Source organism: Crinia signifera, chromosome 1 (assembly GCF_055691185.1).
Source record: "Crinia signifera chromosome 1, ASM5569118v1, whole genome shotgun sequence".
Lineage (NCBI taxonomy): Eukaryota > Metazoa > Chordata > Amphibia > Anura > Myobatrachidae > Crinia > Crinia signifera.
Window position 1 is genome coordinate 464,903,606 of NC_139217.1, and position 144,179 is coordinate 465,047,784.

At 48.8% G+C, this 144,179-nt stretch overlaps 2 protein-coding genes across 2 annotated transcripts; one reads left to right on the forward strand and one right to left on the reverse strand.

Moving 5' to 3' along the window:
- Positions 1-5,454: 5,454 nt before the first annotated feature.
- Positions 5,455-104,954, forward strand: EPG5 (ectopic P-granules 5 autophagy tethering factor). The gene is made up of 44 exons (XM_083155341.1): positions 5,455-5,616; positions 16,625-17,527; positions 24,772-25,015; positions 25,310-25,446; positions 30,334-30,441; positions 30,536-30,609; positions 32,108-32,213; positions 32,548-32,662; positions 32,846-32,996; positions 36,075-36,230; positions 38,841-38,998; positions 40,619-40,773; positions 41,167-41,307; positions 42,409-42,573; positions 43,097-43,216; positions 43,752-43,990; positions 45,925-46,065; positions 56,276-56,420; positions 57,736-57,933; positions 58,881-58,991; positions 59,318-59,440; positions 62,129-62,295; positions 62,386-62,613; positions 70,364-70,487; positions 71,877-72,021; positions 73,120-73,294; positions 74,240-74,402; positions 75,573-75,715; positions 76,830-76,986; positions 79,700-79,894; positions 82,103-82,316; positions 84,463-84,623; positions 85,656-85,863; positions 86,262-86,337; positions 90,539-90,642; positions 91,081-91,256; positions 92,017-92,202; positions 92,588-92,797; positions 94,014-94,158; positions 96,383-96,625; positions 100,890-101,109; positions 101,227-101,442; positions 101,602-101,716; positions 102,477-104,954. The coding sequence occupies exons 1-44, from the start codon at positions 5,563-5,565 to the stop codon at positions 102,657-102,659; spliced, it is 7,698 nt and encodes a 2,565-aa protein (XP_083011467.1). The 5' UTR covers positions 5,455-5,562; the 3' UTR covers positions 102,660-104,954.
- Positions 104,955-116,915: 11,961 nt separating this feature from the next.
- SIGLEC15 (sialic acid binding Ig like lectin 15) lies at positions 116,916-143,124 on the reverse strand. The gene is made up of 4 exons (XM_083151849.1): positions 143,100-143,124; positions 120,688-121,071; positions 118,288-118,665; positions 116,916-117,309 (listed from the first exon to the last, which is right to left on the reverse strand). Exons 1-4 carry the CDS (start codon positions 143,122-143,124, stop codon positions 117,275-117,277), a joined length of 822 nt encoding a protein of 273 aa, XP_083007975.1. The 3' UTR covers positions 116,916-117,274.
- Positions 143,125-144,179: the final 1,055 nt, after the last annotated feature.

The following is a 144,179-nucleotide window of genomic DNA, read 5'->3' on the forward strand; positions in this document are numbered from 1 at the left end:
CGCTTAGTTACCTGTTACTCCAGCATCTCACTAATGCTCTGGTAACTAGCCAGCGCTTAGTTGCCTGTTACTCCAGCATCTCACTAATGCTCCGGTAACTAGCCGACGCTTAGTTACCTGTTACTCCAGAATCTCACTAATGCTATGGTAACTAGCCGGCGCTTAGTTACCTGTTACTCCAGCATCTCACTAATGCTCTGGTAACTAGCCGGCGCTTAGTTACCTGTTACTCCAGCATCTCACTAATGCTCTGGTTACTAGCCGGCGCTTAGTTACCTGTTACTCCAACATCTCACTAATGCTCTGGTTACTAGCTGGCGCTTAGTTACCTGTTACTCCAGCATCTCACTAATGCTCCGGTAACTAGCCGGCGCTTAGTTACCTGTTACTACAGAATCTCACTAATGCTCTGGTAACTAGCCGGCGCTTAGTTACCTGTTACTCCAGCATCTCACTAATGCTCTGGTTACTAGCAGGCGCTTAGTTACCTGTTACTCCAGCATCTCACTAATGCTCTGGTTACTAGCCGGCGCTCAGTTACCTGTTACTCCAACATTTCACTAATGCCACGCTGTATCCATCGCAGCCAGCGCTTAGGGGGTTATTCTGGTTGATGCGGGTGGACCGCTGTACGTACGGTCCATACGAGCAAATTCCGCATTCTTTCGGGCGAGCGTGATTCCGTCCACAACACATCCGCACACGGATGGAGTCAGCACCCGACAATGGGGAGTGGCGTGCATATGAGCGTACGTTCCCGTGCACGGACAGTTCATAGCCCAAACGATCAGAAGACAGAACGCAGCTCCGATCAGAGGCGGTAGCGTACGCCCGAGCACGGGAGCGTACGCGTCACTTGTCTGGACCAGCAGTTGGTCTGCTAATGTGAAAATTGGTATAATCCAACTTCAAAGGGAAATAGAGCTGTGTAAATACATTTTTTGAATTGTATGTTTGTGTTGCAGTGAAAAAGTTGACACATGTCGACTCCTATGAATTGTGCATCCTGCTTTGTAAAGATGTAAAACACACTTGCACTAAGGGTGTAGATGGTTAAAAAATAACTACCTGGACATATTGAAACGTGTGTATTTGGATTAATACTACATAAAAATAAACCAACCTTTACATGGTGAGAAGTGTAGAAAGAGAACCTTCCTATGTATTTCTGGCCTGTGTAAGGCTTGCAGGTACTGAAATGAGGCATTTCATTTAATAGACTGCAGCATTGCTTAATATTGCAGTCAGGTGTATGCAATTTACTTGTAATTGGCGTTAATTAGCAGACCAGGGCGGCCGCACTCCGGCGTAAATTCAAAGAGTGGTATTGAGCACTCTTTGGCGTCCGACTGTTTTTTGCCCAAAATGCACATTGCGCTCGCCGAGCGAGGCGGTTGTCCCTCCGTGCAGTTTGAGTGCACACCCCCGTGTACGCCCAGCCTCTCCCCTAAAAACTCCCACATCGCGCCCACTGTCACCGTGTGATTGCAGATAGGATTTTTCGCTCGGGACAGTCCGTTCATCAGCGGTTTGCTGACACCGCAAATGCGCATAGCGAATGATACGTATGTGCAGAAGAAAAATACCTACGGACCGTGCAAACACGGTCCGCCCGCACCAACCAGAATAACCCCCTTAGTTACCTGTTACTCCAGCATCTCACTAATGCTCTGGTAACTAGCCTGCGCTTAGTTACCTGTTACTCCAGCATCTCACTAATGCCACGCTGTATCCATCGCAGCTGGCGCTTAGTTACCTGTTACTCTATCATCTCACTAATGCTCCGGTAACTAGCCGGCGCTTAGTTACCTGTTACTCCAGCATCTCACTAATGCCATGCAGCATCCATAACAGCCAGTGCTTAGTTACTGGATACTCTAGCATCACAGTAATGCCACGTAGCATCAATAGCGGCCAGCACTTAGTTACCTGTTACTCCAGCATCTCCCTAATGCCATGCTGCACCCATAGTAGTTGGCGCTTAGTTACCTGTCACTCCAGCATTACCGTAATGCCACACTGTGACCATAGTAGTCAGCACTTAGTTATGTTGCTCTAGCTTCTCACTAATGCCATGTGACATCTATAGCAGCCAGCGCTTAGTTATCTGCTACTCCAGCATCTCCTTAATACTATGCAGCATCCATAGTAGCCAGTGCTTAGTTACCTGTTACTCCAGCATCTCACTAATGCCACGCTGCGCCCATAGTTGTCAGCACTTAGTTACCTGTTACGCCATCATCTCCCGAATACCACGCTGCACCCATAGTAGTTGGCGCTTAGTTACCTGTCACTTCAGCATCACAGTAATGCCATGATGCGTCTATAGTAGCTAGCGCTTAGTTACCTGTTACTCCAGCATCACAGTAATACCACGTAGCATCAATAGTAGCCAGCACTTAGTTACCTGTTACTCCAGCATCTCAATAATGCAACACTGCTCCCATAGTTGCCAGCACTGTGGGGGTTATTTTGGTTCACTCTTTCCGACAAAATCCTTCTTAGATGGACAAAACTATGTGCACTGCAGGGGGGCAGATGTTACTTGTGCAAAGAGAATTAGATTTGGGCGAGTTATTTTGTTTCTGTGCAGGGAAAATACTGACTGCTTTATTTTTACACTGCAATATAGATCTCACTTTGAAGTAAAACAGCACTAATAGTAGGCAGTGCTTAGTTACCGGTTACTCCAGCATTTGCTAATGTCACACTCAACCATAGAAGCCAGCGCTTAATTAACTGTTACTCCAGCATCTTCTAATGACACGCTGCACCCATAGTAGCCATTTCTTAGTTACCTGTTACTCCAGCATCTCCCTAATGCCACTCTGCACCCATAGTACCCAGCGCTTAGTTACCTGTTACTTCAGCATCTCATTAATGCCACCCTGCACCCATAGTAGCCAGCGCTTAGTTACCTGTTACTCCAGCATCTCCCTAATGCCACACTGCGCCCATAGTAGTTGGCGCTTAGTTACCTGTAACTTCAGCATCACAGTAATGCCATGATGCGTCCATAGTACCAGCACTTAGTTCCCTTTTACTCCAGCATCACTGTAATACGAGACTGCGCCCATAGCTGCTAGCGCTTAGTTACCTGTTGCTCCAGCATCTCACTAATGCCAGGCTGTGTCCATAGTAGCCAGTGCTTAGTTACCTGTTACTCCAGCATCTCCTAATGCCACGTAGTGTCCATAGTACCCAGTGCTCAGCTCTCTCATATTAACCTTTAATATAATTTTAGCATTGTGTTTTTCTTCCTCAAATGCAAAAGTGCTCTGAGTCCTAATTTGTGAGAAAGGGATTGTGACATTAATGACATTATTATTAGTGCAGTGACCCTGTATCTGATTTAGCTGCAGAACCATATACATATGTATAGCCAGGTATCCGATATGTTATATAATACCTATGTATAAGATATGTTATATTACTCCTATATGTTACATTAACCATGTAGCTGATGTTCTAAATAGAAGTATATATCTGATGTTATATTTCCATAAAGTATCTCTCTGATATTGATATATGTATCTAAAGCTGCCCATACACGGTCCGTTTAACGGATCCGTTTGGGACTTAATTAGTACACATCGCATCGCATTGAATGCCTTGTGCATGCAATGCGATGTGTAGCTAGTACAAAAAGTATGTGCAGCACATACTTTTTGTATCGTACTATGTGATACGCGGGAGCGCGCATCGCATAGTACAGAACGGAGCCGGTCCACAACGGACCGTGTATGGGCAGCTTTAGATATACAGGTTGAGTATACCCTATCCGAAATGCTCGGGACCACGAGCATTCCGGATAGGGGAATTTTTCAGTTTTTGGAATAATTTTTTTTAGCCATACTTACCTGTCCCCTGATGGTGTCCGGTGGTCCCTCGGCGTCCACGCAGTCCCCGGGCGTCCACAGCAGGCCTCCGGCATCTTCTCTGGGTCTCCAGCAGTCCCAGGAATGCATTGCGCGAGAGTGCGCGCGCACCGGTGACGTCACCCTGGGACTTGGTAAGTATGAAAAGAGGGTTAGGGGGGTTAAAAAAACAAAAAAACACGGTTTTTGGAATAATTCGGATAAGGGATGCACGGATACTCAACCTGTATTCATATATTTTTTATAAAACCAGGTATTTATATAGCCCACACATATACTGCAGCTCAGAATATGTCCACTACCTCCCCCAGAGGAGCTTACACTCCATGGGCCTTATTCTAGTTCACTCTTTCTGACAAATTCCTTCTTAGATGGACAAAACCATGTGCACTGCAGGTGGGGTAGATGTTACTTGTGCAGAGAGAATTAGATTTGGGTGGGGTTTTACTTCAAAGTGAGATCTATATTGTAGTGTAAAAATAAAGCAGCCAGTATTTTCCCTGCACAGAAACAAAATAACTCACCCAAATCTAATTCTCTCTGCACATTTTACATCTGCCCCCCTGCAGTGCACATGGTTTTGTCCATCTAAGAAGGATTTTGTCAGAAAGAGTGAACTAGAATAAGGCCCTATATTCCCTACCACACGTACACACACACATTCACGATCGGGTTAATTTTGATGAAAGCCCATTAATCTACCAGTATATTTTTGGATTGAGGGAGGAAACTGGACACAGGAAGAACATACAAACTCCACAAAGTAAGGCCATGGTGGGAACTGAACCTATGATGGCTGTGTGTGTGGTACGGGATCACGACAGTCATTATCCCGGCGTTGGGATCCCAACTGCCCGGAGTCAGACAGCATGGCGAGCGAGCCACCTATTCTATTCTCCCTCTATGGGGGTCGTGGACCCCCATGATGGAAAATAGCGGGTGGCCGTCGGGCACCCGGCTGTCGGCATTTCGACAGTCGGGATCCCGACGTCGGGTAAACGACTGTCGGGAACCCGTCCGGCACCAGACGGCTGTGAGGGAGAAATGCTAACCATGACACCACACTTGTTGCCCAAATGCATGTTACCTTTGCACACCCATGTACTGTATGAGACATGTAAGGTGTGGGTACAGCCATGTATGTGACATAATAGATGTATAGCCATGTATGTGGAATGCTATAATTATGTATGTACAGTCATATGTGTCATGTAAGCTGTTGGTGCAGCCATGTACGTGTCATGCTATACAGCTATGTATGTACAGACATGTATGTGGCATGTTAGGTGTACAGCCATGTACGTTGCATGTTTCAGCTATGTATGTAAACAGATGTATGTGTCATGCTATAAAAAGCTATTTATGTACAGCGTACAGCCATGTATGTGTAGCATGTTAAGTGTACAGCCATGTATGTGGCATGCTACAGCTATGTATAGCCATGACATAAGCCCTCCAGCAGCCAATCCTCCGTCTGCTGCGGATCTGATGCCAGCAGCGGGCAGCTGCGCCTGTCACATACATTGTCCCTCCCCGCCGCCCGTACTTCGGGATGACGTCACCCAGCGCCGTGTGATTGGCCGCAGCTCCTCGTCATGTGATCACCCGCTGCCCCAGCGCTCGGGGTTATTATGTCCGTGTGTACGGACTCGGGCTCATCCGCAGACACACTCACAGCAGTGGCATGGCCGAGGCGGTGCGGCCCCGCAAGGCGAAGAGCAGACCCAAGCATGACAAGGTACTGCCATAGACGGGGGGCGCCAGGACCCCGCACCCAACCCTGCCGCGCCCTCCGGTCCTATATACCTGCATAGGGGCGGGCCTGACCTGTGACCCGCCCACCTCCCCTTCATCAGATTCTGGCCACGCCCACCCTCTGGTGGTCTCTGTGTAACCCCTTCACTGCCATGAGTGTATATTACCCCTCCACCTCTCACCTGAGTGTGTGAGACCCCCTCAGCTGCCCCATACATTGTATTCTATACACCATGGTCAGTGTGTGAGACCCCCCTCAGCTGCCCCATACATTATATCATGTACACCATGGTCAGTGTGTGACACCACCTCAGCTGCCCCATACATTATATTCTATACACCATGGTCAGTGTGTGAGACCCCCCCTCAGCTACCCCATACATTATATTCTATACACCATGGTCAGTGTGTGAGACCCCCCTCAGCTGCCCCATACATTATATCATATATACACCATGGTCAGTGTGTGAGACCCCCCTCAGCTGCCCCATACATTATATCATATACACCCTGGCCAGTGTGTGAGACCCCCTCAGCTGCCCCATACATTGTATTCTATACACCATGGTCAGTGTGTGAGACCCCCCTCAGCTACCCCATACATTATATTCTATACACCATGGTCAGTGTGTGAGACCCCCCTCAGCTGCCCCATACATTATATCATGTACACCATGGTCAGTGTGTGAGACCCCCTCAGCTGCCCCATACATTGTATCATATACACCCTGGTCAGTGTGTGAGACCTCCCTCAGCTACCCCATACATTATATTCTATACACCATGGTCAGTGTGTGAGACCCCCCCTCAGCTGCCCCATACATTATATCATGTACACCATGGTCAGTGTGTGAGACCTCCCTCAGCTACCCCATACATTATATTCTATACACCATGGTCAGTGTGTGAGACCCCCCTCAGCTGCCCCATACATTATATTCTATACACCATGGTCAGTGTGTGAGACCCCCCCTCAGCTGCCCCATACATTATATTCTATACACCATGGTCAGTGTGTGAGACCCCCCTCAGCTGCCCCATACATTATATTCTATACACCATGGTCAGTGTGTGAGACCCCCTCAGCTACCCCATACATTATAGTCTATACACCATGGTCAGTGTGTGAGACCCCCCTCAGCTGCCCCATACATTATATCATGTACACCATGGTCAGTGTGTGAGACCCCCCTCAGCTGCCCCATACATTATATTCTATACACCATGGTCAGTGTGTGAGACCACCCTCAGCTGCCCCATACATTATATTCTATACACCATGGTCAGTGTGTGAGACCCCCCTCAGCTGCCCCATACATTGTATCATATATATACCATGGTCAGTGTGTGAGACCCCCCTCAGCTGCCCCATATATTATATTATATTATATACACCATGGTCAGTGTGTAAGATCCCCCTCAGCTGCCCCATACATTATATCATATACACCATGGTCAGTGTGTGAGACCCCCTCAGCTGCCCCATACATTATATCATATACACCATGGTCAGTGTGTGAGACCCCCCTCAGCTGCCCCCTACATTATATTCTATACACCATGGTCAGTGTGTGAGACCCCCCTCAGCTGCCCCATACATTGTATCATATATGCACCATGGTCAGTGTGTGAGACCCCCCCTCAGCTGCCCCATACATTATATTCTATACACCATGGTCAGTGTGTGAGACCCCCCCTCAGCTGCCCCATACATTATATTCTATACACCATGGTCAGTGTGTGAGACCCCCCTCAGCTGCCCCATACATTATATTCTATACACCATGGTCAGTGTGTGAGACCCCCCTCAGCTGCCCCATACATTGTATCATATATACACCATGGTCAGTGTGTGAGACCCCCTCAGCTGCCCATACATTGTATCATATACACCCTGGCCAGTGTGTGAGACCCTCTCAGCTGCCCCATACATTGTATCATATATACACCATGGCCAGTGTGTGAGACCCCCCTCAGCTACCATATATAATATTAGGGGAGCTAAGATGCTTGGGTACTTGTTTCCTAGCAGGGCGCCCAGAATTCTTACGTACGCAAACGTAGTGAAATCGCATCGCATGGTACGTTTTTACCATGCAATGTGTGCGATGCGATATTTGATTGTACAAGCACTCATGCCATGAGATGTGATGAGTGCTTACAATGAGATGTGATGGGTGCTTACAATGAGATGTGATGTGATGTGTGGATACTATGTGATGAGTGCTTACAATGAGATGTGATGGGTGCTTACAATGAGATGTGATGGGTGCTTACAATGAGATGTGATGTGATGAGTGCTTACAATGAGATGTGATGGGTGCTTACAATGAGATGTGATGTGATGTGTGGATACTATGTGATGAGTGCTTACAATGAGATGTGATGGGTGCTTACAATGAGATGTGATGTGATGTGTGGATAGTATGTGATGGGTGCTTACAATTGTAAGCACCTGCACCTATGCCATTGTTTAGCGTCAACCCCAGTATCCACACCACCCCGAAGCGTGGCGAGCGCAGCGGAACGCGTTCTCTGACCTTTTCATACCCCCACTATCCACGTCGGCGTGGAGTTTATTTCTAGATAGTGTGGCGAGTGCAGTGAGCCCGAAGCGTGGTGAGCGCAGCGTACCCCGCGAGGGGGTATGAAAAGGTCGGAGGACGCTTCGGGGTGGCGTGGATCCTGGGGTTGACTCTAAACAATGGCGTAGGTGCAGGTGCTTACAATTGTAAGCACCCATAACATCACATACTATGCACACATCACATCACATAGCAAGACATAGCATCACATCTCATTGTAAGCACCCATCACATCTCATTGTAAGCACTCATCACATCTCATGGCATTGCATTTGGTGCCATGTGGTCCTATGCAATATTTCATTGTGTAAGCACTCCTGTGCAGTTAACATGGACATCGCACACATCGCACATCACTATAGATGGTACGCGATGCGATGCGATGCGATTTTCCTACGCAGAATAGCACACTAAGCTATTTGCTTAGTGGGCGCCCTGCTAGGAAACAAGTACCGATGCTTGTACTATCAGTATTTACCAGACTGTGTGTCACAGCGCTGATTGGCCACAAAATGAAACAATATTAGCAGTGCAGTGTAAACAATGTGACAATATCCGAGAGATCCTGTGTGAGCCGTTCTGTCACTCTCCTTAGTTGTTACTGTGTATTCCCACAAGTTGTGGTGTGTGTCAGTCGTGTCCTCTCTTTCCTCTCCATACGTGACACGTGTCTCTGCGGGCTATTCTGAATCGCTGTGGAAAATTGACCTCAACTTGCTTCTAAATGGGCATTCTTTGTGGGCAACGGGGCATTGGCATGTAGGGTGGGCGCATCGTGGGCATGGTCTGCTCATAGGAGAGCCTACACAGGGATCCGGCCTGGTCAGGCAGACCTTTTACACCAAGGATAATGGTGCAACTGCCTGGTGATATTGGTGACATTGGATGCACATGGGTGTGGAACGGTGTGTGTGTGTGCGCACGCATCTTCTCCCCCAGCTCTGCATGTATTGTGTGGACAAGCCTACATGTATGGTGCATGTGTTTCGGTGTCCTCTGTCGCTGTGACACGTGTAGCCGGCTATGTGGGTAATGAAGGACTGCATGTGACATCCCTGACACAGACACCCAGCTACCTGTGTCATCATCGCCTTCCCGGCTTGTCACTGTGGAGTCATTACACGCGCATGTGAAGAATTTATTTACAGCCGAGGGCATGACAGTACCTGTAATTAGCAGGAGCCTGTATTAATGAGCCAGCTGCAACACTTTGGAATATTCAGTATATTGTTGTAAACCATTATCTCATGTTGAAATATTATTATTATTATTATCCTGTATTTATATGGCGCCACAAGGGATCCGCAGTGCCCAAATAGAGTACTTAGACTATATATATAATTACACATCTCATATAGCGTTGGCCATACACAATGTTTCTTCATAACATATTAACTTCCGTTCTGCACCTGATAGTTGTACCCAGACATCTGTTTATAGATCTCCGCACATTGGTGCCGGTTCAGACCCATTTGGTCGGGTCCAAATTCTGCCCCTTCCATTTTCGGTGTCTGCGCATGCTACTGAGGGGATTCATGCCTCGGGGGGGGGGGGATGATTATAGATCTCTCTTAAGGAGCGGCGGTACATGATTTGAATGATTGGTCGTTCTGATTAATTGGGAGCTCCCACATTGCACGCCAAATTGTTCCGTGTGTATGCACATTAAGCTTCCGTTGCAGTTTTGCTAAAAAAAAAAATCAGAACTGCAGCCGCTTTCTCTGGCAGGCTGGGGGCGGCCCATGATGGGATTGGAGTGTAATTGTGGTCGTATTGCAGAAATGCGACCACTTGTGATACGATTACATCTCTAAAGCTGGGTACACATCTATACAATCCCTGTTTTCTTGTGACCGTTCGACCGACCATAGACGCGACGGACCGTCCACAAACAACAGCCGATACGCGTGTACACACCTGTACAATTTTGCTTGCAACGTCCGATGTACTCCCTTCCAAACAGTCGCAAGAAAAAGATTGTACCAATCAGAACCTAAACAAAAGTCGGGGTACGCCTCTACAGTCAGCCGTCAATGGACAGATACGGCAAATTGCTATAAAGACAGGGGAAAGCGTCTACAGTCAGCCGGCAGGGTAGTCTCGTACCCCGTCTTTATAGCAGTTTGCCATATCTGTCCATAGTCACCCTGCCGGCTGACTGTAGACGCTTTCCCCATCTTTATAGCAGCCGGCAGGGTGACTATGGACAGATACGGCGACCTGCTATAAAGATGGGGTGCATGTATATTATGATTATTTATTTAAATATACATGGGGAGAGGTGAACGCTTCTTGTGCTGGTCATGCAGGAGAGGTCATGCAGCTATGGAAGGCCCACATGGGTGTTCCAGCTTTGCCAGTATAGTCGCAAGAACGGCAGCATATCGATAAAACGAGCGTACACACTGCACTGTTGTTCCGACATGGGCCCGTCCTCTCGGATCAAAATTAAACAGCAAAGAACCTTCGACCAACCGAGTATGGACGAACAAGTTTTTGGCAGTTTATCGATCGTACAGAGGGAGTCGGGACAGCGTACACACCTATATAATCGAACGGCCCGACGATTGTATATATGTGTACCCAGCTTAAGGTAGCCCCCCCCACCCAACCTGGCTGTGAAGACAGATGGAAGGCTGCCATACAGACTAGCCTGCGTTGTGCAGACTGCATCAGCTAACACCTTCACTGCCGCCCCCCCCCCCCCCCACTAACAAACAACATGTGATCGCATCCTTCCGGGGTGTGATGGCAGTTTCGAACATGCACCCTACTGACACTGCGCGTGCACAGAAGTGCGAAAGTCTCCTGATAGCAAGTTTCAGATCATCAGTAGGAGGGTAGGCTGGGACTTGTAGTTTCACAACAACTGGAGAGGCATCCCCTCTCTCCCATCTGGCAGCCTAGCGTCCCCTCCCTCCTACCGTCAGCCTAGCGTCCCCTCCCTCCTACCGGCAGCCTGGCGTCCCCTCCCTCCTACCGGCAGCCTGGCGTCCCCTCCCTCCTACCGTCAGCCTAGCGTCCCCTCCCTCCTACCGTCAGCCTAGCGTCCCCTCCCTCCTACCGTCAGCCTAGCGTCCCCTCCCTCCTACCGTCAGCCTGGCGTCCCCTCCCTCCTACCGTCAGCCTGGCGTCCCCTCCCTCCTAACAGCTCAAAGTCATCCATGTGTATGGGCTTTAATAATGTGGGGTGTGAGCTTAAGTCTCCTGATAGCAAGTTTCAGATCATCAGTAGGAGGGTAGGCTGGGACTTGTAGTTTCACAACAACTGGAGAGGCATCCCCTCTCTCCCATCTGGCAGCCTAGCGTCCCCTCCCTCCTACCGTCAGCCTAGCGTCCCCTCCCTCCTACCGGCAGCCTGGCGTCCCCTCCCTCCTACCGGCAGCCTGGCGTCCCCTCCCTCCTACCGGCAGCCTGGCGTCCCCTCCCTCCTACCGTCAGCCTAGCGTCCCCTCCCTCCTACCGTCAGCCTAGCGTCCCCTCCCTCCTACCGTCAGCCTAGCGTCCCCTCCCTCCTACCGTCAGCCTAGCGTCCCCTCCCTCCTACCGTCAGCCTGGCATCCCCTCCCTCCTACCGTCAGCCTGGCGTCCCCTCCCTCCTAACAGCTCAAAGTCATCCATGTGTATGGGCTTTAATAATGTGGGGTGTGAGCTTACACTTTACTTACACCTGGAATTCATCTAGAACAATTGCTGCTGTTTTTTTAGCTCGACCTAGCACGAAACGTGGCGGGCTCCCACATGCATCTTTGTCTCTGCTTCTTCAGAGCGCAAATGTGGCCCTCTGTGAATGAGCCCCAGGGTGATCTGAATAAGGGCCTTAGGGTGCCCACACACTAGAAATATCTCTGATCCTAAGATTTCCCTTGAGCTCCCCGTCAATCCTGGACAAAGGTTTTGTGCAAAAAGTACATTGTGAAATAGGATTATGTTAAGATTTCCGAAAAATTACATCCACTTAGGTGTTACTCCCTGAAGTAGGTGTGCCCCATCTTCGCTCCACTACACACATTGCTCACCCTGTTGACTGCACAATGCCCCCCCCCCCTGCCGATGGTCCCTTCTCTGATCGCTTGGGAGCCCCAATACCCGAGCAGTGGAGCGCCCGAATGCACCTGAATACTCAAACGTCCGAACAGCCCGACTCCTAAATACCGGAGCGCACCTGACAGTCTGAATACCTTAGCACCCGAACATCCCCAAGCGCCTCAACTTACAAACTCGACCGCACGAGCACCTGAATATCCTTGGGCCCGAATGCCCCAACTCCGTCCCAAATACCCGAGCACCCGAGTCCCACATAATCTTTAGCTGCATCTTCTGATCTTCCCTGCAGCAGAGCCCCCCCCCCCCCCCAGTGCTGGAATCCCCCGCATTTGCAGCAGAACATAGGAGAAATCATTTATGCTCGCTGACCATCGAATGATTACTGCAGCCTTCGGTCTAAAAAGTAATTCCATACTTTATAGGTGGCCGCTAATCTCCGAATTCAGGGCGGGCGCTGTTGTCATGTGACATCAGCCGCCCGTTCCGAGCAGGCATCGACCCGCCTGCGTTCCCAGGGGAACATCCAGCGTTTTTTTGGGGGATCCCCGATGCTGCCCCCTCCCCTCCCCTGACAGTGCAAGCGTGATACTCGCACATACGCATATTCGCGCATGCGCAGACTAATTCGTCCCATCCGAATCAGACCCAAAGTATCAACCAGCTCCTGACTGTAATTTTTCAAACCCAGCCTGTATCATGGCAGTTAGGAGTTGACTGGCTGCTACTTTATCTCCACGTTTTAGTACATAGACCCCTTTGTATGCTTAGCTGAGTACAGATAGTTCTTGTTATTGAACGTTTTGGCTCCTCTCCTGAGTCTGACTACATGACCCATGGTTAATTTATAACTTAACAATTTAAAAAAAATAAAAACCTAATTATAGCAGGATATAATTATAATATAATAAGCTATCCGCAATGCACAGCTATTGGCCGGGACACCATCTCTAGCCATTTATTTGTCAGACGTCTCCTGCGTTAATGCTTTGGGAGTTCTTTAGTTGTTTTTTTACTTCTGTAGTTTCTGTTACACCCACGTGAGCTTTTAGAGCCAATCGGGAGCCTGTTTTGAAAGCCAGGTTGTTCCTCCCGTGTGATGATGTCACAGGGTGATTCGCCGGGCAGCACTGAGCATGCTCCTGCCAGTACCTGGGCTGTCCACTCTCTCATGAATATTCATGGGTGCCCAGCTGTTGACTTTTTGCAAACATGTAAAACCTTCATAGGTGCAACACAGTGTAAATATACCCAATAGTTATCTACCGTCTGTTATAGTGCAGCTTGTAATACATAAACATTATTCAATAATGTAAACTAATATTTCTGTTTAGAAAGAATGAGACGGAACTTGGGTCCTGATTTGGAGGGTTAAGTAAATTCAATAGGCAATGTCGCTGGGCCCCGCAGTGTGATTTCACAGGCCATCCTGAGTAACCCCAGGGTTATGCTGGGTACACAGTAGGTCAGGCATGGCCAAACTGTGGCCCTCCAGCTGTTGTGAAACGACTCCACGCCGTTTAATTTTTATTAAATACCGCACACTTTCATGTCTAAAAATCGCACATTATCATTACAAAAAATGGCACGAAATATCATGCAAATTCTGACTTGAAAATGTGCGCCCTATTACATTTGCAATTTCATCAAAAGATGCGCGGTTAGACATGCGATATAGCATGATTTTAAAACATGCCTAAAAATTGCACCCTATTACATTACATTTTGCCCATGAAGTTAAACTAATTGAATGTTCGGGGAAGATAATGTGAGTTATCGTCCAACTACTTTTTTAGGGACATAAATGTTGCTTCTTTCTAACCCAATTCACTGGATAAAAATGCATTAAAATGTTTAAGGTTAGAGGTTTTTACGGGAAAACAGTATTCAGTGTTTAATTATATGGTATTGCAGGGCATGCTAAACCTTGTAGTTCCACAGCCACTTGAGAAGTAATGTACTATAACCTCTGCACATTTTGCTCAGTGCTGTTGCTGAAGGCTCCAGGTCTCATGTCAGTCAGCAGCTCACAGTATTTCCTAAGTGGCATGTGCAGATCAGCAGATAAACCCTTAGTGCCTCACAGACTGCAAGCAGCTTCCGCTTCCAGAAATCAGCGTGTTTACCATCTGTATTTCCTTGTACTACGGAGCCATTTCATAGACCAGACCAAAATGTGAGCCATGTAGGACGACTAGGCAATCTTAATGTTCCAGCAAATTAAGAGCCCCAAATCATCATGGTGTTGGGCAAACTGCTCTTCCCACTATATAACTCTCAGTCTGTGGCTTCCTGCTGCCCCCATTCCCCTCCTCACATCATGTCACTGCCCCTGTCACATGCAGCCCTGTCCTCACTGACACATCACTCATCTCCTGATATACTCTGTGCTGCTGGGGACCCTGCTCCTCCCACTATATAACTCTCCGTCTGTGGCTTCCTGCTGCCCCCATTCCCCTCCTCACATCATGTCACTGCCCCAGTCACATGCAGCCCTGTCCTCACTGACACATCACTCATCTCCTGATATACTCTGTGCTGCTGGGGACCCTGCTCCTCCCACTATATAACTCTCAGTCTGTGACTTCCTGCTGCCTCCATTCCCTTCCTCACATCATGTCACTGCCCCTGTCACATGCAGCCCTGTCCTCACTGACACGTCACTCATCTCCTGATATACTCTGTGCTGCTGGGGACCCTGCTCCTCCCACTATATAACTCTCAGTCTGTGACTTCCTGCTGCCTCCATTCCCTTCCTCACATCATGTCACTGCCCCTGTCACATGCAGCCCTGTCCTCACTGACACGTCACTCATCTCCTGATATACTCTGTGCTGCTGGGGACCCTGCTCCTCCCACTATATAACTCTCAGTCTGTGACTTCCTGCTGCCTCCATTCCCCTCCTCACATCATGTCACTGCCCCTGTCACATGCAGCCTTGTCCTCACTGACACATCACTCATCTCCTGATATACTCTGTGCTGCTGGGGACCCTGCTCCTCCCACTATATAACTCTCAGTCTGTGGCTTCCTGCTGCTTCCATTCCCCTCACATCATGTCACTGCCCCTGTCACATGCAGTCCAGGAAACACACTATGCACTTGCAGATATGGAAACTAGACAGATATATGAAGTGCCATCTGCTTTTTAAATAGAGAAGTAAATGAAGCATCAATCATCACATATCATATCAGAAAAACAGAGGTCTGTACCCCTGGGGTGGATCCATTCTCTCCTGCCCACAATTGCTGCTTCCTACATAGCAGCACAGCACATGTGCATCACATTAGGCAGGGAGAGAGCAGATACTACTGCTGGAATGCTATCCCTGCCCGATGTCCCCCGTTTATCTGAGGCTCCTGGGCTTTTTCGGTCACCTGCATCGGGAGGGGGACCCCATGTCTTTATCAGGAGTTTAAAAGTGCCTATTCCGTATAAAAATAATCTCCGATGGCCGTCCTACGCCCATTGACTGACATTATACATGCATCGGATCTTCTTCACTGTCTTCGTTACAGCTAAATAAAATCAAAGACCAATTTGTTACGCTGTAATTATGGTGCTTTTATCGTCACCATGGGAACTGCTTCTAGCAACTGAAAACAGAGATTTTCCCCACAGCGTTTAATTCCTAATTCACTTACACAGAGACTGGTTTATCCAATTGCGACCACCAAATCCTCAAAATCGGGGTTTCTCTCTTTGAATATCTAGATGGTAACGACAATTACACTTCTGTACCGGAAAAGGGGGATTAGGATCTTCATGGTTAATTGCCAATAATTTATGTATTCGTCGCTATTTATATAGTGCTAGAAGAGTATACACTAGTAGATATATCTACAGATATACAGATATATCTATGTTCTCCATTACAAGCTGCCCGATCCTTCAGGACTGACATCACAACTGGGCGAGCGTATATGCAAGCGGGTGTACGGGTGGATCGCCCATACACACACAGCATCATGCGCCGATATATTGGCCATCAGCCGTGTTACATCGCCAACACATCTATGTCGGTGAACGTTTTCGTTCACCAACATATCGCCGTCACACACTGACCGATGGTCCGGTGAAATATATGGGCCGTTCAAATGATCATCGATAGCGTGTTATCAGCCACGGACAGAAATACTAAGATAGAATCGTACACTGACGTTCTGTGAGCCAGGACAGTAGGAGGTAGGTCTGGAATATGTGTGTATGGAAAACTCTATGTCAACGATGATCTTTTAAAAAAATCATCACATTAAGTTTAAATGGGCTTTATAGATTTTACTGATGATCCTTATTGTGCACCACCACACACACATATCTGCTTTATCCGGATCTAACCATGTTCTTTATATCTTGTCAGACCAAGAAGAAGCAGCACATTTTGGGGGATTCAAGAACAGAAAAGACTCTAGTGTTAGAGGAAGAGAACGATGTTGTTACAGTGTTGGAACCGGAGCCATCGCCTCCAAAGCCGAAGACGGACCACGGACCCCCTGATAATTTCATAGAAATACAGTTAAATGATGATGCCCTGGATAGCAGCGTCCGATTAAGCAGCCTTTCTGTGGCGGACCCCTCCTCCATAAATGATGAAGCCTCTAAGGGGTCAAATGCCGAGGATAACGATGGGACTACAAAGCTGGGGCCCATTGACCATCAGGTTTTGGAAGCCCCAAGAGAAGAACTGGACGTAAGTGTTGGATGTGCAGCTCAGAAGGGAGCTGTGCCCTCCGTAAAGAGTATTTGTGATGATCTAACAAGCTCTTCCCTGGACAAGTGCCCCGTAGAGGTATGCGACGTACGGCCTGCAGTCCTCTCTCTCAAGGAACTGGACACAGCCAACCCTCAGCATTTGGTGGAAGCCAAAGAGATCCTCCGTCTACCCAAGGTGAAGCCCTTGTACCCAGAGCTGCCGGTGCAGATCCTGGACCACATGAGAGATGTAGCCACCATTAAACCTCTGGTGGCCAGTGAGCGGCTCTATCCTGAGCTTCCGATACAACCCAGGCCCATCCCCTTCACCAGGGAGCAGCTGAAAATCTTTGAGCCCACTTCCTGGCTGGAGAACGTGGACTCTTTCACCGAGGAGTTTGAGAGGGTCGCCCACCAGGACCGGCATGAGTTCCACGAGCTTCTCATGAACTACGGCCGGTGCAGGAAGCAGCTTCTACTGGCGGAGGCCAAGCTCCAGATCATGACCTCTGACTGGAAGAATATCAAAAGCAAAGTCTGGGATTTCAAGGAAGAGCACATGACCGTGCAGGTAACTGACCCGGCATTCACTAAGTGATGTTAATTTATAACCGAGATGGCACACTAAGCAGAATAAGGTAAAGGGGCAGATGTATTAATCCTGGTGATAAAGTGGAAGGTGATAAAGAGGCAGCCAATCAGCTCCGAACTGTCGGGTTTCAGGCCGGGTTTGAAAAATAACAGGAGCTGATTGGTTGCAGCGTAACACCTTTCACTTTAGCACTTCACCAGTTCTTTGCAGTCAATGGTTAAAGAGAAGCAGGAGCCGTTACCTTATACACGCTGGACAAAGACTATAAGGTAACTATATAGGAGAACTATTCACTGAAAGTGGTATCTGATTGGATAGTTGCTACTCCAATCCAGTCAGGTGACTGTTTCAGTGCAGACCCTTCATTAACACCTTGTATCTCACCTGGCAGGAGGCATTTTCATAAGGCAGTCTCTCCTGCTTCTACTCAAGTGGTTATTGTAAGGTGAGGGGTCTGTAAGGGTATATCCACATATTCTACCATTTGGTGTGTATGGGGTGCGGTTATGTACAAGAACTAGTGTTTCCTTTTTGCTTCTTTTGCACAGCGCCGCGCCGAGACCTACCTAATTTTTAAGCTTCTAAATGCGCCCTTCCCTTTTGTGTGCGCCCCTGCAGCTCCCACATGCCTATGAGACTGAGGAGGGGGCCTGCACCATGCCTTAAAAAAATCCTAGAGTGACCACTGCAAGAACAACATATACTTGCGTTCCTTGGTAATACTTCTGGTAGAAAGCTGGCACCTCTGTGCCATGGCGAGCCTCTCCTGGCTGGCCAATGCCATGGTCAGTCTGCAGGGTATTGCCCAATGGAACCAGGATAATGTAGGTGGGTACAGCATGTACATTGATAGTGTGGATTCCAGTAATTACTCACCGCATAGTAAATACACAGGAGGAATCAGGTTCTTGGCTGCTCGCCGTATGTTGTACACACGGCTGATACAATAAGTGGTGATGGTTTGCTGAAGGTGTGCAGGCTTAGGAGACTCTTCCCTGTGTACCCAGGCTTAGGTTACTAAGCTCTGTGGTCATGTATAAAGGTTCCCAGGGAGCCTTCATCACAGACAGAGGGAGATACAAAGCAGCAGGTAGAGGTATGTCACAGAGCCACTGATCACCTGTAGGCTGCGGCTGTCCATTCTGCTCTGTCCCCCCCTCCCCCAACTTAATCCAGGCCTGGCAGTGATCATGGCTTGGACTTGATCATAGGGATGACTGACCCTGACTGTGCCGGATGTGTGGATCAGCCGGCCCCTAATATAACGGTCTAAGTGTCTCCTTCCTACAAACGTCAGTAATGTCAGATTAATTCCAGCTGCGGTCAGTATGGTGGGTATAGATGGATACTGAAGTACTGTCGCAGAAAGCTGGATAATTGCCAAAACACGTATACGTTGGGGGATTTCCCATACGGGCAGTGCGGACGGTGTAATGGTTAGCATTACTTCCTTACAGCGCTGACGTCATGAGATTGATTCCCATGAGGATTTAATAATAATAGTTATAGGGGTAAATTTACTAATACTGTTTTTCCACACAAATCCCGGGATTTTGGTGGATCCTCTTCCATGGTCGCCCATTCCACCGCTCTATTTTTATCCAGGTTTCCCAGGAAAGTAGGGCAGCAGGGGGGGCATTGGCAAGAGGTCAGTGGTGGTGGGCGTGCACCGGCAGGGTGGGCGGGCTGATCAACAACGAGTGGGTGGGCAGCGGTAAATACCTGAGTAAGAGCCGTTTCCTGAGGTTAAGCCACTAAAAACCCTGCTTAATTCCTGGGTAGTGACCCGGGACTTTTACCCAGTCACCATTTCCACTGACAAAAATTCCAGGTCGGTGCGCGTTCACGTGCGAAAACCCGTTTTTTTTAAGTCAGTGGAAAAGCGGTATAAGATGGGAGTTCTAGGTTACATGAGATGTAGCTATGGACAACCAATCGGAACAAATATTTATTTAGCACCTTCTGGAAAATAATAGATAGAATAGAATAGAATAGAATAGAATCAACTTTATTGGCCATGTGTGCTTGCGCACACTAGGAATTTTTTGTGGATTACAGTGCAGCATCAAGCAGAGATGAAAAGGGGGGAGGGAGACATTACATATATTACATAAAGACATTACAAGCATTTAATTTCTAGCTACGACTATGGTGGTCAGGTCGCCAAGTAGGGACACGTTGTTTGGCTGTTGATATTGGGATTGCATTCGCTTTGGTTGGATTGTTCAGGTGATGGACGGCTAACGGAAAGAAGCTTCTTGCTGATCTTGACGTTTTGACGGGGATGGACCTGAACCGTCTTCTGGATGGTAGGATGTCGAACAGGTTGTGACCGGGATGCAGCTTGTCGTTTGCAATCTTCTCAGCACGTTTCCTTACCCTCTTCTCAGCACGTTTCCTTACCCTGGATGAGAACAGATCCCTTATCGGGGGGAGGTCGGTCCCTATGATCCTTTCCGCAGTCTTCACTACCCTCTGCAGTTTTTGTTTGTCGTTCTCGCTTGCGCCACCGTACCAGATTGTGATCGAGGAACATAAGACAGACTCCACGATGGCGGTGTAAAATACGCACAGCAGCTCCTTTGGGATGTTGAATTTCCTGAGTTGCCTCAGGTAGAACAGGCGCTGTTGGGCCTTTTTGATGTTTGTGGTTATGTTTAATCCCCATCTTAGGTCACTGGACATGGTTGTCCCTAGGAATTTGAAGGAATCAACCCGCGACACCACTGCGTTGGCTATTGTTAGCGGGGCTAGTGCATTTGTTTTTTTCCTGAAGTCGACCACCATCTCAACTGTTTTGGTGGGGTTTAGATTGAGGTTGTTGCTGCTGCACCACTGTGTCAGCTTCTCCACTGCATGCCTGTACGCGGTCTCGTCACTATCCTTGATTAGGCCGATGATAGTGGTGTCATCTGCGAATTTGATGATTTTCACTGACTGCTCAGCTGAGGTGCAGTCATTCGTGTAGAGAGAGAAGAGCAGAGGGGAGAGGACGCATCCTTGGGGGGCTCCAGTACTGATTGTTCGTGTGCTGGACGAGAAGGCGCCGGCTTTGACCACCTGTTCCCTTGCTGTTAGAAAGTCCACTATCCATGAGCATGTTGATCCTGGGACTCCTAAGGAGAGGAGTTTTGGCTGCAGGATGCTGGGAACGATAGTATTAAATGCTGAGCTGAAGTCCACGAATAGGACTCTTGCATAGGTGCCTTGGTGGTCGAGGTGTTGTAAAATATGGTGCAGCCCGAGGTTGACCGCATCCTCTACACTTCTGTTCGCCCGGTAGGCAAACTGCATGGGGTCAAGGTGAGAGTTTGTCACTTCTTTCAGGTGCTTCAGTACTAGTCTTTCAAATGCTTTCATGGCCACTGAGGTTAGTGCAATTGGCCTGAAGTCATTTAGGTCCTTCGTGGGTGTTTTCTTAGGGACCGGGATGATGATAGAGCGTTTGAAGCAGGCAGGAACCTTGCACAAGTCCAGGGAGGAGTTGAATATCGTTGTGAAGATGGGGGCGAGCTGAGCTGCACAGGTCCTAAGGCTGGATGGCGACACACCATCCGGTCCTGCAGCCTTCTTAGGTTTTATTCTTTTGAGTACTGCTTCTACCTCGCCTTGGTCCAAGTGGAGGGCCTGGGTGTGGTGGTCTTTGGGATGGAGTGGGGGAGGTACGGCCTGCTCAAATCTGCAGTAGAACTTGTTCAGGTCTTCTGCAAGTTCATGGCTGGTTTCAGACTGTGTTTGGGCTTTCTTGTAATTTGTTATGTTTTGCATGCCCTTCCATACTGCCGCAGGGTCCTTTGCTGTGAGGTTGTGTGTCAGCTTGTTTGTATATTCCCTTTTTGCAAGTTTGATACCCCGAGTCAAGGAGTTCCTGGCTTCTTTGTACTGTGTCCTGTCCCCGCTGCTGTATGCCACCTCCTTGGCTCGGCGGAGTTTCCTGAGCTGGCTACCGAACCATGGCTTGTTGTTGTTAAAGGATCGGATTTGCTTGGTTGGTACACATAAGTCCTCGCAGAAGCTGATGTAGGATGTCACTGCATCCGCTAGTTCATCTATGTCAGAGGCAGAGGCTTTGAACACCATCCAGTCAGTGCAGTCGAAGCAGGCCTGAAGCTTTGTTTTTGCCTCGATTGACCAGTTTTTGACAGACTTGGTAACAGGCTTAGCAGACTTTAGCTTCTGGATATATGTCGGAAGAAGGTGGACTATGCAGTGGTCGGAGAGACCCAGTGCTGCATGGGGTATGGATCGGTATGCAGACTTTATGGTGGTGTAGCAGTGGTCTAGCGTTCGCCCCTCTCTTGTGTGGCATGTGACCTGCTGGGTGTATTTTGGGAGCTCCTGGCTCAGGTTGGCACAGTTGAAGTCACCAAGCACAATGAGCAGCGAGTCTGGGTGTCTAAGTTCGGTGTCCGTTATCAGAGTGGCCAGCTGAAGTTGGGCTTCTGTTGGTCTTGGTTGTGGGGGGATGTATACTCCTACTAGGATAATAGAGGCAATTTCCCGAGGGGAGTAGAAAGGTTTGCATTTGATGGTAAGAGTCTCTAGTTGGGGGCTGCATGACTTGCCCAGGGACTTTATGTCTGTGCACCACCTGTCGTTAATGTACAGACAGATGCCCCCTCCTTTGGATTTGCCCGAGAGCTCTTTGTCGCGGTCGGCCCTGAAGAGGCTGAAGCCTGACAGAGTCACTGAAGATTCAGCAATATGGTCTTCCAGCCAGGTTTCTGTGAAGCATAGGATGGAGGATCTTGCAGTGGCCGACCTTGCATCTTGTATTAGCAGAGACAGCTCATCCATCTTGTTCGCAAGAGATCTCGTGTTTGATAGCATGATTGCTGGGAGGGCAGATCTATGGCCTCTGCGTTTCCACCTGACAGCGACTCCGGCCCGGCAGCCCCTATTGCGGTTACTGCACCATTCGACCATGCCAGACTTCCCTGCTGGCAACAACTTTGCTGCATCCTTTCTGCACAGGGCAGCAAGGGCAGTGTGGACTGTGAGGGCTGCCGATCTGCCCACCTCCCGCTCCGTCAGGCCCATACGGGTGGTCTGCTCCAGGGGTGAGCTCCATTTCAGAAGGGCTTCTCTGCTGTGCTTCGTCACCACACTTGGCGGGGTCACCACACTCGAGGGGGTGGAGAATGAGGACAAGGACAGGGGGAGACAAGGGGAGACATATAGTTTGGTTGAGCTGCACAGCTCCAAGGCAGCCTTCTGCGGCGCCATATTTGTGGTATCCAGTATGTTGAAAACACTTTTGCTCAAGTCTATGTAGCTCCAGGTTATTGCTATATTAGGTTGTTTCTTTCTTGTACAAAGATGTATTTTGGACAGTTATTCATTAAATAAACTACAAGTAACTTTCCTTTTCAGTTGCTGATTTAGTGATTTAGTCACACAAGTTATTTGGGAACAAAGCAGGCTTCTGGAGAGGTGTTACAAGACAATCCCAATAAAGGTGTGAAATCCCAGCGTGAGGCTTTTGAAGTGTATGTTCTTTGTAGAGATAACCAGTCTCTTGGGAATAAACTGGGCCCTGTGTGATTGTGAAATCCAGGGGCTGGGGGTATTTTATTTCAGATTCTTTTTAAGGGAAAGGATCAGAGTTCGTTTCTGAACAGAGAAACATATGTAACTGGACGGAAAGCATAGGTAACTGATGTCAATGGGGTTGTTGCTATGGGCAATCAATCAAATTCTATCTGAAATTGAACTTCCGCCTTAGTAAATTTACCCCATAGTAAATACATTTTCATTGTGCTATAAAGAGGGTTTTAATTCTATCAGTCCATAGTGTAGGTTACCACTTATATTCTGACACGTGTGTGTTTTTGAGTGTGGAATGAGAACTTTGCAAACATGGGAAAGACCTCTTTGAGTTAGGCATGGTAACCACTGTTCCACTGAGCCATGTCACATCTTACGTTCCTGTGTTAGAGGGTGACGCTGTAGCTTTAATTCATTGTAAGTCTTTGTCTCAAGTCCTCCTGTGAATATTGCACAGGTGAAGTTTATACTAAATTAATAGTATCCCCCCCCCCAAACTAGTGTTCCCTCTATGCATATGTACATTACTGGTCGGCATGAGCTGCATTTTCTGCACGGTCCAGTTATAGTGTCCAATAGGTGTGAATTGCGTACAGTTCTGCGGTTTGGCATGTGTGCGCCCTCCCTCTCTCTGAGCGAAATCCCGCTAGATATAAGTAATACATATGCTGCACAGACTGGCCTAGTATTACAGTCTCTGCTAATCCCTAACTACAACAGTGACTGCTTAGTGCCTGGATGTTAGGTAGATTACTGCATTGTCAGCACATTCCTCCGGCACAGGCTGGCACTTGTGCTGGTTCCCCTGCCAGGCACAGAGACAGGATCCCGTCTGGTCACGCGGATCACCATCTGGTGACATCCAAGCCTGGGGATCCGAGGATTGCCAGGAGGATGTCACCACCGTTGGTGTCGGTGCAAATGAACACTCTTGTTGTGTGAACACAAGGACACCCACCATCTAAATGCACAAGAACTTGGACAGGTAGATCATGCAGCAGTAACCAAGATAGACTTTATTAGGATGAATTAACAGGACCACTCTACCTTCACAGCAATCCATCCTTCACTAACTAGAGCTGCATTGTAGATTGAGAGGGAGTATGTACCCTAAAATGACCCAGCCTGCAACTTCTAGCCAGATCCCGGGTGATAACAGAGAGCAATCCCTGGCCAGGCACAGTATATGTAAATGTCAGGTCAGACCCCTGAGGTTCTGGCAATCTGTGGGGGCATTTGCAGGTGTAATCCCCTGTACAGGAGAAGTTGCCCATGACAGCCAATGAGCATCTACCTATCATTTTATAGAATGTACTTGATAAATAATTCCTCAAAGCTCATTGGTTGGCGCTACTTCTCCACTGCTTGATACATTGAACTCTTATTTTTACCTGGACAAAGCAGAAAGGTAATAACAATGGCTTCCAGACAATTGCAGTATGTGGAGGAAATAATAATGATAACATATTTTGGGGAAATGTTTATGGGCTGAGCCGTGAAGTGATATTAGACGGAGATAGCCAAAGTATCAACCAACCAGCTCCTAACAGTCAATTTTCAAACACATGGCAGTTGGGAGCTGCTGCCTTATCACTGTGCAAGGCTTCGTACATCTGGTCTTATGTCTGTTCTAGCTAGTGCGATCTCCCTGTGACTTGTGCTCTTCCTCCTTCTAGGGGCTGTGCGATGATCAAGCCAAGGTGGTCGGCTATCACCACTACCAGACGGCGGAAGTCAACGCCTCGGCATTGGGAGACCTGAAGCGGCTCTTCGAGCTGAAGTCGGACCACTTGCACCAGACGTTCGCGCTGCACTCCTACACCTCCGTGCTGTCCCGCCTGCAGGTGGAGTCGTACATGTACGAGCTGCTGAACAACTCTCCGTTCCTCAGATCTGTGGCTGTCTACCACCCGGACCATGGTAAGCCGATTCCTCTGCCCTGCGCAACACGTGAATCGCGATTATTTTACCTCTTGCATCAACCCTTCGAGTGCCATCATCTCTGTGAGCGATGTTCAAAATATCAGCTTAAAATGCCGGCGTCGCTCCCATTTGTTATATAAATTCAAATAAAAAATGTGTAAAATAATAATGATTCTATTTCCTATATAAGGTCATTATGATGAATAAAAATGTTTGCTTGGCGATTTTTTTTTTTTTTTTTAAATTTTTTTTACACCTATTTTGACAAATATACCCTGTTGGTTCCTGCAGCGCCGCAGAAGCTGGAAGGGTCTCACGCCGATCTGATCCTGCTAAAGGAATGTATCAGCGTTCTGTTCAGCTTCATCCGGAGAGTCATTGAGGACGCCCAGTTCCAGAATGATATCCTGGCGTGGTTACAGAAGCTGGTAAGTGCTGTGCCCGGTCTACCATCTACCATCTAATATAAAAAAAATGGTCGGAGTGCACCTGCGTCATTTTTAGGTCAGATCTCCTTAATGGGATTTGGAGGTAAGGAACAAGAGAGACCATGCAATGCACCATATCCCCACCTGTGATCTGACTAGCGAAGTTGTTTTCCAAATACACAAGAGGGATGGAAATCGCGTCCATCTTAGTCTTAGTGCTGTGAGGCAGCAATTCCAGGATGCAGTTAAAATCCCGACGGGATGCTGGCTGCCTGAATCCCGGCGCTGGGGTCCTGACTGCCGCCAGAATATGGCCCTGGAAATCCAACATGGATTGCTATGCTGATGCCGGAATCATGATCGCAAGTGTGCGATCGCAGCATTATTCCGGGGGTGGTGGGGGGTTATGTTAAGGCACTTAGTGTAAGGGGGGGGGGGGGGCTTAGTGTTAAGGTTGGGAAGTAAACTGGGAGGGTTAGGGTTATGCTGCGGGGTGGGGGGTCAGGCTTAGGCGGTGGGGTAGGAGTGGGGTGGCCAATCCCATGATTGGTGGGATCCTGGGATTTGGCTCTAAAATTGGCAGAATTTCAATCTCAGGATTGGAGTTTCCAATCCTGGGATTTTGGGATTAGGCCGCACCACTGCCGCCCGCTACGGCTGCTGTATAAGAATAAAAAAGAATTGTTCCTGCGCTGGCTGCTTCCAAATAATTGTATCAGACGTTTCTCAAAAATTGAACAATTTATTAAAAAACATTCACATAATAAATTTTCACATAAATAATAAAATCACACTGATTCTAAATTGTCTAGGAGTCCTTTGTTGAAGGTATTAGCTCACTGGGATAGCGATATTGCTAGTACTAGCTGAGAATGATAAAGTGCTATAAGGTTTATATTACCATCCTGGTCGGTCTGGAAGATATTTGTATACCAGAGTTGGGATCACAGTCCTGAATAGGGCCCTGTGGCGGGCGGGGGGTATGTCACTCCCCTCAGGTGGTAATGTCCTTTGGAGACTGGGATTAGGGATCATGCAGATATCCCAAAAGCTGGAACTCCAGTTATTTCCAGGGAGGACTTCTGAAGATGGTAGATGACTGTGTCCCTTTAAGCAGCAAGATTTCAAATGACCAAATTTAGGATGTGTCCCATTCAGGGGAATATGGGGTCTCAGGCACCAGGTCTCAGCAGCACAAGGGGGTGTATTAGCAAGGCTCAACGCGTTTCCCCGGATGTGACCTCCGGCTTCTTCAGGAGCGAGTATATCAGTGTGAGTTCTCAGCTCACTATTTATACCTAAGGACTAATTGTCCATAACATGCACCTGAGTGTGATAACCATATAAAACTTTAAATAACATGAGAAACGTCTTTAATTATATATAAAAAAAACTTTTTGTATTGAGATGGAGGCAGTCATATGTATATAAATAACTTATTTATAGAAATAAACAATTTTTTATTTTTATTTCTTACTTCTTGTTTATTTCTATAAATAAGTTATTTATATACATATGACTGCCTCCATCTCAATACAAAAAGTTTTTTTTATATATAATTAAAGACGTTTCTCATGTTATTTAAAGTTTTATATGGTTATCACACTCAGGTGCATGTTATGGACAATTAGTCCTTAGGTATAAATAGTGAGCTGAGAACTCACACTGATATACTCGCTCCTGAAGAAGCCGGAGGTCACATCCGGGGAAACGCGTTGAGCCTTGCTAATACACCCCCTTGTGCTGCTGAGACCTGGTGCCTGAGACCCCATATTCCCCTGAATGGGACACATCCTAAATTTGGTCATTTGAAATCTTGCTGCTTAAAGGGACACAGTCATCTACCATCTTCAGAAGTCCTCCCTGGAAATAACTGGAGTTCCAGCTTTTGGGATATCTGCATGATCCCTAATCCCAGTCTCCAAAGGACATTACCACCTGAGGGGAGTGACATACCCCCCGCCCGCCACAGGGCCCTATTCAGGACTGTGATCCCAACTCTGGTATACAAATATCGGTACTTGTGTATTTTGGCGGCGCCCACGATGAGGATCGCGTCCATCGTGTGTGAAAAATCGCGTCCATCGCGTCGCGTCGTGTGCATTAACATGGCACACGACGCGATGGACGCGATTTCTCCATAGGCTTCAATGTTAAAATATTTAAACATTGAAATCGTGTCGGTCGCATCGGTCTTGTGCCATTATAATGGCACAAGATAAGATGGACTTGATAAAGTCCATTTTACATGGAATAAAATGGGAAATGGGCCAATATGGCCCATTTCTCATTGTATATGTCCCCGTCATGTCCAAATATAACTGCCCCCCCATTGTGAGCGGCACCCCAGTATTGACGTCAACCCGAAGCGTGGCGAGCGCAGCGAGCCCGCGAGGGGCGGCGGTGCGCGTCCTCCGACCTTTTCATACCCCTACTATCCACGTCGGCGTGGAGTTGAGAATAGAATAGTGTGGCGAGCGCAGCGAGGGGACGCGGACACCTGTGAAGCCCGCGTGGGGACGCGGATACCTGTGAAGGTATCCGCGTCCCCTCGCGGGGCGCGCTGCGCTCGCCACGCTTCGGGCTCGGTGGCTCGCTGCGCTCGCCACACTATTCTATTCTCAACTCCACGCCAACGTGGATAGTAGGGGTATGAAAAGGTCGTAGGACGCGTACCGCCGCCCCTCGCGGGCTCGCTACGCTCGCCACGCTTCGGGTTGGCGTCAATACTGGGGTGCCGCTGACAATGGGGGGCATTTATATTTGGACATGACGGGGCCATATACAATGAGAAATGGGCCATATTGGCCCATTTCCCATTGTTTTCTATGTTAGATGGACTTTATCAACTACATTTGATCTTGTGCCATTATAATGGCACAAGTCCGACGCGACCAACAGCATTTCCGACGCGACCAACAACATTTCAATGTTAAAAATATTTTAACATTGAAGCCTATGGAGAAATCGCGTCGGTCGCGTCGTGTGCCTTAACTTTAAGGCACACGACGCGACGCGATGGACCCGATTTCTCCATCGGGTTCAATGTTAAAAATATTTTAACATTGAAGCCTATGGAGAAATCGCGTCCATCGCGTCGCGTCGTGTGCCTTAAAGTTAAGGCACACGATGCCCGCGACGGGCGCCGCCAAAATACACAAGTACCCAAATATCTTCCAGACCGACCAGGATGGTAATATAAACCTTATAGCACTTTATCATTCTCAGCTAGTACTAGCAATATCGCTATCCCAGTGAGCTAATACCTTCAACAAAGGACTCCTAGACAATTTAGAATCAGTGTGATTTTATTATTTATGTGAAAATTTATTATGTGAATGTTTTTTAATAAATTGTTCAATTTTTGAGAAACGTCTGATACAATTATTTGGAAGCAGCCAGCGCAGGCACAATTCTTTTTTATTCTTATACTGCATCTTTAGGGCCTGACCGCCCTGTGCCAGCCGCTGTTGATTTGCGCACCACACATTTTTTTCCATTCCGCTACGGCTGCTGCCTGCCCATTTAAGGAAATTTGTGGGGCGGCCGGTTTGTGGGGCAGGGGTGTTTTTTTGTTTTGTTTGTTTTGTTACTAGGGAGGTCATTCCCGCCATTTCTGGGATTGTGCATATTTCCAGAATTCCCAAAATTCCGGAATTGTAAACAATACCCCGGGATTGGCATCCCTAGGTAGGAGGGTTAGGCACTAATGGAAAGGGTTAAAGGAGGGGGTGGGTTAAGCTGCACTCAGTGAGTAGACGGAGAGGGTTAGGGTACTTACGGCGTTCCTGTTGGGATCCTTCGTATCGGGATGCCAGGGTCAGACTTTAGATCACCAGGTTCCAGGTCCGTGTATGTATCCCACCATTCTATAGCCTTAAAATTGCTGTATATTGCTTCATATTGCAGACTTGCCTTTGATGATGTTTTAACATATTTCACCACTTTTAAACTCATTTAAATATGCTAATGATGCTGCATGCTGGGTCTGGTATCCGATCAGTTACATATCTTCTGCTAGACGACCCTGTAAGAAAGCGTGTGTGTATTCATCAGCGTGAGGGCCTCAGGGATTAGCACATGGCTGTCGGATAAGGACGAGCCGGCAGTTCGTGGCTTACCCCTCCTGACTTGCTTATGTCAGGCCGTAGAGATACAGGAGACCTGGCGTTACCATAGTAACATCTCCGCGTGACGGGGCATAAGAACCCCTTGACCTGTCTTTTCTGTATCTCATCTGTGCACTCGGAGTCCCATCAGCCCCTTGTGTCCATCTCCACCCGTGTGCTCTGTGTTCAGGAAACCTCATCCCCCCCCCCCCCCCAGGGGAGGAGACTTCTGTCTTGTGTTGTACTTATTTCTGTACTATCATCGTTACTGTCTTTACTGCATTATATACTGTAAACCATTGTTACCTCTTAGATCATACAATGTGTCATTTATGGCCGATTTCATTGTGCACGTGGCACTATTCTCGGACGGAGGTCACAGATATAATTTATTTGCAAAGCGATTGTAGGTTGTGCACCATTTGTGGTAATAGGGAGAGGTGATTAAAGCGCAGAATAGGTGCCACCGCTTTTGGTGCCGGCAATGGCTTCAGCATCTTACTTCCCTGCGGACATGATTTGTGACCATTGGGTCAGTAATGGCATCTTTGTACACAGCTGCTGGGATTCGCGAAACCGCCAGCGCCTCCATAGGGCTGCGGCTAGTATCTGATTACACATTCTCAGCGGCATTACCCTAAATACCTGACCTGACCAGGCCCAACGCTGTCATGTTTGTCCAGTGTCTACCTACAGCCTTGTTGCTCACCACTGCTGCGATACAGTATATGTTATAACCCCTCTGACCCCCAGTCCTGCGGCTGCTGCTGTTCCCTAGGTGTCTGTTCTGTTGAAAGTGGGATGTCTGGGAGACCACCTCTTCCTCCTGAATCACATCCTGCGCTGTCCGGCTGGTATCAGTAAATGGGCCATTCCGTTTGTCCAGGTAAGTTGAGGATACTGACTGCGGACGTGGTTGGCGGCAGGGTGTGTGTATATATCGGCGAGTGCATGAAATGGAGTTCTGTTGTGTTTTCTAGGTGCGAGTCCTCCACAACCCAGCCGGAGTCTTTCACTTCATGCAGCAGCTGGCCGTCCTCATGTGTCCTGTCAGGTGGGGCAGCGCCTAGGACTTGTGTCATGTGTCCTGTCATGTGTCCTGTCAGGTGGGGCAGCGCCTAGGATTTGTGTCGTGTCCTCTCAGGCGGGGCAGCGCCTAGGATTTGTGTCATGTGTCCTGTCAGGTGGGGCAGCGCTTAGGATTTGTGTCATGTGTCCTGTCAGGCGGGGCAGCGCCTAGGATTTGTGTCATGTGTCCTGTCAGGTGGGACAGCACCTAGGATTTGTGCCATGTGTCCTGTCAGGTGGGGCAGCGCTTAGGATTTGTGTCATGTGTCCTGTCAGGTGGGGCAGCGCCTCGGATTTGTGTCATGTGTCCTGTCAGGTGGGGCAGCGCCTAGGATTTGTGTCATGTGTCCTGTCAGGTGGGGCAGCGCTTAGGATTTGTGTCATGTGTCCTGTCAGGTGGGGCAGCGCCTAGGATTTGTGTCATGTGTCCTGTCAGGTGAGGCAGCGCCTAGGATTTGTTTCATGTGTCCTGTCAGGTGGGGCAGCACCTAGGATTTATGTCATGTGTCCTGTCAGGTGGGGCAGCGCCTAGGATTTGTGTCGTGTGTCCTGTCAGGTGGGGCGGCGTCTAGGATTTGTGTCATGTGTCCTGTCAGGTGGGGCAGCGCTTAGGATTTGTGTCATGTGTCCTCTCAGGTGGGGCAGCGCCTAGGATTTGTGTCATGTGTCCTGTCAGGTGGGGCAGCGCCTAGGATTTGTGTCATGTGTCCTGTCAGGCGGGGCAGCGCCTAGGATTTGTTTCATGTGTCCTGTCAGGTGGGGCAACCTAGTAATTGTTGACCTAGACATTGTTGACCCAGGGTCCGAATACCCCCATGGACACTGTATATGTGCACAGTTCCCCTCGCTTTGGGCACGGTGCCTCGCTGCGCTCGCCGAACGATTACAATCTCACTTTATAAAGTAAAATATGAACCGAGTGAACCTGTGACAATTGGCACCAAAAAAACGGGAAAAACTGTCAACCGCGCTCCCTTCGCTCTAACGCTGGTGTCTAACTCCCGTTACGGGCGTTTCTAGATGTGGCTGATGATCTTTAGGCGTTTAACGAGACGGGCTCGACTAAGCATGGGCCATCTAGACATTGTAGATCCGTCGACTGGATACCATAATGCACAGGTTCTCAAAGTCGGTCCTCAGGACCCCACACAGTGCAGGTTTTGCAGGTCTCCTCACAGAATCAAGTGAAATAATTAGCTCCACCTGTGGATCTTTTGAAATGTGTCAGTCAGTAATGAGTGCATCTGTCAGGTGATCTGGAAAACATGAACTGTGTGGGGTCCTGAGGACCGAGTTTGGGAACCCCTGCCATAATGAATAGAAGGCACAGTTCTGGGTTCTAGATGGATGAATAGAGCCACAGGAACACACACAATTGGAAATGCCCATACGGTGGGTTACAGGGTCTATAATCAATAGCTTATATGTCAGGTGGGTATAAATATTGCATTGAACAAATACATGAACTCTTTATTTTCTGGTAGGAATCGAGCCGACTTTCTGTGTCACATGAAACCCAACGAAAGGAAAGGTTCCGGCTCTGGGAAGGAATCCGGGAACTGGACGTTGGTGGATGAGGGGGGTGAGGAGGTGAGTGACACTCATTTATTATCTTGTACTTCAGCGCAGGCTCCTATAAAACACGGGGAGGATCCCGAGGCTTCAGAAACAGGATCATTGTTTGGCCAAATCAGATCTGACCATTTATAGTCGGGACGGCTGTACCCATAGGCTAATATAGGGGTGCTGTATTTTAAGCCATGGCAGAATAATCATTGGTATTACAGATGTGTCTTCATGCGCTGTGGCTAAGTTACACCCAATTGTCCTCTCGCTGCGTTTAGGCCTGAGGGCTATAACAGGATTATGGAACGCTAATATCCCATAAACACACTTCTAACTCGCTTTGTCTTTTTGTCCGCAGGATGAGGATCCAGAGACGAGCTGGATGCTGCTGTCCGAGGATGACTTAATTTCCTTGTTGGGGCAGTTTCCATTTAAAGATCTTTTCAAAAATGTTCTTGGATTTAATTCCAGAGGTGAGCTGGTACTTTGCCCTAATCCACACGTGTGGGCATTGTAATGTGGCTGATTATGTCTAACGCCTATACTGACCAATCCACGATCTCCGTTCTGTCTGAGTTGTTGTAGGGATCCACAAGGTGTCAGTGCTGTTTTGGCGTGTTACATGTTACATTATTTTGTCTCCGTCATCCCACCAGGTGACTATCTCCCGGAGAAGACTACGCCGCAGGAAATGATGAAGCTATTTGCATTCGCAAACTCTTTAATCGAGCTCCTGGCCCTGGGGTTAGAGACCTTTAACAGGGCGCGATATCGGCAGTTTGTGAAGCGGATTGGCTGCATTATTCGGTGGGTTCCCAAGCTCTTCCTATATGTCAGGTTATTGCTTTTTATCAGGTCTTTGCAAAAATATAATGAGTGCCAGTTGCAGTGGGAGGTACCCTTTGGATCTCCATGTTCTGCTGACGCTTGTAGTTCCACAACATTTGCCACGTTTCCTGCCTCCTCACAATATGGCTGAGCTGCATGCGGTTCTGTCCTGGAACCTGAGTTTGGTACTGGATGAGTGTGAGTGCCGCCCATGTACCACAGAGACTTGGCCTATACAGGTGGTATTTAGTCGTTACTGCTTGTGTGTAACCGAGGGACGTAGATTCTGCTGGAAAATAAATAGGCACTGATCTCATCATTTAATCTGTAATAATATTATTATTATTGATTATTATTATCCTTTTATTTATTTGGTGCCACAAGGCATCCGCAGCGCCCAATTACAGAGTACATAAATGAATAAGCAAAACAGTGACTTACAGGTGACTACAATACAATATACAATAACCAGAGCTGCATCAGTATCAGGGTGGCAGAACCCAAGGGATTTGGTGCCATCAAAGATGGTTTAAGTAAGAGAAGGATAAGCATATTCGGTAAGAGGGCCCTGCTCAGGAGAGCTTACATTCTAAAGGGTAGGGGCACACAAACACGGGTGACACAGATGGGGCAGAGACCGTGAGTGTGGATCAGTGGGTTAGGGTGAGAGTTGTCTGGGTTCGGTGTATAAGTGGGTCTCGAGAACACATTTGAAGTTTTATTAGAGAGCTGGAGAGTCTCACAGAGAGAGGTAGAGAGTTCCAGAGAAAGGGAGCAGCATGTGAAAAGTCTTGGCAGTAGGAATGGGAGGAGGAAATCAGGTACTTGTGTATTATCACGGCGCCCACAATGTGCATCGTAGGGCATCGCATCGCATTGCATGCCATATAGCGGCATACAATGCATGCGATGCATTTAATTGTACAAGCACCCTGATGGGTGCTTACAATGTGAAATGGCCCCCCATTGTCAACGCCACCCCCAGTATCAATGCCAACCTGAAGCGTGGTGAGCGCAGCGCACCCGTGAGGGGCGGCGGTACGCATCCTCTGACCTTTTCATACCCTCACTATCCATGTCTGTGTGGAGTTGATTTTAGATAGTGTGGCGAGCCACCGAGCCCGAAGCATGGCGAGCGCACACGTATTACTTTACATGTATTCAGCATCCCCTCGCGGGGCTCGCTTCGCTCGCCACACTTCGGGTTGGCGTTGATACTGGGGGTGGCGTTGACAATGTAAGGACCCATCAGGGTGCTTGTACAATTAAAAATCGTATACCATCGCATCGCATGCCATTTAATGGCATACGATGCGATATTTTATTGTACAATATCGCGTTGCATCACATACCTTCGTATAGCTTATTTAGTGTAATGGTATACTAGGCGATGGGCGCCGTGATAATACACAAATACCGGTAATCAGTAAGAAGGAGTTGCAGCGTGTATTAGCGGAGTGGCAGTGTAAAGTTGTAGTTTTGCGAAATTTTCACATTGCCGGTACTAACATACTGGGGGGGGGGGGGCGCCCATTACAGCGCTAAGCTACCCTGCATGCCAGGTCCCGCCCAGCAATGCGAATGCAAATTTATGCTATCGCATCACTATTCTGCGAGCGCTTCTCTATACAGCGAAGTGCTCACATACAGTATGACCTTATTCAGACATAAAGGCTGTCAGCGAATTCGCAATCCTATCGATTATCGAATGAGCTTTTGCACATCGGCTGCAAAGTGCATGCGCAGTCGCAAATAGAGACAAAGATCCTTATCACCAGTTAGTCGCACTTTAATCTCCATAGTCGCTAGTTGACTGACAGGAAGCCGCTGTTTGAGGGCAATCAGCCCGTCTCTGTGGCAGAGGTGCGACAGGGTCAGAATTACGCACACTTGTGGAACGGTTAGATTTACACTTTTCACCTATGTGCAGACATGATTGGAAAGTACTATGTATAGTGTTTGTTTTGGCTCCTTGCCTCATGTACACCTATGATTCCCCTATATACTGTACAGTATGTGAGACCTGGCCGTATTCTCCTGCTGCTGCAGGGGCGCACGCTGCATGTGACCTCTCTCCTATAGCTCCCTGCGGCCCCGCTCATTACCAGATCATTAGTAGCCTAGCAACGATTAAAGGGAACCGCAGGCAGAGCTGCAGAGTACAGAAAACTAACACTTCTGCCTGGAAATAATCCAGCTCTCAAGCTGGGAGGGGGGGGAACAGCACCATGTACTTATATTTAGTAACATTTATCTATGTAGCACCAGCATAGTCCATTGCGCTGTAGTCTTTTATTGATTGCACTATCCATTCTCGCCACTTCACCACGTATACAGTAACAATTTGCCTCTCTCCCACAACCCTCTCCCTCTCTCCTTCTCTCTCTCTCTCTCTCTCTCTCTCTCTCTCTCTCTCTCTCTCTCTCTCTCTCTCTCTCTCTCTCTCTCTCTCTCTCTCTCTCTCTCTCTCTCTCTCTCTCTCTCTCTCTCTCTCTCTCCCTCTATCTCTCCCTCTATCTATCCCTCTCTGTCTCTTCCGCTTTCTCTCTCCCCCTCTCTCTCCCCCTCTCTCTCCTTCTCCCTCTTTCTCTCTCCCTCTCTGTCTCTCTCCCTCTTTCTCTCTGTCGCTCCCTCTTTCTCTCTGTCGCTCCCTCTTTCTCTCTCCCTCTTTCTCTCTGTCTCTCTCCCTCTTTCTCTCTGTCGCTCCCTCTCCTTTCTCTCTGGCTCTCGCTCTCCCTCTTTCTCTCCCTCTTTCTCTCTCTCTCTTTCTCTCTGGCTCTCGCTCTCCCTCTCTCTCTCCCTCTTTCTCTCCCTCTTTCTCTCTGTCTCTCTCTCTGTTTTTAAGGGTTGTAGGGCATGCTGACACTTGTAGAACCACAAATGTCAGAATGCCCCGGCACGGAGGACCCACTTGCACCTGTTTCGCTCTGTTTTATTTGGATGTAACGGTTTCCTAGACACGTCCGCTCACAGAACATATATCCGCTGATCCTGTGCTCGTCCTGGCACTGAGTGAGTTTCTGTCCCAGGTCTCATATGGGTGTTGTGTTCTCGTAGGATGACGCTGTGTTACCTGAGTGATCACTGGGCCATGTACCTGAGCAGCAACCGCGACAGTGAGAAGGTTTCCGAGATCTACTCGCTGGGGAAGCTGCAGGCGGTGTACGACGAGCTCTTCCTGACAGCGGTTCTGCATGTCCTCAGGGCTAAGAGGTGAGACATGTGACTATTATCGCCTCCTCTGTCATACATCCTCACGTCGTCCTTTAATCATCGTCTCTAATTATATGTATGTCATCGGGCAGATATGATTGGAACATTCAGTAATTTAATGTTTATAATATAAAGAAGTGCAAAGTGACCATATAACCATGTGCAGCTGATAGGGGTCAGAATGATCCGAATACCCCTTCTTGGTGGCTGTGTGTCTCATTTATATTCATATGAAGTAGAGAGAATGTATACAGTGGCGTTTTATTCATGGTATCTCTAATGTATAAAATAATGGGTTGGGATCATTTGGTCTATTGCATTATGGTAGAAAGTCATTAGGTCGAATCCATTAGGTCGACATGCTAAAAGGTCGACATGATTCTAGGTCGACATGGGAAAAGGTCGACATGATTCTAGGTCGAAAGGTCATTAGTTCGACAGGTCATTAGTTCGACAAGGTCATTAGTTCGACATTGTCTATGTCGACCTTCACAAGGTCGACATGGGGTTTTTCACTGTTTTTTTACCTGAATGTCAACACAGTCGACATGGACACAGTTTAAAGTGCACTGCATCCCCTCGCATCGCTCGCTGCGCTCGCTATGCGTCGGGCACGGTGCCTCGCTACGCTCGGCACACTATTTTATTCTCCCACCACGCCCTAGTGGATGGTAGGGCATGAAATACCGCCTGTCGGCACATGTTGGCTCAAAAAACAGTGAAAAACTCCATGTCGACCTTGTGAATGTCGACATAGACAATGTCAAACTAATGACCTTGTCGAACTAATGACCTGTCGAACTAATGACGGTACTTCTTTACTTTCACGGCGCCACTCTAGATAGGACAGATAGGATACTAGATAGGATACGATTTGTATGCGATTTGACATAAGATATCGCATAAGATATAGGATAGGACAGATAGGATACTAGATAGGATACGATTTGTATGCGATTTGACATAAGATATCGCATAAGATATAGGATAAGATTTACTATCCATTTCATTACCCCACTATCCACTAGGGCGTGGAGTGAGAATAGAATAGTGTGGCGAGCGCAGCGAGCCACCGAGCCCGAAGCGTGGCGAGCGCAGCGAGCCCCGCGAGGGGACACGGATGTTGTTTGAAAGCAAGTCCCCAATATCGCATGCCATTTGCATGCAATTCCATAAAATACATTCCGTGTCCCCTCGCGGGGCTCGCTGCACTCGCCACGCTTCGGGCTCGGTGGCTCGCTGCGCTCGCCACACTATTCTATTCTCACTCCACGCCCTAGTGGATAGTGGGGTAATGAAATGGATAGTAAATCTTATCCTATATCTTATGCGATATCTTATGTCAAATCGCATACAAATCGTATCCTATCCTATCTGTCCTATCTGTCCTATCTGTCCTATCTAGTGGCGCCGTGAAAGTAAAGAAGTACCCTAATGACCTTTCGAACTAGAATCATGTCGACCTTTTCCCATGTCGACCTAGAGTCATGTCGACCTTTTAGCATGTCGACCTAATGGATTCGACCTAATGACTTTCTACCATAATGCAGTAGACCAAATGACCGCATCCCAAAATAATACAAGTCATGCATGTACACATAATATAAATCCCGTGCACTTGCCTGGTGCTGTCCAGGATTACAGTGTGGCGCCTTCTCAATGCGTTAATACTGGTTCCATTATACCTTCCTCCATTATGCAGTGGTTACGGGATAGGCGATGGAGATCTTGGTCGAAGGCGTCTGGTTAGACACCTAAAGCAAGTCGATGGACTATAGCGCGACAACGGGGGGAGTTAGGCGCAAGCGGGAGATCGATGGAGATGAGGTCGATAGTCACCACATCAACACAGGGTTTTTTTTTGTGCGGAATGTCACAGGGGCCCCCGTGGAATGTGCATAGTGTCCCCTCGCATGGCTTGCTGTGCCCGCTAATCTAACTCCATGTCCACCTGGATAGAAAATTACGAACCAAGTTGGGCTGCACCAAAAAAAAATCTGAAAAACTTGTGGATCTCCAGCTTGTGTCTAACGGTGCCCATACACAGTGCGTTTTCACCTTGCAATGCAATGTGGCACCTCATCGCATTGTACAAAAAGTATGTGCTGCACATACTTTTTGTACTGCCCTCGCATCGCACGCAAAACGCATGCGTTACGATGCGATCCAGCTCATAACGGGTGCGATCTTCACACCATGTATGGGCACTTTCACTCCCATCACTGTTACAGGATCGATGGTTACGAGTGGTCGATCCCATAACTGTCGATCTAGACAGCTTCGACTCGGGAATGTATATGTTATGCAGTAGGTATGACCAACGCGTTTCTTCATCCGCCGACCCTGGATCAGAGCGGGAATTACAGAAGCTGGCGTTTTTAAGTTTGAGAGTTCTGATATTGAGAAGCTTGTTCCTATCTGACACCGTCATCTAGGACGCAGGTCCTCATGTAAGCAGCACTATGCTAACGCGTTTTGTCATCGGGAATCTGGCTCACCGTGGAAATGACATAGGCCGACTGGCCCTTTTTAGCAGGCGCGCTTATTTTCAGAAGGTTGCTCCTATTTTATTAAGAATTGAGAAAATTGTCTTCCTCCAATTCTCTGCAGGTTGGGGATTTGGCTGTTTATGTCTGAGATGCCGTTCGGGACCCTGTCCAACGTAATGCTTTGGAAGATCTTCTACCTCTTGCACCACGCGGAGAGTGAGAACGTGGAGGACCTGTATTCCACCTTGGACGTGGCTACCTGCAGATCCACATTAAATGGTATTTCATGTTCAGAACTTGTTAGGGGAATCTCAGCAGGAGGTTTAAGTAGCATTAGAGAAGGTGATGTGAGACCTCATTTGGTGAATATTGACTTCAAGGGGCAAAATGTGTTCCTTTTAAATCAGTGTGAAATCAGTGTTTTCAAAGCAGAAGAGAGTTCTGCAAAATGTATGTGTGTGTATGTGGCAGGGAGTCGCGGGTACGGAGCAGTGTTCTGCAAAATGTATGTGTGTGTATGCGGCAGGGAGTCGCGGATACGGAGCAGTGTTCTGCAAAATGTGTGTGTGTGTGTATGCGGCAGGGAGTCGCGGGTACGGAGCAGTGCTCTGCAAAATGTATGTGTGTGTATGCGGCAGGGAGTCGCGGGTACGGAGCAGTGTTCTGCAAAATGTATGTGTGTGTATGCGGCAGGGAGTCGCGGGTACGGAGCAGTGTTCTGCAAAATGTATGTGTGTATGCGACAGGGAGTCGCGGGTACGGAGCAGTGTTCTGCAGTCACTGTATGAACTAAGGGGTATATTTATCTAAGTGCGTTTGATCCGATGGGAACAGGACCGGTCAAATGAATTTTTGTGCCCGATTCAGACAAGTTTTTGCAGCCCAGCGATCAGTTAGTCGCCTCCCCGGCAGAGTGAAATCCCGCCCCTGTGCATAGATGCGAATGGCATCCCAGCGAGATCCATTTGTAATCACTCACCATCGAATGAAGCTCCCCCCACCTCCCCCCATGTGCATCACCACCTAAGCCTAGACTTACTCAATGCTGCGATGGCCCTGGGGAGAACGGGGCCGCTGCTGATGTCAGTGGCCCTCCCCCTCAACGGCCGGAAACCATCTGCATTTTTCAGCCGCACTCCCAGAAAACGCTGGGGTGTCGCTCACAAAAAAACTCCGTCCACTTGTCAATCTTGTTGCTAATGGCCAGCGATGACAAGTCATTGCTGGCTTTGTTCACGCACGGTTTCCCGATAACGGGAACAGGGCTGAATCAGTCCCTTAGGCACCTACGATTTGTACATTTTCACCTGATTTTCTCAGCTCGATGCTTTGGAATTGTGTGAAAAGTGTCCAAAGTCTATGGGGGCCTTTAAGAGTCTGGAAACATGGACGATACAGTAGCCTGAAGGGGGATCCAGAGTAATGTGCGACTGGATTGCATCTCCACTTAGTAGCAGGACGAACATGGGCAAAGCTGAGTAAGGGGCAGACACAGTCCCGGACCAGGGGAACTCCTATCATTTTATGGGCGTCCCTGTAAGTGAGCGGCTGGTGTAGGGGCAGAATCAATTAAGCGCGGTACAGCAGGTTCCAGGTGGCTACGCGCACTAATCCTCCATAGCGGACTCCTGCTCGCAGACTATGGAGGTACCGGCCAATGCCAACTCGCGCTTCGTTGAATCTTCCCGTTGCAGCGGGCCGGCTCTGCACCGAGATGCGCACATTCTGTAAACTGGCGAATATACCCATTTGTTATTCCATTGTGGGCACACATACAGATGATTTTTGTCTCTGACCCAATAACTGTAATTGTGGAAGATGCTGCCAGTTAGTGGTATATTTGCCCGTCTGCGGCAGTCTATGCGGGTCACTTATCATTTACTCGTGTGTTCCCTTAAGACCCTGTAAACCGGGAGAAGTTTGAGCAGTATTTCTCCACCATGAACAGCTCGGAGGGCATTTGCCTCCTCACCACGTTCGCTCAGATGGCACAGACCAAGCAGATGGATGTGGACGAGGAGCTGGTGAAGAGCATCGCTCTGGAGATCTATGAGGTACGCCCGCTGGTGTGGCCCAGGCCGTGTTCTGTGTGGCACATAGAGGCCGTCTGTGAGTAACATAAAGAAATGTGCAGTTGCCATGGTCACCGGCACTTAAATAGCCCCCTGGCACTGCCATAATGTCACCCAGGTATCATCAGTGAGGCATGAGGCACATACTGATAGTATCCTGTAAGACCAACCGGTATACATGGATACATATAGTTCAGTTATACATCTCCTCTACAATGATATGTGTTAGGAATCGCGTAAGGTTTATACATGTTGTATTTGGACCCGGCTAGCCCTGGCTGATATAGCTGGTTATTGCTTTCTTTCATGGGGTTTAGCTGTATTATGGTCCTATGCTATGTGTGCTAATGGCAGCTCTTCTGTGTTCCTCCCCAGGTGTCCTACGTCAGTCTGTCTACAAGAGAAGCCTTCTCTAAAGTGGGCCGTGAGCTACTTGCCACCATTACTAGTGCGCACAGCGTCATCATATCAGTCCTCCTGCAGCGCGTCCGGGAGACCATAGAGAAAGTGGGGATGGTGAGAGCTTGTTCTATATTCTCTGTGACCTTACCTAGGCCGTTTCCTGGGGAAAGGAGAATCCTTGGTTATTTTCTAACATTCCCATGTTATAGACTGTGTATGATACAGGACCATTTCCCCAGGGAGCAGTGTGCTGTACAGACCCATTGTCATTGGGCATGAAAGATTCTGTACTCAGGGTGCTAGTATACAATATAAGCCTTGTTCTCTGGGGGCTGGTGGGTACTGCAGGCCTTATTCTCTGGGGGCTGGTGGGCACTGCAGGCCTTGTCCTCTGGGGGCTGTTGGCCACTGCAGGCCTTGTTCTCTGGGGGCTGGTGGGCACTGCAGGCCCTGTCCTCTGGGGGCTGGTGGGCACTACAGACCTTGTCCTCTGGGGGCTGGTGGGCACTGCAGGCCTTGTCCTCTGGGGGCTGGTGGGCACTGCAGGCCTTGTCCTCTGGGGGCTGGTGGGCACTGCAGGCCTTGTTCTCTGGGGGCTGGTGGGCACTACAGGCCTTGTTCTCTGGGGGCTGTTGGGCACTGCATGCCTTGTCCTATGGGGCTGGTGGGCACCGCAGACCTTGTCCTCTGGGGGCTGGTGGGCATCGCAGATCTTGTCCTCTGGGGGCTGGTGGGCATCGCAGACCTTGTCCTCTGGGGGCTGGTGGGCACTGCAGATCTTGTTCTCTGGGGGCTGGTGGGCACTGCAGATCTTGTTCTCTGGGGGCTGGTGGGCACTGCAGGCCTTGTTCTCTGGGGGCTGGTAAGCAGTGCAGACCTTGTCCTCTGGGGGCTGGGGGGGCACTGCAGGCCTTGTCCTCTGGGGGCTGGGGGAGCACTGCAGACCTTGTCCTCTGGGGGCTGGGGGGGCACTGCAGATGTCATTCTCTGAGGACCAGTGTACCCTGCAGCAAATGGGGTGCATATTCTACATCCTAGAATAACTACGTATTGTGTGAACACTGAGGTATAGACCTTGTAGAGAAATATGCCCCTTACCGTCCTCTTTATATTCCGATACCTGTATAGCCCTTTACCCAGCATGTTGTGACCTGCTGCTGCTCCTACTGAGCTCCGGGTTTGATACCTGGTCACTTGTCTTATTTCTCTCGTCAGGTCTCCTTATACTTATTTAAAGAATTGCCCTTACACCGCTGGCAGCCGAGCAGCACGGAGATTGGCATCATCCGGGAATGGCTGATCAATCATAACCTCTCAGAGGTGGAGAACAAGCTGGCCTGCGTCATCCTCGAGGGGCTCAACTGGGGCTTCAATGATACGGTACGGAACCAAGAGCCAGCAGCTGCTAGCCAGTGATTGCAGGACTTTATCTGGGGCATGTAGACTACTGTATTGACCAGTGATTTTCTACCCTTTTTAACTCGCGGCACACCCAACAAGATTTTTAAATTGCCAGGGCACACCATCCGACCTCCATGTGGAAAAACACATTGGCCCCCACAGGAAAAAAAAATAACCCGTTGGTCCTCTTATGATTAAAATCCCTGCAGGTAACAAAAATCATTGGCCCTCACATGAAAACAAGAGACCAGTGAATAACAGTTGAACTGTGGGAGGTGGCTGTTGACTCGTATGGACATCTCTGTCACACGAGTGCTCCACAGGCACAGTGGTTGAAAATCGCTGGTATAGAGATTACAATAGTCATATGTACTATATGTCGCCTCCTTACTACCAACCAACCAACCGTCGTCATAGCTGGTAATAGTGACCTGTGCATCGGGTACGGATGGGATTGGTCTATACACTGTACCAATGCCTAATGTCACCCTTGTGCCCACAGAACACCCTGCACCTGGATCACGCCGTTCACGTGGAGGTTGCCCTCATGGTCCTAGAGGCATATCAGAAGTTTATCTCCGACAAACCCTACACCGGTCTGATCTCGGAGAGCATAAAGCAGGTAACTTTAACCTTGTTCTCCCCTAGGGCCTGATTCGCACCAGCTTTTCCGTACGCCCGCGGCAACCCTCCTTTCATCCGGTGTCTGAATGTGGAAGCCTATCCCGCCCGTTGGTTTTAGGGCTGCAGCCGTCGTTGGGGCAGATGTATGAAGCCTGGTGAAGAGATAAAGTGGAAGGTACCGCACCGGCCAATCATCCGTTTGAAAAATGACAGTTGGGCATTGATTGGCTGGTGTGTGGTCTTTTCACCAGGCTTCATACATCTGCCCCGATATTAGTATTTGGAAATGTGCCCACCGCCCGCGCTGGGTGCAATGGTCAGCCTGAAAGTAGCTGTGCGTGCAATCCTGTCTTGCAGCATAAAGGGTTAACTACCTTTTCAGACTTCTGCAGATATTATTGTCTTCATGTTTCTTAACTGTTTATGTGCTGCATGTTTCGTTTAGTGGGCTGCGATACTCTTGTTGCATGTAAGAGTGCTGCGTGTTATTTTGGAGTGATCATTTTGTTTGCTGATTGACGTGTTCTTGGTAGGTGTCCTATTTGGCCAGCATAGTCCGGACAGGGCAGACCCCGGAGGCGTGCTTTAACCAGTGGGCCTGGGATTTGGTATTGAGGCTTAAATTGCACAGGAATGACCGACGGGAGCAGCTGTGTGACGCCGTGCCGGATCTAACCGAGGCTAATATACTCCACCCTGTGCTGAAGGCGGTGAAGTTCGGGGTTCCTATCGGCTGTTACATTGGTCTGGCAGCGGCCTCGGTGGGACACAGGTAAGTGACCTTGGCTCACAGATCCCCCTCCATTAATTCTCCGATATGCAGGCAAACTTTCCAGCCACAACCAGTTAATGAACCATGTCCCCTCGCATTTCGGCCAAGGACATTTCCCAATTATAGGGCCTGAATCAACATCGTTAGTAAAGCAAAAAAGCATGCAAATGGACAAATGCATGTTGCGCTGCAGATGGGGCAGATGTAACAATGGCAGAGAGAGTTGGGTACTTGTGTTTCATGGCAGCAGTTACATAGTCAGCTTAGTGTCTCTGTCAGAATCAGCGTAGTGTTCCCGCGGCCAGTGTAATCAGCGCGTAGTCAGCTTGTTTCTGCGACTGTGTGTACGTTCATGCCTAACCGGAGCTTACGCAGTTAGTGTAGTCAGTTAGTGTAGTCAGTCAGCGTTGCGCAGTTAGTGTAGTCAGCATTACGCAGTTAGTGTAGTCGGTCAGCGTTACGCCGTTAGCGTAGTCAGTCAGCATTACGCAGTTAGTGTAGTCGGTCAGCGTTACGCAGTTAGCGTAGTCAGTCAGCGTTACGCCGTTAGCGTAGTCGGTCAGCGTTACGCAGTTATAGCGTAGTCAGTCAGAGTTACGCAGTTAGCGTAGTCAGTCAGCGTTACGCAGTTAGCGTAGTCAGTCAGCGTTACGCCGTTAGCGTAGTCAGTCAGCGTTACGCAGTTATAGCGTAGTCAGTCAGAGTTACGCAGTTAGCGTAGTCAGTCAGAGTTACGCAGTTAGCGTAATCAGTCAGAGTTACGCAGTTAGCGTAGTCAGTCAGTGTTACGCAGTTAGCGTAGTCAGTAAGTGTTACGCAGTTAGCGTAGTCAGTCAGCTTTACGCAGTTAGCAAAGTCAGTCAGCGTTGCAGTTATAGCGTAGTCAGTCAGCGTTGCAGTTATAGCGTAGTCAGTCAGCGTTACGCAGTTAGCGTAGTCAGTCAGCGTTACACAGTTAGCGTAGTCAGTCAGCGTTACGCAGTTAGCGTAGTCAGTCAGCGTTACGCAGTTAGCGTAGTCAGTCAGCGTTACGCAGTTAGCGTAGTCAGTCAGTGTTACGCAGTTAGCGTAGTCAGTCAGCGTTACGCAGTTAGCGTAGTCAGTCAGCGTTACGCAGTTAGCGTAGTCAGTCAGCGTTACGCAGTTAGCGTAGTCAGTCAGCGTTACGCAGTTAGCGTAGTCAGTCAGCGTTACGCAGTTAGCGTAGTCAGTCAGCGTTACGCAGTCAGCGCTACGCAGTTAGCGTAGTCAGTCAGCGTTACGCAGTTAGCGTAGTCAGTCAGCGTTACGCAGTTAGCGTAGTCAGTCAGCGTTACGCAGTTAGCGTAGTCAGTCAGCGTTACGCAGTTAGCGTAGTCAGTCAGCGTTATGCAGTTAGCGTAGTCAGTCAACGCTGTGTCAGCGCTTATTACATTGTGTGGGAACCAGTGACCATTTTTAACCTGCCTGACAGGTGTGAATGTGTTCCTCAAACACCCCCACTATCCATGTCTGCCCGAAGCGTGGTGAGTGCAGCGAGCTCTGCGAGCGGCGGCGGTACGCGTCCTCCCGACCTGTTCATACTCCCACTATCCACGTCAGCGTTGACTTGATTCTATAAAGTGTGGCAAGCACAGCGATCCACTGAGCCTTAATCGCGGTGAGCGGACGCGTAAACCGAGCCCGAAGCGCGTCGAACACATGCGGATTACTTGACGTGTATTAATTTAGGAATGTTTTTAGCTTTCCGTCACGACCTCCTCTTTACAAGTTTCGGCCACATTCCGGCTCTGTGTACACCTACAACAATGACGGGAATCAGAATTCGTACATAGAATGTTTTCTGTCCTTTTTGATCTGTGTATAATTGTGTTTATGTTATAGTGTGCGATCTCGTGTATAGGCTATGTGATGTTTAATGCAGTAACACAATGCCTGTCTCGTGTTCCCCGCAGTGTGGACAAGTTCTGTGTGGAAGGCGTCACCTTACTGGGAGAACTGGTACAGGCCAAACATCTCCGAGCTGTGGTCCATATTCTGGATAAAGTCCTGCCCATGTTTTATCCGTGTCAGAGTTATCTCCTGAAGAACGAGCTGTGAGTCTTTTATATCATTCCCAATTCACAAAGATCACGCTGGTAACAGGATGGAATATTGGAGGTAGGGGGCGCAGATCCTGTAGGGATACATCTGTGGGCTACTCTAGCTTCTCTACGTTTGTGTTCCCCGGCCACTTCCGCATCACGAGAGCTACAGTATTTATGGCCTATAAGTTTTTTTTTTTTGGTAATTTTTATTGTGATTTTTTGAATAAACAAACAGAACACCCAACACACAGTAAGCATAGGGTGTAGTAGTAGACACAGAAAAAATTCCACATATACTGAAATAAAGAAACGGTGCGTATAAAACATATGATACACAGAGTGTCAACAGTAATAAAAAGTAGTGTTTGCAGATCGCAGTAGATCAAGGGTATTATGTGTGGAGAAAATTAAATGAAGTCGTTTCATCACAGGATATAGAAGTCCCCGTTACCCAAAGGCGCCATCTGGGTTCCAGGAATAGCAGGTGTATGCGTACGCGTCCACAGTAAAATACCACACTAGAGTGTAGCCAAATATCAACCTTGTGACTAACGTAGTTTGGCTTGGCAATATAGTACCCATTAAGAAGGATCAGTATACTACATGTGACATTATAAAGTCAAATGTCTGGTCTAGCAGGAGAAATAGAAAATTAACATAACCCATCCAAAAACCCAAAGCAAACCACCCCTATAACCCCCCACCCTGTACAACCCACCCCCAACTCGGCGTACCTGGATCCCTGAAAACGACCCCCCAACTAACTAAACTAAAGCAAAAACCCAAAACAAACCTCCCCATAACCCCCCACCCTGTATGACCTACCCCCAACCTAGGTATACCCGGATTCCATTAACATAACCCCTACCCTCCTAACTATGCTTCTAAAAATATTCCCCCCCACCCATCCCACCCATCCAATGAAAATGATATTGACCAATGACTAGCAGGGGCAAAGAAAATAGGATACTTTTTTGAATATAGAGGCAACTTAAGTAAACTAAACTAAGCGTACACACCCCCCATGCCCCCCCGCAGCGAAAGACATAGAAATGTAATCGAATATAAGCTTACGTCCCTAAAAAAAAACTGAGGAGGATATCATCTGGCAAATAACAAAAAATTACGAAATATGTATTAAACAGCAAGAGATCTCTCAGGTTATAATGTGGTGTGTATTCTCAATCTGGCCATTTTTCAAAACCAGGGGAAGAGAGGTCCATAGGGTCCGGGTCTTCGTCAGCAGCAACTGGAAAAGTAGGATAAGTTCCACCAAAGGAGTACAAGCAATTCCAGAATGGTGTCGGATACAGTTTAGGAGAGTGGGACGGTCCCAGGCAGGCATCCATAGGGTCCGGGTCTTCGTCAGCGGCAGGTGGAAAAGTAGGATAAGTTCCACAATAGGAGTACAAGCAATTCCAAGATGATGTCTGATACATTATAGGAGAGTGGGACGATCCCGGGCGGGCATCAGCGAATATAGAGCAGTGAAGCAGAGCTGTAGGCAAATTTTCAATTATTGAGCCAGGATCTTGTGGTTGCATATCACGGATTTCTAGAGAAGTAGAAGTCCTATAAGATGCGCTGACACAACGCGTGGATATAGTGACTTCTGGTGCTTCAGCAGGTGCTGCATTATTGTAGGGAGTAGAGACCGTAGCCTGCTGCAAAGTATTGAGTTGGTTGATAAGCCTATCTGTAGAAGAGGCAATAGCTTGCAGGATCCGACACAGCGCCATCTCCATTTCGACGAAATAGTTAATTGGAGGACAAAAAGTCTGCACCAAGGTCTCAAACAGGGCAGCACACACCACACAGTAGGCAGTAGAAGTGTAATCTACAATAAAGTCGACCCTTAGCTGTAGAAAGGCGACGGCCAGCACGTTGTCAGGATTATGAAGGGCAACAACTTAAGGGGAAATCAGTGTCACTGGTAACACATTAGCGTAGTACAGTCCAGATGGTGTGAGACTTACAGGTTCCAGCAGGTATAGGTGAGAGGTACCCGCCAAGCCCAGCGCAGGATCAGATCTATATATGTACCGCAGCTCTGGGGACAGACAAGCAGGATGGTGCCAGCCTCTCCGTGCGGCCGAGCGGCGTGCCTCAAAGGAGACAGCTCCCACTCTCTCCCGCTTATCCTCCGGAGAGTCACCGGCCGCCCCCACCCGCCTTTTCACCCAGCCAACAGCAGCAGCGCAGTCGGGCACCGGAGCAGCACACCAAAGGCTCCCACGTGTAGTCGGAGCTGCCGGAGGATCCAAGATGGCGCCGACGCCTGAAGTAGATGCGCGAGGCACAGCAGGCCCCACCGATCGGCGACTCCACAAGCCGTCGAGGAGAGCTGCGGGGAGCACAGATGGCAAAGAAGCATCTATGGAGACAGTGGGGGCATGCATACACCGTCCACAGGTCCCGGGGCAGGATATTTAACCCCTTCCCGACATTTGACGTATATATACGTCATGGCCGGGATGTACTTCCCGACACATGACGTATATATACGTCATGGCTTCTAACTGTCACCGCGTCTATAGACGCGGTGACAGTTAGGAGATGTCTGCTGTCCCTGACAGCAGACATCCCCCCTCGCCGCCCAGGGGGGGCAGGGATGCCCCCCCCGGTCGGCGATCGCTGTGATTGGCTGTTCAAATCTGAACAGCCATTCACAGCGTTTCCTGTGTTACCGGCGGCTAAGCCGCTCGGTAACACAGAAAACGGCGGTGATCGGTGCTGTTAAATACAGCACCGATCACCACCGATGAGCAGGAGCCCCCCCACCCACTCACCCGGCAGCCCGGCAGGTCCTCAGTAGGGGAAGCGCTGAGCGCACGCAGCGCTCCCCCCTCCCGCCCCCCCCCGCCAGGCTCAGCAGCAGCAGCAGCAGCAGCATGAGCTGCTGTAAAAGTAAAAAAAAAAGACACACTGAATTATATATGTGTGTGTGTGTGTGTGTGTGTGTGTGTGTGTATATATGTGTATATATATATATATATATATATATATATATATATATATATATATATATATATATATATATATATATATATAGATAGATAGAAAGATATTCCCGACATATGACGTATATATACGTCATGGTCGGGAGGTACTTCCCGACCGGAGACGTATATATACGTCATGGTTTTAACTGTCACCGCGTCTATAGACGCGGTGACAGTTTGGAGATGTCTGCTGTCCCTGATTCCCAATCAGCGATCGCTGTTATTGGCTGTTCAAATGTGAACAGCCAATCACAGTGTTTTCTGTGTTACCGGCGGCTAAGCCGCTCGGTAACACAGTGATCGGTGGTGATCGGTGCTGTTAAGTACAGCACCGATCACCACCGATCGCCAGTCCCCCCCCCCCTCCCACCCGGCAGCCCCCCCTCCCACCCACCCGGCTGCCGCAGTGCCAGCACCCCTCCCACCCCCCCCACCAGCCGCAGCGCCAGCCCCCCTCCCAAAGCTGGTGAGCAAAATGGGGTCACATGTGGGGGGGTTCCACTGTATTGGTGCTTCGGGGGTCTTGCTAATGCGACATAGCACCCACCATTCATTCCACCACCAAATATCACTCCTTCCCTTCTGAGTCCTGCCATGCACCCAAATGGTATTTTTTGGTCACATGTGAGGCATTGCCGTACTCGGGAGAAATTGGGGCACAGATTTTGGGGTGCTTTGTCTCCTTCATTCCTTGTGAAAATGAAAAATTTTGAGCCAGAAATGCATTTTTGTGTAAAAAATTACATTTTTTTACACAAAAATGCAGTTCTGGCTCAAAATTTTTCATTTTCACAAGGAATGAAGGAGACAAAGCACCCCAAAATCTGTGCCCCAATTTCTCCCGAGTATGGCAATGCCTCACATGTGACCAAAAAATATCAGTTGGGTGCATGGCAGGACTCAGAAGGGAAGGAGTGATATTTGGATTTTGCAGCACAGATTCTGGTTGAATGACCCCTGAAGCACCCATACAGTGGAACCCCCCCACAAGTGACCCCATTTTGCAAACTACACCCTTAAGGGAATTCAACAAGGGGTATAGTGTACATTTCAAACCCCCAGGGGTTTCACCAATTTTGATACAACTGAGCTGTGAAAATGAAAAATTACATTTTTTCATTTGCACAGCCCAGTTGTATCAAAATTGGTGAAACCCCTGGGGGTTTGAAATGTACACTATACCCCTAGATGAATTCCCTGAAGGGTGTAGTTTGCAAAATGGGGTCACTTGTGGGGGAGGTTCCTAACTTTTAGCATCTTATGGTGCCTATAAACCTACATGGTGCCTAAAAAATAATCTCATAAAAAGGAGGCTCCAAAATCAAGTAGGTGCTCCTTCTATTATGAAGCCTGTGGTTTGGTCACCGTGCACACTAGGGCCACATATAAGATATTTATGAAAACAAAAGAATTGGGGGAATCAATTTTTAGTCACATTTCTCTAGTAAAATCTACTGTGTTCCTTAGAAAAATGTATTAAAATTGAAAATCTGCCAAAAAAATGAAATTTTGAAATTTCACCTACACTTTGTTTTAATTCTTGTGAAACACCTAAAGGGTTAACAAACTTCCAAAATGCTGTTTTGAATACTGTGAGGGGTGCACTTTTTGAAATGGCATCATTTATGGGGGTGTCTCACATACAAGTCCCTCAAAGTCACATCAGAACTGAACTGGTCCCTAAAAAAATCAGAGTTTGAAATTTTCTTGAAAATTTGAGAATTTGCTATTCATATTTTAAGCCTCCTAGTGTCCAAAAAAATGAAAATGAGGTTGAAATAATGATGGCAACATAAAGTATACATATGGTCTATGTTAGTTATTAACTATTTTGAGTGGTATGATTATTTGTCTCAAAAGCAGAAAATTTAACATTTTGCAAATCGCAAAATTTTCCATTTTTTTACGACATTTTGGAATTTTTCACAAAAAAACACAGACTGTATCGACCAAAATTTACCACTAACTTGAAGTACAATGTGTCACGAGAAAACAATCTCAAAATCACTGGGATAAGTAAAAGCAAAAAAAAGTTATCCCCACTTAAGTGATACATGCCAGATTTGAAAAAAAGGGCTCTGTCAGGAAGGCAAAAACAGGCTCCGTCAGGAAGGGGTTAAGTAGGATGTTCACGGAGCTCACGCTCCCCGCGCCCGCTCTCAGTCTATAAGTTTTCTTTTAGGTTATTTTCTAATCTTTGCGAGCCGCAGACCATGTGCAGAAGCGAATGGATTTTCGCAGGCGTCGCAAGACGTCTAGGGGTCAGCAAGCAGTTAGCCATCGGATGGACATCGGAACGCAGCATCCAATGGCTGGCAACCATTGCATAACAGTGTTTGAGACGTGTAATGCCGATTTCAGACCGGCTTGCTAGACCCCGCACATTCCCAGGCCTCCGCTCCATGACCTTTGTCGAGAGCAAATCCCTTCCGCCCTCCTGCCGAGGCAATACCCACACTAGCATGTGATGCTCACCATCCAATGGTTTTTTTTCAGCCTTCACTCTGGGTGACCGCTATCTGTCAGCTGCCCAACCCGAGAATGCATGGACACACACGTGTTCGCCCAGCGTTTCTGTGGGTGCGCCCACCGTTTTTGTAGGGATGCACCTAAAAAAGCTGGGTGGTCCCCTGCATTCACCCCCTGCCCGCCCCCTTACCGCCCACCATTGAGCAAACTCCCTGGCGTGTGTGAAACTCGCCGAAGGCGTTCGCTCCGGGGGTCTGATAGAGAATTCCGAATCGGCCCCTTTAGTCCCGGGTTGCTTCCTAACATATATGCAGATATCCTGGGTTGATGCGCGATCATGTGTATGAACCTGGGGTTTAGCTGCAGGGGTGAAGGGGGTATAACTAAAATATGTGTTTACTAAAAAAAAAAATGCTTGTTTCTCCTTCATCCACTAGGTGGCACTGGAGATCTACAGTGGTGAATAGAGGGCGACCACTAGGAGCTTGGGCACTATAATAATTATAACAGTGTGGCTAGCTCCTCCCCTCTACTTCCCCCTGCCTGGCAGTCTTAGAATGTGCCCGGGGAGCTGGGTGCAACGTTTTGCCCTCTAAGGGCAAATAGATCTCCGCTCTGTCCATTTCGGCTCGCAGAGCCCTCTGGCTACGCCAATGGCAGGCAGATGCGGAATCTAAAAGAGCAGTGGAGGCTCTGCCCTTTCAGGGGGAGTGTTTGTTTGGGCCGGAGCTAGACAAGATGATTTCCCAGGCCACGGGGGGGAAATCATCTTTCTTACCTTCTGCAGCCCCTCCTCCTCCTCCTAGGAGGCCCTTTCAGGGACCGTCCTTTCGATCCTTTCGCCCTACGGCAAGATTCCGGGGGCGTGCGAGAGTTGGCCTTTCTGGTGGCAGAGGATACAGAGGTCGGGGAAGAGGTGTCGCTTCCACAGCACACCAGGACGCCAAACCGGCCCCAAAACCCTCTTCATGACACACCTCAGCCCCACTTAGGGGACACCAGGGTGGGGGCGCGGCTGCGCCTCTATCATCAGGTCTGGTGTCTCTCCAGTCAGGATGCTTGGGTCACAGAATCTGTGACCTACGGATGCAAGATAGATTTTCAAAAGAAGCCTCCAAACCGTTTTTTCACAACCGGTTTGGCAGCTTCTCTCGACAAAGGTGCAGCCCTTTTGAAGGCAGTTCAAAAGCTCTGTCGGATGGGAGTAATTATCCCGGTTCCCTTGGAACAAAGAACACAGGGCTTTTATTCTACCCTTTTCCTCGTGCCGAAGCCGGACGGCTCCACACGACCCATTCTGAACCTAAAACATCTCAACCCCTACCTGAGAGTGGTAAAGTTCAGAATGGAATCTTTACAATCAGTCATAGCAGGTTTGGAGCAGGAAGAGTTCTTGGTGTCTCTAGACATCAAGGACGCTTACCTGCACATACCAATTTGGCCGCCTCATCAGGCGTTTCTAAGATTCGCCATCAGAGACAACCACTTCCAATTTCAAGCGCTACCGTTCGGGCTGTCATCGGCACCCCGGATCTTCACAAAGATCATGGCCGTTATGATGCAGCTCCTCAGATCCCAAGGGATCACGGTAGTGCCATATCTCGACGACCTTCTTCTGAAGGCGCCATCTGCAGACATCCTTCTATCCAACATCAGTCGCACACAGGAGATACTGATACAGCACGGCTGGATGCTCAACTATCAAAAATCTCAACTCCAACCCTCACAGAGGTTACTGTTCCTAGGAATGATACTGGATACGGTACAACAGAAGATCTACTTACCAGAGGACAAGATTACTTCTCTTCAACTCTTGGTTCGGTCAGTGCTACAACACAGACAGGTCACAGTGTTTCTGTGCATCCGCCTGTTGGGAAAAATGGTAGCGACATTCGAAGCGGTCCAGTACGGTCGGTTCCGTTCAAGACCATTCCAGCTCTGCCTACTCCGTCAGTGGTCAGGTTCTCATCTCACACTCCATCGGAGAATCACTCTATCTCCTCGGGCGCGCCTCTCATTGACGTGGTGGCTCACCTCCCGAAATCTTCTTCAGGGGAAGCGATTTGGAATATGGGACTGGACGGTTCTCACCATGGATGCCAGTCTCCGCGGTTGGGGAGCAGTCGTGCTCGAACATCAATTCCAAGGTCTGTGGTCCCCACTGGAAGCCTTACTCCCGATAAACATTCTGGAACTCAGAGCAATATACAATGCTCTGCTGGAAGCCTCGGATCTTCTTCGGAGCAAAGCAGTCAGAGTACAATCCGACAATGCTACAGCAGTAGCATATGTAAACAAACAGGGAGGAACACGGTCACGCCGCAATGAAGGAGGTCAGCCGAATATTACTCTGGGCGCAGGATCACCTCCAAGCAATCTCAGCGGTATTCATCCCAGGAGTAGAGAACTGGGAAGCCGACTATCTCAGTCGACACGACATTCACCAGGGAGAATGGAAGCTTCATCAACAGGTCTTCCAGAGACTCATACATCGGTGGGGATGCCCTCAGATCGACCTGATGGCCTCCCGCAACAACCACCAGCTTCCGAGATATTGTGCACGGACGCGGGATCCAGCAGCGGAAGGGATAGATGCGCTGACGATGCCCTGGCGTTACCAGTTTGTTTACATCTTCCCGCCATTTCCAATGTTACCACGAATTCTGCAACGCATTCGCAGAGAATCAGTCACAGTGCTTCTAATAGCACCGGACTGGCCTCGCAGGTCGTGGTACACCACGCTCACAGCTCTACTAGTAGACGAACCATGGCCTCTACCGCTGCAGCACGACCTGCTGTCACAAGGTCCCTTCGTCCATCCGGACTTACAGCGGCTTCATTTTACGGCCTGGCTACTGAGAGGACAATCCTAAGAAGAGCTGGGATTCCTTCAGCAGTGATTCCTACTATGTTACGAGCTAGGAAGGAAGTCACCTCCATTCATTACCATCGCATATGGAGGGCGTACATTTCATGGTGTGAGAGTCGTAGCGTATCACCAAGATTTTTCAAATTGGCGCGTCTTCTACTCTTCCTCCAGGCGGGCCTTACTGCAGGTTTACGCCTGGGAACCCTGAAAGTCCAAGTCTCTGCTCTTTCCATTTATTTTCAGAGAAAATTAGCCCTGCTGCCACAGGTGCAAACTTTCTTTCAGGGAGTGTTGAGAATTCAACCTCCCTTCCAGACTCCTACATCACCATGGGATCTCGATCTAGTCCTCTCGTTTCTACAGTCTCCGCTGTTTGAACCGTTAGAGGTAGTGGAATTAAAATACCTAACATGGAAGACAGTTCTTCTGCTGGCCTTAGCCTCAGCTAGGCGGGTTTCAGATTTGAGCGCATTATCATGTCGCCCACCATTTCTTATTTTTCACGAAGACAGAGCAGAGTTACGGACAAAGGCGTCTTTCTTACCAAAAGTGGTGTCCTCGTTCCACATAAACCAGCCCATTGTGGTTCCTGCGTTTACAGAGGATTCCAGTGATTCTAAATACCTGGACGTGGTACGGGCCCTCAGAATCTACATTTCCAGAACCGCTTCTGTGAGAAAGACCGATTCTCTATTTGTACTTTATGACATCTCAAAAAGAGGTTGGCCTGCCTCCAAACAGGCTTTAACCAGATGGATTCGCCTTACAATCAGACAGGCATATGTGACGGCATCACAAGCGCCTCCTTCGCCTATTACGGCACACTCCACACGCTCAGTAGGTCCTTCATGGGCGGCTGCCCGAGGGGTCTCGGTTCTGCAATTGTGTAGGGCCGCCACTTGGTCCGGACAAAGAACCTTTATCAAATTTTATAGATTTGATACTTTTGCGGCCCAAGCTTCACAGTTTGGCCGCGCAGTGTTGGAAGGATCTCAGCGCCGTCCCGCCCGTAATGGGAGCTCTGGGACGTCCCCACTGTAGATCTCCAGTGCCACCTAGTGGATGAAGGAGAAAAAGGGATTTGTGTACTTACTGTTAAATCCTTTTCTCCGATTCCACAGGTGGCACTGGACGCCCTCCCGGCGCTGCTCTTCCTTCAGTTCAGATATACAGGACAGTTATTACAGGGTAATTCAGGTTGTTAGTGAAAACCCCTGGTCACTTCAGTTGTTTGGTTGACTCTGTTTGAAAGTAATTTCTATTTCTTCTGTCCTACAGTTTCTAGTGTGCATGTTTTAAGTGTGATGGTTACCCTCCTCTCGGAAGTATGTTGCATCTTCCAGCCTCCTCCGGGCACAATTCTTTAGACTGCCAGGCAGGGGGAAGTAGAGGGGAGGAGCTAGCCACACTGTTATAATTATTATAGTGCCCAAGCTCCTAGTGGTCGCCCTCTATTCCCCACTGTAGATCTCCAGTGCCACCTGTGGAATCGGAGAAAAGGATTTAACAGTAAGTACACAAATCCCTTTTTCATGTACGAGATGTCCAGGACCCGGGAACCCCAGAACCTTCTGTATATAGGGGCCTAATTCATCATGGATCCTTAATCTGCCAGTGAACACCAGCTTCCTGTCAATCAATCTCCACTGCTTTTGCGTTTTTTAGTCCATACACATTTTTTTTTTTGCTACTCACCCTCGCTCATGCGCAATGCTGTACTGTACGCAGTCATTCAACATTCGCTTGATTTGCAGATTCGCTGAATTAGCTCTTAAACGGGTATAATAATATAAAAGACACAGGCAAACAACGTGTGTTGATATGTATACAGTACCCCCCACACCTTGTTACAGTGATGCATGTACTTGCTTTATTGCAGGTTTCTGTCCTACATCCACCTCTTCCTGCAGCTGGACAGCGGTGTGCCCCAGGGGATGACCATGCAGGTGACTCACAGAGTAACCCAGCACCTCACCTCTATAAACTACGGAGAAAACGTCAAACTTCTTACAAACATGATTCAGGTGAAATGTCCGGCACAGAGAGTGTTGCTCTAGGCCCGGGGCAAAACGCGCAGGAAATGATCTGATCCAGGGGCATTAAATCATTACGTGACTTAGCTCAGTGGGTGATATAATTTGGTAATGCAGGGTTTGGAGATGTACAACGGGAGCGATGATTCAAGGGCTGGTGTAGTTCAAGGGATGAAATGCACAAGGACCCCCAGGTGATTCAGAGGATGATAATCAGGGCAATGGGATGATGCTTGGACACAGGACAGTGTTTCCCAATCCAAGGTAGCCTAGCAATCAGGTTTTCACCATATCAATGCTTAAGCACAGGTGACCGGTGAATAAGTACCACAGTTAATTTAATAATTCTAATAACAATAATTTAATTTTCTTTATATAGTGATTTATTTAGCAGAATTCTCTTTACAAACATCAAAAACACAATACAGAGATTTAGGCCGATATTCAATTAGCCGCGATCATTGGTCGGAGATAATTGTGTTGCTGGTGGAAGAATTAAATGAGTTCCAATAAGCTGCCTCGAGCCTCCGTCAGCCTAATACGTGGCTGCTTCTAACAAAAGACACAGATTTCACTGAACCTGCGCCTTTCCGGGTGAAGTTTAGTTTAGAAGAAAACAATGAACATAAACGTCAGAATAAGCTTAATACACGGTTTGGTTCTACCATCTGTGAATATACTGTACATGGATAATTCTTAGTTCTGTCGGGGCGCCTTGAGGAAACCTTACACCGCAGCTATCTAGGGGGGGGGGGCATTCCGTCAGCAGGGGGCGTTTCTGAATCAGGCCCTTCATCTGCAAGGTGGCGTTTCTGAATCAGGCCCTTAGTCGACCTGAAAATCCATACGCAATTTCCAAACCTATTAATGATTTTCCCAGTCTGCACAAATGTGCGTATCTCTGGCGCTTCCACAACTCTGCGTCAGAATCCATCTGATTGTGACCGGTGCTGACGTCACAGACCCTCCCTTAAACCACTTTGCCACGCCTCAGTTTTTTCCTGCCACTCCCAGAAAATACCCCCTAACGCCTTCTTTCTGTCAGCCAACCGCCTTCTGCTTTGCGTTTAGGATCCATACGCACTTTCTGTGGCTATTCAGGCTCACGCATGCACGGTTTGTGCATGCGCAGTCATTTGATAATCGCAGTTCTGAATAAGGCCCTAAGTGTACAGGAGATGGTTAGTGCTGGGGAGATAACGGACAGATGGCCCAGGACACGGGGTGCACAGGGAATGGGATGATTGTGTCATGGACCTGTCTAGACTTCGGAGACCTGACCAGTGCTTCTTCGCTTGTTCCACAGGCCCATATTGCCTCTAGCACCAGTCCTAACGATGTGGGCCCAGCGGCGGTGCTGGAGTTCTGGACGCAGGTTCTCATAAGCCAGCAGCACTGGAACAGGGATAAGAGCAGCCTCCTCCTCATGGACCAGCTGTGCAAGTCAGCGTTCAGATACGCACAAGAGGAATGCATGCAGAAACTGATCTACCAGCAACACAAGGTAAAACAGGGAGGGGGGCGGAGTCACCCCAGTGTAATACAGTGGGGCGGGAGGGGGGAGGAGTCACCCCAGTGCAATACAGAGGGTGGGAGGGGGCGGAGTCACCCCAGTGCAATACAGCGGGGCTGCAGGGGGCAGAGTTACCCCAGTGCAATACATTGGGGCGGAGCCAGTACAGCGGGGTGGAGTCATCCCAGTGCAATACAGCGGGCGGGAGGGGGCGGACTCACCCCAGTGCAATACATTGGGACGTAAGGGGGCGGAGTCACCCCAGTGCAATACAGTGGGGCGGGAGGGGGGAGGAGTCACCCCAGTGCAATACAGAGGGTGGGAGGGGGCGGAGTCACCCCAGTGCAATACAGTGGGGCGGGAGGGGGGCTGAGTCACCCCAGTGCAGTACATCGGGAGGGGGCGGAGTCACCCCAGTGCAATACATCGGGATGGGAGGGGGCGGAGGCACTCCAGTGCAATACAGTGGGGCGGGAGGGGGGCGGAGTAACTCCAGTGCAATACAGCGGGTGAGAGGGGGGTGGAGTCACCCCAGTGCAATACAGCGGGGCTGGAGGGGGCAGAGTCACCCCAGTGCAATACATCGGGACGGGAGGGGGAGGAGCCACTCCAGTCCAATACAGCGGGGTGGAGTCATCCCAGTGCAATACATGGGGACGTGAGGGGGCGCAGCCACTCCAGTGCAATACAGCGAGACAGCAGGGGGTGGAGCCACTCCAGTCCAATACAGCGGGGTGGAGTCACCCCAGTGCAATACAGCGGGACGGGAGGGGGCGGAGCCACTCCAGTGCAATACAGCGGGACGGGAGGGGGCGGAGCCACTCCAGTGCAATACAGCGGGTGGGAGAGGGTGGAGTCACCCCAGTGCAATACAGTGGGGTGGGAGAGGGCGGAGTCACCTCACTGCAATACACAATATGTGAACTTTCCTCTTGCAGGACGCGCTGGGTTATCACTGCGATCGTGGTATTCTCTCCTCCTTTGTCGGCTGGTTCGTGGCTGGCAATGTGACTCCATCTTTCATCGATAACAACTACAACCCCTCTCAGGTACTGGTGGAGTAATTCTGTGTTGGAAGTAGTCCTGTAAATATTGTAGAATCTGGCCACTGTGTGCTCTTTCTGCTTTATGGAAGAGCCATAGGGAGCTGAAGGCAATACAGTATTGTCAATAGCTCAAATCCAGGAGACCTAGACCCCAGTGGTAAGTGCTTCTTGTGTCCACCTCGTCCTGGTACAAGGTAGGTTATCAGAGCCCTCTCTCAGACACCTGGGCTTGTTATTTAGCATGAAGTTCTCATCTCTAGCTTGCTAGCCTGCTGCTGCTTCTATAGGTAAAGCGTTCCTTCCTCTCCTGTCACCCATCTCTCCCCCAGATCTGGTTCTCCTGGACTGTGCTGATGACCGAGTCTCTGTTTGAGGAAGATTCCCAGCTGCGCCGAGTAGTGGAATATGAGCTGCTCAACAATTCGTCCATCAGTCCGGATCAGGCGCTGAAGGTATCTCAGCATACTTCACAGTCATGGTGGAAGGTGTTGATAGGATCACCGCAGTACCCACATTTACACACTGATCTGGAAGGGGTTTTAGTGAGAGGGATTTTGTGTTAGGAGTAGGTTATCTCTTGGCCTTTCTCTTTGGTTATGTGTCTTGTATTTTTAGTAATTCTATTTTGTCGTCTATCTTTAGTTGACACTTGCATGATGTAGGGTCTGTCTTGTATACTGTTTACTCTTGTATATTATATTATCAATATCATTTTATATGTAACTTATGGTGTGTACACACGTTAGATGTGTCTATCCACGATCTGATCAGATAGGATCGTGGATAGGATCTTAAGGCACATCCGATTTGCATCCTATCTTGACTATATAGTGCAGATCTGCACTATATAGACAAGGCAGCCAAGACTTTCCGGCTTCCGATATGTGAACGCGCATCGGGATCGGATCGGGATCGCAAGGGTTAAAACCCTTGCGATCTGCATCCGATGCCGATCCGATGTTGACTATATCGTCAACATCGGAAAGGAAATCGGACCGTGTGTACACAGCATAAGGGATCTCCTTTTATGCACATTAGGAGGACTTTGTAATATATTTGGTTGCCTTGGGTGTGGTACAGGGGTCCGACAGTCCGGATCCCGACAGTCATTATCCGGACCCCGACTGGCTGGACCAAGACAGCATGGTGAGCACAACTAAGCCCCTTGCGAGCTTGCTGCGCTCGCCACGCTGCGGGCACGGTGGCTCGCTATGCGAGCCACCTATTCTATTCTCCCTCTATGAGGGTCGTGGACCCCCACGAGGGAAAATAGCGGGTAGCTGTCGTTGTTTTGACAGTCGGGATCCCGACGTCGGGTGAATGCCTGTCGGGATCCCGACTGTCTGGACCCCGTCCGGCACCCGTTGCCTTTGGGTTAAAGTCTTGTCTTAGAGAGGGGCTCCCTTGTCCTGTATCTTAGAGAGGGGCTCCCTTGTCTTGTATCTTAGAGAGGGGCTCCCTTGTCTTGTATCTTAGAGAGGGGCTCCCTTGTCTTGTATCTTAGAGAGGGGCTCCCTTGTCCTGTATCTTAGAGAGGGGCTCCCTTGTCTTGTATCTTAGAGAGGGGCTCCCTTGTCTTGTATCTTAGAGAGGGGCTCCCTTGTCTTGTATCTTAGAGAGGGGCTCCCTTGTCCTGTATCTTAGAGAGGGGCTCCCTTGTCCTGTATCTTAGAGAGGGGCTCCCTTGTCTTGTATCTTAGAGAGGGGCTCCCTTGTCTTGTATCTTAGAGAGGGGCTCCCTTGTCCTGTATCTTAGAGAGGGGCTCCCTTGTCTTGTATCTTAGAGAGGGGCTCCCTTGTCTTGTATCTTAGAGAGGGGCTCCCTTGTCTTGTATCTTAGAGAGGGGCTCCCTTGTCCTGTATCTTAGAGAGGGGCTCCCTTGTCCTGTATCTTAGAGAGGGGCTCCCTTGTCCTGTATCTTAGAGAGGGGCTCCCTTGTCCTGTATCTTAGAGAGGGGCTCCCTTGTCCTGTATCTTAGAGAGGGGCTCCCTTGTCCTGTATCTTAGAGAGGGGCTCCCTTGTCCTGTATCTTAGAGAGGGGCTCCCTTGTCCTGTATCTTAGAGAGGGGCTCCCTTGTCTTGTATCTTAGAGAGGGGCTCCCTTGTCCTGTATCTTAGAGAGGGGCTCCCTTGTCTTGTATCTTAGAGAGGGGCTCCCTTGTCTTGTATCTTAGAGAGGGGCTCCCTTGTCCTGTATCTTAGAGAGGGGCTCCCTTGTCTTGTATCTTAGAGAGGGGCTCCCTTGTCCTGTATCTTAGAGAGGGGCTCCCTTGTCTTGTATCTTAGAGAGGGGCTCCCTTGTCTTGTATCTTAGAGAGGGGCTCCCTTGTCCTGTATCTTAGAGAGGGGCTCCCTTGTCTTGTATCTTAGAGAGGGGCTCCCTTGTCCTGTATCTTAGAGAGGGGCTCCCTTGTCCTGTATCTTAGAGAGGGGCTCCCTTGTCCTGTATCTTAGAGAGGGGCTCCCTTGTCTTGTATCTTAGAGAGGGGCTCCCTTGTCCTGTATCTTAGAGAGGGGCTCCCTTGTCTTGTATCTTAGAGAGGGGCTCCCTTGTCCTGTATCTTAGAGAGGGGCTCCCTTGTCCTGTATCTTAGAGAGGGGCTCCCTTGTCTTGTATCTTAGAGAGGGGCTCCCTTGTCCTGTATCAGAGAGGATCTACCTTGTCCTGTATCTTAGAGAGGGGCTACCTTGTCCTGTATCTTAGAGAGGGGCTACCTTGTCCTGTATCTTAGAGAGGGGCTCCCTTGTCCTGTATCTTAGAGAGGGGCTCCCTTGTCTTGTATCTTAGAGAGGGGCTCCCTTGTCCTGTATCAGAGAGGATCTACCTTGTCCTGTATCTTAGAGAGGGGCTACCTTGTCCTGTATCTTAGAGAGGGGCTACCTTGTCCTGTATCTTAGAGAGGGGCTACCTTGTCCTGTATCTTAGAGAGGGGCTACCTTGTCCTGTATCAGAGAGGGGCTGCCTTGTCCTGTATCAGAGAGGGGCTCCCTTGTCCTGTATCTTAGACTACATTGTTTGGCATCATAGGTAACTCATGCTTGTATTGGTTATTAGATGGCCCATACTGTCTGTCTGGGATATTACGGTGTGTGTGTTTCCTTGCTTGTATGTCACCGTGGTCGCTCTACCCCTTGCAGAAAGCACAGCAGCAGCTGAAGTTGCCCATCGTGCCCTCTGTACAGAGGCTGATGATCTACCGCTGGGCTCACCAAGCCATGGCAACGCCCGCAGATCACCCCCTGTTACCCTTTTTCTGGCAGAAGTTTTTCCTCCTTTACCTCAACCGGCCGGGACCACAGTACGGGTAAGACGGCTTAGTAGCCGCTGATGTAACGCTGATGGCTTTGCTCTGCGTACCGTCTAGAACATCTCGTTATGTTTGTTCGGTGCCCAGGTTGCCGGTCGATGGCTGTATCGGGAAGAGGTTCTTCAGCAGCTCGGCCAACACACACCTGCTGAAACAGATGAAGCGTCGCCTGATGGAAGTGGCCGATTTCCACCACTCGGCCAGCAAAGCCATGAGAGTCCTGCTCCCCATGGACGGGTCCCCGGTGTTCTCCGACTCGGGGGGCAGTACCCACGATGGTATGACCTGCCCGGATCTGCACAAAGAGCTGGTCAAGTAAGGACTCTCTGATATATTGATGTAACTTTCGGTGGTGAACACTGAGCAGCTGGACTCAAGGTGTCCTCCAGAACGTGGCCACCATAGTTCAGTGCCTGCCGCAAGCTGTGTGCTGTAACCCCTAGCAACCAATTCGACACAATCAATCGTTAATACTAGAATCCTTAATGTTGCTATGGTTACAGCAGCTTTCTGCACAGTTATTGAGCACCAGGTTATACACATTCCTATGTGCAGCGCCTGGCCTCTGATGGACTACCACCGGTCCCCTGATGTCTCTGCCTGTATGTCATGTGCTTTGTTGTCATAGCCCCAGGATGATTTCCAGAGGGTCTTGCAGGCTTATATTCCAGGCAATACAAATAACACACCTTGCGCTCTCTTATGTTGCTTAATAATTAATAAAGAATGAAAATCAGAATTTTTGGATAAAACAGCTATTTTATTATTGTTAATTGATTGTAAGTGCTAGCTTTTTACTAATTCGAAGATCTTAAGACTGGTCCTGCGCAGTATCACTCTGTGCTGACCCGATGGTAAGGGTTTAGGGTTATCTTTTAGGGACTCCCTCACCTGGAACCTATAGTCAGCCACAGGAAACTGGAGTGGACCAAATGGGAAACACAATGGGTGATAAAGGGTAATGATGCATATGGGGGAAAGGGGGGTATGCCTAAAAAGTCTGTGCAAGAAAGTCTTTAAACTGAACAATTGTTTGCTGGAAATGTCCTTAAGGGTGTATGAGTCTTGACTGTCTGATGCCAAAAATACGAATACGCTTAAAATATTTGTTTTATGAATACCAATATTTTTGCCGTATTTGGCTTAGTAAGTTTACCCCATTGTGTTTCCCATTTGGTCCGCTTCAGTCTCCCGTGGCTGACCATAGGTTCCAGGTGAGGGAGTCCCTAAAAGATAACCCTAAACCCTTATCCAAAAATTCTGATTCTCATTTTTTATGAATGAATGAATGAATGAATTATTAAGCTAGATAAGCGAGTGCAAGGTGCGTTATTTGTATTGTAGATTTGTCCTAGGGGAGTGGACGTCTCCTACACTGTTGCAGCACTCAGTCCACTTAGGTAAATTTGCGTGCAAGCCCTAATTTTAACTTTAACATTATATTCCAGGCAGCTAGTAGTAGGAGAGCAGCACTTTTTTGGGGGGAATAAAAAATGACTAATCATGGACCTTAGACATATCACAAAGTAAAAGAAAAAAGATGGTGGAGCGCTTATACTATACAACTAGATGATTCATCCCGCCCTACGGGCCTCTTCACACCGGCGTAAGGGGCTGCGCCCCCTTAATTTGTGAACATTTGTATATGAGAAAGATGGTTAGAATTGTATGAAAGATGGCCTGTATTGCAACTTGAGTTATAGGTGAAATGTGTTACATAGAGAGCATATGATGTGGAATGGGGGTGTATTGTTTTGTTTAATTAAAAAGCGGTTACAGAGTAAGGTGTACATTGATAGTGTGGATGGTACAGTGACATTTGTGGGTGTGGGGGGGGGGAGGGGCTGTGTGTGCGTTTTGTTTAGGTGTGTGTGTGCAATAGTATAGTTTCTGAGTCAGCGGCTCCCCACTGGTGGAGGTCACGACACAGGAAAACAGGAGGCTGGGTAGTGATAGGGGTGTGTGGGCATAAGGGGGACTAAAGAGGAGGGTGGGGGACACTGTGCAGCTTCTGCCAGTGGGTGAGGGTCCAGCGTTGCAGTACAGGATGGTGGCCCTTAGTCAGTGTCTCCTCCTACTGGGTGAGAGTTAGGGTACATGAGAGCAGGAGGCTGGGCTATGAGGCATGATAGGGGCATGTGGGCAAAACAGCGTCAGCGACTCCCCAGTGGTGGAAGTTACGGTTCAGGAGAGCAGGAAGCTGGGTAGTGATAGGGGTGTGTGAGTATACGGGGGACTAAAGAGGGGCTTAGGGGTGCCGTGAATTGTGGGAGGGGCGTGGGGGGTTTCGTGAATCAAGGGAGGGAGGGGGCGCAGGTGTCCGCGGATCGCGGGAGAGGGCGGGGGTCTGCAAAGCGTGGGAGGGGGCGTGAATTGCGGGAGGGGGGGTTGCGAATTGCGGGAGGGGGGTGTGTGCGGGGGGTGACGTGAATCGTGGGAGGGGGCGTGAATCGTGGGGGGGGGTGCGCGGGGGGTCCATGAATTGCGGGGGGGGGGGGGCACGGGGCGCGATAAATCACCTAGTTGGTTATATATTCTTGTAGAAGGATGGTAGGATGTTGCTGTCATTCAGAATGCATTTACATAAACAGTAATAGTAGCAGTAAAAGATCTGACTTAAAACACCTACAGTAAAACAGAACAGGTGTTATATATTATACAAAGAATTGGTTGATGATGTGTAGGTTGACGTGCACATAATTGTCACTGTAAAAAAATTGCTACAAGAAAAAATCAACACAGAAAGGTCAACACATGTAAATGTTGACATAAGTGTGACACTTCATTGGTGTCCATGTCGACACATGAGAATGAATATGAAAACATTCAAAAAAGAAAAATAAATCTTCAAAAACTCATGTCAACCTTTTTCATTGTCGACCATAGCCGTGTCAGTGTTTTGCATGTGCCATTTAATCCTGGGGTTGCCGTGAATCGCGAGCGGGGGAGGGGGGGGGGAGGAGGTGAGGTGTGTCCGCGAATCACGGGAGGAGGGGTCGTGGGTGGATGCCGTGAATTGCGGGAGGGGGGGTCGCGGGGGGGGGGGGTGTGCGTGGGTGCCGCGAATCGTGGGAGAGGGGGTGCGGGGGTTTGCAGTGAATCGTGGGAGGGTGGGTCGCAGGGGCGGGGGGTTGCTGCAATGACAGGGGGGAGGAATCGCGGTAGGGGGGGTCGCGGGGGGTGGGGGGTACCGCGAGGAAGGGGGGGCCTAGGGGGTTGGCACAAATCGTGGGAGGGGGGGTCGCGGGGTGCCACGAATCGCAGGAGGTGGTGTGTCACGGGGTGGGGCCGCAAATCGCGGGAGTCGCCGCGAATTGGGGGGGTGTGCTGTGAATCGCGGGAGGGGAGTCGCTGGGGGGTGCCGCGAATCGCCACAAGAAAAAATCAACACAGAAAGGTCAACACATGTAAATGTTGACATAAGTGTGGCACTTCATTGGTGCCCATGTCGACACATGAGAATGAATATGAAAACACTGAAAAAGTGAAAAATAAATCTTCAAAAACTCATGTCAACCTTTTTCATTGTCGACCATAGCCATGTCAGTGTTTTGCATGTGCCATTTAATCGTGGGGTTGCCGTGAATGGGGGGGGAGGAGGGACACATTAGTGTGTTTCTGGACTTTCTTCTTAATTTATGGATTAACATCACCTGTGCTTAAACACCTTTCTTATCAATTACCCTGTTTAAAACAGGTGATGACAATCATAAATTAAGATGGAAGTCCACAAACAGAGCATTCTGTCCCTCCTGGAGAGGGTCATGTTGGGAGGTATGGAGGTGTGGGGCGCTCACCTGGTGTGTCTGGTGAGTAGCTGTGTCTTTGCTGTGTAACATAGAGAGGCAGACCCTGGCAGTCTGGCACTGTGGGCTCACTGGGCTGGTTCTCTGTCGTGTGAGTCAGTCATGTGAGTCAGAGGCTCCACCCAGCGTTACAGCTTCAGGCACACTTTGAGTGACAGATGTAGCCAAATATATATGAGACTAGGTGATTCATCGCGCCCTACGGGCGCTCTTCACACCGTCGTAAGGGGCTGCGCCCCCTTAATTTGTGAACGTTTGTATATGAGAAATATGGTTAGAATTGTATGAAAGATGCCTTGTATTGCAACTTAGGTGTCCGCGAATCGCGGGAGGGGGGGTCGCGGAGGGTGCCGCGAATTGCAGGAGGGGGGGTTGCGGGGGGTGCCGCGAATTGCAGGAGGGGGGGTTGTGGGGGGGTAGATGCTGCGAATCGCGGGAGGGGAGGGATTGCAGAGAATCGCGGGAGGGGGGTCGCGGGGTGGGTTGCCGCAAATCGCGGGAGGGGGGTTACGGGGGCGGGGGTTGCGGCGAATCATGGTAGGGGGGGTCGCGGGGGTGTGCCGTGAATCACGGGAGGGGGGGTCACGGGGTGGGGTGCCGAGAATTGCGGGGGTGTGTGTGTGTGCCGTGAATCGCGGGAGTGGGGGTTGCGGGGGGGGGGGGGGGGGGGGGAGTGTGACGCGAATCGCCACAAGAAAAAATCAACACAGAAAGGTCAACACATGTAAATGTTGACATAAGTGTGGCACTTCATTGGTGTCCATGTCGACACATGAGAATGAATATGAAAACATTCAAAAAATGAAAAAAAAAACTTCAAGAACTCATGTCAACCTTTTTCATTGTCGACCATAGCCATGTCAGTGTTTTCCATGTGCAATTTAATTCTGGAGCTGCTGCGAATCGCGGGGGGGTGCCGCGAATTGCGGGAGGGGGGGTCGCGGGGTTGGGTGCCGCGAATCGCGGGAGGGGGGGTTACGGGGCGGGGGTTGCGGCGAATCATGGGAGGGGGGGTCGCGGGGGTGTGCCGTGAATCACGGGAGGGGGGGGTTGTGGGGGGGGGGGGGGTGTGACGCAAATCGCCACAAGAAAAAATCAACACAGAAAGGTCAACACATATAAATGTTGACATAAGTGTGGCACTTCATTGGTGTCCATGTCGACACATGAGAATGAATATGAAAATATTCAAAAAATGAAAAAAAAACCTTCAAAAACTCATGTCAACCTTTTTCATTGTCGACCATAGCCATGTCAGTGTTTTCCATGTGCAATTTAATTCTGGAGCTGCCGCGAATCACGGGGGGTGCCGCGAATTGCGGGAGGGGGGGGGGCGCGGGGTTGGGTGCCGCGAATCGCGGGAGGGTGGGGTTCACAGGGGTTCCGGTGGGGGGTTGCCGCGAATTGCGGGAGGTGGGGGGTCACGGGGGGTGCCGCGAATCGCGGGAGGGGGGGTTGCGGGGGGTGTGACGCGAATCGCCACAAGAAAAAATCAACACAGAAAGGTCAACACATGTAAATGTTGACATAAGTGTGCCACTTCATTGACACATGACAATGAATATGAAAACATTAAAAAAATGAAATAAATCTTCAAAAACTCATGTCAACCTTTTTCATTGTCGACCATAGCCGTGCCAGTGTTTTGCATGTGCCATTTAATCCTGGGGCTGCCGCGAATCGCGGGGGGTGCCGCAATTTGCGGGAGGGGGGGTCGCGGGGGTGGGTGCCGCGAATCGCGGGAAGGGCGGGGTTCACAGTGGTTCCGGTGGGGGGTTGCCGTGAATTGCGGGAGGGGGGGGGGCGCGGGGGGTGCCGCGAATCGCGGGAGGGGGGGTTGCGGGGGGGTGTGACGCGAATCGCCACAAGAAAAAATCAACACAGAAAGGTCAACACATGTAAATGTTGACATAAGTGTGCCACTTCATTGGTGTCCATGTTGACAGATGACAATAAATATGAAAAAATTAAAAAAATTAAAAATAAATCTTCAAAAACTCATGTCAACCTTTTTCATTGTCGACCATAGCCATGTCAGTGTTTTGCATGTGCCATTTAATCCTGGGGCTGCTGCGAATTGCGGGGGGGGGGTGCCGCGAATCGCGGGAGGGGGGTCGCAGGGGGGTGCCGCCAATCGTGCAAGGGGGGGTCGCGGGGGGGGTTCTTTTTGCCGCGAATCGCGGGAGGGAGGTCGCGGGGGGGTGTTTTTTCCGCAAATCGGGGGGGGGGGGGTCACGGGGGAGGGTTTGCCGCGATTCGCGGGAGGGGGGGGTCGCAGGGTGGTGGTTATGCCGCGAATTGCGGGAGGGGTCGTGGGGGGTTTCTTTTTGCAGCGAATCGCGGGAGGGGGGGTCGCAGGGGTGTTTTTGCTGCGAATCGCGGTAAGGGGGGTTCGCGGGGGAGCGGGTGTTTTTGCCGCGAATCGCGGGAGGGGGGGGCGCGCGGGGGGGGAGGTTTTGCCGCAAATCGCGGGAGGGGGGCGCTCACCTGGTGGCTGTGGATTAGCAGTGCTGGGCAACATGGGAAGGCAGTGGGTGTCTGGCACTGTCTGTGGGCTCACTGGGCTGGTTCTCTGTCACATACCTCCCAACATGACCCTCTCCAGGAGGGACACAATGCTCTGTTTCTAGACTTCCCCTTAATGTATGATTGCCATCACCTGTTTTAAACAGGTTAATTTCTCAGAAAGGTGTTCAGCACAGATGAAGGCAATCACACATTAAGAGGAAAGTCCAGGAACAGAGCGTTATAGACACAGACACCCACTTTGAGTGACAGATGTAGCCAAATATATAGGAGATAACACACATTAATCAATTGGGTATCACATTAAAATAAATACAAATTTATTAAATAAATATAAATATATGCTAACGACAATTAAAATATGCACAGAATAAAAATTATTGCTAAGGACAGAGGAATAATTAATGGTAATTAATTGTCGTTAGCATATATTTATTTAATAAATTTGTATTTATTTTAATGTGATACCCAATTGATTAATGTGTGTTATATATATATAGTATAAGCGCTCCACCATCTTTTTTCTTTTCGATTTGTTAATATTGGACTGACACCCCCCCCCCCCCAGGTGTGGCTCCACATCCCATTCCTCTAGCGCCTGTGTTTGTTCATCTAGGTCAGGCATGTCCAACGTTGGCCCTCCAGATGTTGTAAAACTACACATCCCAGCATGCTTTGCAATAGTTTTAGCATTTTTTAATAGCAAAACTGTTGCAAAGCATGCTGGGATGTGTAGTTTCACAACATCTGGAGGGCCAACGTTGGACATGCCTGATCTAGGTGAACACATCTTTCTACCTTAGACATATCAGTGTGGAATGATGAACCCCTGTCACATGACGGAAGTACGGATGTGTCCACATACACTACACCTATCCCCCACCAAGTAGCCTCATTTGGCACGCCATGCAACTGTTCCTGTGAACCAATGGGGTAATTCAGACCTGATTGTACATCCACAAATTTGCAGCGGTCAGCATTCAGTCAGACTGCTCCCACCTTTGCGAATGAATGTGCACGCTGTGCGTATGGATGTGTATGGCCCAGCGAATATGTCCAAAACCCATCGGAACTGGCTCACCATCGTATGATCGTATGATTATTACACTGGGCACCAGTCATCGCAGGCTCGAAGTAGCCCCGAACTTACGATGCAATGGAAAAAAAAGCATATCTGGCCTGGAGCCTAAAACGGGTATGGGTCGTTGGGTCGACCCTAAGGTCGTCTGGCCTTAGGTCGACACATGAAAAAGGTTGACATGCCTAAGATTGGCAGGGACAAAAGGTCGACACAAGCATTAGGTTGACAATAGGAAGGTCAACAGTCAAAAGGTGGGTTTTGTTCTGGTTCGTCTGTTCGGGCATTCCTTTGTTTGGGCGCCCGAACACATGAATGGCCGAGCACAGCCCTGATCCTCCCCGAGCGGCCCTCATACATGTATGGTGGTGGAGCAGAGTCAGGAGATTGACTACTTACATTTACATGCAAAAATGATCTAGCTCCTCCCCCTCCACACCCATTGGCTGCCTGGGAATTCCATTTTTACGTATTATTTCGAGAGATGTGCAGGTTCTGATTTACTCTGATTTCAAAGCAGAATCTTATTGGCTATCCCAAATCACATGACTGCTGTTGACAGTTGATAGCCAATTAGATCCTGCTTTGAAATCAGAGTAAATCAGAGCCTGCACATCTCTAGTTATTTCTGAACAGGTTTTGTCTTTTCCTATAGGTTATTTAATGTTTTTATTGTGTGGCTGGAAGATGACAAGTTAAAGAAGGGAGATGTGTATATCCCAACTCTCCCCAAGCAGTACGACCCCCATCGGCTGGCTAAGATCATGCGCAATGAGCAGGTGAGACCAATTATGTCAGTGTTTGTGTATCATTTCATCTCTTTATCCTCTGCTTGTTTATGTACTATATTTATTAGCTGGATCACAGACTTAGAGTTATATAGTGGGAGGAGCAGGGTCCTCAGCAGCACAGAGTATATCAGGAGATGAGTGATGTGTCAGTGAGGAGAGGGCTGCATGTGACAGGGGCAGTGACATGATGTGAGGAGGGGAATAGAGGCAGCAGGTAGCCACAGACTGAGAGTTATATAGTGGGAGGAGCAGGGTCCCCAGCAGCACAGAGTATATCAGGAAATGGGTGATGTGTCAGTGAGGATAGGGCTGCATGTCACAGGGCTGCATGTGACAGGGGCAGTTACATGATGTGAGGAGGGCAATGGAGGCAGCAGGAAGCCACAGACTGAGAGTTATATAGTGGGAGGAGCAGGGTCCCCAGCAGCACAGAGTATATCAGGAGATGAGTGATGTGTCAGTGAGGATAGGGCTGCATGTGACAGGGGCAGTTACATGATGTGAGGAGGGGAATGGAGGCAGCAGGAAGCCACAGACTGAGAGGGGTTTATTCTAGTTCATTCTTTCTGACAAAATCCTTCTTAGATGGACAAAACCATGTGCACTGCAGGGGGGCAGATTTAACATGTGCAGATAGAATTAGATTTGGGTGAGTTATTTTGTTTCTGTGCAGGGAAAATACTGACTGCTTTATTTTACACTGCAATATAGATCTCACTTTGAAGAAAAACCCCACCCAAATCTAATTCTCTCTGCACAAGTTACATCTGCCCCCCTGCAGTGCACATGGTTTTGTCCATCTAAGAAGGATTTTGTCAGAAAGAATGAACTAGAATAACCCCCAGAGTTATATAGTGGGAGGAGCAGGATCCCCAGCAGCACAGAGTATATCAGGAGATGAGGGATGTGTCAGTGAGGACAGGGCTGCATGTGACAGGGGCAGTGACCTGATGTGAGGAGGGGAATGGGGGCAGCAGGAAGCCACAGACTGAGAGTTATATAGTGGGAGGAGCAGGCTCCCCAGCAGCACAGAGTATATCAGGAGATGAGTGATGTGTCAGTGAGGATAGGGATGCATGTGACAGGGGCAGTGACCTGATGTGAGGAGGGGAATGGAGGCAGCAGGAAGCCACAGACTGAGAGTTATATAGTGGGAGGAGCAGGCTCCCCAGCAGCACAGAGTATATCAGGAGATGAGTGACGTGTCAGTGAGGACAGGGCTGCATGTGACAGGGGCCATAGACTGTGATGTAGTGGAAGGAGCAGGGTGCTCAGCAGCACAAAGTATGTGTTTAAAAGCTGCCTATTAAACATCAGTACACTGAGCAATATTGCAGTCCTGGGCAGACTTTATCTCTCTCTGGTCTCTCACTGTAGGGTCTCTGGATGGAGTTTATTAACATGGAGCGTCTCATACATGAAATCCAGGAAACTGTGAATGTCTGGACTCAGATCAAGGTGGAGATGGACACGAGTCTGCTGACTCCTGCGGTCACTGTGGACACGCCCACTCCGGTGACAAGTACGGGCACAGCGCACTGCGCTACCGAGGGGCAGAGATCAGATTTGTACCCTGGCAATACACAGCTAGACTTTTATAACACTGCACACGTTGGGGTATATTTACTAAAGTGCGGGTTTACGAAAGTAGTTGTGTTGCCCTTAGCAACCAGTCAGATTCTAGCTTTTATTTTCAAGAAGGAATACATATTAAGTAGAATCTGATTGGTTGCTATGGGCAACAGCTCTTTAGTAAGTGTATCCCTAAGACTTTTGAGGAGCAGACGTCCGCAGCAGCAGGTAGTGCACCCCCATAATAAATGATGTTGTCCAGGTGACCGGCGATGGCTCCCTGCTGCCAGAGGTGCCAACATTGGAAGAAGCAGCCGGTGCGCTCAGTGGACGCGGTGGTGGTACTTCTATACCTCTATGTACAAAGCCTTGGCGAGAGATGAAGAACCCCCGCCAATCAGATCCTAGCTGCCATGTCACAGGCTGTGTTTGAAAAAAAAAAAAAAATATGACAGTTAGGAGCGGATTGGCTGGTACTTTATTTTGAACCCTTTATCTCAGTCGAAGACTTAGTACATAGACCCCCATAATCTGGTGATCACCAGGCAGTGATAGCGCATGCTATGGATAACGTACTACACACCCTATCGCCACAGTGGGCACCCATACCAGAAAGGAGGGAGGCACCACTACCAATGTATGTGGCCCAATAGTGGGCCTGATTCAGGATTAATTGCAGAAGTGGCGCGGGCTGGTGTAATGATAGTCAGACACTGAGGTGGGTAGTGTGATCAGATATCCGTATCTATAGGGCACTTCAGCAGCGGAAATCCATCGCCAACTTGCTGCGGTGTACAGAGTAGAACGTGTAACGGATGCAGGTTTGGTGCACGGCCATTGATAGCGGCAGGACAGACGTCCAAGATGAGCAGCGATCCGGCTAGCCGAGCACGTCCACCACAGGCCGTGCACCAAGCCTGGTTCAGTGACAAGACTTTATCACATGCCCGGATTGTTGAACCACCCACGTAGTACAGATGCTTCTAGATGTCTCTGACCGTAACCTTCCATCTGAGATTCGTTCATTGAACTCTTTGTATGTTTCCAGCTGCCAAGGAGAGGATCTTAAAGAACCTGAAGAAGCACAACCCCCCCTGCCCGGGCGTCACCCTGCAACTCATGAAGCCACCTGTACCAGTCATACCCTCTTCTTGTTATATCAACACGCAGGAAGCCATGAAGCTGGTACACAAAGATCTGACCATCCTGCAGCAGCACGCCAAGTGAGAGCCGTGAATGTGGGCATGGCGGGTACAGGGATTACGGGTTTGGTCTGCGGCTCAGAGCGCTGGCCTCTGTAATCGATTGATGTACAGTGGTCACTGCAAAGCTGGCGCGACAAGTGTGCCCATGGAATTGGTTGTAAGCATGCCGTCATTGAAAATACACAGGGCTGTGACTTGTTACAGCCTGGCGTATTAAGTTGCACCCATGGCACGGCACGCCATGTTGGCCATGCTGTGGGCGCGATGGGTGTGGCTACATCTGTAATATGCATCCGGAGTAGGCAACGAGTGACGCTCCTACACTGCCGTCATCCCAGCATGCCCTGCCGCTGTCATAGCTTGCCCTAACGGTAAACTCTCAGCTGGGCATGCTGGCATGTGTAGTGCCACAGCAACGGTTACTGTATTGGGCGTACAATAACAAATATGACCTATCGTTTTCCTTATGATCATGGTTTACCGACTTTGACAGTCTGGGGCTTCCCAGTTGTGTAGAACTACAGATACTGTGGCTGACCAGACATGCTGGGACTTGTAGTTGTAATGCGTTTCCTGGGCATCCCCAATAAAATGCAGGCGTTCCCTGGCCTTTAGGAGGGAATGCTGCTGACATCATCTGCGGTGTCCTCCACCCCACGTTCGCCGCCGTGCACAGGGATGGGGGAGTGTGTGTGTGGTGGGGGGGTCATTGTTTCCGCCAACAAGTTTACACATAGGGAGTGGTGTATCAACCAATGAAAAAAGCAGAGCGGTTGTTCATACCAACCAATCAGATTGGAGGTGTGATTTATCCAGTACATTCTATAAAATGCCAAGTAGAAGCTGATTACTGACTGTGTGGTTGCGACATCTCTCCCCATACTGAGACGTCTGTTACTGTATCACTGTGTTACTGCATTTGTGGTTCCTTGTTGCTAACCAGTCCCTGTGCTTCCGCGGCAGAACGGCCTCCATGCGGGAGTCCCAGCAAGTGGCCTTAGATGGCGAGATGCTCGATACAATCCCCAAACTGTACGTCAACCGGGAGGAGCAGATCGAAATGAAAATGGAATGTCGCAGCAACCTAAATAAGTCCTGCAGCGGACCGGCCGTGGTGATGGTCAAGGTGAGCGGTCCGTGTACCTCTGGCCATGTATTGCTATCGGTGACGGGCAAATGAGGAAGTCTGTACTCCACCAGCAGCACAGAGTATATCAGGAGATGAGTGATGTGTCAGTGAGGACAGGGCTGCATGTGACAGGGGCAGGGACATGATGTGAGGAGGGGAATGGAGGCAGCAGGAAGCCACAGACTGAGAGTTATATAGTGGGAGGAGCAGGGTCCTCTGCAGCACAGAGTATATCAGGAGATGAGTGATGTGTCAGTGAGGACAGGGCTGCATGTGACAGGGGCAGTGACATGATGTGAGGAGGAGAATGGAGGCAGCAGGAAGCCACAGACTGAGAGTTATATAGTGGGAGAAGCAGGGTCCCCGGCAGCACAGAGTATATCAGGAGATGAGTGATGTGTCAGTGAGGACAGGGCTGCATGTGACAGGGGCAGTGACATGATGTGAGGAGGGGAATGGAGGCAGCAGGAAGCCACAGACTGAGAGTTATATAGTGGGAGGAGCAGGGTCCCCAGCAGCACAGAGTATATCAGGAGATGAGTGATGTGTCAGTGAAGACAGGGCTGCATGTGACAGGGGCAGTGACATGATGTGAGGGGGGAATGGGGGCAGCAGGAAGCCACAGACTGAGAGTTATATAGTGAGAGGAGCAGGGTCCCCAGCAGCACAGAGTATATCAGGAGATGAGTGATGTGTCAGTGAGGATAGGGCTGCATGTGACAGGGGCAGTGACATCATGTGAGGAGGAGAATGGATGCAGCAGGAAGCCACAGACTGAGAGTTATATAGTGGGAGAAGCAGGGTCCCCAGCAGCACAGAGTATATCAGGAGATGAGTGATGTGTCAGTGAGGACAGGGCTGCATGTGACAGGGCAGTGACATGATGTGAGGAGCCGTGCGGGGGAGCTACCAGAGCCGGATGGTTGCGAAATGGCCCCAAAAAATTTTTTTATCACATGCAAAACTTGGCACATGAAGTGCCATCGCATTTGTGATCCCTCCTGGGGAGCTGCCGGGACAATCAGGTCGGACTAATGTATGGAGGCCTTAGTGCTCCCTTTTCTCTATACAGTAATTTGTGTTTTATGGAGAAAGGTCATGGTTTTTCGGGTACAGATACTGTAACATCTTTTTTGAACGATCTATTAATGAGACGTGTTCCTGTAGTTTGAAGGCATGCAGATGGATGAATCCGTGAGCCAGCAGCTTCACATTCTGCGCAGAGAGATGAAGCAGTTACAGGCTGAGTCCACTCAACCAACCCAGCTAAACATTATAGAAACTGCCGTCCACCTGGAGAACTTTATAACGTGAGTTATCATTGTACACAATGTCATATCCGATCAATGAGCACAAAATCCGTCAGGAAGATTTGTATTGTCGTTTCATGTATTCTAAATCTATGCGGCTGATCAAGTTTATATTGTTCAGTGGGAATATTTGCATAAACTGGTAAGCGGAGATAGAGGAACAGTCAGACCATTTGAATGCTCACAGCAGCACAGATATTTCAGGAGATGATTCTTGTGGCAGTTTTCTGTCCATCAACAAAGCCCTGTATTGCAAGGCTATCATAGAATTATTAGATTACAACATTTAATTTATGGAGAGGACCTGGCTGTGAGTTTTGTATTGAATCCACCCCTCCAGCTCCCCGCATCTGCCTTAGGGCAGTGGTCCGTGCCCAGGATAGCTGCCCCAACAAAATTACCCATCTTCTAAGGGCACCAAAAGTTCACTGGCTTCTCGGGGGGGGGGGGCCTGTTCCTATGGTACCCTTCAGCAACCCCTTTTTGTCCCACTTTGTTGCAGTCACCCTAAGTATGACTATAGCGTCATAAGCTTCATAACCAAGTCTCAAAACTCCATGCAGCTCAAGATTCCCAGCTCAAGTGATCCGCCAGGGCCCGTGCAACTCTGCTACGTTGGGTGTTTTGTTTTTTGCTGAAATTGTGTCTTAGCCGTAACTAGGACGCACAAGAGGACTCTGCTGAGTAATGTTATATCACACTTGTATATTGTGTGCATCTCAGTCTGTGGGGGTCATTCTGGATGGCTCGCTACGTAACGGTATTTCACTGTTTATAGAGCCTTCTAAAGCCACCGGCTAGCGTACGAATGCCAACAAATATCTACCACTTCTACATCATGGTCTCCTGGTGCACCCTAGTCAAATTTTTGGGTAAAATAGACGCAGGAAAGACGCCCAAGGGAGTCTCATGAGACCTGGCAAGCCAAAAAGGGCTGTTTGGTGCGACTGCAGCAATAATGTGCGAGTTTCCAGATCTAGGTTCCCAGTACTCTGCTAAATAATTCCCATGCAGGAAGTTCCTCATCTGGGGTAACTCGGACGTGCAAGGACTGAGTTCTGTATGAGACCTTTATAGTTGATGTAACCTGTTGCTGTTTGGGCTTCGCACACAGGGCTCTGGTGAACGCCTATAAAGTTCAGTCCCCGCTGGAGATACAGAAAATTGGGATCGGGACCTTCTTTGCCATTGTGGAGTTTGTGTGCGACGAAACCCAGCGTCACCCCCCTTCCCGGCAGTTCTTCACCTCATGCATCGAAATATTGGGGCAGGTGGGTCAGTTTGTTTGTAACTGTAAATGTCATGCACATCCAAAAGGCTCCAAAATACAGGAACCGCAAAGGGTGTCACTGGTCTATATCAGGGGTGGCCAAACCCGGTCCACATATCGCCTAGCTGGTTCACAGCTGTAGTAATTACTAACTGTCTCATCAGAATCAGCTTTATTGGTCAGGTATACTTGCGTATACTAGGAATCAGTTTTCATTACTGTTACATGTCACAGATCACCTAGCTGGTGCACAGCTGTAGTCATTACTAACTGTCACATGTCCCAGATCACCTAGCTGGTGCACAGCTGTAGATATTACTAACTGTCACATGTCCCAGATCCCCTAGCTGGTGCACAGCTGTAGTCATTACTAACTGTCACATGTCCCAGATCACCTAGCTGTGCACAGCTGTAGTCATTACTAACTGTCACATGTCCCAGATCACCTAGCTGGTGCACAGCTGTAGTCATTACTAACTGTTACATGTCACAGATCACCTAGCTGGTGCACAGCTGTAGTCATTACTAACTGTCACATGTCCCAGATCACCTAGCTGGTGCACAGCTGTAGATATTACTAACTGTCACATGACCCAGATCACCTAGTTGGTGCACAGCTGTAGTCATTACTAACTGTCACATTTTCAAACCTGTGCATCCATTCCTACTATAGATCCACAGGTGGCCTGAGACACAGGAACTGATGGTAGATATTCAGGACTTCCCCTGGTTAAAATTAGAGATGTGCAGGCTCTGATTTTACTCTGATTTCAAAGCAGGATCTTATTGGCTATCAACTGTCAACAACTGTCATGTGATTTAGGATAGCCAATAAGATCCTGCTTTGAAATCAGAGTAAAATCAGAGCCTGCACATCTCTAGTTAAAGTTATAGCAAGTTGTTATAGAAAGTAGCAGATTTAATGCAACACGGGCTTACCGTTATGGTAGGGTGATTCCGCTCATACTGCTCTTAATGTAATCTGCATCTAAGGGTGTAGACGCCTCTTGGAGAAGCTGTCTACTCTGAGAAGGTCACATCCACCTTTTAAGTGTTCCCAAGTCATGTTGTATACAAGTGAGATTGGGCCTCAAACTCCTTTTCTCTAATCTCGCCAAGTAGCCGCAGGCCTTACGATTCAGCTGCGCCAAGCATCTTGGTTCTTCATATGTTGCATCTTGTTTGCACTTCTAAAGTGACAAAAATGCACTGACCACTGGAGCTGCCAGTACTTGAACATGTGTGTGCGAATTAGTCGCAAATCCGTGTGAAAAACATGTGGCTACTGCCATTAACCCCGCTATGTTTCTATATGCCTAATTCGTGTCTTCATACAATACATGTTCTGCCAGTTCCAGTACACTGCAAACTGCTATGTATGTGGCCATAATGTGACTGAGACGCAATATTTAGGGAAAAGTACGCTTCTCCACCCATCTAAGTGGCACCAAGAGCATCTTTTTCGCTCAAAATGTGCATCTAATTTGCACAAATAAAACAACTGAAGGTGACAAAACTAGATTGTTAATTTGCATACACATGCTGAGATGTTCTAGAGCGGTCTAGATGTGTGTAATATATATATATATATATATATATATATATATATATATATATATATATATATATATATATATATATATATATATATATATATATATATATACACACACATACATACACACACTATATGTAGTCAAGATCTAGTCAGGTGATGCCGCTTGGGGGCATACATATGGAGCGATCCATGCTTAAATTCTAAATGAGCTAGTCAGATGGCTTAGAACACTGGCTAAAATCTCCCTGTGTGTATGCCCCTTTTAAGGTGCCCATACACTAGCAAGATTTATCTTCAGATCTGGCTGGTTGGAACAAAAACATGGTTATGGATGAGTGACAGTTTGTCAGTTTTCCAGCATTTCCAAACAAATGGTCAACTGTCATTTGCTCTCATCCATAACCATGTTTTTGTTCCTACCAGCCAGATCTGAAGATAAATCTGTGTGTGTATGGCCACCTTTAGTCTGCACTGTGACTGTGGCATTTGAACATGTGGGTGGAACTGACTGAATCTGTACACACAGCGCTACCATGCAGCAGCCTTTGCTTATTCTCACACCAAGTTCCATTGTGCGTTGACGTGGTGATGAGGGGGGAGATGATGGTCTGTTGCAGGGTCGGTGGCGCTGTGGTCCGGACAATGCAGTCGAGTCTGGACTTTTTTGGGGCGGGGACGCCATGGCGGCTGCGAGGCGTCACACGCATCCCTGCAACCCTAAAAATGGTCGGCCTGCATCTGGCTGCCCATTAAAAGCAAAGCAACCAGGTGGCACCAGGTATATGTATCCGATAGACCGCTTCTAGATTGATAATTATGTGGCCGACCACTCTTGGTCAAACGCGTCTAGTTAGATGCCTAAAGATAGTCGACAGCGTCTAAATCATCGATAACTAAAGTTAGACACAAGCATTGGATCAACGGGAACGCCATTCACAAGGTCAACTGGCCTGCGGGGAGGCATTGGGCTGGTGTATAAGCTGGGTGTATGACAAAAAATAAAAATAGGTTTGTATTAACAATGACAGCCAAAACAACCAAAACATAACCATATTGTGTCCTTGCTGGAGAAGAGCTGATGGTTGTAATGGAGATGCTGGTAAATGTTCTATTCTTCACCAGTCTATAATGTCCTCTTGCTTCTCCGTCACCGTAGGTGTTTATAAGCGGAACGCAATCCGAGTGCCGGCCAATACTTCAGACCATCCTGCAGAATCGGAGGCTGTGCAACCTGCTGTCGCCTTACTTCACCCCGGCCGCCTCTCCCGGGGACTTTGTGCACCTGTACGAGAAGGTGGTGGAGGCCATATCGGAGGACAACAATGACGTCATCTTCATGCTGCTAACGAAGGCAGGTTCCGTAACGGCACTTCTGGCGCCCAGATGTATTGGATGTTATGGTATATCTGATGGGTCTGTGGGGTTAAGGGGGCGTCATGCTGTGGCCGGTTCCCTCTTACATAAGGGATGAGGCCAAACTCCGGGATTTCTGGGTTAACGTTTACATTTGGGCACTATAAGGCTTATTTCACTTTTTTCTCAAAGAATTTGGAACCGTAATCCCCCAGACCCATAGCATATAATGTGCACATGGTCCAGGCCACTGCGGGGTGTCGGCCGCCTCTCAGGACGCAGTAGTGACAGTTGTTTTGTGGGGTGATAAAGGGTCTCCGTCTCCGGCAAAACATGAAGCGCCCTTAAAACAAATGTTCCCAGCCCGATTTACACCTATTGATCAGAGTGTGGTGTCCACATTCATAATGCAGGCATGAGAATGTCGACTTGGTCATTATGTCGACATTCGGCATGTTAACGTGCGCGCAATGACAACATTGACCATGATGACATTCAGCATGCGGACACTGATTCAACGCCCGTCGTGGTCTGGAGGTGACTTACATGTTATGTTGGTTAGATAATGACTTCTGGCAGCGAGTATGCCAAACCGTCCCCAAGTGCCTAATCCTAGCCTCCCCCTCCAGGCTGACCCCCCCCCCCCCCCATGTAGCCTAACCCTAATCCCCCCCCCCCTGCAGCCTAACCCTCCCCCCTGCAGCCTAATCCTCCCCCCTGCAGCCTAATCCTCCCCCTGCAGCCTAACCCCCCCCATGTAGCCTAACCCTAATCCCCCCCTGCATCCTAACCCCCCCCCTGCAGCCTAACCCTCCCCCCTGCAGCCTAATCCTCCCCCTGCAGCCTAACCCCCCCCCCCCCTGCAGCCTAACCCTCCCCTTGCAACCTAACCCTAATTCTACCCCCTGCAGCCTAACTCCCCCGCAACCTAACCCTAACCCCCCCCCCTGCAGCCTAACCCCCCCCCCCTGCATCCTAACCCTCCCCACTGCAGCCTAACCCTCCCCACTGCAGCGTAACTCTCCCCCTGCATCCTAATCCTAACCCCCCCCTACATCTTAATCCTACCCCCCCCTGCATCCTAACCTTCCCCGCTGCAGCCTAACCCTAATCCTCCCTCTGCAGCCTAGCCTTATCCCTCCCCATGTAGCCTAACCCTAACCCTCCCCCTTCAGCCTAGCCTTATCCATCTCCACTGCAGCCTAACCCTAATCCTCCCTCTGCAGCCTAGCCTTATCCCTCCCCCTGCAGCCTATCCCTCCCCACTGCAGCCTAACCCTAATCCTCCCCCTGTAGCCTATCCCTCCCCCCTGCAGCCTAACCCTATCCCTCCCCCCTGCAGCCTAACCCTCCTCCCTGCAGCCTAACCCTATCCCTCCCCCCTGCAGCCTAACCCTAACCATCCCCCCTGCATCCTAACCCACCTCCCTGCAGCTTAACCCTATCCCTCCCCCCTGCAGCCCAGCACTAACCCTCCCCACCTGCATCCTAACCCTCCTCCTCTGCAGCCTAACCCTCCTCCCTGCATCCTAACCCTCCTCCTCTGCAGCCTAACCCTATCCCTTCCCCCTGCAGCCTAACCCTCCTCCTCTGCAGCCTAACCCTATCCCTTCCCCCTGCAGCCTAACCCTCTCTCCCTGCAGCCTAGCCCTAACCCCTCCCCCTGCATCCTAACCCTCTCTACCCCCCCCCCCCCCCACATCCTAACCCTCCCCTAGTGCTACATCCTAGAGCCTCCCCCTAGTGTCTAATCCTTGTCATAGTGTCTCAGTGATTTGGGTGCCTTATCTTATCACTGCCTCCTAGTGTTCTGGTGATGTCCGGCTGCCTTATCTTATCACTGCCTCCTAGTGTTCCGGTGATGTCCGGCTGCCTTATCTTATCACTGCCTCCTAGTGTTCCGGTGATGTCCGGCTGCCTTATCTTATCACTGCCTCCTAGTGTTCCGGTGATGTCCGGCTGCCTTATCTTCCTCGTAATGGGCCTGATTCTGTTTGACTCGCTAAGCAGGGTATATTCGCTGCTTAGCGAGCCATCTAACGCAAACCACCTGGTGAGCAAATACCCGCCCCCAGCCGCCGTGCATATCTCTCTGCCAACCAGCGAACGATTGTGCCACCCATTTGCAAATATAAGTCAGCCTAGCCTGACTCCCCCGGCAGTCGCAGTGATGTCCGGCTGCCTGACCCTATCGCTTCCTCTGCAGTTTGATCTGAACCACTGGCTGAACTCTGCGAAACCTTCCATGTCGGAGCGGAGCAAGCTGCTGGAGTCAGTACACCTGGCGCTGTCCCTGTGCGGGCTGATGCCCGAGGAGGATCTGCTGATGCCATTTAATATCTTCTGCAAGCACTGGAACTCCATCCTGCGCTACCAGTTCCCGGACCACTACAGTGACTGCCTGAGGCTGCTCATGCAGAGTAAGTCACTATCAGCGGGGACAAGACTGGGGGAGGGAGGTGTACACACAACCCCACCGCTCCCAACTGACTTTAGCAGAATTCAGGTGTAGTCGTTACTAACTGTCACATTCCACAGGTGCAGTCATTACTAACTGTCACATTCCACAGGTGTAGTCATTACTAACTGTCACATTCCACAGGTGTAGTCGTAACTGTCACATTCCACAGGTGTAGTCATTACTAACTGTCACATTCCACAGGTGCAGTCATTACTAACTGTCGCATTCCACAGGTGTAGTCATTACAAACTGTCACATTCCACAGGTGTAGTCATTACAAACTGTCGCATTCCACAGGTGCAGTCATTACTAACTGTCACATTCCACAGGTGCAGCCATTACGAACTGTCACATTCCACAGGTGCAGCCATTACTAAAGGCCCCCATACACTATGCGATTTTGGGACGATTTCATCCGATTTCGGCACTTTGTGCCGATAATCGGATGAAATCGGCCCAAAATCGTAGGTATGTGACATTTGATCCGATCCGATGCGCGGTCCCGTGCGCATCGGACCGGATCAGGGAGGTCGGACGGTCTGTACATACGATCACGTCCGACCTCCCTGTATGCATATGCCTGCCACCTGACAGGCATATGCATACAGACACCGGGGGAGTAGTGGGGGCGGCCAGCGGCGGTGGGGACGGGCGGCGTGTGCGGTGAGCGCAGTGTACTTACACATAGCAGCAGCGGCGGGGACGGGACGCGCAGTGGCGGCTATTATATTTTTAAAATACTTGTCAAATGACTGGCCGCTCTCTGATTGGCCGGAGAGCTCTCAGCCAATCAGAGAGCGGCTGGTCATTTGACAAGTATTTTAAAAATATAATAGCCGCCACTGCGCGTCCCGTCCCCGCCGCTGCTGCTATGTGTAAGTACACTGCGCTCACCGCAAACGCCGCCCGCTGCCCGCCCCAACTACCGCCGCTGCCCGCCCCCACCACCGCTGCCCGTCCCCACTACCGCTGCCCGTCCCCACTACCGCTGCCCGTCCCCACTACTGCTCACCGCCCTGCAGCTCCCCGGGGTTTTTTTTTACATGGGATAAATCGCATGCGATTTATCCCATGTAAAAATGGCACATCAAGTGCCAAATTGTATGTGAGCCTCCCGGGGAGCTGCCGGGCGGCTCGCAGGTAAATTGGGTCCGACTTGTCCCTAGGACAAGTCGGCCTAATGTATGGGGGCCTTAACTGTCACATTCCACAGGTGCAGCCATTACTAACTGTCACATTCCACGGGTGCAGCCATTACTAACTGTCACATTCCACGGGTGCAGCCATTACTAACTGTCACATTCCACAGGTACAGCCATTACTAACTGTCACATTGCACAGGTGCGGTCATTACTGTCACATTCCACAGGTGTAGTCATTACTAACTCACATTCCACAGGTGCAGTCATTACTAAATGTCACATTCCACAGGTGCAGTCATTACTAACTGTCACATTCCACAGGTGTAGTCATTACTAACTGTCATATTCCACAGGTGTCGTCATTACTAACTGTCACATTCCACAGGTGTAGTCATTACTAACTGACATTCTGTAGATGCACAGGTGTAGTCATCACTGTCACATTGCACAGATGTATTGCTGGGTGTGCGACAGGGAGGTAACGTACACTATTTGGGGAGGGAGTTAAGTTCTGATATTTCTGTGGATGCCAGAGAATTGCCATGTCCTGTGCTGCGGAGAAAGTCTCTGTCCTGCTTACAATTGCCAATTAGCTCAGTTGGACATGTCATCGTGTGATGGGACTTGACAGAAGAGCTGACTGGTGCCTTTATCACCTCAACACACCTGGCATTAATTCCTGCGGCCAGTAGGTGGCGATAGGGTGTAAGCTACTATACACAGTGTACAGCTGTAATGTGATTGTGTGTGACATAAACAATGAATGAGTATAGGAGAGGTGTAGGTAAGGCAGGCCCTGCTGAACAATACAACGCAGAACATTAATGGAATAATCTGAAGATAACAAGAGACCTGTATTGTGTTGTGTTATATAGAATCCATTTGGGAAACTATTGGTGGCGTTGAGTCCTGATACATTGTAACTATTCTGTATTTGCACATCTACTGTTTGTCCCATTGAAGGTTCCTCAGAGCAGCTGCTGAGCCCCGAGTGCTGGAGGACCTCACTGAAGGCTGTGGGATGTTACGCCCCCAGAGTGCCACCAAACGCCATCGACATGGACTCCAAGGACCTGCTCGCGTTTCCAAACTGCACCAGCAAAATGATTCTGTCAGCCGAGCAGGTAAGCTTCTCCGTATATAGACTGGTAAGTGCCTCGTGCCTCAGTCATGCCAATATGTCTATGTGATAATAGGGGGATTAGAATCCAAGAAACCCATTCAAGCATGGAGAGAACATACAAACTCCACACAATTAATGACATGCTGGGAATCGAACTCATGAACTCGTACTGCCCCCCCTAATTCATGATGCTTGGAAATGCGCTTTATAGAACTGTTTTGGGGTGTTATTTTGAGCCCTTCTCCACGCACTTCTAGAAATGAGAGATGACTCTTGATTGGATGTTTGTGGTATCCCTCTACTCGCTGCTAGAAATTACATATGTTCCTGGTTGGATGGCTTGTTTAGTAATTTACAGCATACTGAGAATGAGAGCTGCCTCCTTATTGGATGACCCCACACAGTACTAGAAATGAGAGATTGCTCCTGATTGGATGACTCCACACAGTACTAGAAATGAGGCAGATGTATGAAGCAGTGATAGGGGAGGAGAATGGAGCCAGAGGAGAAGTGGCCCAGGGCAACCAATCAGCTGCTCTGTATAATTTTATATTATGCAAATTATAGATGTTGCATGCTGATTGGTTTCCATGGGCCACTTCTCCTCTGGCTCACATCAGTGCTTCATACCAGTGCCGTCTTTCCCATTGGGCTTAATGGGAAGTTGCCCAGGAGCCTAAGGATTCTAGGGGCCCACCCCAATGGGAAAGACGGCATTCTCTCAGCCAATCAGTGACCGGCCAGTCTTTTGAAAATGTTTTCAAATTCAGCAGCACTTCCTGCCCTGTTGCCTGGCAAATAGCGCTACAAGCTCCCAGCCGTCGCTGCCTGGATGCCGCTGCTGCATATAGATGGGGTGGGGGGGGGAGGGCAGCGAATTATTTTGCCCAGGGGCCCGCGCTGAAGTTAAGACGGCCCTGCTTCATACATCTACCCCATAGGTCCTACTGGATGCATAGGCTGAAGGGCCTCCTCCACTGTTATATGTCTGGGACATGGCTGTGAAATGTTCTAATGTGATTGTTATTGACAGGTATTGGAGACCATCAAGTGGCTGTCGGACTTCTTCCACAAGCTGCGACTGTCCAAGGCGGACTTCCAGAGCTTCGGTCTTCTGTCCAAGTGGAGCCCATATATCGCAGAGGTGCAGACCTTCCTGGAGTACCTGATGAAGAGCCTCATTGACTATGAGATCATCAGCATCAAGCAGGAGCCCATGGGGAGCCACCGAATCCAGGCAGGTAATGAACACGACGTGTCCCACAGCGCTGGATCTCGCTCCTTCCGTTCTCTCTTATGTTGTTGATGTTGTAATGCCCTTATATGGTGGCTGTGTTGGTTTAGTCCTGCCAAGGTTCCCGGGCTGGTCTGATGGCGCTTACCCCGACCATCCCCCATGCAGATGTGCCTTAAAATAATTTACGGGTTCCATTGTCTTGATGTGACATTGTCTGTGCAGAGAAATGGCGACGTTCCGCCTTCTCATGTATTGCGCTGGCATTTACGGTTTCTGTATTTAGCGTGTACAATAATCAGATCCATGCACCGTTTATTGCCGGATATATGTAACATACCGTGGTTTTATAGGGAATGACCAGTAACACGTAGTGATGCTTTCCTCCTCCCTATTCTTTCTTAGTGTTGAAGTCTCTACATTCAGTAATCACGGAGCTCTTTAAGCCATGGGTGCTAGTGCTGGAGAAGCCTGACAGCAGGTATGTCCAACGTCAAAAAGGTTATTTGCATTTTTTAAGCCACCAAGTGGTACAATAGGTACAGCTACAGATGAGTCCTCTTGCATCATTGCTCGCAGCGTGGTATTCGAGCCTCTTATTTGCTGCTTGGTGTCTCAGTCACAGCAGAATCTACGCCATGCAATACCCAGTCTTACCACTGGGTGGCGAATGCTCCACAGATGAAAACGACAGTACTGAATATTGTCAGTGGTCGGTGATCCCTGATCACTCGGCTCAACACCTTACATAGTCATCCCCCCGGGTTCGAATCCTGCTAAGGAGCAATGGTGTTTTCAAAATATCATAAAATTGTGTGCCAGTTTGCATCACTAAAATTCCCAAAACGCATCATAATGTATTGAAGATAAAATGATAAATTGCAAACGCCATTGCTCACATGCGGGATTCAAACCCCAGGGTGACTGTCCAGTTCCGCTGTGTACTGAACGACCAGTTCCGTGTCAGAAACTTCCTTGGCTATTTGATGCGTGCGCAGTACAGTTTAGGAAAAGTGACATCTAGTGGGCAGAAAGTGGTATCACACTCTCTGGCTTTTCCAGCACCACAATTTTGTTTTATTTTATTATTAACATTTGTATAGCGCACACATATTTTGCAGCGCTTTACAGAGAATATTTGAACATTCCTGCCCCAGTGGAGCTTACAATTCCCTACCACATGTATAGTATATTTTTGGATTGTGGGAGGAAACGCAAGCACGAGGACCAATGTTCCCTCTAATTTTACGAAGGCTGTGTGCGGCAAAAGATTTTGGCTGTGCAACTTTGGAAGGAAATTTAAATTTTTGTGCGTCAATTATATATAACTGGAAAATGATGTCCAGCATTTGTGTTAACTTTACTTCAAAATGATATTAAACATTTAAACATTCAAAACACAGCAAACAAAGTAGTTAATGGGTGAAACACACATTAATTGAGTCCACAAATGCAAAAAGGGACCATTGCTGCTTTGTGCGCTCTGTTGTAATGTCTGTGCGCACGCTTGTCGAGTTGTGTGCGCGCGCACGTGCGCACAGCTTAGAGGGAACACTGACGAGGACAATATACAAACTCCGCACAGTTAGAGCCATGGTGGGAATGGAACCCATGACCTCAGTGCTGTGAGGCAGTAATATAACCACTACACCATCCGTACTGCCCCGTATATATAACACATGGTGGGGATAGAACCCATGACCTCAGTGCTGTGAGGCAGTAATATAACCATTACACCGTCCGTACTGCCCCGTATATATAACACATGGTGGGGATAGAACCCATGACCTCAGCGCTGTGAGGCAGTAATGCTAACCATTACACCGTCCGTACTGCCCCGTATATATAACACATGGTGGGGATAGAACCCATGACCTCAGTGCTGTGACGCAGTAATGTAACCATTACACCATCCGTACTGCCCTGTATATATATATATATATATAACACATGGTGGGGATAGAACCCATGACCTCAGCGCTGTGAGGCAGTAATGCTAACCATTACACCGTCCGTACTGCCCCGTATATATAACACATGGTGGGGATAGAACCCATTGCCTCAGTGCTGTGAGGCAGTAATGTAACCATTACACCATCTGTACTGCCCCGTATATATAACACATGGTGGGGATAGAACCCATGACCTCAGTGCTGTGAGGCAGTAATGTAACCATTACACCATCCGTACTGCCCCGTATATATAACACATGGTGGGGATAGAACCCATGACCTCAGTGCAGTGAGGCAGTAATGCTAACCATTACACCGTCCGTACTGCCCCGTATATATAACACATGGTGGGGATAGAACCCATGACCTCAGCGCTGTGAGGCAGTAATGCTATAACCATTACACCGTCCGTACTGCCCCGTATATATAACACATGGTGGGGATAGAACCCATGACCTCAGCGCTGTGAGGCAGTAATGCTAACCATTACACCATCTGTACTGCCCCGTATACATAACACATGGTGGGGATAGAACCCATGACCTCAGTGCTGTGAGGCAGTAATGCTAACCATTACACCATCCGTACTGCCCTGTATATATACACATGGTGGGAATAGAACCCATGACCTCAGCGCTGTGAGGCAGTACTGCTAACCATTACACCGTCCGTACTGCCCTGTATATATAACACATGGTGGGGATAGAACCCATGACCTCAGTGCTGTGAGGCAGTAATGCTAACCATTACACCATCCGTACTGCCCCGTATATATAACACATGGTGGGGATAGAACCCATGACCTCAGTGCTGTGAGGCAGTAATGCTAACCATTACACCGTCCGTACTGCCCCGTATATATAACACATGGTGGGGATAGAACCCATGACCTCAGTGCTGTGAGGCAGTAATGTAACCATTACACCGTCCGTACTGCCCTGTATATATAACACATGGTGGGGATAGAACCCATGACCTCAGTGCTGTGAGGCAGTAATGCTAACCATTACACCATCCGTACTGCCCCGTATATATAACACATGGTGGGGATAGAACCCATGACCTCAGTGCTGTGAGGCAGTAATGCTAACCATTACACCATCCGTACTGCCCCGTATATATAACACATGGTGGGGATAGAACCCATGACCTCAGTGCTGTGAGGCAGTAATACTAACCATTACACCGTCCATACTGCCCCGTATATATAACACATGGTGGGGATAGAACCCATGACCTCAGTGCTGTGAGGCAGTAATGCTAACCATTACACCGTCCGTACTGCCCCGTATATATAACACATGGTGGGGATAGAACCCATGACCTCAGTGCTGTGAGGCAGTAATGTAACCATTACACCGTCCGTACTGCCCCGTATATATAACACATGGTGGGGATAGAACCCATGACCTCAGCGCTGTGAGGCAGTAATGTAACCATTACACCATCCGTACTGCTCCGTATATATAACACATGGTGGGGATAGAACCCATGACCTCAGTGCTGAGGCAGTAATGTAACCATTACACCGTCCGTACTGCCCCGTATATATAACACATGGTGGGGATAGAACCCATGACCTCAGTGCTGAGGCAGTAATGTAACCATTACACCATCCGTACTGCCCCGTATATATAACACATGGTGGGAATAGAACCCATGACCTCAGTGCTGAGGCAGTAATGCTAACCATTACACCACCCGTACTGCCCCGTATATATAACACATGGTGGGGATAGAACCCATGACCTCAGTGCTGAGGCAGTAATGTAACCATTACACCATCCGTACTGCCCCGTATATATAACACATGGTGGGAATAGAACCCATGACCTCAGTGCTGAGGCAGTAATGCTAACCATTACACCACCCGTACTGCCCCGTATATATAACACATGGTGGGGATAGAACCCATGACCTCAGTGCTGTGAGGCAGTAATGTAACCATTACACCGTCCGTACTGCCCCTTATATATAACACATGGTGGGAATAGAACCCATGACCTCAGTGCTGAGGCAGTAATGCTAACCATTACACCACCCGTACTGCCCCGTATATATAACACATGGTGGGGATAGAACCCATGACCTCAGTGCTGTGAGGCAGTAATGCTAACCATTACACCACCCGTACTGCCCCGTATATATAACACATGGTGGGAATAGAACCCATGACCTCAGTGCTGAGGCAGTAATGCTAACCATTACACCGTCCGTGCTGCCCTGTATATATAACACATGGTGGGGATAGAACCCATGACCTCAGTGCTGTGAGGCAGTAATGCTAACCATTACACCACCCGTACTGCCCCGTATATATAACACATGGTGGGGATAGAACCCATGACCTCAGTGCTGTGAGGCAGTAATATAACCATTACACCGTCCGTACTGCTCCGTATATATAACACATGGTGGGGATAGAACCCAGGACCTCAGTGCTGTGAGGCAGTAATATAACCATTACACCGTCCGTACTGCTCCGTATATATAACACATGGTGGGAATAGAACCCATGACCTCAGTGCTGAGGCAGTAATGCTAACCATTACACCATCCGTACTGCCCACTATACATTCTGTTGCGACTTAATGCAGTATGAGGCGACTTAGAACACCAACAAGCGACACAACGAGTAATATTGCCCGTTATGGGCACTAGATGTAAGAGGACACATCTGTATGGGCAATTTTCACAGCCTAATCTTTTCTCCCCCTTTTTCTTTTCCAGCAATCAGCATTGTTACCCCTGGCTGGAAAGTGAGTCCCCCACCGCTAGTGGAATGGTCCAACTGTTTTCCAACTGTGTTCTGACATTGCATCAAAAATTTCAGAGTGAGTACAGAGTTGTCCACCCCCCCCCCCCCCCCCCCCCTAAATTCCTGGATAGATTTTGTTGGATTGTCATAATCCTCCTCACTAAACCTGTTACACGGGGCCTGGAAGTTTATTAAAAGCTGTTTTCATTCCAATAACGTGTGACCATTGTTATATTTCCCCTTTGTTACCTAATACACTTATACACTTAATACACATATCATTTAGGAGACAGAGAGAGCAGGCTTTCTGGTAGTTTAAAATGTAGCACTCCCATTTCTACCCCTCTCACTCCCTTTTTGATGCTGTGAAAATTTAAGAACAAAAAAAATTATTTTAAATGACAGTTTCACCTTCTGTAGGTTTATAAATTCTACATTATTTCCATCAAAAATATATACAGCAACTGTAACAAAAATGTTTTATAAAAAACAACAACCCTGTTCATCCCCCCAGATCACCTTCTGCCAGGCCAGCGGGGGGCGCTATGGCTACATCTGATGCACTACTGCGAGTCCTGCACAGCGCCCATGCTCCCTGAGTACATCTTGTATGCCTATCACACAGAGTACAGCAAACTGCCCTGGAAGGACATGTACCCAGACCAGACGCTGATGGAAGAGTTCTTCAAGGTAGGAGAAATCCGCTTGACCTTTTATGTTTTTTTGAACCAGCATTTACTATATAACTCTCACTCTGTGGCTTCCTGCTGCCTCCATTCCCCACCTCACATCATGTCACTGCCCCTGTCACATGCAGCCCTGTCCTCACTGACATCACTCATCTCCTGATATACTCTGTGCTGCTGGGGACCCTGCTCCTCCCACTATATAACTCTCAGTCTGTGGCTTCCTGCTTCCTCCATTCCCCTCCTCACATTACGTCACTGCCCCTGTCACATGCAGCCCTGTCCTCACTGACACATCACTCATCTCCTGATATACTCTGTGCTGCTGGGGACCCTGCTCCTCCCACTATATAACTCTCAGTCTGTGGCTTCCTGCTTCCTCCATTCTTCACCTCACATCATGTCACTGCCCCTGTCACATGCAGCCCTGTCCTCACTGACACATCACTCATCTCCTGATATACTCTGTGCTGCTGGGGACCCTGCTCCTCCCACTATATAACTCTCAGTCTGTGGCTTCCTGCTTCCTCCATTCCCCTCTTCACATGGGGGTACATTTACTAACATGGGAGTTCTATTGAAGATGGCTGGTTGCCCATAGCAACCACTCAGACCTCATCTTCTAGATGGTGCTAAATAAATAACAACATCCTATCTTCAATAGGACTCTAACCTTAGTAAATTGACCCCATCATGTCTTAGTTTCTTATTTATTTGCTGTGCTAGCATTACTTGACCATGTACTGACCGATATTGTCCACTAGGTGGAGCGAGGGAGCCCTAAGAGCTGTTTTCTGTTCCTTGGAGCCGTTCTGTGTGATGTTAACTGGATGAGCGTCTTGGCGGATGCCTGGGGGCCGATCCCTCGCCCAGAGACGCATCGCATGCTGGTCTGTCTCCTGTATATGCTGGTCTTTCTCGCCAAAGAGGAGAAGCTTATAAATGAACCAGTAAGTTACAGTGTGCTGTACCAGCTCCAGCCCCTGCTAGACATAATACAGATATTGGATATATATAAAGCAGTGTAAAGAATGAAGAAGTTGAGATGTAGCCCTTTGCATCCAATCAGCTTCTGCCTATCATTTTAGAGATTATAATTAAAATAAAGGCTACCTCAAATCTGATTGGTTGATAGGACAAACGTCTCCACTTCTCTTCCCAAGTTTCCCGATCTCCGCCATCTTTGCACCCACCATGTTGGGAGGGCCACAGGGTTTATTTTACTTAACAGACTCCACCCAAAACATAATATATATATATTTTTTCTTTGCATTATCCTTGGGTATTTCTTTTACTGGACCATTAATGGCTGATTTTCTGTCTCTACCTGTACAGGGGGCCCCACTGATCAATCTCTTAGGACAGGCCAGCACCTTGTCCTGGCACTTGGTGGATGCCGTGTCTTACCAGAACGTCATGGGGTATTTTAGCAGCCACTACCCGCCCTCTGTAATCCTGAGCGAGCACCTGGCAGACCAGCTCCTTCTCAAGCTGCTACGGGTGTCCGCCGGACTTACCTCCTTCCCCGAATGCAGCATCTACCTGGTGAGTGTGCGAGGCATTGATGGCCCAGCGCAGATGATCTTGTCTGCAATTGTCATTCTCCGATGTGTCCACATACATCTATCCTCCATTCAATACAAGTGTTGTTATACATAACCAGTGAGCTCAGTGGCGTAACTACCTTTTATGCGCCCCCCCGCCGCAAATTTTTCAGCGCCCCCCTCCCCTTGCCCTCTCCCTCCCCTCGGCGCCCCCCCCCCCCCCCCATGCCCGTACCTGCCTGCCCGGCCGAATCTGCGGTCACGGTCCCGTCGCCGGCTCCTGCTGTTATAATGAAAACTGACTCTTAGAAAATGGCTGCCCCCATACTGCAGACAGAAAACTGTCTGCAGTATGGGGGCAGCCATTTTCTAAGTGACAGTTTTCATTATAGCAGCAGGAGCTGGCCGCTGGCGCCGGGACACGGAGAGACACTGGACCATGACGGCAGGCAAGACAGCAGCGGGTAACTATAGCCCCGCAGACCCCTGGCGCCCAAATGTTCCCTGCGCCTCCCCGCCACCGTGGGGGTTGCGGAGCTATAGCTGTCTTTTTTAGACTTTTCCCTTTTAAATAGTATATTATTTGCAACTTGTACACATAAGCAGCTTCTGCTGATTAAAATGATATGCAGCATGCCTATTTTCTGTGTGTGTGATTGCCACTGTATCTGCATGAGAAATGCAATGTTAGTGTTTTCCTGGAAAACAATGTAAACTAGCATTTCTGATTTCGGATGCAGATACAGCTGGGTGTCTTTTTTGTGACTATTTCCTTTTAAATAGCATATTATTTGTGATGAGGACCTACTGGCAGCTTCTGCTGATTAAAATGATATGCAGCATGCCTATTTTCTGTGTGTGATTGCGACTGTATCTGCATGAGAAATGGAACGTTGGTGTTTTCCTGGAAAACAATGTAACCTAGCATTTCTGATGCAGAGACAGCAGCAGTCAAACACAGAATATAGGTGCATAATGGTATCATTTTAATCAGAAGAAGCTGCTTTTGCCTCTTAAAATGCCAATTAATGGAAAAAGTTGCATGGCTAGAAGGGATGTTTAAGGAGAAAGGAGGTTAGATGAATGAGGACACATCGGTATCTCATGGAAATGATTAACTTATGAGCCATTTAAGCAGCTGTCCAGCAATGTACTGTGCGCGTGTCCATTGCAGACTGGTTCCTCTATCATTACTGCTGTCTTTCCCCCCCCTGCAGGACGTCACCCCCAAATGTCGGATATACGTTCAGCAGATTGTCCAGTTCCTGGGCTCTCTGGAACAGAACAGTAAAATCAGCATTTCGGCTCTAGAACAAGAGATGGCCAAACTGCTGGATGATATCGTCATCTTCAGCCCCCCAGGTACAGTACAGTATTCATGTTGAGTTTTTCAGAGCGCAGGAAAGAAACAACGAAGGTTAAACAGATTCTGTCATAAATTGGGAGGTTTATATATTTGATAAATTATTACTTAACTAGTATAATTAGCGGTACTTTATTCTTATACATCCGCCTTTTCAAATACTAATAAGCGCTGCATTAAATTCTGTTTTGGAAGTTTTTGTGTCCATATATTTATGGTTACAAGAGACTGTATGTCTCCACAGACCCATCATTATCCTCCTGCTGGTTATTTAACATTGAAGAGCTAATTGTCATTAGAGAAAATATATATCACCTGATTGGATAAATGGGTTGTCAATATTTACTTGGCTAAGTGAATATTTTTTGTGAGAGTGACAACACAATGGCGATGCTGATTTTGATGGTTAGGTGTCGTCCTGTAGGGTGTGTGATGTAGAGGTGCAATAAGAATATATAGATTAGTGTGGGGGGGGGGGGGGGGGGGAGTATTGGGTGTGGCACGTCTACCCTTTGAGCTGTTATATAGCAGCAAAGCGCTTTTCAATTTTTTTTCTCTTCCCTAAATTCAGTTGATATCATTTATTATTTTAAACTATATTGTATACAATAGCTGAAATGTTAACACTTGGGAAACCATAAACCGTCCATACACAGTAAACCTTTGATGTACAGTAAAGCTTTGGTGTGTTGTAAACTTTCGGGACACAGTAAATCTGGTACTTGCGTATTATCTGGGCGCCCGATTTTTTCATTGGGTCGGAAAAATCGCGTAAATCGCATGCGATGCGATCGACGCGATTTTTCCATAGGAATCAATGTTAAATGGTCCCAAATGGTCCCTGAGACCATTAGGGTCAATGTGAAATGCCCCCCAGGCCCCCCCATTGTTTGTATGCCCCCTCATTGTTAACGCCACCCCACCATCAACGCCAACCCGAAGCGTGGCGAGCGCAGCGGTAGGCGTCCTCCGACCTTTTCATACCCCCACTATCCAAGTCGACGTGGAGTTGATTTCATATATTGTGGAGAGCGCAGCGAGCCACCGAGCCCGAAGCGTGGCGATCGGATGCGCATTACTTCACAAGTATTACGCGTCCCCTTGCGGGGCACGCTGCGCTCGCCACGCTTCGGGCTCGGTGGCTCGCTGTGCTCGCCACACTATATAAAATCAACTCCACGCCGACGTGGATAGTGGTTGTATGAAAAGGTCGGAGGACGCGTACCGCCGCCCCTCTCGGGCTCGCTGCACTCGCCACGCTTCGGGTTGGCGTTGATGGTGGGGTGGCGTTAACAATGAGGGGGCATACAAACAATGGGGGGGCCTGGGGGGACCATTTAACATTGATTCCTATGGAAAATCGCGTTCATCGCATTGCATGCCTTAAGTTAAGGCATGCAATTAACAATATCGGGCGCCCAGATAATACACAAGTACCGTAAATCTTTGGTGTACAGTAATCTTTAGCGATACAGTAAACTGTCAGTGCACAGTAAACTTTACGGAACCGTAAACTTTTGGTTTACAGTAAACTTTAAGGCTACAGTAGGTTTGCTGGTCATGAAACAATTCTAAATAAATTTGCATTACATTCCACACTTCATATTCGACAATGCTGTTTCCTAGTAACAAATAGGACTGAATGTAATGATACCTGAGTTGGCCGGAGGGGCAGGTTTCCGGCTGAAGGACTGTAAGCCATTTATTTTTTTGCACGCAATAATTTACAAGGCATGGATTGCCGATTCAGAATCACCGAGTTCGCCCGGAAATCCGCACCTCTGGACAAACTCCGTCCCCAAGAGTCCATTCTAAGCAAATGCCAAAGATGCTGCTAGAAAATAAAAAAGCAGAGAATATTGCAGAGCTTTCTTCCCAATTATCTGCTACTATCTAATTCCGAACATGTCGGATTTACAGATCGATGAAAGGGGTAAAGCAAAGTGTAACATTCAAAAAGAGCAGCGAGAAGCCGCCATAACCTGTTTTTCATAGAATTGCCCGGTCTAATATGGGTGGAGATGTATCACACCTTCTATAAAGAGCAAGAGGATAAGTTGCCCATCGCAGCCAATCAGATTGTAGATATCATTTATCTAGTATATGGTATAAAATGTTAGCTAGAAGCTGATTGGGTGGTATGTAGAACAAACCTACTGGGAGTGTTTCTGGGAAGTCACATGACCCTGGGAAGTAAGTCACATGACCCTGGCTGTTTTCCAGATCTGGAGGTGCAGAAGCGTCACATGGCGCTGAGCAGTCTGTTCATGGAGCTGCTGATGGTGATGAACAACGCCAGCGTGACCACCGCCGAGTCGCTGCGCTCCGCCCTGCTGAAGTGGATCGATAGCAAAGTGCAGGGCCTGCTAGTCATGCCTCTTCTCACAGCCGCCTGCCAGAGCCTCGCATCCATCAAGCACATGGCCGAAGCCACGGAAGCATGCATACTGGCCTACTTCAAGGATGGTAAAGTTCTAGTGCATGCAGTAGTTCCGGCCTAAGCTTGGGGTGTTGTCATGGCAACTCTGGTCTTCCGCATATTTCTGGTCCTAACAAGCATTATACACCCCGGGGTGACTGCAGGCCACATATACACCAGGATTATACACCCTGGGTGACTGCAGGCCACATATACACCAGCATTATACACCCTGGGTGACTGCAGGCCACATATACACCAGCATTATACACCCTGGGTGACTGCAGGCCACATATACACCAGCATTATACACCCCAGGGTGACTGCAGGCCACATATACACCAGCATTATACACCCTGGGTGACTGCAGACCACATATACCCCAGCATTATACACCCTGGGTGACTGCAGACCACATATACACCAGCATTATACACCCTGGGTGACTGCAGGCCACATATACACCAGCATTATACACCCTGGGTGACTGCAGGCCACGTATACACCAGCATTATACACCCTGGGTGACTGCAGGCCACATATACACCAGCATTATACACCCTGGGTGAGTACAGGCCACATATACACCAGCATTATACACCCCGGGTGACTACAGGCCACATATACACCAGCATTATACACCCTGGGTGACTGCAGGCCACATATACACCAGCATTATACACCCTGGGTGACTGCAGGCCACATTTACACCAGCATTATACACCCTGGGTGACTGCAGGCCACATATACACCAGCATTATACACCCCGTGTGACTGCAGGCCACATGTACACCAGCATTATACACCCTGGGTGACTACAGGCCACATATACACCAGCATTATACACCCCGGGTGACTACAGGCCACATATACACCAGCATTATACACCCTGGGTGACTGCAGGCCACATATACACCAGCATTATACACCCTGGGTGACTGCAGGCCACATTTACACCAGCATTATACACCCTGGGTGACTGCAGGCCACATATACACCAGCATTATACACCCTGGGTGACTGCAGACCACATATACACCAGCATTATACACCCCGGGGTGACTACATGCCACATATACACCAGCATTATACACCCTGGGTGACTACATGCCACATATACACCAGCATTATACACCCTGGGTGACTGCAGGCCACATATACACCAGCATTATACACCCTGGTGACTACAGGCCACATATACACCAGCATTATACACCCTGGGTGACTACAGGCCACATATACACCAGCATTATACACCCTGGGTGACTACAGACCACATATACACCAGCATTATACACCCCGGGTGACTGCAGACCACATATACACCAGCATTATACACCCTGGGTGACTGCAGGCCACATATACACCAGCATTATACACCCCAGGTGACTACAGGCCACATATACACCAGCATTATACACCCCAGGTGACTACAGACCACATATACACCAGCATTATACACCCCGGGTGACTGCAGGCCACATATACACCAGCATTATACACCCTGGGTGAATACAGGCCACATATTCACCAGCATTATACACCCTGGGTGACTGCAGGCCACATGTACACCAGCATTATACACCCTGGGTGACTCAGCATTATACACCCTGAGTGACTGCAGGCCACGTATACACCAGCATTATACACCCTGGGTGACTACAGGCCACATATACACCAGCATTACATGTATGCAGTGACTACAGACCGCATATACACCAGCATTATACCCCCCTGGTGACTACAGACTGCATATACACCAGCATTATACACCCTGGGTGAGTACAGGCCACATGTACACCAGCATTATACACCCTGGGCGAGTACAGGCCACATATACACCAGCATTATACACCCTGGGTGACTGCAGGCCACATATACACCAGCATTATACACCCTGGGTGACTACAGACCACATATACACCAGCATTATACACCCTGGGTGACTGCAGGCCACATATACACCAGCATTATACACCCTGGGTGACTGCAGGCCACATATACACCAGCATTATACACCCTGGGTGACTGCAGGCCACATATACACCAGCATTATACACCCTGGGTGACTACATGCCACATATACACCAGCATTATACACCCTGGGTGACTGCAGGCCACATATACACCAGCATTATACACCCTGGGTGACTACAGGCCACATATACACAGCATTATACACCCTGGGTGACTGCAGGCCACATATACACCAGCATTATACACCCTGGGTGACTACAGGCCACATATACACCAGCATTATACACCCTGGGTGACTGCAGGCCACATGTACACCAGCATTATACACCCTGGGTGACTGCAGGCCACATATACACCAGCATTATACACCCTGGGTGACTGCAGGCCACATATACACCAGCATTATACACCCCGGGTGACTACAGACCACATATACACCAGCATTATACACCCCAGGGTGACTACAGACCACATATACACCAGCATTATACACCCTGGGTGACTGCAGGCCACATATACACCAGCATTATACACCCTGGGTGACTGCAGGCCACATATACACCAGCATTATACACCCTGGGTGACTGCAGGCCACATATACACCAGCATTATACACCCTGGGTGACTACAGGCCACATATACACAGCATTATACACCCTGGGTGACTGCAGGCCACATATACACCAGCATTATACACCCTGGGTGACTGCAGGCCACATATACACCAGCATTATACACCCTGGGTGACTACATGCCACATATACACCAGCATTATACACCCTGGGTGACTGCAGGCCACATATACACCAGCATTATACACCCTGGGTGACTGCAGGCCACATATACACCAGCATTATACACCCTGGGTGACTGCAGGCCACATATACACCAGCATTATACACCCTGGGTGACTACAGGCCACATATACACAGCATTATACACCCTGGGTGACTGCAGGCCACATATACACCAGCATTATACACCCTGGGTGACTGCAGGCCACATATACACCAGCATTATACACCCTGGGTGACTACATGCCACATATACACCAGCATTATACACCCTGGGTGACTGCAGGCCACATATACACCAGCATTATACACCCTGGGTGACTGCAGGCCACATATACACCAGCATTATACACCCTGGGTGACTACAGGCCACATATACACCAGCATTATACACCCTGGGTGACTACAGGCCACATATACACCAGCATTATACACCCTGGGTGACTGCAGGCCACATATACACCAGCATTATACACCCTGCGTAACTACAGACTGCATATTCGCCCGCATTACATGAATGCAGTGACTACAGACCGCATATATGCCCGCATTCTACACCCCTGGGCGACTACAGACCGCATATATGCCCGCATTACATGCATGCAGTGACTACAGACCGCACATATGCCCGCATTACATGCATGCAGGGCTACATACCACATATACACCAGCATTATACACCCCTGGGTGACTACAGACCACATATACGCCCGCATTACATGCATGCAGTGACTTCAGACCGCATATACACCCGCATTACATGCATGCAGGGCTACATACCACATATGAACCAGCATTATACACCCCTGGGTGAATACAGACCACATATACGCCCGCATAAGATGCATGCCGTGACTGCAGAACGCATATATGCCAGCATTACATGCATGCAGTGACTGCAGACCACATATACGGCCGCATTACATGCATGCAGTGACTGCAGACCACATATACGGCCGCATTACATGCATGCAGTGACTGCAGACCACAAATACGACCACATTACATGCATGCAGTGACTGCAGACTGCAAATACGCCCGCATTACATGCATGCAGTGACGGCAGACCGCATAAACGACCGCATTACATGCATGCAGTGACTGCAGACCGCATATACTCCCGCATTACATGCATTCAGTGACTGCAGACTGCATAAACGCCCGCATTACATGCATTCAGTGACTGCAGACTGCATAAACGCCCGCATTACATGCATGAAGGGACTACAGACCACATATACACCCGCAGTACATGCATACAAGGAGTTCAGACCACAAATACACCCGCATTACTTGCATGCAGGGCTACATACCGCATATACATCCGCAGTACATGCATGCGGGGACTACAGACCACATATACATTTGGAGTTGAGAGAAGGACCATGTAGAATAGACTCCATGTCTCCAGTGTATATTGGATATATATTATTACCTGGCGAGCGTCATGTAAATAAGTAGCTTGTATATTGTGTGCAGAACTACCCTGAGATATCATAATGGCCGCACATAGACATCGCCATGTTCTCCTGTATCACAGAGACTCTCCACAGCCAGAACCCGGGCTGGGGCCCAATCCTGGCATCCCTACAGGTGCCGGAGCTCACCACGGAGGATTTCCTGCAGGAATGCCTGACGCTGGGCAGCTACCTGACGCTCCACGTGTACGTCCTGCAGTGCCTAAACCAGGAGCAGACCCTGGCCAACGAGCTGAGGGTGCTGGTGCGAATCTCCAAGTGGCTGGAGCAGGTGCAGCCAAGGTGAGAGCCCATGTGGGCGTGTTCTGTCCCGGCACCAATAGCCGGCTCCCACCCCTCTTACACTGATGATGTGAGAAGCTTATTCCTTATTTTCCCCTTCTGTCCCGGTCTGTGTAGCTCTGCCAGTGAGGAACCCAAGCTCTTCCTGTGGTTCCACAAGGCTCTGCAGCTGTCTCTGATACAGGTGGAGCAGAACGACAGCGTCGTCACCGAGACCATTCTGCAGATCCTGCTCTCCGTCCAGACCCGGCTCTGCCTCCTGGGAGAGGAGAGGATGACGTCGGGGCTCCTGGGAGCCTTTGGGCTTGGACGGAAATCTCCGCTGTCAGCCAGGTGCGTGTCTTGGGTGACTCTTTTTGTGTTGGGTCATGTGTCACCCTATGAGTCTTGGCCATATACCCCTACTGTGATAACCGGCAAACTTGGATCCTCTGGAATCTATCATTGCTACAATGTAGAGAGAGTCACAGGGTTGTGTGGTTTTTATTTCAGATTCAGGATTATCTCTCGCAGTCTTGCAGCCTTCATTTTAGCCCAGATCCCTTCTGAAAATCAAGTGCGCCTTAAAGGAGGGTCCGGGGTGAACCTATCGCTGAAAGCTCAACAGGTAACTTACTGTTGTAAAGTTCTAACTAGAGTTTTTGCTGCGCTTCTAGGGACTGATTTATAGTTGATTGCAAAAGGCACATCTTTCTCAAATGGACAAAACCATGTGCACTGCAGGTGGGGCAGATGTAACATGTGCAGAGAGTTAGATTTGGGTGGGGGGGTGTTGAAACTGGCATCTAAATTGGAGTGTAAAAATAAAGCATTTTGTTTCTGTGCAGGGCAAATACTGGCTGCTTTATTTTTACACTGCAATTTAGATATCCGTTTCAACACACCCCACCCAAATCTAACTCTCTCTGCATCTTTCATCTGCCTCACCTGCAGTGCAGCATGGTTTTTGTCCATTTGAGAAATTTTCTGTAGGGAGATTTCACAGGGTGTAGAAGCTGAGGCCAGATTCAGAGTTGATCGCAAAAGCAAAATCTTTCTCAAATGGACAAAAACTATGCTGCAACGCAGGTGGGGCAGATGTAACATGTTTTAGATTTGGGGGAGTCATTTTGTTTCTGTGCAGAGTATATACTGGCCGTTTTTACACCGCAATTTATATTTCAGTTTCAACACAGCCCACCCAACTCTGTCTGCACCTGTTGCATCTGCCCCACCTGCCGTGCAGCATGTTTTTTTTGTCCATTTGAGAAAGATTTTGCTTTTTCGATTAACTCGGAAACATCCTGTGAAATCTCTTGCGCTACCTCTACCGAAACCTTTCCCCTTGTCACCGAACAGTTTATGCTGACGTGTCTTCTGTTCCGCAGGCTTTAGCTGCTGTCGAGACCATGACCACAGGCAAGCAGTACGCGGATTACCAGGAACAGATCTCACAGGCCATGCAGTTTATCCGATACCCAGGACACTGCCTCCAGGACGGCAACACGCTGCTAGCCCTCCTCATCAACTCTCTATACCCAGAAGTGCATTATCTGAATATTATTAGATAATAGCAGGGCCTTTTCTGTGCTTTTTATTTAGCGGGTGTGGGCAGCTTTTTACCATACGCATTACCTGCTTTTCTTTTTTAAATTCTACGTTGGTGTTTGTCTGTGCGGAACGAGACAACGGCAGGCGCTCACGTGATCTCCCTTCTGTCCGGCTTCTGGTAATCTCTGGTCCGCGTGCGGTTTACGAGGCTGCAGTTGTAGGCGATTGTCACAGCGGCTTCATGGGATACCGAACTAAACTGCCGACACCGCAGATTCATGACACAAACTATCTCCTCATTCTAATGTATATCTGCAAAGCTCTTGGAGGAGCCATTGAACAGCGCAATGATGTGTGTGTATATAGAATTATGATCTACAGAAGCATCAGAGAGATGGAAGCATCATCGCAGGCGAATGTGTTTAAGTGGCGCAATTCCCTCTGCGCCGTCTCTGCCACCGCCCTACCATGCCCCCGACATCATAACACAGATAAGTGGATTACGCGCTGCAGCCCATAGGGGAATTTTTTGAGTCGTATGGAAAGAAGTGGATCTGTTTTTTTTTTTTTTTGTCTTATCGCCACAGTGTATCCGTGGAAGATTATGTGCCAAACAAGAAATCTGTACCTGTGTTGTGCGTTTTGTGTCCCCCCCTCCCCCCCCCTGCTTAATGTGAGTGAACCGTACTTGGTCTGTATTAACGCAACGCTCTCTGGTCATTATTTTGTGTATCTCACCTCAGCCTCCAACTTACAGTGGCGGGATCTGATAGGACGTAGGAGAGCTGTGCGCGGCCCAGCGGAGGGAGTCGGTTCCGTCGGCCAGCGACCGCGACACATCCTATGGCATCTATGTAACAATCCCAGAATCCCGCTGGTTCTGTACACACTGTAAATGATAATACGCCGCCATATACTATACAGGTGCAGAGAATATTTTTTGATGGAAAGGAAACTTAGTAGAGCCCAGATCTAATTCTCAGGGACTGCTGGCACATATATATAGAGTTTATTGTATTCAATAAGGAGATGTCACAAAAAAAGAGAGATTAATATAGTAAATATCGAGAGCGTTCCTTTTATACGGCGTTAGAATAGACGTTGATGATGGCGTAATATGATGTGAAGTTAATGTGAAGCTGTTTAGCCTCATCCCCATCCATTTCATTCAGAGACTTCAGTTATAAAATTCTTAACTTCACGCCCGTATTTAGATCTGTATAGTTCTATCCTTCAAACATCTTTTGAAAAAAAAAGAATTTTTTTTTGCTGTAGACTGGCCGATCTCAACTCCAGCCCTGAAGTATCCCCAACAGTTCAGGATTTCAGTCTGCGTAAACAGGTGGGTTAATTACTGACTAACCAAATTTGATCAACTCACCTGTGCATGATTACAGAAATCCAGAAAACATGACCTGTTGGGCGGGACTTGTGCGCCACAGTTTGGATTCCTTGCTGTAGACATTTCCCATTGCGCGTGTCCTACTGTATACAGTATATGCACAATATCCGCACTAAAAATGAATCGCGCGTCCGAAGAGGATTATTAACAAAACCTAGATTTACCATTTTAATTTAGAACACCTCAAAGGTGGGTTTGACCCCTGTATTATCTTACAGCCACTAGGTGGTCTACTGTGGCATTACATGGCATTGTCGTAGCATTTAAAGTGCTTTAAGTACCATTGGCCAATAATGCAGGACTCGTAGCCACCATCTACTGGAGGCCATGATAATATATTCTGAAAGAAGAGTTTCCTATATCCGTATTGGTCCACTATCCTTTCAGGATCATTTAGTAATAACCAATAAAAGCCAGGCCAATGTTATTTAATTCATGTGCGCTTAATAATACGTCACATGCCCTTTTACTAGTTTTTTTTTTCCTGAAGCACCCCTGAATAAGTAGGGTACACCCAGGCTGACGGATACACCCTACTCCTCCCTTATTTGTGTTTTCCTTAGACCAGATTCCGACCGGCCTGCCTTGATACAATACCAGTCTAGATAGCGGGGGCTCTACAGTCCCGCCCCCTGGGAAACCGCAAGACGGAACTTATTAGCACTAAGTGCCTCTGGCATTAAATGCTGATCAGCGCGCACCGGCCAGGCCGCCTCTGATTGGTGCTCCGCTGTAGGATAGGCCGCACATAGCGTGGAAGCTTCTACCGCCCATGATCTAGGGTACATCGTGCCCGTCTCTGTGTCCTTCATGCACTTTTTATTTCTTGGTGTACAAGATGTCTTATAAGCTGAATATTGTGTATTATTTGTAAATAATAAACAGAGTGTACGTTAAGTCGTTTTACATCTCATGACTTTGGTGAGAATTGTGGTGTTTTTATTTTGCTATATTTTCTTGTATAAATTGATTGGCGTTGTTTGTCGCCCTTGTACTATAGTGGTCTCTTATGGCTGCCGTCCATGATGCGTGCCCCCCCCCAAGAGAAACCTCATGTCAACTTTGCCATGTGTCGACCTTCTACTTGTATCGACCTTTGCCTGTCAACCACAAACTGGTGATTTGTCACTTTTATCACAGAGAAATTAATCACACATAAGACGAATATTCCAAATGATTCCTCTTCTATATCTCTACTAGATTCCCTCCTGCCAGTCAGTCCCAGTGCAGTATCACTTTTAACCACAAGATGGCGATTCGCCACCAAAACGCGAACACTGCATTTACCGTTCTTAGGGCCAATTCAGACCTTATCGCTGCTGTGAGAGTTTGCACAGTGGCCGATTATTGATACACTGCTCATGCATCTGGGCCGCAATGCGTGTGCGCGATGGCTTTTGGCGAGCCTGCTACTTTTTTCTTTCGCTGGCCATTTGCAAGGTGATTGACAGTAAGTAGGTGTCTGGGGGTGGTGATTGGTTGTTTAATGTGTGTGCCAAGAATACGCAGGTGTGCCCAAGTGTTTTAGGGAAGGGTGTGGCATCAGTAAGTAAGTACAGGGCTACACGGCGGTTGCGATCAGTGGTGACCAGTGGAAATATCAATCGATGGTGAGCGTCTTATAAATGGTTTTGGACATATCTACGCACCTGTGAATTATTCCCTAACAGTCCACATCTGTTCGCAAGGTGGGATTTCACTATTGCGTGGCAGTCTATCTGATCACTGACTGCTACAAATTCGCTGCCGTGCCATCCGTTTTGAATCGGGCCCTTAACCCATACAGAGGATATTCCCCATGGTGCCCTTTTCTGAAATACCAAGATTTTATTGAACCCGGGTACGCGCAGTGAATATTCACTAAATCATTAGCAATGTGCGGTGCATATACATTGGCGCTCGGCCATTCTGCCAGTGACTTGGGCCTGCGCGGTATAAATAGAATTTGGCCATTTGAGGATTTGCGGTGGTGGCTATGTCCCGTTTATAAGCACAGATGTGGGCAGCGGGGCGTAACATCAGATTGCCCCGCCTGTAGCCTTGTAGTGTTAGATAATAAGCATATAAATGGTCTAGCATAAGCTGCTTATCCACAGGTGTCTGGCAGCGGTGTAGAGAGCAGGTTCCTCTTACAGCATCACTAAGTCCTAATAGCAAATAGAAAATGGACTATCATTTTTTGATGTAGTTAAAAATCTCAAATCATTTTATTGGTACAGTACTTATTTTCTGGGTCTAGAACGTATATTACTGAGGTTTAATAAACAGTATGTCTCTGAGCTGACTACTATAAACCTATTTCCACTGCGTTCTGCAAGGAGGTCCTGTACGGAATCAGCGCTTACAGACCCTGGGCACTTACACTGAAACAGTCTCCGCATATATTAAGTCAAAGGCCTATTAATCATTCATGGCCTGGCGTAGCTGCCACATATAATCCAGCTGTAATACTGAGGGGCCTGATTCCTATGTGGTCTGCTCTACCGCCAACTGCCCAAATCTCTGATGTAATGATATGCAAATGCTACTTTCAGCCTTCTGCACTAGGGTAGGCCTGGGCGTGACGCCCACTTTCTGCACCCCTCCGTATAGTTACACCCCTGGTGGTCCTAGACAGTCCACCTTTTGCAGGTGCAGGGTTATCGCCTCTGGAAGAGTCTGAGAACACAGCACGCTTGCACTGACGAACCTTTTAATCCATGTAAGTGTCCGGGCCACAGACCGCTGCTGCTTGCAGCGCATGCTCTGGTGTCCGAGGTACCCGCGCATTAGCCCTGATTCACACGCAGACGCAATGTCGACACATCAGCCTTCTTTTACCAATGACGGAACTGCGAGGTATCGCAAGTGCAGCAGCCGCTCAGAAGTGAACAGAAACGCCCACCGAAGCCATCGCGACATTCTCAAGAACCGTGTACTCCATCACAACCATGCAGCAAATGCAAGGAACTGTCTGAATCAGCCTTAGTCATACTAGCCTACTTTTGGAAACTAGTTTCAGGGACATTATAGTTGGTAGTTATTAAGAGCTACTATACTTGTGCTGGGAAATGGTGCTGATGATTCAATGTAAATGTATCTATCTCTCATTCCTTTTCCCCCCAAAAAATGTAACAGTGTAATGTGGGCTAGGTGACATGAGGGAGACAGCAGCAATCTCCCTCTCTCCCTCATTAGTCTAGCAATGTCAGTGAGTCTCCTGCAGAATGCAGGAGGGGAGGCAACTATGATGTAACAGTGTAATGTGGGCCAGGTGACATGAGGGAGATTGCTAGACTAATGAGGGAGAGAGGGAGATTGCTGCTATGTCAGTGAGTCTCCTGCAGAATGCAGGAGGGGAGGCAACTATGATGTAACAGTGTAATGTGGTCTAGGTGACATGAGGGAGATTGCTAGACTAATGAGGGAGAGAGGGAGATTGCTGCTATGTCAGGGAGTCTCCTGCAGAATGCAGGAGGGGAGGTAACTATGATGTAACAGTGTAATGTGGGCCAGGTGACATGAGGGAGATTGCTAGACTAATGAGGGAGAGAGGGAGATTGCTGCTATGTCAGGGAGTCTCCTGCAGAATGCAGGAGGGGAGGTAACTATGATGTAACAGTGTAATGTGGACTAGGTGACATGAGGGAGATTGTTAGACTAATGAGGGAGAGCGGGAGATTGCTGCTATGTCAGGGAGTCTCCTGCAGAATGCAGGTGGGGAGGTACCTATGATGTAACAATGTAATGTGGGCTAGGTGACATGAGGAAGATTGCTAGACTAATTAGGGATAGAGGGAGATTGCTGCTATGTCAGGGAGTCTCCTGCAGAATGCAGGTGGGAAGGTAACTATGCACTTAGTTACGAAACCATTGACGTTGCGACTACATATGAATCAGGCCCATTGTACTATTGATGCATATAAGAGGCGTACACTATATATTGGGCAGTCCACGGCCGACTAGACTGCGTCACTTTCTATACTTTATGGTTGAGATTGTCCTATTGTGCACTCGTGTACTGTATGTTATGAATACGTTTAAAGCACATTGGTAATAATGTAATACAGCCCAGGCTAATGGGGGGGGGGTAATATATGTACTGTATCCCTGCTACACATCTGCTAACAGGGAGACCAGAGACATTTGCAGTCCAGTTGTTGGTCGTCAGCGAGCTCTCCGGATGCAGTTCTCATACGTGGAGTCCTGCGCGCACCTGTAAGACAGGAAACCTGTATCAGTAACGCCCCCTCCTGTATCAGTAACGCCCCCTCCTGTATCAGTAACGCCCCTCCTGTATCAGTAACGCCCCCTCCTGTATCAGTAACGCCCCCCTCCTCTATCAGTAACGCCCCCTCCTGTATCAGTAACGCCCCCTCCTGTATCAGTAACGCCCCCTCCTGTATCAGTAACGCCCCCTCCTGTATCAGTAACGCCCCCTCCTGTATCAGTAACGCCCCCTCCTGTATCAGTAACGCCCCCTCTCCTGTATCAGTAACGCCCCTCCTGTATCAGTAACGCCCCCTCCTGTATCAGTAACGCCCCCCTCCTGTATCAGTAACGCCCCCTCCTGTATCAGTAACGCCCCCTCTCCTGTATCAGTAACGCCCCTCCTGTATCAGTAACGCCCCCTCCTGTATCAGTAACGCCCCCTCCTGTATCAGTAACGCCCCCCTCCTGTATCAGTAACGCCCCCTCCTGTATCAGTAACGCCCCCTCTCCTGTATCAGTAACGCCCCTCCTGTATCAGTAACGCCCCTCCTGTATCAGTAACGCCCCCTCCTGTATCAGTAACGCCCCCCTCCTGTATCAGTAACGCCCCCTCCTGTATCAGTAACGCCCCCTCCTGTATCAGTAACGCCCCCTCCTGTATCAGTAACGCCCCCTCCTGTATCAGTAACGCCCCCTCCTGTATCAGTAACGCCCCCCTTCTGTATCAGTAACGCCCCTCCTGTATCAGTAACGCCCCCTCCTGTATCAGTAACGCCCCCTCCTGTATCAGTAACGCCCCCTCCTGTATCAGTAACGCCCCTCCTGTATCAGTAACGCCCCCTCCTGTATCAGTAACGCCCCCCTCCTGTATCAGTAACGCCCCCCTCCTGTATCAGTAACGCCCCCTCCTGTATCAGTAACGCCCCCTCCTGTATCAGTAACGCCCCCCTCCTGTATCAGTAACGCCCCCTCCTGTATCAGTAACGCCCCCTCTCCTGTATCAGTAACGCCCCCTCCTGTATCAGTAACGCCCCCTCCTGTTTCAGTAACGCCCCCTCCTGTATCAGTAACGCCCCTCCTGTATCAGTAACGCCCCCTCCTGTATCAGTAACGCCCCCTCCTGTATCAGTAACGCCCCCTCCTGTATCAGTAACGCCCCCCTCCTGTATCAGTAACGCCCCTCCTGTATCAGTAACGCCCCCTCCTGTATCAGTAACGCCCCCCTCCTGTATCAGTAACGCCCCCTCCTGTATCAGTAACGCCCCCTCCTGTATCAGTAACGCCCCCTCCTGTATCAGTAACGCCCCCTCCTGTATCAGTAACGCCCCCTCCTGTATCAGTAACGCCCCCCTCCTGTATCAGTAACGCCCCCTCCTGTATCAGTAACGCCCCCTCTCCTGTATCAGTAACGCCCCCTCCTGTATCAGTAACGCCCCCTCCTGTTTCAGTAACGCCCCCTCCTGTATCAGTAACGCCCCTCCTGTATCAGTAACGCCCCCTCCTGTATCAGTAATGTCCCCTCCTGTATCAGTAACGCCCCCTCTCCTGTATCAGTAACGCCCCCTCCTGTATCAGTAACGCCCCCTCCTGTATCAGTAACGCCCCCTCCTGTATCAGTAACGCCCCCTCCTGTATCAGTAACGCCCCCTCCTGTATCAGTAACGCCCCCTCTCCTGTATCAGTAACACCCCCTCCTGTATCAGTAACGCCCCCTCCTGTATCAGTAACGCCCCCTCCTGTATCAGTAACGCCCCCCTCCTGTATCAGTAACGCCCCCTCCTGTATCAGTAACGCCCCCTCTCCTGTATCAGTAACGCCCCCTCCTGTATCAGTAACGCCCCCTCCTGTTTCAGTAACGCCCCCCCTCCTGTATCAGTAATGTCCCCTCCTGTATCAGTAACGCCCCCTCTCCTGTATCAGTAACACCCCCTCCTGTATCAGTAACGCCCCCTCTCCTGTATCAGTAACGCCCCCTCCTGTATCAGTAACGCCCCCTCCTGTATCAGTAACGCCCCCTCCTGTATCAGTAACGCCCCCTCCTGTATCAGTAACGCCCCCTCTCCTGTATCAGTAACACCCCCTCCTGTATCAGTAACGCCCCCTCCTGTATCAGTAACGCCCCCTCCTGTATCAGTAACGCCCCCTCCTGTATCAGTAACGCCCCCTCTCCTGTATCAGTAACGCCCCTCCTGTATCAGTAACGCCCCCTCCTGTATCAGTAACGCCCCCCTCCTGTATCAGTAACGCCCCCTCCTGTATCAGTAACGCCCCCTCCTGTATCAGTAACGCCCCCTCCTGTATCAGTAACGCCCCCTCCTGTATCAGTAACGCCCCCTCCTGTATCAGTAACGCCCCCCTCCTGTATCAGTAACGCCCCCTCCTGTATCAGTAACGCCCCCTCTCCTGTATCAGTAACGCCCCCTCCTGTTTCAGTAACGCCCCCCCTCCTGTATCAGTAACGTCCCCTCCTGTATCAGTAACGCCCCCTCTCCTGTATCAGTAACGCCCCCTCCTGTATCAGTAACACCCCCTCCTGTATCAGTAACGCCCCCTCTCCTGTATCAGTAACGCCCCCTCCTGTATCAGTAACGCCCCCTCCTGTATCAGTAACGCCCCCTCCTGTATCAGTAACGCCCCCTCCTGTATCAGTAACGCCCCCTCCTGTATCAGTAACGCCCCCTCTCCTGTATCAGTAACGCCCCCTCCTGTATCAGTAACGCCCCCTCCTGTATCAGTAACGCCCCCTCCTGTATCAGTAACGCCCCCTCTCCTGTATCAGTAACGCCCCCTCCTGTATCAGTAACGCCCCCTCCTGTATCAGTAACGCCCCCTCCTGTATCAGTAACGCCCCCCTCCTGTATCAGTAACGCCCCCTCCTGTATCAGTAACGCCCCCTCCTGTATCAGTAACGCCCCCTCCTGTATCAGTAACGCCCCCTCCTGTATCAGTAACGCCCCCTCTCCTGTATCAGTAACGCCCCCTCCTGTATCAGTAACGCCCCCTCCTGTATCAGTAACGCCCCCTCCTGTATCAGTAACGCCCCCTCCTGTATCAGTAACGCCCCCTCTCCTGTATCAGTAACGCCCCCTCTCCTGTATCAGTAACGCCCCCTCCTGTATCAGTAACGCCCCCTCCTGTATCAGTAACGCCCCCCTCCTGTATCAGTAACGCCCCCTCCTGTATCAGTAGCGCCCCCTCCTGTATCAGTAGCGCCCCCTCTCCTGTATCAGTAACGCCCCCTCCTGTATCAGTAACGCCCCCTCCTGTATCAGTAACGTCCCCTCCTGTATCAGTAACGCCCCCTCCTGTATCAGTAACGCCCCCTCCTGTATCAGTAACGCCCCCTCCTGTATCAGTAACGCCCCCTCCTGTATCAGTAACGCCCCCTCCTGTATCAGTAACGTCCCCTCCTGTATCAGTAACGCCCCCTCCTGTATCAGTAACGCCCCCTCCTGTATCAGTAACGTCCCCTCCTGTATCAGTAACGCCCCCTCCTGTATCAGTAACGCCCCCTCCTGTATCAGTAACGCCCCCTCCTGTATCAGTAACGCCCCCTCCTGTATCAGTAACGTCCCCTCCTGTATCAGTAACGCCCCCTCCTGTATCAGTAACGCCCCCTCCTGTATCAGTAACGCCCCCTCCTGTATCAGTAACGCCCCCTCCTGTATCAGTAACGCCCCCTCTCCTGTATCAGTAACGCCCCCTCCTCTATCAGTAACGCCCCCTCCTGTATCAGTAACGCCCCCTCCTGTATCAGTAACGCCCCCTCCTGTATCAGTAACGCCCCCTCCTGTATCAGTAACGCCCCCTCCTGTATCAGTAACGCCCCCTCCTGTATCAGTAACGCCCCCTCCTGTATCAGTAACGCCCCCTCCTGTATCAGTAACGCCCCCTCTCCTGTATCAGTAACGCCCCCTCTCCTGTATCAGTAACGCCCCCTCTCCTGTATCAGTAACGCCCCCTCCTGTATCAGTAACGCCCCCTCCTGTATCAGTAACGTCCCCTCCTGTATCAGTAACGCCCCCTCTCCTGTATCAGTAACACCCCCTCCTGTATCAGTAACGCCCCCTCTCCTGTATCAGTAACGCCCCCTCCTGTATCAGTAACGCCCCCTCCTGTATCAGTAACGCCCCCTCCTGTATCAGTAACGCCCCCTCCTGTATCAGTAACGCCCCCTCCTGTATCAGTAACGCCCCCTCCTGTATCAGTAACGCCCCCTCCTGTATCAGTAACGCCCCCTCCTGTATCAGTAACGCCCCCTCCTGTATCAGTAACGTCCCCTCCTGTATCAGTAACGCCCCCTCCTGTATCAGTAACGTCCCCTCCTGTATCAGTAACGCCCTCTCCTGTGTCAGTAACGCCCCCTCCTGTATCAGTAACGCCCCCTCCTGTATCAGTAACGCCCCCTCCTGTATCAGTAACGCCCCCTCCTGTATCAGTAACGCCCCCTCCTGTATCAGTAACGCCCCCTCCTGTATCAGTAACGCCCCCTCCTGTATCAGTAACGCCCCCTCCTGTATCAGTAACGCCCTCTCCTGTGTCAGTAACGCCCCCTCCTGTATCAGTAACGCCCCCTCCTGTATCAGTAACGCCCCCTCCTGTATCAGTAACGCCCCCTCCTGTATCAGTAACGCCCTCTCCTGTATCAGTAACGCCCCCTCCTGTATCAGTAACGCCCCCTCCTGTATCAGTAACGCCCCTCCTGTATCAGTAACGCCCCCTCCTGTATCAGTAACGCCCCCCTCCTGTATCAGTAACGCCCCCTCCTGTATCAGTAACGCCCCCTCCTGTATCAGTAACGCCCCCTCCTGTATCAGTAACGCCCCCTCCTGTATCAGTAACGCCCCCTCCTGTATCAGTAACGCCCCCTCCTGTATCAGTAACGCCCCCTCCTGTATCAGTAACGCCCCCTCCTGTATCAGTAACGCCCCCTCTCCTCTATCAGTAACGCCCCCTCCTCTATCAGTAACGCCCCCTCCTGTATCAGTAACGCCCCCTCCTGTATCAGTAACGCCCCCTCTCCTGTATCAGTAACGCCCCCTCCTGTATCAGTAACGCCCCCTCCTGTATCAGTAACGCCCCCTCTCCTGTATCAGTAACGCCCCCTCCTGTATCAGTAACGCCCCCTCCTGTATCAGTAACGCCCCCCTCCTGTATCAGTAACGCCCCCTCCTGTATCAGTAACGCCCCCTCCTGTATCAGTAACACCCCCTCCTGTATCAGTAACACCCCCTCCTGTATCAGAAACGCCCCCTCTCCTGTATCAGTAACGCCCCCTCTCCTGTATCAGTAACGCCCCCTCCTGTATCAGTAACGCCCCTCCTGTATCAGTAACGCCCCCTCCTGTATCAGTAACGCCCCCTCCTGTATCAGTAACGCCCCCTCCTGTATCAGTAACGCCCCCTCCTGTATCAGTAACGCCCCCTCCTGTATCAGTAACGTCCCCTCCTGTATCAGTAACGCCCCCTCCTGTATCAGTAACGCCCCCTCCTGTATCAGTAACGTCCCCTCCTGTATCAGTAACGCCCCCTCCTGTATCAGCAACGCCCCCTCCTGTATCAGCAACGCCCCCTCCTGTATCAGCAACGCCCCCTCCTGTATCAGCAACGCCCCCTCCTGTATCAGTAACGCCCCCTCCTGTATCAGCAACGCCCCCTCCTGTATCAGCAACGCCCCCTCCTGTATCAGTAACGCCCCCTCCTGTATCAGTAACGCCCCCTCCTGTATCAGTAACGCCCCCTCCTGTATCAGCAACGCCCCCTCCTGTATCAGTAACGCCCCCTCCTGTATCAGTAACGCCCCCTCCTGTATCAGCAACGCCCCCTCCTGTATCAGCAACGCCCCCTCCTGTATCAGTAACGCCCCCTCCTGTATCAGCAACGCCCCCTCCTGTATCAGTAACGCCCCCTCCTGTATCAGTAACTCCCTCTCCTGTATCAGTAACGCCCCCTCCTCTATCAGTAACGCCCCCTCCTGTATCAGTAACGCCCCCTCCTGTATCAGTAACGCCCCCTCCTGTATCAGTAACGCCCCTCCTTTATCAGTAACGCCCCTCCTGTATCAGTAACGCCCCCTCCTGTATCAGTAACGCCCCCTCCTGTATCAGTAACGCCCCCTCCTGTATCAGTAACGCCCCCTCTCCTGTATCAGTAACGCCCCCTCCTCTATCAGTAACGCCCCCTCCTGTATCAGTAACGCCCCCTCCTGTATCAGTAGCACCCTCTCCTGTATCAGTAACGCCCCCTCCTGTATCAGTAACGCCCCCTCCTGTATCAGTAACGCCCCCTCTCCTGTATCAGTAACGCCCCCTCCTGTATCAGTAACGCCCCCTCCTGTATCAGTAACTCCCCCTCCTGTATCAGTAACGCCCCCTCCTGTATCAGTAACGCCCCCTCTCCTGTATCAGTAACGCCCCCTCCTGTATCAGTAACGCCCCCTCCTGTATCAGTAACGCCCCCTCCTGTATCAGTAACGCCCCCTCCTGTATCAGTAACGCCCCCTCTCCTGTATCAGTAACGCCCCCTCCTGTATCAGTAACGCCCCCTCCTGTATCAGTAACGCCCCCTCTCCTGTATCAGTAACGCCCCCTCCTGTATCAGTAACGCCCCCTCCTGTATCAGTAACGCCCCCTCTCCTGTATCAGTAACGCCCCCTCCTGTATCAGTAACGCCCCCTCCTGTATCAGTAACGCCCCCTCCTGTATCAGTAACGCCCCCTCCTGTATCAGTAACGCCCCCTCCTCTATCAGTAACGCCCCCTCCTGTATCAGTAACGCCCCCTCCTGTATCAGTAACGCCCCCTCCTGTATCAGTAACGCCCCCTCCTGTATCAGTAACGCCCCCTCCTGTATCAGTAACGCCCCCTCTCGCGCCCTACTCCAAGTTACATAGCTCTGTCACTCTGTGCTCTCAGGGGTGGATGAAAGGGTCGACGACATCCAGATTCAACAGCCAATAGGTCGACACAAACAAAAGAGTTGACAGGGGAAAAAGTAATCTTATGAAAAGTTCGACATAAGTTTTTCCCGTTTTTTAGTGACCCTGTCAACACCTGCCTTCATGTGGGGAGTGAGTCCGCGTTACCGGTCCCAATTGTAGTTGAAGTGGATCGTAAAACATGAAAAATCCAAAGAAATAATTTTTTTTTAAAAACCTCATGTCAACCTTTTTATATGTCGACCAATGTCACATTGGCCTTTGGCTTGTATAGACCTTTTGTCAATGTCGACCTAGCACAAGTCACCTTTTTGGTGTCTACCTATTGACTGCCGACCTAGACACTTGACAGTTTACCTATATGTCTATTGTCCGCGTGACTCTGAATCACGGATCACTTGTGCCGCCCATTCGCGCACTGAATACGCTCAGGCACCGAGCGATTGGTCAGCGAATGGATGTTTCATGTGAACATACAATCGCTGGCCTGTGGGATCCACCCCCATCCTCCGAAGGTCGGCAGCCCAAGCTCTCACACAGGCACTAGCGCTCTAGACCACTCCATGAAACGCGGGGTGTACGCATATGGTAATGAGCCGCTCTCCACCCCCTGCTGGGACGGCCACGAGCGTGCACTCGCTGAGCAGAATTCTAGCCAAGTTTGGACGGTCTCTGTGTACAGACATGCGCACAAGCGTATACGCAAACCATCAACCGCCCATCCGAATACACATCCAACAGGGTCAAGCAGAATAAGGCCCCAAATCCGAATTACACTGTAAACATAAAGCTGCCATTATGTGTGGGCTACATGCAAAAGCAGACAGTATTTACCCTGCATGCAAAAGCAAAAAATGAAGTACACGAACACATCACCTCACATCCGGCCTAAGGGGAGAGAATGATTTCCATGGTCGGAGACCATCAAATTATTTCTCTCCAAAAGTCTTGATGGGGAATACTCATTTTTATGGGGAGGCCTATAAATACAGGGTTGCCTACCCTCCCGGCCCCCCGGAAAATCGGTTCACCCTCCCTGCCCCCCGGAAAGGTGGGCAACCCTTCTGATTACCGGTGGCACCCCCCCCCCCCCCCCCGAATCTCCCTGGCTGCAGCGGAAAATTACCGTAATTAGTGGCTTTTTGGGGGAGGGGCGGGGCTAAAAATGCAAACCGGGTCATTTAGCCCCACAAATTGCGGGATTGGCCGTACTTGGGGGCGGGGCTTGATGACGTCCACATCAGGTCCCGCCCCCAGAAGTGCTGCTGGCAGTCTCCTCTCCGGGCTTCTCCCGGGGAGGAGACTTTCAAAGTCGGCAACCCTGCTATAAAACACTGGCTGTTCCCCAGCCCTCCCTCCCCGCAGCGAGCCGCCTGGCGAGTGTGTTCCTCGCTGAAGTCATTTGGTGCCGGCGTTTGCACATGCGCAGAAATCATCGGTGCTGGGGTGATCCTGAATCGGTCCCATTATGCGATATTTATGAGCACTGTGGGACTAATTCAGACCTGATCGCCCGACCTGCGAATTATCGACAGATCGCGCATGCGTACGGCCCGTAGTAGGCCGTCCTGTGATAAAATCCTGATACTTTTGATTGCCAGCCGTACACAGGGTGATTGACAGGAAGTCGGCATTTGTGGGCACTAACCGGTCGTTTTCTGGGAGTGTCAGGAAAAACTCAGGAATGTGAATTGAGGTCATGTGACATCAGCTCCGGTCCGATCAGCCTGATTCTATGGCAGCCGCCGAGTAAGTCCTGCACATACTGCACACACACACACACACACACACACACACACAATGGATTCGCAGCGAATCGCCGATGCAGCTCATTTTCGCAAACTATGTCATTGACAACTAGGTATTGTGTGTACGATAATGAATGATAACGATAATACTTTTTATAAAATATGATTGTCACTGGTAAAATAAACGATATATCTTTATCATTTGTTAACTCTTTCAGTGTGAACAAACCATATCGTTCATTCTGGAGCTCGGGGAGTTCAAGGGAAATATCGTTGACTGAGCATATCGGTTATTGTGGACCCAGATTGTTCCAGTTTCCAATTCTCTGTTAATGTTAGAAGTGATATGTAGCTGTTACTCACCGCGCAGGGTCAGCTATAGTCTGCGTATCGTCTGTATGGGGAAAAGAAAACCGTAGAAATGAATGCACGGTTCTTACTTTAGCTGTGAAATAATATTCCATGTACAGATAATGCATAGTTTCCTACCCTACTCCCTGAAATAACAACAATCTCCCTCTCTCCCTCATTAGTCTAGCAATCTCCCTCATGTCACCTAGCCCACATTACACTGTTATATCATAGTTACCTCCCCAGCTGCATTCTGCAGGAGACTCCCTGAAATAGCAGCAATCTCCCTCGCTGCCTCATTAGTCTAGCAATCTCCCTCATGTCACCTAACCCACATTACACTGTTATATCATAGTTACCTCCCCTCCTGTATTCTGCAGGAGACTCCCTGAAATAACAACAATCTCCCTCTCTCCCTGATTAGTCTAGCAATCTCCCTCATGTCACTGCTCCCCTCCACCCACTGCAGAAACTTTATAGCGCCTGAGAAATAAAAGGTAATAGCTATTAATTAGCACATGATCCTCCACCATTAATAATGACAGACTACTGAAAGTGAGCTGTGCAGAAGGATGTAATAGTAACACAATATTTTAAAAGGAATATGAAATCATGTTTGCATTAGACAATTGCATATGGGAAGTATAGATACATGGGGCTAGCCCGCTTTTACAATGTGGCCCAATGGTTACAGAATTGCCTAACTCCCAGAGACATTGGAGGCATTGGCCGCTGGGCTCCAGCTGCCAGAGGGGAACCATCAAAGAAAGACTGAGCATTCCACTGAACTAGGACAAATCTCTCTCCACTCTACCATGTAGATTTGTTACAGTCAATGGGTGCATACTATGAACTTACACCCATGATACCTTGAACTGTATTTACTGTTCCCTTTTGTTCAATTTTTTTTACATTTATTTTTATAAAATTCCAACCTTTCCATTTATGTCCACTCCTGCAAATTGGGCAACCAACTGTACAATAAAAAACCAACAGTTTACAATAAAATGCACACACCCACCTTTGCTGTAATAGCGCACTGCGCCAATCATCAGGAATAATATCAGTAACTTGGCCCCGACGGCGGACAGTAGTACAACATACACAAGGCTGCTGCTGCTGTCGCCCCCCGGTGTGAACTTAAAGAAATACACCGATCCCTCCACTTTTCCATGACTGTTTGTAGCGACACACGTGTACTTCCCTTCCAGCTGCAGATTATGGAGTTCCGTTGCTTTCTGGTGCCTCAGGATTGGCCCGGTAATTATTCTGTCTTGGTGGTTATTGAAGGGGTCAATCCAGACCAGGGTGGGCAAAGGTTCCCCTTCAGTGGTACAGAGGGCATGATATCCCCAGCGGGGATCAAAGCCGACTGTAATATTCACAATCCTGGGAGGGGCTGCGAAATATACACATTATATTATGGTCTGCAGAAGCTGACGCGTTTCATAGTCTGTAACCAACTGTTTCTTATGTATGACTTTTTTTTAATTATTCCTAAGAGTCTTTTAGAAATAAAATTGTGATTAGATTTGCGTTCTACAGAGGATTTTTTTGGGTAGGGCAAGTAAAATGCTGGGTGTGGCCACCTGTTAGAGGAGGGTGTGTGATGTCAGCAGCAGGCCGGATGTGCCTGTATTCATCCATCGCAGCCAATGAGTAAGTCCTGGGCTCCACGGCAGCTGCAATGACTGGTGATTGGTGGAAAAATAACTATAGGGGGAGCGGCTTCCGGCAGGATTTGGACATATTTGCTCAGAATTCGTACCTGTGCGGTCAGGTCTGAATCAGGCCGAATTATCTCTCGGATGATCTGTCCAGTCTGGCTGGCTGGAACAAAAATCTGTCAATGTATGAAAACAAATGACAATCGACCATTCGATCTCAAACACTGGAAAACAGGCAAAATGGTAATTTAAGCAAATTGGTCAATTCAAACCCATTTAATCATGGTCAGCAATTGTTTTATCTGTTTTTCCAATTTTAGGAGCAAATGGTAGATTGTCATTTGCACCAGCCAGATTGGACAGATCATCTGACAGATAATTGTATAATGTGTACCCTTTAGGAGCTGATTGGTTAGTGTTGCTTTATCTCTCTCTCAATGCTTTGATAAATACCCCCTAATACAGGCTGTATTATATGTAAAGGAATGTATGATATTAATCTAGTAGTGTATACATAAACATATGGCCACTGCCTCACCAGTTACTTTGGTGAGAGAAATATTTTTGGTACTTGTTTAGTTTCACGGCGGCAGCGTCTGTGTCCACTTGCGGGCTTTGCTGCGTTCGCCCACGCTTCGGGCTCGGTGGCTCGCTACGCTCGGCACACTATCTAGAATCAACTCTATGTCAATGTGGATAGTGGGGGTATGAACTATCCACTTTGGCATGGAGTTTATTTTAGAAAGTGTGGCGAGCGAGAGGTGACGCCGACCCGGAAGTATCGCGCGGCCATGCTTCCACCGTGAAACTAAACAAGTATCTTTTTTTTTTAATAACAATTTTAATACAATTCGCAGGGGTAAATTTACTAATTTATTGAAGATGGGATGTTGCTATGGTAACCAGTCAGATACGATCTATTAACTTCTAGAAGATCCTAAATAAATAAAAAGTAGAATCTCACTGGTTGCTATGGGAAACATCCCATCTTCAATAGAATGCCCATCTCAGCAAATTTACCTTACAGTCAGGAGAAAAATTTTCAGTAGGTTTTTGCATCCCCAAAATAACAATTACGGGGGTTTGTGCAGTGAGGCCGCTCCTCCACCTGATGCTCTGCCCCCATCCACTTTAGGCCCGCTCTCTTCAACCGTGCCTACGGAGCTGCGAATCCTGAATGGACACATGTGAAGTTGGAAGGTACGTAATGCAGTATAATAGTCTGATATCGGGGGATGCGGTTAATTTGCCGGCGGTCGGGATCCCGGCGGTCGGAATCCCGACACTGGAATCCCGACCGCCGAAATCCCGAAACTTTCTCCCTCCGTGGGTGTCCACGACACCCATAGAGGGAGAATAAAATAGCGTGCCGAGCGTAGCGAGGCACCGGGCCCGCTGCGTGGCGAGCGCAGTGAGCCCGCAAGGGGGGGCGATCCATGTCCCCCCCTTGTCGGGATTTCGGCGGTCGGGATTCCAGTGTCGGGATTCCGACCGCCGGGATCCCGACCGCCGGGAAATCGTATCGGATCCGATATCGGGGCTTAGTGGCAAAAAAATAGCTTTATCTTTTGAGGAAAGTATATTTAACCCTTTAAGGTGACAAGGTTACTGTCAGAGATCCTCAAAATATCTGCTAAAAATGCCAGGGTTAATAAAACGAGGCCCTGTGGTAATGTCAATTGTTTTTTGTGTGTGTGTGTGGAATAACGCGTTTCGCCAGCTGTAGCGTCCGATTGCATCGATGTAGTTCTCACCAGATATGTGCAGCCACGTCCCGTGTTTTGTTTCGTACTTGTCGTGCCGATCACTGGACAGCTCCACCCTGCAATAATACTTATTACCGTCCTCCCACGTCAGGTTCTCGATGCTGATGGAGATGTTGTTATTACGGAGGTTCCCAATCAGTTTGAACTTGTTCATGTAGTTCACCGCGATCTTACACGGGTCGTTCCCGCCGTTGCTCACACACTTGAACACCACGGTACCGTTGTACGGTTGCCTGATCCGCCATATGACCGTTAGGCCGCCGTTATGGTTCTTGTGAGGATGGGTAAACAAACAGGGCAAAGTGGCGGCTTTACCTATCTCACCGATAACATCCTTGGATACTTGGAGGGACCAGGAGTTTCCGCAGACCCCTGTAATGAAGCACGGCTGGTGTAAAATGATCTATGGAACAGTTATCGATACACGCACAATGAAATGAATGAAAATACTGATTTTTCACTGAGTTTTCTACAAATCCCTTTTTTTAAACATTGATACCGCCCAAGCGCCCTGATTTCAGTGAGACAGCCCTCCTCTCCCACTCATGGGTCGCAGTGTCCTAAATTGCCTCGTAATGTAATTCATTATTTGTTTTATTTCCTCATTTTTATATTGATAGGCGCTGCGGAACCCTTGTGGCGCCAAATAAATAAATTATAATAATAATAATAATAATAATAAATTGATCTTTCTGATTTCCATCAGTTGTCTTTGCATCTCCTCTGCAATTTTCCCATTGCCTCTGCCTACAACAGAAAACTGCTGGGTGCATACAGTATAATAATAATGACATCATGACAGAGACGTGAATAGGGAAGTGTGTCAGATACAGGACAATGGAAACAAACAGCTGCCTGGAAAATAATATAAACATCCTTTTGTGAAAACCACCATAGTAAGAAATCATGTACGTAGTCATGTAATATGCCTGGTAAACTCTCTGCCATTAAAGGAATGCATCCAGCATGTAGCTGATCAGGATGTTGCAGTGAAAATCCCAGCACTGAAATCCTGTCCGGCAGCCACAAAATCGGCACTGGAATCCTGATATCACTAGAAATGCCGACAACCGTCGACCCAATCATAAGTATGCCGACCTTGTTAGGCTGTGTGTGTGGGTGTTAGGTTTAGCCACAAGTTGGGGGGGTGGAGAGGCTGGGAGGGAAGGTCTAGGGATACTTTTGAGGGGAGGTTAGGGTTGGGTGGGAGGTAAGGTCTAGGGTTATGATGGGGGGGGGGGGGTTAGGGTTGAGAGGTAAGGTCTAGGGTTAGGTTGGGGGTTAGGGTTGGGTAGTAGGGTCTAGGGTCAGGTTGCAAGGTAGGGTCTAGATATAGGTTGGGGGGGGGTTAGGGTTGGGAGGTAGGGTCCATGGATACATTGGAAGGGGTGGTTATTGTTGGAAGAGAGTCAAGGGATACCTTGGGTGGGTTTCGGGTTGGAAAAAAGATTCTAGGGATAGTTGGGGGAGGGGGGGGTTAGGGTTGGGAAGTAGGGTCTAGGATCGGTTTGGGGGGGTTGGGATACTTTGGTCTACAGCACGTGTGTCAAACACAAGGCCCGCGGCCAAATCCGGCCCGCCAGACCTCGTTATGTGGCCCGCGCGAGGAGATAGCACGCAGGGCAGTGTGTCCCAGCTCCTGCCTAGGCCACCTCCTCTCACCCACCCCACCGCGGCCGCCTTACCTGTTCCTCCACTGTCGGCGGCCATGTTCCTGTAGGCAAATATGTATGCGGCTACAGAAACATGGCCGCCGGCCTCCACGGCTACGTGGAGGAGGGTCCGGCCGCCTGTTCCCTCTGATGCCCGGCAGTGACAGACACTGGGTGGGGACGTCATGACGATGACGTCGCCCGCCCATGCATCTGTAGAGAAGTAGGAGCAGGCAGGGAAGCTGGACCGGGAGTCGGGGACAGTGTGGCTGCAGCAAGCAGTGAAGAAAAGCTGGAAGCCGCAGCAGCTGCAGGACAGACGGAGAAACAGTAAGTGAGGATGAGGATCACACTCACAATAAAAAAAATATATATATCTGCTGTTTCCTGAGGTGTCCCCGTGTATAATAATAATAATGCCATGACACCACAGGCTGCTCCTCCTGTATAATCATTTATGTGTCATGGCATTACTTTTATTATATTATACAGGGGGAGCAGTCTGTGGTGTCATGGCATTATTATTATACAGGGGGAGCAGCCTGTGGTGTCATGGCATTCATTTTATATTATACAGGGGGAGCAACCTGTGGTGTCATGGCATTATAATTATACAGGGGGACCTACACATACAACCGGCCCTTTGAGGGTGACCAAACTGCTGATTGAATTTGAGTTTGACACCCCTGGTCTACAGCATGATGGTCGACAAGCATTAGGTCAATTCCACTAGGTCAACTCCACTAGGTCGACATGGGTCTAGGTCGACATGGCATCAGGTCAACACACGCATTAGGTCAACACAAGCATTAGGTCTACAGTGTCTAAGTTAACATTCAAAAGGTTGACATGGGGTTTTTCACTGTTTTTTGACCCAAATATCGACACAGTCGACATGGTCACAGTTTGAAGTGCACCACATCCCCTCGCATCGCTCACTGCACTCGTGATGCTTCGGCCACGGTGCCTCGCTGCGCTCGGCACACTATTTTATTCTCCTCCATGCCCTAGTGGATGGTAGGGCATGATAAACCGCCTGCCGGCACATGTTGGTTTAAAAAACAGGGAAAAACCCCATGTCGACTTTGACTGTCGACCTAGACACTGTCGAATTAATGCTTATGGCAACCTAATGACCTGTCGACCTAAACCCATGTCGACCTAATGGTGGTCGACCCAATGCTTGTCGACCATCATGTTGTAGACCAAATGACCGTATCCCATTGGGGGGTTAGGGTTGGGAAGTAGGGTCTAGGGATAGGTTGGGGGTTATGGTTGGGAAGTCGGTTCTGGGGGTAGGTTGGGAGGTAGGGTCCATGGATACATTGGAAAAGGGGGCTTAGTGTTGGGAGAGGGTCTAGGCATACCTTTGGTAGGTTTAGCATTGGAAGTTAGGGTCTAGGGATAGGTTGGGGGTTAGGGTTTGGGAGGTAAGGTCCATGGATACATTGGAAAGGAGGGTAAGTATTGGAAGAGGGTCTAGGGATTCCTTGGGTGAGTTTAGGGTTGGGAAGTAGTGTCTACGGATAGGTTGGGGGGGGGGGGGTTAGGGTTGGGAAGTAGGGTCTAGGGATAGGTTGGGGGCTTAGGGTTGGGAAGTAAGGTCTATGGATATGTTGGGGGTTAGGGTTGTGAGGTAGGGACCATTGATACATTGGAAGAGTGGCTAGTGATACCTTGGGTAGGTTCAGGGTTGGGAGATTCTAGGGATAGGTTGGGGAGGATAGGGTTGGGAGGTAGGGTCCATGGATACATTGGAAGGGGGGTAGTTTTGGAAGAGGGTCTAGGGATACCTTGGGTAGGATTAGGGCTGGGAGGGAGATTCTAAGGATAGGTGTGTGTGTGGGGAGGGGGGTGTTAGGGTTGGGAGGTAGGGTCCATGGAGCTTCTAAAAATGGGTGATGTTGCCCGTAGCAACCAACCAGATTCTGTCTATCATTTTCTAGGATGCAACAGAGAAATGACAGAATCTGCTAGGTTGCTAGGGGTAACATCACCTTCATCATCATTTTTAGAAGCTTTAGTAAATTTACCTGTAGATGCCTCTAAAGTCTAAACCAACCTGTGCCTATTCTGATGTGACAGGATTACAAGTTCCAGCATGCCTACAGCTGGCAAACCCCATGTTGGCTAGTGCCCCCTACCTGTGCACCTAGATACTACCGTCTACGAGCATTGGTGCAGATTGGCAGAAATGCTGCGTAATTCTATGAGCACATAACACAGAATAATTTTTGAATACAGATACTAAGCGGTTTGTTTACTGAAGTGCAGGTTTATAAAAGTGGAGGTGTTGCACGTAGCAACCAGGCTCTAGCTATTATCTTCTAGACGGTGCTAGATAAATTATAAGTAGAATCTGATTGGTTGCTATGGGCAACAGGTCCACTTTTGTAAACCCGCACTTTTAGTAACTATGGGCCTTATTCTAGTTCACTCTTTCTGACAAAATCCTTCTTAGATGGGCAAAACCATGTGCACTGCAGGTGGGGCAGATGTAACATGTGCAGAGAGAATTAGATTTGGGTGGGGTTTTACTTCAAAGTGAGATCTATATTGCAGTGTAAAAATAAAGCAGCCAGCATTTACCCTGCACAGAAACAAAATAACTCACCCAAATCTAATTCTCTCTGCACATTTTACATCTGCCCCCCTGCAGTGCACATTGTTTTGTCCATCTAAGAAGGATTTTGTCAGAAAGAGTGAACTAGAATAAGGGCCTATACCCCTAAGACTCACCGGTGTTAAGGATGCAGGTGAAAGAAACAAATACCAATAGTAATTTCCTCCTCATCTTTGCTGATCCCGATTGCTGAGTGACTGAACGCACAGGAGGTCAGGGGAAGTGTGGTGACAGAGGCGGCTTCTGTGACACTGGTGCGACTCTGATGCCTACTAGCATTTTCCTACATGCTCACATGACTATGAGGAAGATGCTCGGAGAACAAGTGCTAAAAATACCGTCAGCCCTTACATTGGCCCTTCTATATTACTGGGGAAATCTGTTTTTGGTTCTAGGTCACAGATGTAAATCCCTTTGCCCAAAATGTCTCCCTGGGGATTCTGGGGGTCATTCCCATGTGGATGACATTACTGCGCCTGTAGCAAAGTTGGTGCCGTGTGCAGGACCTGATCTGCACATGCGCAATCGGGTCCAGCGACGACGAAAATAGGACGGCATCGCACTGCCAATGATTGATGCCATTTGGGTGTGGGGAGGGAGTGACAGAGGCCGCTGTTTCGCCAAATGGAGGTACATTGCCGGAGTTGCAGGCGGTAGGATCTCCGTTAGGGTATGGGACCGGGTTATAAGGTCCAAATAAGGTTAACACTCAGTGATGGCTAACGTTGACACTCCAGCTGTTGTTGAACTACACATCCCAGCATGCCCTGCTACAGTTTCATACCTCCCAACTGTCCCGTTTTTTTTGTGGGACCGTCCCTTTTTTGGGACGGTCCCTTCCCCTGCCCTCGGCCGGCAGCGCAGAGGGTGAAAAACAGGGGCGTGGCCAGACGGAGCCCTCATTTGCATAGGCCGCACCCCCTCTGAAGAAGTGTCCCTCTTCAGAGGGTTCAGAAGTTGGGAGGTATGCAGTTTTACTATTTGGCCATGCTAAAACTGATGCAGGGCATGATGGGATCTGTAGTTCAACACAGACTTCCTAGCAGTGTACCGTGTCCCCTCGCTTTACTCGCCATGCTGCGGGCACTGTTATAGTCTCCATGTATGTCCATGTGGATAGTTAAGTATGAAAAAGTATGAAAAAACACCTGTGGATATTGCTTGTGTGGACTCTTTGACCCAGTTGACCTTTTTGAGGTGTCGACCTAGAGCATGTCGAGTCATTTAAGCCCCACCCACTCTCCGCGGCACGCGGAGGGGGGGGGGGGGGCAAGCCGATGTCAGCCTTGCCCCCGCCCCCCTGGCGTGTTGCCTCTCTGGGCTTCTCCCGGAGAGGTGAAGTTTAAAGTAGGCAAGTATGTGTAAGTAGCAGTGAGGTGTGCAGGAAGACATCACCGAGAATTGAATGGCATGAGCAGATTTTTTTGTTTTTCTTTTTAGTGCTGTGTGACTGACAGCCGCCCCTTATCCATTCCAAGTTTTTTTTTTATTTGAGCATGAATATGGTATCGATGTATTTACTATTAATCTTTTTTTAAAACAACCATCATGTTCTACAACAGACACCAGAGGGAGACATTACACAACTGCAGATGTTTTGTGACTTTACATTTATGTACTGGGGACTGCAGAAGATAATCAGGGATGCTGGGGGGAATTTACTAACCTGAATACGCCTGAAATAGGCATATTCGTAGGCAGTTGTATGCAAAGACGACTGCCTACACGTATTTCTAGCAATTACTATGCAGAAAATACGGCCATTCATATTTGTATTCATGGCACATTCTTATTTGTGAAAGAATACGAATAGGACTCACCATTCAGTCAAATGGTGATTACTAATTTACTAAGTGGCCATTCGTAATGGGATGCGGTCATTTGGTCTACTGCATTATGGTCATTAGGTCGAATCCATTAGGTCGACATGCTAAAAGGTCGACATGACTCTAGGTCGACATGGGAAAAGGTCGACATGATTCTAGTTCGAAAGGTCATTAGTTCGACAGGTCATTAGTTCAACAAGGTCATTAGTTCGACATTATCTATGTCGACATTCACAAGGTCGACATGGAGTTTTTCACTGTTTTTTGAGCCAACATGTGCCGACAGGCGGTATTTCATGCCCTACCATCCACTAGGGCGTGGTGGGAGAATAAAATAGTGTGCCGAGCGCAGCGAGCGATGCGAGGGGATGCAGTGCACTTTAAACTGTGTCCATGTCGACTGTGTTGACATTCAGGTAAAAATACAGTGAAAAACCCCATGTCGACCTTGTGAATGTCGACATAGACAATGTCGAACTAATGACCTTGTCGAACTAATGACCTGTCGAACTAATGACCTTTCGACCTAGAATCATGTCGACCTTTTCCCATGTCGACCTAGAGTCATGTCGACCTTTTAGCATGTCGACCTAATGGATTCGACCTAATGACTTTCGACCATAATGCAATAGACCAAATGATCCCAACCCTTTGTAATATATGGCCGCTAATTGCTGTGAAAATACGCCTGAAAATACAACTACAGATGGAGCCCGGCTCCCTCTTGCTGGCGAATCGCCAGAACGTCACCGCTGGTGATCCGCCAGCAGCCCGGCTCTCATCTGACTGAGACGCGCTTGAGGCTCAGTTTCCGGGCGGCGGGGCGACGGGAACCCTGTCCGTCTTAAATTCAGGGAGACGGACAGGGTTAGGGGGGGTGCGGGGAGGCGGTGGGGACCCCGGGTGACCGCCGACAAGCCGTCGGGGACCCGGGGGATACGTGCAAAAGGGGACGCGCACGCATCTCGTGTGCGCGCGTCCCCTTTCGCAGATACAGATGGTGGGTGGCGGGTGATGGCGGCTGGCGTCGCCATCACCATCCCCTGCAAAGAAGAGACCCGCGCCATCTGTAATTCTTAGATCAGTCAAGTCAGGTCCGTGCAGGCTTCAGTGTAAAAAAATTATTAAATAATAAAAAAAATAATGGCACTGGGTCCCCCACAACCGTAATCAGCCCCTGGCTCAAAGACCCAGTCCTGATTTTAAAAATTCATGGGACAAACAACATAAGGGATCCCCAGAATTTTTTAAACCAGCACCAGGCTCAAGGGCCAGTCCTGGTTCACAAAATACAGGGGGCAAAACCACTAGGAGTCCCCCGTATTTTGAGAAACAGCACCAGGCCCAACCAGCCAGCAGGGTAATACCACAGCCAGGGGAAACTTTTTACGTATGCTCCCCTTGCCAAAGCATTTAGCCCCTGACCAATCGGCCCGGGCAGAGAGTGTGGACCCCCCCAATGAAGGGATGTCTCCCACCAGGATTAACACTGCCCAGGCTGAAGCCTAGGGCTGTCCCTAGTGCTGTAAGACTTGGTGAACCACAAGTCCCAGCATGCAGGGCAATAAAGGGTCCGCTGGCACTTGTAGTTCCACAACCGTACAAATAGTTAAATAAAACACGGACACATATGAAAAGTAAAACTTTATTTCACACTACAATCATTACAATCCACTCATACTCATCTATAGATTCCCTCAAGTCCCTTTCTCCATGTAGAATCCATTAGGGGTCTTTGTTGAAAGAAATTATACTCACATCTTCTGTGCTTCAAAGACTGCCCACCAGCCAAAAATAAGCGGGCATTGGGAATTCTTGGCTCACAATTGGCTGGAGGGCGTGCCTAACCCCCAGTCTGTGGGTGGAGACAAGGATGTAAACATATAATCAGACACGGCCTCGCCTGTGGCACTGTCACATGGTGGTTTCCACTTCACTCACAACTCCAGGCCTGGTAACTGCAAAGGAGGTGGGGTAGGTATATTACTGTCACAATCCTTCACAATCCTTCACATACTCAGTTCTACCACCAGTTCCTTCACTCACTTTCGCATCATTTGAAGTTCACTCTATTAGGATTTTTTCCCCCTTTCTCTCTGCGTGTTGCTGCTATCTATCGCCCGTCTGGGCTTCCTAAATCTCAATCTCTGGAAGATTTCTCTGCCTGGCTCCCCAACTTCTTATCCTCTGACATCTCCACCTTCATCCTGAGTGACTTCAATATTGCGATTGACAGTCAAAAAATCTCTGCAGGCTTCCAAACTCCTCTCTCTAACCTCCTCTCCCAGTGGTCTGACGCCTCTACTCATGAGGAAGGCCACTGCCTTGACCTTGTTTTCACCAGGCTGTGCTCAGTCTCTGATTTTACTAACACTACCTTCCCTCTCTCTGATCACAATCTCATTACCCTCTCGCTCTCCTCCATCACCCCAAGCTCACTGACACTGAAATCATGCAAGCCTACTCTAACCCGCACAAATACTAATGCTATTAATTTTCCACAACTTACCACCTCTCTGCAACAACAGCTCTCTAATTCCTACACTTACCTATCCCGACTCTGCTGTTTCCCACCTCTACCAGACTCTTGAAACAGCCCTTGATGACGTGGCTCCAGCTACCCATTACACTCCCCGCAGGCTTAGATGCCAACCGTGGCACTCCAAAATAACAAGACAACTACGAACTCAGTCACGTAAAGCAGACCGCCACTGGCATAAATCTTGTAGTATGACTGATTTCCTCACATATAAGACTAGATACCACTCCTACTGCAATGCTTTGGCCACTGCTAAAAAACATACTTCCAATCTCTCATCTCTTCTCATGCCACCAACTCTAAGTGACTTTTTAACACTTGTAAGTCTCTTCTGTACACTCCTGCTCCTTACCCACTGGCTACTATCAGTGCACAAGAACTTGACTCCTACTTTAAGGACAAGATTGATAACATCCGAGATGAAATGGTATGCTCTTCCACAACCTCTAACCCTCTTTCTTCCCCACCTGAACCCTCTGGCACTTTCTCTTCATTTGGGCTCACAAATGAAAAGAAAGTTTCCACACTCTTCTTATCCTCCTACTCTACTACCTCTCCTCTTGATCCTATACCTGCACAAGTCATTAAAAATCTATTTCCTGTGATTATTCCAACCTTTACTAAAATCTGCAATCTCTCTCTTGCTACTGGTACTTTTCCTTTTTTGCTCAAACATGCAGTGATTACTCCCATTCTGAAAAAAACACAATTGTGACCCTAACTCACTCTATTGTCCTATCTCTCAGCTCCCATGCCTCTCCAAGCTACTGGAGAGACTTGTCTACTCTCACCTCACAAACTTTCTTAACTCTCACACCCTATTAGACCCGCTTCAGTCAGGCTTTCACTCTCAACACTCCACTGAGACAGCACTGACTAAAGTGGTGAATGATCTGGTAACTGCTAAGTCTAAAGGCCATTACTCACTACTTATTCTTCTAGATCTTTCTGCTGCGTTTGACACTGTGGATCACACTCTTCTCTTACAAACACTACACTCCCTAGGTCTTAATGATACAACCTTTCCTGGTTCACATCTTACCTATCTGATCGCTCTTTCAGTGTTCGCTTCTCTGATTCTACTTCCTCTTTATTACCTGTCAGTTAGAGTTCTGCAAGGCTCAGTCTTAGGTCCTCTGCTTTTCTCAAGCTATACTTCCTCTCTTGGCAAACTAATCAGTTCTTTTGGATTTCAGTATCACTTATATGTGGACGAGACTCAAATCTATCTATAAACCCCAATGTTGTCACCAGTGGTTTTGGGCCGAGTCACTGAATGTCTCTCCGCCATCTCATCTTGGATGTCTTCTCACCAAATCAAACTCAATATTTCCAAAACTGAATTACTTATATTCCCGCCAACTAAGAACAGTTACCATCCTGATATCTCCATCGCTGTTGACAACTCGACAATCTACTCATTATATCCCGCATTGATTATTGCAATAGTCTCCTAACTGGTCTTCCCAAGAACAGACTCTCACCACTACAATCAATTTTAAATGCTGCTGCTAGGCTGATCTTCCTTGCAAGATCATCGTGTGCTATTCCGCTCTGCCAGTTCCTCCATTGGTTGCCTGTATCTTACCGTATTCAATATAAAACACTTCCACTCGCATATAAAGCTATTAACCATACTGCACCAGCTTATATCTCTTTGCTAGTAGTAGAGTTAGAGAAGCGAACACTGAAAGAGCGATCAGATAGGTAAGATGTGAATCAGGAAAGGGCTGTATCATTAAGACCTAGGGAGTGTAGTGTTTGTAAGAGAAGAGTATGATCCACAGTGTCAAACGCAGCAGAAAGATGTAGAAGAATAAGTAGTGAGTAATGGCCTTTAGACTTAGCAGTTACCAGATCATTCACCACTTTAGTCAGTGCTGTCTCAGTGGAGTGTTGAGAGCGAAAGCCTGACTGAAGCGGGTCTAATAGTGTGTGAGAGTTAAGAAAGTTTGTGAGGTGAGAGTAGACAAGTCTCTCCAGTAGCTTGGAGAGGCATGGGAGCTGAGAGATAGGACAATAGAGAGAGAGGTAGGGTAAGAATTGTGTTTTTTCAGAATGGGAGTAATCACTGCATGTTTGAGCAGAGAAGGAAAATTACAAGTAGCAAGAGAGAGATTGCAGATTTTAGTTAAGGTTGCAATAAGCACAGGAGATAGATTTTTACTTGTGCAGGTATAGGATCAAGAGGGGAGGTAGTAGAGTAGGAGGAGGATAAGAAGAGTTTCACTACATGCTTTCTCAAGACTTTGTGTCTTGCTAGAAACCCAATATAAAATATTGTCCCGATGGTATAGATGTCCCACTATATTACATAAAATGAATCAGGCGTTACCTGATCTTTGAACAAATGGTTTTTATGAGGTCTTGCGCTCAGTAGGTTTAATTATAACAATATGCAAATGAAGCTGGACGTGATTGCAGGTGAATACAAGCACACTTTTATTGCTGCAGTGGGGAACAGAGTAAATCATGTGTCTTTAAACGCATGTAATAGACAATGTCCAGTGTATGCAGATCAATAAGCAAGTGCTGTGGTGCACAAAATAATGAGCCTGTGGCTCAAGTCTCTGGTGGGTGGGTAGCGGGATGAAAGCACAAGTGGTGGAGAAAGGCAGTCTGGAATGGGGGGGGGGAGGGAAAGTCTGAGTGGCACAGGACTGGTGGTGCGGGGGGCTGGCGTCCCGTCCCGACCGCAGTACACCTCTGACCTGTGTTTGCCGGACTGTGTCCTCCTCTGGTCCCACGTCGCGATCACCTTTCGATGCGCACCTCAGTCGTGCAGCCCGCCGGGCTCCACAGATTGTGTCTGGGGTGAGACTTCCGGGTACCGTTATCGCGAGATCCCGGCACCGGTGCCTCAGTCCCTTCACGCTCCGTGCGCTCTACTCCCAGCCGGGAGGAGACTTGGACTAGGTAGGATGTGGTGTCTCTCCAACGCGTTGCGACCCTTGAAGGGTCTTCTTCAGGGAGTAATGTTTGTGGAGTGGTCTGGACGTGGTTTTTAACTATTTGCCGGTGGGAGGCGCTGAATGTCCGGTGGCCATCTTTGTTGAGGGCAAATAGCCCATTCTTGTTTTGTGCAGTTAAACTCAGGGAACTGTTTGTTTTCAGGTATCAGAACTGCAAATATAACGGCTGGCAAACTTGTATGAAAGCGCAAAAGATTGTAACAGGCTGATAATTTAACTACTAAACGGTGGGAGGCGCTGAATGTCCGGTGGCCATCTTTGTTGAGGGCAAATATCCCATTCTCGCTTTATGTAATTAGGATAAGGGAACTGTGTGTTTTCAGGTAACAGAACTGCAAGTTTATGGCAGGCAAGCTTATATGAACTGGCGAAAGACTGTAACAGGCTGATAGTAATTAAGTTATCATAATCATCTATGTGATGAAATGTGCGGGATTCAATGTGTCCGGTATTTTAAGGGATGGTAAATGTCCCTAATGGTTTTAGTAATTACTTATAGACCTAACCTCATTATCTGCGTTTAGGCCCCTTGGTACCATGGATCTGAGTGTAAAGATCCACTTTAATTCTTCCTTATTGATGGTTTGGATGAAGTCGCCCCCTCGCCAGTTTTTGTGCACTAGTTTAATCCCTATGATAGATAATCCTGTGGAGTTACTGTTATGCACGTCTTTAAAATGCTTTGAGAGGTTATGTGTTTCTGATCCTTTGTTAATATTTCTTATGTGTTCTGACGCTCTTATCTTTAATTTTCTGGTTGTTCTACCTACGTACTGCAGACCACATCACCTGCGACCACACGGGAGTCATATACCTAGCCACCTGCCCGTGTGGCCTGCAGTACGTAGGTAGAACAACCAGAAAATTAAAGATAAGAGCGTCAGAACACATAAGAAATATTAACAAAGGATCAGAAACACATAACCTCTCAAAGCATTTTAAAGACGTGCATAACAGTAACTCCACAGGATTATCTATCATAGGGATTAAACTAGTGCACAAAAACTGGCGAGGGGGCGACTTCATCCAAACCATCAATAAGGAAGAATTAAAGTGGATCTTTACACTCAGATCCATGGTACCAAGGGGCCTAAACGCAGATAATGAGGTTAGGTCTATAAGTAATTACTAAAACCATTAGGGACATTTACCATCCCTTAAAATACCGGACACATTGAATCCCGCACATTTCATCACATAGATGATTATGATAACTTAATTACTATCAGCCTGTTACAGTCTTTCGCCAGTTCATATAAGCTTGCCTGCCATAAACTTGCAGTTCTGTTACCTGAAAACACACAGTTCCCTTATCCTAATTACATAAAGCGAGAATGGGATATTTGCCCTCAACAAAGATGGCCACCGGACATTCAGCGCCTCCCACCGTTTAGTAGTTAAATTATCAGCCTGTTACAATCTTTTGCGCTTTCATACAAGTTTGCCAGCCGTTATATTTGCAGTTCTGATACCTGAAAACAAACAGTTCCCTGAGTTTAACTGCACAAAACAAGAATGGGCTATTTGCCCTCAACAAAGATGGCCACCGGACATTCAGCGCCTCCCACCGGCAAATAGTTAAAAACCACGTCCAGACCACTCCACAAACATTACTCCCTGAAGAAGACCCTTCAAGGGTCGCAACGCGTTGGAGAGACACCACATCCTACCTAGTCCAAGTCTCCTCCCGGCTGGGAGTAGAGCGCACGGAGCGTGAAGGGACTGAGGCACCGGTGCCGGGATCTCGCGATAACGGTACCCGGAAGTCTCACCCCAGACACAATCTGTGGAGCCCGGCGGGCTGCACGACTGAGGTGCGCATCGAAAGGTGATCGCGACGTGGGACCAGAGGAGGACACAGTCCGGCAAACACAGGTCAGAGGTGTACTGCGGTCGGGACGGGACGCCAGCCCCCCGCACCACCAGTCCTGTGCCACTCAGACTTTCCCTCCCCCCCCCCATTCCAGACTGCCTTTCTCCACCACTTGTGCTTTCATCCCGCTACCCACCCACCAGAGACTTGAGCCACAGGCTCATTATTTTGTGCACCACAGCACTTGCTTATTGATCTGCATACACTGGACATTGTCTATTACATGCGTTTAAAGACACATGATTTACTCTGTTCCCCACTGCAGCAATAAAAGTGTGCTTGTATTCACCTGCAATCACGTCCAGCTTCATTTGCATATTGTTATAATTAAACCTACTGAGCGCAAGACCTCATAAAAACCATTTGTTCATATTATCTATTAGAGGGCAGCCCCCCCTCTTTGAGGACCTGCAGCTTGTAAGTTATCACTCCCCCAATCGGGTTAGCGCCAACCAACCTTTTTCTGTTACCTGATCTTTGCTGGAGATGTGGTCAGCGTCCGGGATCGCCACTACATATATGGTGGTCTTGCCCAATTATTCAAACGTACTGCAGTCAGGTTCATGCTATCTCAGAGAGGATTACGAATTCCTCTCTCCCCTTTGAGCCGGAGTTTTGGTTGCTTAATCTTATGGACATTCCCATTTCCCAGTTTAAAAAGTCATTAATTAGACACTTAATGAACGCAGCCAGGGCGATTCTACCTTGTCATTGTAGGTCCACCTTAGTCCCCCCCATTACGAACTGGTTCCGTAGGATAGAACTCTATATGACCATGGAAGATTTGACTTCCTTTTTGAAGGAGTCTCCTCAGGTCTTTACTGCTACATGGTTGGGATGGCTTGAATACAAGGAATCCCCAGATTATTCCCACTTTAATACATCAGGCTAGAGACCTGCTTTTACTCTTTTTCTCTTTCTTCTTCTCCCTTTTCTTGTTCTTTTCTTTACCATACAGCATTGTATTATTATGCCTGTTTATAATATGAATGTCTTTAACTCTTTTGTATATGAAGATTGGTGGCATTATGTCAATAACATGTCTAATAACATTTCCACAATATGTTGGATGTCATGATAATTGCACACCTTTTTCTTTTCGAGATGGTTTTTATTGTCTTTTTTTTTTTTTTATAAAATAAATAAAATAACAAGCTTGTTCCTTGTAACCGATGCTGTTCTCATAAATTCCTGCTTTGGGTGCAGGACGAATTCTTGCATCTTCCACAGGAACAAACATGGGTCAGATGCGTGGGGGCAGAGATATGAGTGCTGAGTTTAAGGCTCAACATTGTTTCTTATATTTGATATACACATAAACCCTTTCACTACTGCATAGTTTTTAAATATGCGTCATTTCCTTATCAAGATCAGTGGCGTAACTATAGGCCCGCAGCCCCCGTGGTGGCGGGGAGGCGCTGAGGAGGTGTGGGCGCCGGGGGGGGGGGGGGGCTGCGGGACTATTATTAGTTACTCACTGCCAAGTTCTGCTGCCAGCGCCTGTGCCGGGTCCCAGCTCTCCCGGCTACTGCTGCAGCGCTGCTAATACAAAAAGAGACACTCGGAAAATGGCTGCCCCCATACTGCAGACAGTTTTTTGTCTGCTGTATGGGGGCAGCCATTTTCCAAGTGTCACTTCTCAGTACTAGCAGCAGCAGCCGGGAGAACCGGGACTAGGCGCACACGGTCGGATGCGGCAGGAGGTAAATCCCCCCCTGCCGCCGCACAACACCCCCCGCACCCCGGCTCCCCTCCGCACTCCCCGGCTTCCCTACACTGACTGGCAGCACAATCGCGGCTGAGGTAACGGCTGCACGGGGGTGGTGGGGGGAGGGGAATTTGTTTACCCTAAGGGACAGTCCTCGGCTGGCAATCTGTGAGGGCGCTAGGCCTCTCCAAGCTCTACTTTATTCTCATCAACCAGTGTAATAGTGGGTGCACATGGTTTGATTCCGTATTCAATTTGATTTCGAGTAGATTTGGCCTATTCGACCTGTTCTGATGTTTTTTCTTGAAAAGTGAAAGAATGGGGTCTACACTAATCTGCGCAGTTAAAGCTGCCTATATTTCGGGTTCAAGTGAAAAAAGGACCCACCCAGACCATTTGTGAAAACTGTAGAGGAGTTGAAGAATACTTGAACCAGTGAAATAAGGGCACTAAACAAAATGGTGTGAGGGAAGAATATTCTTAGAAAAAAGAGACTAATACTCCCCTGTTTTTGACCTCCTTTTGTCCTCCTTTTCAAAGTCTCCTTCCACGTATGTATATATAAGGAAAAAGACAAGAAAGGGAGAGAGAGGGCAACTTCCCTCGTGTAATCCTGTTGTGTCTTGTTTACAGAATTCAAAACAGAGTGCTCATATATTACAATATGTATTGAAAAAGTGTATATATGATGGAGGTTATGTCCCCCCTTTCCAATGCACTCACAGGGTAACAAATCACAAACCGCTCTTCATAAACCTTAAAATATGGTCACACAGAATTTCTTAAGCCAAATAAGTATTAGGGGTGGATCCCCCCTACCCGGTGTACTCACTCAGAGTCAGGCAAAGATTCGCGTATCTCACAGATCTTTGATCCCCGATGTTCTCTGTTTCTGGATACTATGATGTCATAGGCATTCCAGGGTAGAAGAAAAGAAATGACACTGTACCTTGAAAAAGATCCGGTTTGGATCGAAACGCGTCGGTGGATGATCCTCTCTTAAACACACCAAACTTTTCTTCCTCTTGGACGCCTGTGGTCTATTGGACGGGAACACCTGGAAGTCTCTAGTGGTCAGGTAAATAACGGGGCCCCACGTACCCTGCCCACCTTCATAACATCTAAGAACTTCAGGTTGCACCGGTCCACAATAGTTCCAGTGGCTCCAAAGTGGAAATTGTTTTTTCAGGAATATATATGTTTTTAATGACGCTGTAATTCACTAATAAAGAGATATCTGTTTTAAATATACAGTATCTCGCAGTGTCATTTCTTTTCTTCTACCCTGGAATGCCTATGACATCATAGTATCCAGAAACAGAGAACATCGGGGATCAAAGATCTGTGAGATACGCGAATCTTTGCCTGACTCTAAATGAGTACACCGGGTAGGGGGGATCCACCCCATATACTTATTTGGCTTAAGAAATTCTGTGTGACCATATTTTAAGGTTTATGAAGAGCAATTTGTGATTTGTTACCCTGTGAGTGCATTGGAAAGGGGGGACATAACCTCCATCATATATACACTTTTTCAATACATATTGTAATATATGAGCACTCTGTTTTGAATTCTGTAAACAAGTCACAACAGGATTCAAGAGGGAAGTTGCCCTCTCTCTCCCTTTCTTGTCTTTTTCCTTATATATACATACGTGGAAGGAGACTTTGAAAAGGAGGACAAAAGGAGGTCAAAAACAGGGGAGTATTAGTCTCTTTTTTCTAAGAATATTCTTCCCTCACACCATTTTGTTTAGCGCCCTTATTTCACTGGTTCAAGTATTCTTCAACTCCTCTACTGATGTTTTTTCTACTCCTATTTGATTTCAGTTCGATCCCACAGTGTTCCTGATCCTTCAGGCAGGAGGTTGAAATTGAATCAGGATCAAATTGAATGCAGCATTGAACCCATTAGATTTGCACTAACTATTATTAGTCTTAGATATTACTATTAGACTTTTTTACTATTCGATTTCCACTACATGGGAGCGCGCATCGGGATCGGATCTGCATCGAATGCTAATAAAAGTATTTAATGTGCATTCAAGTTCAATTCGATTTTGCTTCTATAAGCAAAATCAAATAGAAATATAGCGCATATCTCACCGTGTGTACCCTCTATAACAGTGAGTATTTATTTATCTACAGAGTCTTATATAGGGCAGCATATACCGTTGCGCTTTACAATTGGAGACAAAAGTGATTAAACAAACTGGGTAGATACAAACCGACATGAAGGTAGGAGGGCCCTGCTCGCAAGTTTAAAATTTTATAAAGTTTATCCCTCCTCTTCATCTCTTTTGATCCTCCTATCCTGCCTCCGTTCCCCTCCGTTCCTACTTATCCTATTGTTTTTCGTTCGTCCACCCACCTATTTTTAGTATGTTAACTCTTATGAGTAGGGTCCTCCTTCCTCACGTACTCACCCTACCTCATTACCTCACCTGTGCTCCTGGCCTGTTCTTCCCTTCCTCTACTTCATCTTCAGTCTCCTCGACAATTTCCACACCTACTTCTGAACTGATGCTGATTTTATTTCTACCAGCTATACCCCTATTTATACTGTATTTTTCAACACACCCTGTACGTTACCTTGTCATTTGTTTTTTTGTTTGCTATGTACGGCGCTGCGGACACTTTGCGGAACCTTATAAATAAACGTACTACTACTACTACAATCTATAGGGATAATAGGAGGGATACATAAGGATAGGATTCCATAGCATGGCAGTCCCACCAGATTACAAGACAGTCCTGATGGGATGCAATTAGATATGAAAGCTACCGGAGATTGTGTTGGGTTCCTGAATATGATAGGCTGCCTGAAGAGGTGAGTTTGAAAGTTTGGGGGCTAGAGTAAAGTCTTAATGTGCGTGGAAGGGCATTCCATAGGGTGGGTGCTGCCCGACAAATATCCTGCAAGTGTAAGTGGGAGCAAGTAATGAGTGGGGATGAGAGATCTTGTGCAGAGCGGAGAGGTCGGGTGGGGATATATTTTGAGATAAGCAAAGAGATATAAGTCGGTGTAGTCAGAGTAATGGCTTTGTATGTGAGTAAAAGTATTTTATTTTGAATGCGGGAATATACAGTCAACCAATGGAGGGACTGACAGAACGGATCAGCAGACGATGAATGTCCAGCCAGGAAGTCTCAGACTCCCAGCTGCATTCAATACGGATTGTAGTGGTGAGAGTCTCTTCGGTACTTATGTAATATCTGGGCGCTCGATTTTTTCATCGCATCGCATCGCATGCAATATGGTGGCATACAATTCATGCGATGCGATTTTTCATTGTAAAGACCCGATTTTTCATTGTATAGTCACCCATGGGTGATTTCATACCCCCACTCTCCAACTACGCATGGAGTTGATTTTATATAGTGTGGCGAGGGCAGCGAGCCACCGAGCCCGAAGCGTGGCGAGCGCAGCGGATTACTTTACATGTATTCTGCGTCCGCTCGCCACGCTTCGGGCTCGGTGGCTCACTGCGCTCGCCACACTATATAAAATCAACTCCATGCGTAGTTGGAGAGTGGGGGTATGAAATCACCCATGGTTGACTATACAATTAAAAATTGGGTCTTTACAATGAAAAATTGCATTGCATCGCATGCCTTAAGTAGCGGCATGCAATGAAAAAATCGGGCGCCCAGATAATACATAAGTACTGTCTCTTCTTAGGAAGACCGGTAAGGACGCTATTGCAATAATCAATGCGGAGAACAGCCATACCTTCACTCGCTCAATAATATACACAGCCTAATAAAACTACACTGGACTTAACCTTGGGTCAATCACATTTGTTGCTGGGGTTTACATTAACTTTGCCAAACCATCACCCTGGACACACAGTAGATCCTGGTGACAGTCCAAACACAGATGATACAGAGAGAGAGGAAGATAATAGGGCTTCAGTGCGATGCGTAATTCATGGGAAAATGTCAGCTGGGAATGTGGATCAACAGATCTTCGTAGAAAGCATGATCCTAAGATATGGAATCATACTTGCCGACTTTGGCATACTCCTTTCCGGGAGAAGCCCGGAGAGGAGGGAAAGGGGGCGGGTAGAGGCTTCGTTTTGGGGGCGGGGCACGGGTGATGTCATCAAGCCCCGCCCCCATGACGGGCTGAAGCCTCAATTTGCGGGTCCGTGGGTGGGGGGAGGGGCTAAAAATGCAGAGAAATGCCGCGAATTTCGTCATTTAGCCCCGCCCCCTCCCCGCGGACCCGCGAAAGTCATAGTTTTTAGACCGCGGGGAGAGGGGGAGCCGGGGCTGTAGGGAAATGCGGGAGACTTGCCCCCCTTCCCGGGGGACCGGGAGGGGGACCCGATTTGCGGGACCCTCCCGGCCATTCCGGGAGGGTAGGCAAGTATGTATGGAATGTCTGATGCCAGGTAGGACCGTTGACAAGTGCACAAAACCGACCAAAGGAATGTCACCTAAAGATGAGAGAGGATAAGAACAACGCCCCATATCAAAATGCCACCAGGCCTTAATGTATGCCAGTATTGGGACTCATCCTCAGATCCCCATGAGTGAAATAAATAATTTTGCCACCAAATCAGGCAGCAGTAATATAGGGGACACCTTCCTCCAAGTTCTCCATGACTGATATGAATAAATAAGCTCCATATGTATAGGAAACAGATAACGTACGTGACAAGGAAGCACATACACTGGATCAGACTGCAGCATACAGATAATCACAGCATAGTACAAACACTTCAGAAATCTCCAGTGGTCCCTACCGTAGCCCACACCCCAGCCTATCACCTGGACAGCTGTTCCACCATCAGGAACAATGACCTCCTGCCCTGGGAACACTTATATCAGGAGATCACAGGTGCTGCTAATCAGCCCAACCTAGATCACATCAGTTAGGAAACATGGACTGGATCTAATAAAACCTGGTCTGGATGTTCCACATTTATCCTCATGTTAAAAATATGCTGTGTCCGGCACACCGGGTATAACATGAGTCAGGCGTCTCCCCATAGCCCCAGACAGGGCCGGTGCAAGCCCCCCGCCCGCCCCAGGCAAATCTCCCCGCCCGCCCCCAGGCAAAGCCCCCCCCGCACTGCCCGCCGCCCGCGATGCGGCATGGGGGTGGGGGGGTTGCTATAATACTGTGATGCGGCACGGGGGGAGAGTGCGATAACACTGTGATGCGGCACGGGGGGGGGGGGGGGGAGGTGCGGGCGATACTGCAGCGCTGAAATCCCCCAAGCAGGGAGCGGGCAGCGTTGATTAACGGGCGGGATGGGGGTCGGGGAGGGGAGAGGGAGGATGACAGTCTTACCTGCTCCCCGCTCCCTGCTTTCTGGTACCTCTCTATGGTACCTTGGCGGCTCAGTACCGCCCTCCAGTGGCCGGCGCCCTAGGCAAATGCCTAGTCCTGCCTAGTGGTGGCGCCGGCCCTGGCCCCAGAGCCCCATTCTGACTATTTCATTGACCCTCTTTCAGCTGTATCATTTTCATGAATGCTTTATAGAACAGGTCTGAGACATTCCTTGTCCCCCTGGTTTAGGTAAATGATGTACTGTAAGATAGCAGCCCAGACAGCACATTGGCCCTTTGTTCCTCAGTCTACACTGACGGTCTACAACATGTTCTCTGTGTCTTGTTGGCATAACAAGTAATGACGGGATTAGCGGAGGTGATGTAAAGATGGCAGATTACAGGTCTGATAATATTATTACATAAAAGGATCTGAACATTGTGTCTGTTCTGAGCGTCTTGTAGAACCTTGTAGAGACATTTCGGACGGATTACATAATTCTGTGTTTTCCATTAAGGGCCTAATTCATGTTGGCTCGCTATGCAGCGGTCTATCGCTGCTTATTGAGCAGGATGACGCTGCCTGCCGGGTGAACGAATGCCCGCTTCCGCCTCCCCGTGGATATACGTGGCGGCGTGCGGATGGATGTGTATGCTCGCACATGCGAGCGTACGTCTGAAAAATTATTTGATGGCCAGCGACCCTCAGATGATTTTTTTAGGCCGTCGCAAATAAAGTTTAAACTAACGTATTTGGCTCGTAAATGGCAGAGAATGGGGCGGGGGCTGACGTCATGTGATGTCAGCCGCCCCCGCGCTGTGCAGGCTTTCACCATCCTGCATTTGCATGGGGACACGCCAAGAAAACGCTGGGCAACCCGGTCCGCCCCCACTGCCTACCTCCCTCTTTGCATTCGCACAGCGGCCCTGTACATGCGTATATTATTCTCCAATACACATGCGCAGAGCCGCACCATTGGTCCCCGCAGTGAATTTACTGCACGCAGAGTTAGGGTGAATTAGGCCCTGAATTACACAGAAACCAGATTTATAGTCACATCTGTTTATTAAGAATCTTACATATTCGTATGGGAATGGGATCATTCGTCAGACTGCATTTAGGTCTACAGTCATTAGGTCGACCCCACTAGGTCGACTGGCAGGAAGGTCGACCTGACTTAAGGTCGACATGGGCCAAGGTCGACATGACTTAAGGTCGACATGACTTAAGGTCGAATTTGCATAAAGGTCGACATGAGGAAGGTCGACTGGTCATAAGGTCGACATGGGTTTTTCACTGTTTTTTGATCCGAATGTCGACACAGTCGACATGGACACAGTTGGCAATGAGAATCGGACCCTCGCATCGCTCGCAATGCTTCGGGCACGGTGCCTCGCTGCGCTCGGCACACTATTTTATTCTCCCACCACGCCCTAGTGGATGGTAGGGCATGAAATACCGCCTGTCGGCACATGTCGGCTCAAAAAACAGTGAAAAACCCATGTCGACCTTATGACCAGTCGACCTTCCTCATGTCGACCTTTATGCAAATTCGACCTTAAGTCATGTCGACCTTGGCCCATGTCGACCTTAAGTCAGGTCGACCTTCCTGCCAGTCGACCTAGTGGGGTCGACCTAATGACTGTAGACCTAAATGCAGTCTGACGAATGACCGCATCCCTTCGTATAGCATGGTTAATAAAGTTAATTTTCTATATGATAAAAGGCAAATAATCCTCACATCTACGGGGGGAATTCAAGTGGTGTGTGCCCCGGCGACCACTAGATGGCGCTTGTTAAGCTATGATGCCAGAGCATTGCTTTGCCTGAAATACTCTTACGCAGGGTTGCCATCAGGAATTTTGGGGCCCGGGACTCATTTCCAGTCTGGGCCCCAGGCCCCCCCCCCCTCCTCACTTGACTTACCGTATCCCGGTTCCTGCTCCCCCATTTCCTTTTCCACTGAGCTGCAGCCCGGAGGTCCCGGAGCGCAGGCTTCTTCAACTCACAATGCCAGCGGCCAATTAAAATGCAGCACCGGCTGGTGAGCCAATCAGAGCTTGCATACCATCAGCTGCTCTGATTGGCTCAAAAGCCGTTGCAGCATTTTAATTGGCCGCCGGCATCCTTGGGTGAATAAGCCTGCGTTCCAGGATCTGCTTTGCTCAGTGAATAGAGATAGTCAGGGGGGGTTGCGGTGGGCAAAATGAGCTGTCCGAGCCCTTCCAGAGGCCGGGGCCAGGACAGCTGTTCCCACAGCACCCCTCTATTGGCGGCCCTGCTCTTACGATGGCCCTGCCAGGCAGTGCAGGATGAGTCACTGGGGCCAGCCCATCATCTCCTGGAATACAAGGCCATGCCCCCTTCCCATGAGGCCACACCTCCTTTCTATTCCACACACCAAAGGCACTCACGGGTTTGGGGGGGGCAGTTTAGCACACTGGGTGTCACCGACCACAGAGACACCACTGAATGGTACCATCAAATTTGTCTACTTCTGTACATGCTCTTTTTTACTTAATTGAAAGAAGGTGGATGCCGTAATTTTCATCAGTTTATTGTTTAAAATAAATAAATAAATAAATAAACATTTGTTAAGGTGCGTACCCACGGTAAGATATAGTGCAAAATCTAGCACACTATCTAGCTAGTTTCGAATTGCATGCTAGATAGTGCACTATATCTTACCGTGTGTACGCACTATCCGACGTACGATGCGCGCTCCCGCCGGTCGTCTGGGAGGGAGCTGGTCGGGTGAACATGCAACTGAATTTTGGCTAGAAAGCATAAGATACAGTGCATATCGTACGGCACACTGTATCGTATGCTTTCTAGCAAACAAGCGCGTCATCAGCGCCACGCCCTGGCCACTTCCTGGACACTGCCCAGACACTCCCCATCAGCCATTCCGCGGCGCACACGCACCCACAGGAGGCCCGAGGAGCTGGAGACAGGGAAAAAAGCACGGCGCACGCACACCCAGAGGAGGCACGAGGAGCTGGAGAC

Bases quoted from the DNA above. Each gene is read 5' to 3' on its own strand.
- SIGLEC15 (XM_083151849.1), bottom strand. From the start codon at position 143,124: ATGGGGGAGCAGGAACCGGGATACG. The intron at 121,072-143,099 runs GTAAGTCAAGTG...GCTTCATTACAG, and splicing joins GGAGCAGGAACCGGGATACG to GGGTCTGCGGAAACTCCTGG. The intron at 118,666-120,687 runs GTGAGAACTACA...TATATTTCGCAG, and splicing joins GACGTGGCTGCACATATCTG to CCCCTCCCAGGATTGTGAAT.
- EPG5 (XM_083155341.1), top strand. From the start codon at position 5,563: ATGGCCGAGGCGGTGCGGCCCCGCAAGGCGAAGAGCAGACCCAAGCAT. The intron at 41,308-42,408 runs GTGAGAGCTTGT...TTCTCTCGTCAG, and splicing joins CCATAGAGAAAGTGGGGATG to GTCTCCTTATACTTATTTAA. The intron at 85,864-86,261 runs GTAATGAACACG...ATTCTTTCTTAG, and splicing joins GAGCCACCGAATCCAGGCAG to TGTTGAAGTCTCTACATTCA.